Raw genomic sequence first — 108,960 nt, forward strand, 5'->3', positions numbered from 1 at the left:
AATCCCCTTGATCCCCTTATATTGTCTTATTGCTATTGCTAGAACTTCAAGCACTATATTGAAGAGGTATGGAGAGAGTGGACATCCTTGTCGTTTTCCTGATTTTAGTGGGATGGCTTTGAGTTTTTCTCCGTTTAATTTAATGTTAGCTGTCGGCTTGCTGTAAATAGCTTTTATTATATTTAGGTATGACCCTTGTATCCCTAATCTCTTCAAAATTTTTATCATAAAAGACCACTGCCTTTATAGTAAACTCTGCCCACTGCAAAGGCGAATATGTCCTTAAGTAAGGAGCATGTGTGCTCGCACTAATGAGAAACTGGTGAGTGTGTGCAGTAAGGACACACGCATGCTCACACTGAGATAGTGTGTCTACGTGAATAGTATGTGGTAGCATTAAAAGAGAGGACAAATAACTTTAATAAGCTCCCCGTGTTGAGGTCCAGGAGGAAGAGAACACAAGCTGTTTCTAAGTTTGGACACAGCATCTTTTCCCGTTTTCTGCACCTTTGTGTAATGCCCATTTGATTTGCATTTAACCTAGTTATCTCGTGTTTGCACGCTTTGCAAACTGAATTACAGAACCAAATTGCCTATTACAATTTCCCATTATGTGACACAATTACATAGGAACACCGTGAGGTGAGAGGATTGCACCAGTGTTGGGAAGCCCTGATTGCATCATGCTTGCAAAGAGCAGAAATTAAGGCATGGCCCTTGCCCCCAGGTGACAGGCTTTCGGGGCCCTTTCTCCAAGGTCAATACTGCTCACTATTCCAACGACAGCTATCCACTGCTCTTCATCCTGCAAAATTATTTATCTTACAACTGTGGATATTTTTCTTTAAGTTACTGCCCGAATGACCCCATTCCCTAAACAGGAAGCCCCACTCTTCCTCACGAGCACTTCCAAATGAAACACAGAGTGACATCGATGTCCCAGGATCCCACTGGATCCACATGACGTCAAGCAGAATGGCTCTTTAAGTAATCCAAACATGTGCGGTGCGTTCTCCAGGTCTTGCTCACACTAGTACCCAACACAAGCAAAGGATGCACAGACTGTACCGGCTCAGCTTTTCCTCAAGTCCCCAACCTCAACAAAAGCACACAGGCAGGAGCGTGTGTGCGCACACAAACATACACACAGGCACACACTCACACAGAGAGACACACAGCCACATACATAGACACAGACAGACAGATGCACGTGCGCCTGTCTCTTCATAAGTCTTTAATCAGAAAGGAAGAAAGATGATGTAGGAAAAGGAGAACCTGGAACACAGCCGACCTGCTCTCTCACTGAGATGGAAGGAGGACTTATTGTTCTTGGCTTCTGTCTGCTTCATGAAGTTCGGCAATGAGAGGAAGAGGCTGCCCAGGGAAAGGGTGCAGCAGGCACCTTCGGGGAGGGTGAGGTCGCCAAGCCTCCCAAGTGGGCACATGGGGAACGGAGCAGAATAAAGAGGACATTACCTAAGGCTGAGATGAAAGAATCTGCAAATGAACTTGTTGGCTTCCAAAACAAAAGCCGTGGTGTTTCAATCATCATCATCCCACCCCGCAAGCTCAGGCCGCCGGGAGTTCCCAGTGCCCACGTGCCCTTGGTATTCAGCAAGGAGCTTGTCATACAATGACAGCCTCATCCTGGCTATGTGGAAAACACACCTTTTGGCCTCCCGCCGCTTTGTGATGCTACAATAGCATGTAATTAACAAAACTTTTGCCTGCTAGTAAAAAGGAAAAAACAGAAGATAATTATGATGAAAAGATTGAACTGAACCAATTTATTTAGTTTTCTTGCACACATAGAGAATTTAAAGGTAAATTTATTCACAAATGCAGTTAAAGGGTGAAATCTTTATAATAATAATTATTTCTATGTATAGAATGGAGAACAATAATCTAACCAGTGTCTATAAAGTGTAAATATTAGCTTTATAATACAACTTATACTTTACATTTTCTTGAGGCTAATAAGGGCTGTCTCTAAGTCCACTACACTCTCTCACACTTTAGCAGGAAGGTTTTCAGTTCCTGAGAAAGAGACCAATTTCACCTTGGAAAGACCTTCAGGGTGGGAACTGTGCTGGGAAGGCCAGGGGATTCATCACCATTGCTCTCTGCGCAGATACAGACATTTAATATTGCCTGCATCACGGTCTTAATAGACTTGTAAATGCCTAAAAACAGGGCCTCACCCCAGAAATTCTTCTGGCCTGGGTGACTGTCCTATCTCCAATGCTGGCTGGACTAGAGAATTCCCAGAATGCTCTTGGACATTGGTGTAGGTAGGGAGTGGTCTGCCTGGGAGAAGCAACGCACCGGGTCACTTGGCAGTTGACTCTCAAGATGGAAGGAGAAGGAATGCCTGGTGAGATGGGCATTGTGCTTATGATGTCCAGGAGCCAGAGGGATGAATCACGGAATGGAGCATCAAAGGAAGACTTCTGTTCCAATCGCAAGTTTAGAGGAGAGCCTTAAAATGGAAAGGACAAGTAAGTACGGGCAAGAAGTGTGACAGAGCCAAGAAATGCTGGGGCAGATGGCAGCTGGGCAGTGGAAGCCAGGCAGAGGCCAGTCCTCTAGGGCCAGGGAGGAAAGAAATAATAGACTGGAGAAAACAATAAGAGGAGAAAAAAGGTGTGGAGATGGGGAGAATTGGGGAAAAAAACACAAGGAAAAGGAAATCATGTCTTCTTTTTTTTTAAAAAAAAATATTTTGTGTGTATGAGTGTTGTGTCTGCATGTGTGTCTGTGCACCACATGCATACCTGTTACCCATGGTGGCCAGCAGAGGGCATCAGATTCCCCGGCACTGGGGTAATGGATGTGAGCAGACACAGGGGGGGGGGGGCCCTCCGGGAGAGCAGCCAGTGTTCTTAAACATCTCCCCAGCCCATGGATGTTCTGCAGAGTTGAAGACTCAAGAGAGAAAAACATCAGAAAGTATCCACATGAGGTGAGCCTGGCAAAGGGGCCAGCATGAAGTCAGGAAAGAGAAGGAGGAGGAGCCCCCAGGCACAGCCTTGCTACGCCAGCTGAGCCAATTTGAGGCTCATCTACATACGCCAGTGGGCGCTAGGAGAGGTGGGGTGCTCAGTGGCCAGTTGGAGAGCTTGTTTTTGTTCTGAACTATGTTCTGCTGTCTGCAGAGAACCCCTGCAAGAAGACAACCAAGAAGATTCTTCTGCCCCAAAGCTCCTGGCCTCAGCTCTGAGGTTCTGGGTTCCACGAGTGAGGCAGCTCTCCGTGGATTTGAAAGCACGCACAGGCTCCACAAGGACAGACTTTTCAAAGTATACATTGAATATTTCCCATCCAAACAATGTCACCCTTCAAAGTCGTCCTGACAAGCAAACCACAGCTGTTATTGTTCAAACCATTTGTACCAAGGCAGGAAAACACACAAGAAAAAGTCAGACTAATAGGAATGAAAACACATAATTTCAGACTTGAGTAGTCTACCTCCTGCATCATCCGTCACCATCCCAGTGGCTTTGTATTGCCATGAAGGACAATGACGGACTTCAACAACGCTCGCAAAGAACGTGTTCTGGCTTTAAAGACCGTCTCCAGAGAAATGCACTAGTTATTCTGAGCAATGCAGCAACCTCGGAACACATCCCAGGCTTTTAAAGTGGTTTCGTTGAAGGTGAAGCACTTCGGAAGGTATTGATTATGTAAAAAAAAAAAAAATTTAGTCGCCGATTCTCTAACTCTGCTTACGTGTGTGCAAGAGTGGGCAGGGGTGAAGGAGATTAGGGAAGTCCTTGCTGTTTTGAATCTGTCCTCAAGGGAGGAGGGGAGTGACGATGAGAAAAGGTAAGTGCTCTCCTACCTCCTGGGTCCTGGGTGCTCGCCATCCATGCAAGGAAGAAAGAGTGGATTGTGGGAAGGGCAGAGCCTGCCTTTCCCAAGAGGTCTGCCCACTGGAGAAGCCAATCAATCAGAAGAAACCCTGCTCCCGTTTTGAAGAGGCATTGTGAGTTTAGAAGGAAGAAGGAAAAGGTGTTATCAAGGTAAAGCTGTGGCTGGGCATGGTGACACAGGCCTGTGATGGCAGCACCTGGGGGAAGGGGACAGAGCTTGTGAGCTTGAGGCCAGCCTCGGCTACCCAGATGATCCTGTCTCAAAAAAAAATCACAAAAACAACCCAATAAACTGAAAACAACCTGCTGTTGCTCTGCCGTTCTTGCCATAGGGCACCAGGCCACTCACGATTTGAGACAGTCTGGCAGAATGAGGGTATTAGTAAAATCAGGGCCCAGAACAAGTGAAGGCTGGTCAAATTCTCCTACTAGCCTGTCTCGGGGCGCTTCTGTTTTAGCAGATACAGAATCAGAGACTTCAAGAACAATCTAGACTTTGGAGCTTGGGCCTTGCCCTGTATAGCCCACTCACGATCAGGAGTGCTTCTCTTTCTAATAAATGGCCTCTGTTTCCTTTACTGTGTTAACATTGAAAAACAAATCTCGTTCCATTTGGGAGCAGATAGGAAACTGGGGTAAGTACCTAGCTCAGTGTCATGCTGGTTTATGCACCTTACCACATTGTCCACGTCTCAGGGTCTGAACGTTCCCACATGACCCACGGCATCATCTAGACTTTAATCTAAGCAAGCTGGATACACTGTGCACTGTGTGTATTTGGGGGTCTGGTCTCTAAATAGATCATTGCTAGATGGTTCCTCAAAGGAAAACTTCTAACAGCCAGCGCCATCTCCCTGTGCCACCTCCTCTAACCCTCTGCACTTCGCTTGCGTTAACTCACAGATGCATGCTCTCTCAGGCGTGCATACGGGCCCATGAGGTCAAACTTGCGTGGGTTCAGAAACCGCACTGCTCTTTCCTAAACCTGCGCCAGACTGTTGCTCTTCCTAGCATTGATTAAAGATTTGACTGTTTGTTTTTAATCAAAGGGCCTCAACATCTCTAAGGGGCTTTCTCACAGTGAATGTAGCATGTGACCACCTAGGTTTATTCACCTAAGCGTGTGCAGTTCAAATGCTTATTGTGAACACAGCCAGACCTAATACTACATGGTAAATTCTTCCTGCAACTCCTTTTTCCTGTTTGGTGAGACTACTATTTTTCTCATTTTTCTTTTCATGACTGGTCTGATGGATTTGAGGACTATGACATGTCCTGTGGCCTAGCTAACTCTTTTAGTCTCTGTCCTTTGCTGTGAAAAGACGCCATGGCCACACCAACTCGTTTTTAAAATATAGTTTATTTATTTTTATTTTATTTGCATGTATGTGTGAGGGTATCAGATCTTGGGGTTACTGACAGTTGTGAGCTGCCATGTGGGTGCTGGGAATTGAACCCGGGTCCTCTGGGAGAGCAGCCAGTGCCTTTAACTGCTGAGTCATTTCTCTAACCCCCATTGCAGCTCTTATAAGGAAAACATTTAACTGGGGTTGGCTCACAGTTTTAGAGGTTTAGTCCATTGTCATCATGGTGGGGAGCATGGTGACACGCAGGCAGTCACGTTGTTGAAGACGTAGCTGAGAGTTTTACATCCAAATCCCCAGTCAGCAGGGAGAGGAAGAGCCACTGGGTCTGTCTTGGGCTTTTAAAAACCCCAAAGCTACCCCCAGTGAAGCACTGTCTCGAATAAGGCCACACCTCCCAATCCTTTTAAGCAGTGCATTCAAATACGTAAGTCTATGGAGGGGGGACATTCTTATTTAAACTACTATACTAGTCTTACGTCAACTTGACACAAGCTAGGGCCATTTAGGAAGAAGGACTCTCAGCTGAAAAAATGCTTTGTTCATTAAGATTGGCTTGTAGAGAGGCTCGATGGCTCAGTAGTTGAGAGCATTGGCTGCCCTTCCAGAGGTCCTGAGTTCAGTTCCCAGAGCCCATGTGGTGGCTCACAGCCACTGTAACTATAGTCCCATGGGATCTGAAGCCCTCTTCTGGTGTGCAGGAAAAAAAACACCCATATACATGAAATAATTAATAACTGAGTGTGGTGGTGTGTGTCTTTATTCCCAGCCCCCAGGAGGCAGAGCAGGCGGATCTCTGTGAGTTCAAGGCCAGCCTGGTCTATGTTCCAGGCCAGCCAGAGCTATCTAGTGAGACTTTGTGACTGGATGTGAGCGCTGTGGGTGGGAGGTTGACCCGTAGGCAAGTCTGTAGTACAGTTCCTTAGCGACTGATGTAGGAGGGCCCTTCCCAGTTGGGGTGGTGTTATGCCTGGGCTGGTGGTCCTGTGGGTATATGAGAAAGCAGAGAGAAGAAGCCAGGAAGAACAAACCAGTAAGCAGCACACCTCCATGGCCTCTGCATCAGCTCCTGCCATGTCTGAGCTCCTGCCCTGCCCTCCCTTGGTGATGGACTATGATGTTGAACGCTAAGATGTAAGAACCTCTTTTCTCCCCAAGTTGCTTTCTGTCACGGTGTTCACCATGGCAATAGCAACCTAACTATAGCAGCGGGGTGGAACTTTTATAAGGTGTCCAGTCTTGCACTACAAAGAAAGGGAGCTTGTTGCTGAGATCAACTAGCCAATGTCTATTGTGCTATATATTTGACTACTGCCTGGAGACACTCTACTAAAAAGACAAAAATTTCAGAGTTGGCCTCACCTCAGATGTTCGTATCTAATTCACAGACATCAGTGTCTCCCTGAGAAGTAACTTTTTTTTTTTTAAACAACCAGAACTGTTCAACAAAGAGATAAGCCAGCTCCTAGGAGTGGCGTGGGATGGAGAAAGAACACGGAACTCCCTGTCATTGGAAGAAGCGAAGGAGCAAGCTGTGGCTATGTTCAAAGTGGGAACTGGTAGGGGATGTGGTTTGCAGCACCAAGCACTGAGCCACAGGGCTCAGGCCAGGTCGTGTAGTCAAGCTGCTGACAAACAAGTCTGAGTGGCTCCTGGGTCTGACTAGACAGAAAGATGCTGCTGTTCCCACAGCATCTAGAGTCACGATTCGGTCATCATCAAGCTAGTTCTCCACCTCTCAACCTCCTGCTAAGCGTGCCAAGAAACCCCAGGTCTCAAGGTACAAAGCTTAGCACGTAGGTGAGGGGCACAGCCTGGGGAAGTGTGCGGCTGGCTGCCCGGGTACAGCATCTCTGGGCCCGTGTGTGTGTCGGCACTTGGTGTAGCCTGTGTGACGGCTGTACTGTAACCACAGAGGAAGTCAGAGCAGGAAGTGTCCCAGCTGTGGCTTATTAGCATTAGGACAAAATTACACAAAAGCAAATTGTTAGCAGACATGTTGCCATAATCTTTAACTGGTGGCAATAAATAGGAGTGATCCTCTTTCAAGTAAATACTAGATTTCCCAAAACCCAGCTTCCAATTGTCCGTGAAGGAATCAAGTGGGATGAGGCTAAATCTCGGAGGGGAAGACACGGAGGGGGCTGGGGCTCCCGCATCCATGCCCGGGAGTGGGGCTGCTGGACAGCTGCTGTTGACTTGGCAGGATGGAAACAGGGATGTTTGTGCCCCTGGACATCTGACCATCTGCTGGATTTCCCTCAGGGGTTCCAAGTCTGGTTCTCTTATGGAACGGAGAATAAAGCCACTTAGCAACCCAGCAGGAAAACTCTTAGTGTGTTTCTGTCTCTCACACACACACACACACAAAAGGCAGAGTTGGTTTTTTTTTTTTTTTTTTGGTTTTGTTTTTTTGGCACCCCTGTTCTTAACAAGATGTTGCAATTGCAATTAAAAAAAAATCTACTCCTTCACAGTCCATGTCTTTATCTCTGATTTAAACAACACCGTGAGCCTGGCCCCACTGGGGAAGGGGGAAGCCATAAGAGATCACATCCCATAGCTTATGTGTAGGAAGACCTCTCTGTTCCCCCGGAAGAGAGCAGAACGTCCTTCGGGACTTTCTGATGATGACAGTGTTCAAATAGAACATTGGGAGTTTCCAGTTTTCTTCAAAGATTCAACAAAACTTTCCTAAAAGAATCTTTTTTTTTTTTTAATTTAAGCAGTTTCAATGTTAAGAAGTATTCTGTAACAACATGCAGATATGAAAAAACAGGTTCTGGCCCTCTAATGGGCAGGGTTGTCACCACAACTTTTATTGTTTTCCTACTAAACGTTTACTTTTGTGTGTTCTGGTTGCTTCTCAAACTCTCCGCCCAGCATCTCTTCCCAAGTTATTAATTTGAACACAGTTTTATCTGAGGAGCCCTCTGTTCCTTCATTTCTACTGAAAGAGAAAAGACATTGACACTGCCGTTGAAAAGAGAGAGCAGGCCCGAGCCTTTCCTGGTAGACACGATTGAGACCTTAGGCAGCTGCTCTCGGCCTGCAGCTCCCCAGGGTGCCCTCTCCTCGGGCATCCAGGTCCTCAGGGTTGGCGTGGCATGTCAGCCACGTGAGAGGAACAAGTCCAGAAACCAGCCTTGTTCTGGTCATCTGGCTGTCCACAGGACAGGCCCCACTACAGTAAGAGGAAACACCTAGTAACAGCCAGGAGGAGGACTAAACTGGGCTTCGTCTCCACATGACAAAGCTGGAAAGATATTTAAGAACATGGTACACTGCCAGCCACTTCCTTAGACTTTCCAGCTCCTGCATCAAGAGACGCGTGCGCACACACGCACGCACGCGCGCACACACACCCCCCCAAGTCTTTTATCTAAAATCTTCACAAAAGGAATAATGTGTTTCATAAAACATTTAAAATGCTTTAGGCAACAGAAGTGTCTCTTGATTTTTTTTCTCCGAGTGTTTAACAGACAAATGTAATTGGAGATGTTTGGAGCATGCGCACTCTTTAATTTGGAGTTATGCAAAATTTGACCATTATTCACCACAACCTGCAGCAAAGCTATGCAGATGGAACAGCAAGTGCGCTATCTGTCAAATGCGAGTTCAAGTCCTTCCCATCTGGGCCAGAAGTGACCGCCACGGTCTGACCTTTAAGGTCTGTTTAGAGGAAATGGCCTGGCATGTTTTACATTTGAGAAGCTATTTAGCTGCCCTGTTTGACAAGGTTTTCGAGAGGGATGAAAATTAATTATGATTGCAGCATTGCTACAATGATGTGGTCAGCTAATTAGATTCCATGCAAAAACAGGCAAGAAGAATTGGTTCCACTGGTTCTTCTGCAGCCTTGCAGCCTTCATGCCAAGAATAATGAAACTGCTTCTTGGTTTCTTAATTTCTAAAAATCTTGGCCAAACCTTAAATGTCTGGGAGTCTGCAGTCGAGCTAATTTAAGGCTTTGTGTGAACTAAGACAGCACCTGACTGGGAGTCCCTGTGTGGGGACACAGCTCCAGTCTCCAGGTAGACTTGAACCAGGTCCTAACTCTCCTTCAAAAGCTCCTTGAGGTTTCTTTGACTTGTTTGGGCATATGTTAACTTGGGGACACCAGGGAGCCACTGGTAAGGGTAATCAGGACATGTGGGAAGCTTACATGTCCCTGGGAGAGGTACCAGGAGTCTACAGGGACAGGGCACAAACGGTTGAGCTGAGCGATTTTTTTTCCAGATCTCCCTGCCTTCACACAGCAGTGATTCTGTCGATAGGAATTATCTGCCGCTCTTCGAGACGAGGACCTAACGTCAGAGCAGCGGCAAGCACCTAGCGCTAGCGATCGGTTCGCAAGGCAGTCTGCTCATTGCTTCTGACACCTTAAAGATTCTCCCCAAGGTCTGATTCAAGGTCATTTTGTCACATACTAAAAATAACAGACATCCAGCGCCTCCGAAACCTGATCAAGTTTCCATTCAGTGGGAAGTTCTGGGACAATCTTCTTCTCAGTCATAATTCAAGTCCAACCACCGCTGTATATGTAGCAAAGCTCTTGCAGTGACCTGCCACACTTCCTCAAACAGGGACCATCAAAGTGGGCCCCGTAGCACAGCAGGGAATCTTTCCTGTGGTCTTTGCCTACATGCTAGCTGATCCATACAGTAGGTGGCTCCATCCAAGAAGCTATACCTATCTTGTTCTGGAGCAGGACATCGGGCTGAGAGCTGAGGGCTCAAAGCCCCTCCAGATCCTTTGCTAGCTGAGACCTCGCTTAGACTGAAACCCACGGGGAGATGCCTTTTCCAATTCACAGTGGCAGTGGCAGACCCCAAGTTACTCTTGACCCCCACCCTCCCCAGATCCACCTTTAAGAAAAAGGATGTGCCCCGGAGTTCTCTAGTCTAAATAAACAAAAGAAAAAGAAAGGACGTGACAAAGAATAGCAGCAAAGAGGTCACCCTTCTGCCCAGTAAACCGTGGGTGGCTCCGTCCCTCTCTGGACACAGCTGCAAAGGGTAGAAAATCAATTTTTTTTTCTCATTATTTCACAGCGAAGAAGTGAAAACCTATTTGTAAATTGAATTAAGCCCAATAAAAGCACGTCTGTGTATTTGTTGAAGTCTAGAAAAATTAGCCACAGACTCAGCTACAGAATGCAACCACGTAACCGGAAATCAGGGCTCTCCTCTTTCACGCGTTCTTGAGACAGTTTTCTTTCCCTTCTTTATTTTCAAGAAGTACCCATAGTGAAATGTCACCGAGATTCTTCCGCAGGCCACCATCTCAGCCCGCAGCAAGAGTCTGGGAAGGAAGGGGCCTTCAAATCTTTGTTTAGGCAGACAGTTGTGTCCAAATTCGTACCTCGTCAGTCAGTCAGTAGTGAATCTGGAACTCTCCAGATCACACTTTTTTTCTCAAGTGGCAATCTGGGGTGCTGACTATGGAATTGGTCCCCTTTCCCTGTGCAGGCCAGGTCTTGATTACAAAAGCCCTAACCCAGCCATGGAGTTTGAACGGGCAGGCCACCTCCGTCTGCCTGCTGAAATCTCATTAGTAGTCTGCCCTCTGGTGGAGCAATGAAGGACTTCAGTAGCTGGGACTAGAAAACATCTTTTTTTCCTCACTTTGAGCAAAAAAACTTCAAGCTTTCCAGATAGTGCAAGGCGAGGCAGTCATCTCGGGGGGCAGTCACCCCAGAAGTGACTCCAGTGAGGCTCCTGCTGGTTGGTCCCCAGAACAGGGAGAGGTTGCTCCTGCCGTGGGCCACACCACAGCACCTCCAAGGACAAGGTCCTTCTCACACTTTGAGGGCCCCCTCGGAGATACACCGTGGGTGACAGCGTTCAGTTATCCACTCTGTCATGACACAAATAGCACCTATAAAGAGTGAACAGCATGTCAGGGACACTAAATGTAATTGGCTTTTTGTGATTTTTTTTTTTTTCTGGCAAATCAATAATACAGTTTAGCCTTTGAAAGGGGCCGGCCATCTGGGGTGTTAGAAAAGGCAAAGACGCACACATTTCATAAAAAGACGAAGTCTCTGTGGATGTTGCTTTTGAGAAGACGTTGTGACGATGGCTGGGTGCAGGTCAGGCAGAAGATGATGCTGAGGTCTGGGGCTCTGCTTCCGACTCCACGAACTTCAGAACTTAGCCTGCTTCAGCTTCTCGATGTGATAGCAGAGTTTGAGAGCGGGTCCCAGCTTCAGTCCCAGGTATTTCATGACCATGTCACTCCTCAGCAACAGCAAGGCATGGCCGTCAATCTCCTGGGGGGCGGGGGCGGGGAAAGAAAACCCAGAGGCAGTTAGAGCAGCCAAGTGGCAGCTGTGGTCAAGCTGCACTAAGCGGGCAGCTTAAGGGCAGGTAAGTCGGTGAGAGAGCACGTGCTTTTGGTTCCCGGAGAACCACTGGGAACAACTAAAGCAGACTGTGATGCTCTCCTCTTCCTGTTCCTCCAGGAAGTCAGTTGCTACCGGGTACCTTTCAGATTCCCGACTGCTCCCGACTGCAGGAGTCTGAAATAACTCCACCTACATTCCTGCTATCCCGTGGATGATATTTTTTGTCATCCAACTAAATCCATCCACAGGCAGGTCAGCCCGAGGGGACCCCGACTGGTCTCCTGGCTTTAAAGAGGATCACGAAGCTGGGAAGGGCAAGCAGATTGCCCTTAAAATCCAAAACTGTATCTTTGCAAACACCTGGATCTCAGCCCGTGGAAACCCTGGCGAAGCTCCTACCTGACCCGCAGAAATGAAGACAGGCAAAGCCCATTGTCTTAAGGCCCTGAATTTATACAATTTGTTACACCATCAATCCAAAATTAATACAGTAAGCTGAGCAAGTAACATTAATTCCTACCTTTCTCCCTACTTATCATCTTATATATTTCAGAAGTAGCTAAATGATTTCAACATTTATAAGAAGGTTATCTATATGACTGAGGCCTCATGTAAATTTATGTGTATTTTCTCATTTAACCCTCTAAGCCAGTGGTTCTCAACTTGTGGGGTCAAATGACCCTTTCACAGGGGTTGCCTAAGATGAACTGGAAAACACAGATATTTACATTATGATTCATAACAGTAGCAAAATTACAGTTATGAATGAAAAATATTATGAACCATAATATTATGGTTGGGGGTCACAACCATATTAAAGGGTCACAGCGGTAGGAAGGTTGAGAACCACTGCTCTAAGCAGTAAGAACAGGCTGGATCACAGTTTGCCTGGAGTATTGCAGGTATGCTACAAATGACTGTCAGATGCATGCAGATTGGGTGGGTGGATGGGTGGATAGATGGACGGGTAGATGGATGGATGGATGGCTAGAGGAATGGATGGGTCGGGGATGAGTGGGTAGGTAGGTGGGTGGATTGATTGGATAGATGGATGGGTAGATGAAAGTTGGGTGGATGAGGGGTGTGTGGGTAGGTGGGTGGGTGGGTGGATGGGTGGGTAGATGGACGGGTAGATGCATTGATGGGTGGATGGATGGATGGATGGATGGGTAGATGGAGGGTGGGGGATGAGTGGGTAGGTGAGAGGGTGGGTGGATGGGTGGGTAGATGGATGGATGGGTAGGTAGATGTATGGGTAGATGGATGGATGGATCGATCGATGGATAAGTAGAGGGATGGATGGGTAGATGGAGGGAGGGGGTGGGTAGATGAATGGGTGGATGGATGGATGGATGGATGGATGGATGGGCAGAAAAGCAGTTAAGGCCCAAGAGAGAGAACAGAAGAGAAAAATATCCCTTAAAAACACAAAGCTGGTGGTTGCTCTGCTCTGATAAGCCCATGGCTGCCTCTGTCTCTTATCCCTGGCTCTCTCAAGACCGATCGCCAGCATTTGGGGGATCCTGAACTCCTCTCTCCTTCCACACACCCATTTCCTGGCCCTCCCTCCAGACCCACTACTTCCATACATGCTTTCTGAAGAGGTCCACATGAGGCCCCAGAGCCTGAGGGTCAGCGTCTTTCACAAACCGAACCACGTCCTCCACGGTCCAGGTAGAAGGGTTTCTGCTGCTTGGTCGCCTGGTGTCCTGCACCTCTGGAGAGGGGCTCGAGGCTATAAGGAGTGAGCAGAGAAGGGGTAACCATGAGCCAGTGAAACTCAGTGCTCACCTGGTGCTGCCTACTTGGCACAGGCACCCCTAGCTGGCCTGGGAGGAGTCTGTAGTGCTCGGAAGTCCACAGCATGGCCGAGTGACCCTGTGACATATGAATCCTACCAGAGGCTGCTCAGTAAGGAGCAAGGGGCATAGGAAAACAGCTGCTCTGTGCCATGCTGTGCAGGGAGGGAAGTTTTGGAAAAGCTTTTGTCCTTCACAAACAGATTCAGATAAAGTTTTCCAGACCTTCTGTCCAGGGCTCTGTCTGCTGGGGTCTGTCCTCAGGTCTGCTATAGCCGGGTATTGGTGACTGGGGCTGGTGAGCTGAGAGCTAAGTGTTAGTAAAATGGGCCTCTGCCCGCTATGGGACCAAGCGATGCTGGGCCCTCTCTGGGTCTTCTGGAGATGGCAGGGGACCATGTGTTGGTGCCTTCCGTTTTGGACTTTGCAGAATGGCTAATCTGTCATTTTACCTCCAGCGATCCTGGAGGGTACATCTATATCTGCTCTCAGAGGAAGACGAGGTTACCCTACTGCCTCCTTTGTCCCCAGTGCTGGGTTCTTCTGAGTCCTTAGGAGGATGCCTCTCCTGCTGGCCCTTCTCCCTGCTGAATCTTTGGTTAACTCACGCTGCTAACAGTGCGGCTAATCTGTATTGTCTGCAAGACTGAATTTAGAATCACCCAGGAGACGCACCTCTGGGAAGCATTTCCAGAGAGAAGGGAAGGAAGACACCCCGGGGTGTGGGTGGCTCCACCCAGAGGCTGGGGTCTCAGACTGACTGGGGACTGGTGGGGAAAGCCAGTGTGCTGTCTAGTTTTATGTGAATTTGATTGCTAGAGTCATTTTGGAAGAAGGGACCTCAATTGAGAACATGCGTCCACCGGATAGGCTGTAGACAAGCCTGTGGTGCATTGTCTTGATTGATGTTGATGAGGAGGGCCCAGCTGGCTCACTGTGGGTAGTGCCACTCCCGGGTTGGTGGTCCTCGGTGCTATAAGAAAGCAGACCAAGTAAGCCAGTAGGCAGCGCTTCTCCATGGTTGCGGTAGCAGTTTCTTTCTCCAGGTTCCTGCCTTGCGTGCCTGTCAATATTATCCTGGATGATGGACCACGGGCTGTGAGATGAATTAAACCCTTCCCCCCTTCCAAGCTGCTTTAGGCCATGGTGTTTTATCACAGCAATGGGAACCCTAGCTATGAGCTAGGTCAGCATCAGCATTCCCTCTCTCTGCTTTCTGGTCCACCCAGAACGGAGCACACTCCACTGCCCCACCTCATGCAACTTCTGCTTCCAGGCCCGATGTGTGATATGGAGCTATACCCCCAAACTGTGAGCTGACATAGGTCCTGTCTCTCTTTAGCTATTTCTTGTCAATTATTCGTTCACAGGAATGAGAAAAGTAAGAAATACACCCACACACCTATCCCCTGAAGCAATTTCCCCATGGGTTTCTTTGCTTCTGCCCTTTTCTATCTAGCGTGGCTGGCACTGCCTCAGGCTGTCACTGAGATCAAGATGTGTCTGTAGAAAGCTGCCACTCAGGTCCCTCTGAGTCCCCATTGCCCAAGCCAAGGACTGTATTGTGATTCTGTAGTACCTTTCCTTCTTAGATGCCGAGGAAGGACTTTGGGCTGGGGGACCTACAGACAAACCCTGGGGCTTCCCTGTGTTTGATTAGACCACAATTTATCTTAGATCATGGCAGCATTCTCTAGTCAGAGAGGCTGGTTATGGGTACTGAACTGAGCAAGCACTAGGCCCTCTGGTCAACCTCTCGCAGGTATTCCCCAGAACACCCACACATCCACCTGGGCACACTGATTATGGCCCGCTTTCCTATTGCTTGCCTGTTTACCCTCCTCCTTCCCACTGATATCCCATCAACCATCAAAGACCCGGGATTAGGAGCTGGGAAGATGGCTCAGTGGCTAAAACACTTGCCATACAAGCATAAGAACCTGAGTTTGAATCCCCCAAAACTCTCATAAAAGTAAGATGCATAGCAAAAGTTTCTGTAGTCCCAGGACTCCTAAAAGAAAGGAAGAGGTGGGGGCCAGAAGACTCCCTGGAAGCCTGTGAGGCAGCTGGCCTAGTGTACATGGCAGAAAAGCAGCAAGGAGACCCTGGCTTGGACAAGGTGGGAAGGCAAGGACCTAACACCCAAGGTTGTCTTTGAACCTCCGCATGCGTACAATGGCACACATAGAGTGTCATTCACACACAAATGTATGGGTACATGACATAGCCACATGCATACACATACACACAAATACAATGATAGAGACAGTGAGAGAGACAGACAGACACACACACACAGAGACAGACAGAGAGAGAGAGAAAGAGAGACAGAGAGACAGACACAGAGAGACAGACAGACAGACACAGAGAGAAAAGAGAGCAGAGAGACAGACACAGAGAGAGAGACAGACACAGAGACAGAGAGACAGACGGAGAGAGAGACAGACAGACACACACACAGAGAAAGAGAGAGAGACAGATAGACAGACACAGAGAGAGACAGACAGACACACACAGAGACAGACAGACAGAACCTGAAGCTCAGAGACCATTATCAGGTCCCTTGTGGACACCATGGCCATCTTTCTTACTATCACCTGCCTCCCCATCTGCCCTCGGGCTCTTATTTCTCTTCTCTTAGGATGCTTCCTTTCAGAACCATCACTCATGTACTTTTCTGTAACCTTTAGATTTTAATTCCCTGAGAATCCTCCATGTTCATTTCACAATCATGTGCCAAACACTTGCTCCCCTGACTTGGTCTTGGGAGAGGTTTTTGGTGAACGATACAACCCAAATCCTCTCATTACAGGGTCATATATTACATTGACCCCTCCACAGCTGTGCAGACAATAAATAGACTCGGAGCGTGGATTTGATGACTGTGACCTGGATCGATATGTTTTGCAGAAATATGCTAGCTTTGTGTAAGTGATCCGTGACACCACTTCAAGGCTAGAAAAAAGGCCAGGATTCTGAACAAACAGCAGTATCCCTACAGGATAATTCCGGAAGTGGAGAAGCCAGTGCCTTCTCTGAGTCTTAAGAGGAAGCCATTTTCTTCCATGCTTCCCCTCCCTCTTTTGCTGAGCCTGAGAAGTACCTAGCGCTCATGTACTGAGACAAGCAAACCACCACATTTCTGAATCTGTGCTAGCTGAAAACTGGATTTACTTTGACGTTTTTTTCCCCTCTGACCTTTCCCCGTTGGACCTGGAAGGGTCCCATAAGGAGGTTTGGTACCAGGCATCTCACTGAGAAACGGTTAATGCTCTCCAGAGCCTTCCAATACTGATGCACACTAGTGAAAGATAATTTTTTTTTTCTCCATTTAAAGACATCTGCACTCAACATGGGGCTGAAGAATCACAGGAATCACATCTGTCTTCAGGGCCCGCCCACGGGAGCATGGCTGTTAATCAGGGTGGTAATGGATGTCCTGACTACAAAGGCAGCAAGTCTTTAGTCCGAGAATGATTCTGAAGTGATGAGAGCAGAGGTCAAATCTAATTTCCTAGACTTGGCAGGAAGGAGGGGAAGTCCAGCCCACTGATAAGATCCTGTGCTTGGTCCTGAGGTCCCATGAGCTAGGTCAGGAACAGCAGCCACTGTCTGCAGCTGAGCAGAGGGCTCCTGTCTTTGAGGAGGGCGCTCTCAGGGAAGGCTGTAGAGAGCAGACATTGAGGCAAATGTTCTCCATGCTCAGGATTGGTGCCAACTGTGGACATTTCCCCGCTTTTCAGGATGGTGGAAGAGCAGCCAGGCTAGCTTAGGAGTCTTTCTGAGGGCCCTTTTAGTAACACAAGACAGAACATCAGGTCACCTAAGACAGTGCTCAAGAGTTGCTCCTCGTCAAAGCACATAAAGTCTCGCTGGAGGAGGAAGACGGAACTTTCCAGCAATGGGTTTGCAAAGTCTGGGCAGGTCTGTACTCACAGAGAAAAATCAACACACCACCACATCCTGCTCCAGCTACTGGGAAAGTGTCAGAAAGACTTATGTGTCCAGTCCGACTCAGTCAGAGTAGGAAGATGTGACAGATCAGCCATCAGCCAGGATGGACTGAATGAATCGAGCTCCTGTGTGAACAGAGCATGCGCAACACTCGCTACCCGCTGTGTTCTCTAGCGCTTGCGGAAAGCAGTGCTTGGTCAGGCTGCTTCCTGTGGGTTGTGGAGATGTGAAAAGTGAGACCCACTGGTGAATGGGTACATAATTAAATCTTGTTGCTCCTGAAGCCAAATTCATGGTTAACAGAAAAATAGACCACCGGCAGACTCAGTGTTGAAAAGCAATCCCCCGCCCCTTCCGAAGTGCAGGTACCGCATCTGCGGATCTCTTTCTGGCTTGTGCACTCCCACGAGCACACAGATAATTGGTCTTTGCGCATTTATAATTCAGGGGAAACTTTAGCTAACAGTGTGGGGGCGTGGAACAAGCGAGTGATGAGCCAGGACGAGCCAGGAGCCAGAGCTCCTTATCTACCACAGCTGTGTCCAGGAGCGCAGGAGAGGTGTGTGGCAGGATGCGCATGCTCTGTCCAAAGTCAGGCAGCGCCTGACCCAGTGTACCACGGGTTGCTGACACTGACACCTCTGCAGGCCTCAGGTGTGTGTCTAAGGCTATGCAGAGTCCAGGCTAGCCCACAATCTATGCAGAATCAGGTAGGCTGGAACAATGTTGTCTCATTCGCTTTCAATGACACAAGAGAAGGAGCCCCAGTGCCTCCTTAGCTTTTAATCGGGTTTTTCTATTAATCCTTCAAGACCAGCTGCCCTGCCAACATGACAGAAGATGCCCCTGGAGACCAGCAGGCCGGGCTGGGCAGCATTCCTTCTCAGCCGGCAGCTGACGCTGTAGCCTCCACCCTCTGGCCTTGACAAGCAATGCGAGCTCTGCCAGGAGCCTCAGGACACCTCTCCTTCATGGGGCTCAAATGTCACTTCTCATGTCAGTGGGTTCCATCACACCTCCCTGGAGTCTTTCCTGACTCCCAAGGTGAGAGGGTCCAGCACCCCCCTTCCAACACTGTGACAGCAGCCTCCATTCAGTACTGTCTCAGCAACCCCCCCATCCAGTACTGTCTCAGCAACCCCCCAATACTGTCTCAGTAACCCCCCATCCAGTACTGTCTCAGCAACCCCCCAATACTGTCTCAGCAACCCCCCATCCAGTACTGTCTCAGCAACCCCCCATCCAGTACTGTCTCAGCACCCCCCCCATCCAGTACTGTCTCAGCAACCCCCCAATACTGTCTCAGTAACCCCCCAATACTGTCTCAGCAACCCCCCAATACTGTCTCAGCAACCCCCCTCCCAATACTGTCACATAGGTCACACTTTCCACCTCCAACAATCACAATAGCGTGCTAAGGTCCATCTCTCTACAATGGGATCCTTCTGCCCAGTTCACGGCACCATCCTCAGACCTGAGAAGAACCCCTGCCCCGGTGCCCAGTGGACATCTGCTGACCAGAACACCCAGTCCCTTAGCTGTTTACCAGTCATCTTGGGTAGCAAGCATCCAATAGGATAAAGTTATAAACGTCAACATTAGCCCCAAAGCTATTGGCATTCTTCTTCTCGGTCATCTCATAAACGTCCAGTAGACGATGCCCCTAAATACCACCACCTCCAGCACATTCCCCTGCTTAAGAATACGTGGTTTACAATCACTGTAAGTGAAGCCCCATCTGCCTGACACGGACCCCACACCATCAGGTGGGATTTCCCGCATCATCCCAGCCCCAACTCCTTTCTCTCCACAATGAGGAAGCCCTTTCTTGCCTCTGCAGGTACCAGCCCTCACATGAGGCCCTCGTCCTCATCATTTCTCTAGCAAAACCATCTCTGCTCCTCACTGACAGAGCATCCCTTAAAAGCCGACTCCAGCGCACAGGGAAAGTTTGCACTCTAACAACAATGTCAGATTTATTTTGTTTCTGACCCTACATCTTGGCGCTGCCTGGGAATTCCATAGCCCATTCAGGAAGCTTTTGTTATCTTTACAGCCCTTTGTAGCTCTGGCTGATTGTATCTGGGATGAGAGACTGAAGCTCCCAAATATTCACCTGAGATTCAGTTCAAACCCCAGGGAAACCACAGCCTGCGCTGCACCTCGGTGGCATTGTCAGGCACTGGTGGCGGCTGGCACTGAGTCCAGCTCCAGGGGCAGCAGGAGGCTGGGCTAAGGCTTCACATCAGAGGGAAAGGCAGCTGAGAACCAGCCACCTCATCCCTCCCTCCCCTCCTGCCTGCAGTCTGGTGCAGCTCTCCAGACTCTGTGGTTTCAAACCATTGTGATTAGTAGCTAGGGAGAAAATCCATTTCTAGGTTTCTTCCAGGGTTTATGAGCTAGGTCAAACCCATTGAAGAGAAACAGTTCCTTGATGCCAACGGATTTCACCTGGGATGTAATTTCAGAGGAACGTCAGACAGTCCTCGGGAGAGGAAAGGCTTTAGCAGAGAGAAGAGGAGATAGTAGGAGCCGCAGTAGGGTGCAGGCTGGCGGGTGAGTGAGGATGGGTAGGGAGGCTGAGGCTTTCCCTCTGCCTTGGGTTCTGCGCTCAGCTCAGCATCCTGAACCACCATGGTCGTTAGGCAAGTTTGCTTCAAACAAAGCAACTGTGGGGAGGCCCTTGATAAAGAGTTGCAGTGGAGTTGGATTCCTGTCCACTTTCACCCTCTTCTTCATCCCCTTCCACATCAGAAGGGACCCCAAGAAACCCTGCAAGCAGAGATCCTGGGGTGTTTGGATATACCCAAAACTTTGGAGTTAGCCACCTCAGTTTGGTTCACAGCTGACAGACCTCTTGGTCCACATTCGCTGGAACTGAACCCGGTAACACAGCCTAGGAGCACCATATTATACCATGATAAGTCCTAAGTCCAGTAGAAATTGGTCCATGGTTGAGGCCCGCTAAGTGAAAGTCTAGCACAAGCCTCCTTTTGCTTGGACTGTCAGGGATTCAAATACACGTGACACCTCCACAAACCTGAGGTCATGGTTCCTCTAGTGTGACAGAGTAACACTTGAGAGAATAAAGTACCAGGGGAAGAAAAACAGAGAACGCAGCATTCTTCATAAGGACGTGTTGCTCACACTGCTAGCTGCCTGCACAACCCCCTCCCACCCCTGCTGCTTCTTTATAACAAGTCCCTGATGTCCACCTGGAATTCAAACTACATTTCCCAGCTTCTTTTGCAGCTATTGCCCATGTGGCTCAGTTCTAGAAAATGAGATATAGCAGAAAGGGAAAGTTCTTTCAGAGACACAAGGCACAACCCTCTGCCCCCTTTCTCCCACCTACCTCCCCCTCTCTCTACTGAGACGGCACGGCTGAGCTGTGGCTGAGCAGTGGCTGAGCGGTGGCTGAGCGGTGGCTGAGCGGCTGGCTCCCGTATTTCCACTGTCCCTTTAGCGCCCTGCAGGGGCACCATTAGTGGAGTCCTTACACTGAAAAGTTCTGCAGTTATAGAGTGAATCAATTCATTGTTCTGCCTTTTAGAGCCACCTCTTCCTCAAAGGGTCCCTGCTGATCCTTCCATCCATGGCCAGCAGAGGCCCATCTGGGGCTTGCTTGTCTGGGATGGGTGAAGCTATCTGAGGGAAGTGTGCAGGGGATCGCGAACCATACAAAACAGCTCACGTGTATGACTCCTGGCAGCCACTGGAAGAGGGATCTGGACCTAGAGAAGAGACAGCCAGCCCAGTGAGGGTGACAAAGGAGTAAGCTGAAGATCCCCTGACTCTGGCCTCGGGTCCCCTTCAGCAGTTTCAGTTGTGGCTCCCCACAGCTGTGGTCGGTAGAGGGATTTATTCACAAATCTGTGGTATTAGTATTTATTAACCACTTACTATGGCCATAGATAGGCCTTCTACTAAAGCTACATGCAAATGTGTTTAACCTTCCCTGTGGTTCTATGAGGGAGGGGTGGCTGGTACAATCACTTTAATTTCTCAGGGAAGGAAACAGAAACACAGAGAAACCAGGGCTAAAAAGGGCCATCCAGTCCAGTTAGAGGACAGCAAACCCACAATTCCAGACTGCTTCATCCACAAAATTATCCATCCTGCTCCATAACTTCTAATCCATTAATGAAATCCCAAAGCTTGAGAATGACTTTGTGAAGCGGGGGTGTCCAGTCCTGTGACATTGAAATATAATGTCATGTGAACATGCTACACATGTTACAGGGTAACCTCATTGTTACCCTGGTTACAGGAGGCCCACAGGCTGCAGGCTGGGCCCACCTGTTGTAAGGCATCTACCAGAATGGCCTCTGGTGCAGGAGAATTGTCTGTAGTCTGTCAATCATGTTTTAAATAAATGCTGATTGGCCAGGCAGGAAGTATAGGTGGGTCAACCAGACAGGAAGTAGAGGCGGGGTGATGAGAACAGGAGTATTCTGGGAAGCAGGAAGCTCCCTCTGCAGTCCTGCCCAGACCCCGGAAGAAGCAAGATGTAATATATCCAGCTGAGAAAGGTACCGAGCCATGTGGTTAACATAGATAAGAATAATGGGTTAATATAAGCTACAAGAGCTAATAAGTAGCCTGAACTAATGGGCCAATCAGTTTTATAACTTATGGAGATCTCTGTGTGATTTTCTTTGTGGCTTGCCGTCTGTGGGGAACTGGGCAGGACATAAACCCCAACAAGCCAGCCCTCATGTCACAGGCCTCCACGTAGTTCCTAGAGTCCCACGTCCCTTTGAGCACTTTCGTGTATTACTTTTCTCTGTGAGGAACAGGAGGGCTGAATGACCTGCACTTTGTCTTTTCTGCTTTCTCCAGTAAACTTCCGTCATGGATGATTTAATCAATCTCTCACTATGCAAAAGACAATTTTTGCCCAAGTCTGCTGCTGTTTTCTTCTGGGCACAGAGCTGGGCTCCCCTGGCTACGTAGGATGCAATGACCTAATCTCTCCCAGCTAAGTGGGATGTAATGACCTAATCTTGCCAATGGATCATGAGTGGGATCCATGCCCATCCCATCCAGGGCATCACATGTGTCCTCCCCACTCCCGTCCACTAGATGCAGGGCATGGTGGGGACACAAGATGAACAGAGCAGGGGCCCTGCTTTGAGAGGGAGAACCACCCCTTGGTGTCTTGAACTAAGCTGTAATCTATTAATCATTCCTACCTAATATGCCATTTTCATCATTTATGATCAAAGAATTGAGACTGACTGCTTACAGGAATGACAAAAATCCAAGGAGCTTGTGGAAAGTTCTTGTTTCCAGAAGAGTCATGTTCATATCACTGTACTATAATCCCCTCCCCACCTCTCAGCGCCTCCCCCCCCCCGCCCATCTCCCACCCCATGCTGTGTCTCCAGGGCAAGGGTGGAAGCCATTCCACCCCCAGGAAGCCAGGCCATGTGTTACGTTACCACATCTGTTTCCTTCGCCTTCGTTCCTCTTGGGGCTGGAGGCCGGGAACCTCAGTCCAGGTGTCGATGGCCCTCCCAAGGGCACAGGGTTGGTACGGGAACTGCTGGTGGTAGTGGCAGGGCCTCCTCCAAGGTGGCTGTCTCCAGAATTCAGTCTCTTGTAGTACTGGGAGGAAGAGTGGGCCAAGGAGCCCCGGTGGCTAAAGGCTGCGGAGGAGGTATCCATGCTGTAGCGGTCCATGCCCACAGGGTTGGCCAGACACTCTTCAGCAGTGGCCGCCTGGGCTGCAAAGGAAGGATGCAGGGAAGAGAGATGAGAGGACCATCCAGGGAGCCCACCAAGCTGCAGTCATGACAAACCCTGCTCCAACACAGTTGCTGTTACCAGTGAGCTTATGCAAAGAGGAGAAACGAACACAGAATAGTCCAGAGAGCACTGGGAGCAGATTGAGGTCTTGCCTCACCAGAGAGGAAACAAAGATGGGTTCTTCCATGTTTAGAAGGAACAGTGGCCATCTTGGCCCTCAATCACTTGAAAATAAACAACAAGAAAAGAATCAATGGTTCTGCTTGTGAATGTGTGTGTGTGTGTGTAGGTGTGTGCATGTGTATGTGTAGGTATGTGTGTAAAGGTATGTGTGTGTGTTAGGATGTGTAGGGTGTGTGTGTGTGTGTGTGTGTGTGTGTGTGTGTGTGTGTGTGTAAAGGTCCAGATACATCACGGAGATAAAAATAAAAAGGAAACCATTCTAGCCCCACCCCCACCTAGTCAAAACCATATCTTTTTAGCTTCATCAATAATTGTGGATTAAACATCACCAAACCTGATCCTGATATTCCAAAAGAAACACAACCAATCACAAAAAGTGCTCCAGGATTGGCAATGAAGGAAGACAAGACACAGACATCTTAACCATGTCCACATTCCTCCTTCAGGAAGATAACTAAAATTTGATATTATTAGGGCAAGAAGCTGGTCGTACCACTGGGGACTTCCATGGAGACTGCCCGAAAAGAAAAGTCATCATGACTTAAGACCACAGCAGTAACTTAGAGGTAAATATTGTAGGTGCAAAAATGTCTGTTTTAGGGCTGGAGAGATGATGGCCCAGCAGTTAAGAGCACTTGCTTCTCTCCCAGAGGACAAGGGCTCGATTCTTAGTACCTGTATATTGGCACACAATTGTCTGTAGCTCTAGGTCCAAGGGATCCAATGCCCTCTTCTGGCCTCTGAAGGAACCAGGCACGCATGGAATGCACAGACATACATGCAGGCAAATAACCCGTACACATAAAATAAAATAAACCTTACATTGTAGAGGATGAACAATTTCTTATAAATAACCATTCACCTTAAGACAGTAAAACTCAGCAAATTAAATGTAAAGCAAGTGGATAGAGATTTGAACAGAAATTAATCTACTAGAAAATCACTAGGAAATGAGAGCAACGCTAGCAAAAGCTGGTTCTTTAGAAACAGTAACACATTAACACACCTTTAGACGACCTGGCAAAAGTATAGGCAAGGCAGATCGCTAGACTCGGAAATAAACAGATATTTCCCTCAGCCTTACAGGGATGAGAAAAGTCAATGCATGTTATAAATGACCATAAATAATTAGATAATTTGAATGAAAAGGCAAATTACTGGAGCTGACTCAAGGAACGATCGTCTGTATAGCATAGACCTGTAGCAAGAGGATGAATTAGCAATTTTAAAAATAACAACAAAGGAAGAGAAAGCACAAATGATTTATAGGCAAACTCTACCAAACATTTCAAGATAAAAATACAGATTTTCACAAATTCTCCCCAAAAAGTAAAAGAGGAGAGAACACTTTCCGACTCACTGTCACTTTAAGACCAAATCCAGACAGACAGCGTAGGAGAGTGAATGAAGAAAATTGCAGGCAATAGGCTCCTGATCACAAGGACGCAGAAAGCCCTCCCCCCAGCACTTACAAGACTGAACTCGATGACTTTCAGGAAGATACAACAACCAAGGAGAAATTGAGAGGAAATCAATATACCATATTGATGGAACACAAAAGTCCAAAGGCTACCTGACCATCTCAAAAGATGCAGAAAAACACGGGACAAAACCGTGTACCTTCTCACGATAAGTTTCAGGCAGTAAGCCAGGACAGAAGGAGATTTCCTCAACAAAGGCTCTTTGAAAGTCCACAGGGGACACTATGGTTTACAGGGAGAGTTGGGACACTGTGCTCTGTGGCCAGCATGGCAGAAATTTTGCTAAGAAAAAGCAAGGACAGTCTTCCAGATAGGAAAAGGAAGAAAAATGGCCACCGTGCATACAAAGGCCACAAGAACCCAGTTTTAAAATTACTGGAACTAGTAAATTATCAGCAAGGTTGGAAGATGCAAAATCAATACACAAAATCACTTGTCTTTCTTATATACTTCCATTGAACAGTCCTAAGATTAAATGAAGAAAGCAACTCCATACAATAAGATTAAAAACAGTGAAACACTTCAAAACAAATCGAACACAAGAAATTTCAATTTCTGTTCTAGAAAAAAATGCGCAAGACTGTTGAAGAAGATGCAGATGAATGGTGAAAATATCATATTCCTAGATTATGTTATCATTACGGTGGTAATACACTAAAAATGTTCAACGACACCAACACAGTCCCTGTGAGAATCCCCACTAACTTCTTTATTGTAATTAACACACCTAGAATAATTGTCATGGGCTGGAGAGATGGCTCAGCAGTTAAGAGCACTGCCTGCTCTTTCAAAGATACTGAGTTCAATTCTTGGCAACCACATGGTGGCTCACAACCATCTGTAATGAGATCTGGTGCCGTCTTGAGGAAGAAACCTGGTCAGCTGTCCTCATCAACTTAGACCATGAAACCCAACATGGACAAGTTCAACAGAGCCACCAAATACGGGTTGCCCATGCATGCTTCAGCACTGCGAGGGCATAAACTTCATTTTAGATCATTCAAGGTCAAGGAGAAATATTACCAGCCTAACACACTCAAGGCCTCCGTATCACAGAGCTCCCCCAAGACAGACAATAAAAAGTGCTGCAAAGAAATTAGAACTCTCATATATATAAGTAAAAAGTAGCCCAGCCACTTTGGAAAACAGACACATAAGGCAAAATTACCACATGACTTAGAAGCTGCACTGGGCGTGTGTGTAAAGACAATAAAAACATTTGTCCACACAAAAACTTGTGCACGAGTGTTTACAGGGGTACTCTTCAAAGACAGAAGCAACCGAAGTGTCTGCTAGCCGATGGATGGATCACACCTATAAACGTGACTGTCTCCACACAGGAAGAGCGAAGCGCCGCTGAGGCCCGCTACAGCACAGCTACCCCCGCCCCCCAAGCCTGGTGCTCAGGGTAAGAAGGTTTCCACAAAGCATCACAGTCAGTGATCCCACTAACAGGAGCGTTTGAGACAAGCATCTCCATAGAAGCAAAAAAGAGACTCATGGCTGTTTAGGGCTTGTGGTTTGGGGAAGAAGGTGGTCCCTAAAGAGTACGTGCTCTCTTCTTGGGGTGATGACGATATCCCACACTTGGCCAGGGTAACAGATGCCTTAAGAGGATGGATTTGGTGACACATGGATTAAATCCCAATATAGCTATGTTTGAAGAGGGGACAGTGACTCGCAGACTGGAAGCTGTGGTCAAACTCTTAAGAGCTTTGCGGGCGGTCAACTTTGACCGCACTGTCCTGGGCACAAGAGTGTAGAAGAGTGTAAATGTACCCGTGTCTGACCACGTGCTGCAAGGTGTTCTCTGGGAGCTGGAGCTCTGCCTCTCCACCCTGACTAAGAAGGAACATTCACACCCACTGAGCACGTCCTACATGCCAGCTCCGCTCCAATACCAGCAAGCTGAAAAGCAGCATACCTCCCCTTGATTGGGAAGTGCTCATAGCCGGTCCTTCCCTCCTTGTCCCCAGTGGGAGGTGCTTCAGTGTCCACCAAGAAGTGGCAAGAGTTTCTTCCATGGAGCTTGGCATAGAGGCGAGCTTGAGAAAGTTTACTGGGTAAACACCGAGCTCGTGATAGCGAGACCACGTTCAGTAGCGAGAAGATGCATCAGCATCCAAAGATGTCCCTAAGTGGTGGCATGGAACTTCGTGTAGATTTGCGACAGCGGAGAGGATTTAATAAGACACTGTGCTGAATACTTTAAATCTAAAGAGGACACGCCCAGACTGTCCTGACCGTGTCACGGAGAGAACACAGACAGTTCACCCACCTACACTTAGAAAATGCAGAAACAGATGGACAACCATCCTATGGCAAAGGTAGGAATGGGGACCATGGGAACAGGACTCTGCGGGTTTTAAAGTTGCTGCTGACCCTGGTTGAGAGTAAAGTAGTAAAAGCCAGCTTCCAGGCTGAGGTCCTGATGACTCAGTCAGAAGACAAAAGCCACCTCAGAGAGCCCTAAGCCAGGGCACCCTCCCCTACCAACTCCGGTGACTCCAAAGTCTGCCTAGGCGGGTAACTATGGAGACAAATGGCCACACCTCACCCCCGGCTTCTGAGAGACACGAACGAGCAGCATTTTAAATGTACAGGTGTGAGGGCGAGGTCTGTAATCCCAGAGACTTGGATGCTGAGGCAAAATGATTGCAAGTTCGAGGCCTGCCTAGGGAACTGGGAAATCCTGTCTCAAGAGAAAAAAGGAAGAACAAACAAACAAACAAGAGGGATGAAGACACAGCACACCAGCTCAGCAAGCTCTGGTTTTAAACTTCACTTCCACCAAGAAATAAAAAGCAAGGAATTGACACAGCAAACCCACTGGAGCCCGATTAAAACAGCTTTCCCCACGTGTATCCGCGGAGTGCTACACAGCTCACCGTATGGATTGTTACCGTACTACCAGTCTGAGAGGGACAGAGAGCTGGCTTGGCATTTCCCTGGTGTCACATGTACCCGCGGGCAGGACAAGGCACAGATTTAGGTAAAACGGGGGATGAAGCGAGCATCACAATCTAGCTAGCTGACAACGAGAGCTGCCATTCTCCCAGGGCTCTGGAAGCCTAAGTAGGGAATGGAGCTGACAGAGGGCTGAGCTGCCGTTTAGAGTGTAGAGGAGGAACATTTCCACCTTCATGGGGTTTCTGGTCACTCACGACCTGGGCTTTCCTTGACTGCAAGAGTATTCCTCCAGGCTCAAGCTCTCTGTGTTCTCCCTGTGGGCAATGTGTGTACCTCTGTCTCCTATAAAGCAATAGAATCTCACCAACTACTGATGGACCCCATTTCTGGATAAGGACCCACTCACTCACTCACTCACAGGTACCAGGGGAACACACATCATTTGGGAGGACAGAGTTTGGCTGACGAAGACTAAATGAATTTTGTTGGTGGTATCTTTTTAAAGATTTATTTATTTATGTATATGAGTGCTCTATCTGAATGTACGACTTTATGTCAGAAGAGGGCATCAGATCCCACATAGATGGTTGTGAGCCACTGTGTGGTTGCTGGGAATTGAACTCAGGACCTCTGGAAGAACAGCCGGTGCTCTTAACTGCTGCACCATCTCTCCAGCCCTTGGGATTTTTTAAGACAACATCTCACTCAGTTGCCCAGAGTAGCCTGGAACTCAACAATGTAGCCCAGGCTAGTACTGAATTTAAGGCAATTCTGCTGAGGGCTGAGATTACAGGTATCAGGGACCACACATGGCTCTTAAGTTTTTACGGTCATGTATTTTAATATATATCCATAAAATACAGTTAGCAAACCCAACAATTTTAACACTGATGAGAGGCTTGTTAGAAGGGAGTTGTTTGGAAGGGATATCTGGAGCGATCAGCTCTGTAGGTATTACTCAGATAGTTCAGGACTGGGGAGATGGCATGGGAGCATAGGGACCACACTGAGCTAGATCCAACCTTTGCCTGCTGTGGCCAGTAACTGAACCTCTTCTTGAGAAGCTTCCCCAGGGTCTGGAGAGATGGCTCAGTGGTTGAAGAACCTGTACTACTTTGCAGAAGACCTAAGTTCAGTTCCAGCACCGACACTGGATGGGTTTGGAACGTAGGATTTACAGAGCTGTCTGCCACTTTAGGTCCAGGGAAGCTGATGCCCTCTTCTGGCCACTGTTGGTACTGCATGCATATGCACACAGCTACATATATTTACATAAAAATGAATCACAGTTAAAAACTTCCCCAGGGGATCTCATGGCTAGGCCACTGTGTTACAAATCTATTGCTTAAATTTTTTCTCTTACACCTAAGTCCAGCTGCTCTTGCTTTGATTTAAAAGATGACTGGTGGATACTCTTTGTACTACTCAAAACCACGAGGTCATTCAGCAGACAGGTCGATGGGTTACAGGTAGCAGAACTTCCACTAACTTAGGAACTTAACCGCACTGTGGTTACATTCATCATCTGAATCAAGTGCGTACAGTGGGCCAAACAAAGGAGAAGAGAGAGAAGAGCCCGTTAGCTTTGTGGCAGCGTACAGTATGAACGGCAGATGGGGCCAGCAGACCGGAATCCTCCAGAACCAGCATCCACAGAGCCTGCACCTCCTTCCACACCGATTCCTGGCAAACCACAGGCCTGGTAGGCAGCATGGCCAGTGTTATTCCTTCCTGGGTCCTCACAAACCTCTTCACATCTGAAATAAGCTCTCGGTCCCCAGTGAGAGAACCCAGCCGGGGTTGTGGCAAGTGCGCCTGTGCAAAGCAGGGGGAGGCACGCCTCAGGATCTTGCGAGCCCCTGCGTCCCTGTCAGAGGCCAGAGAAGCCCCTTGTAAATCCTCCCGTGTCTCCTCCAGAGAGAACAATTGCCGACCTCCGTGCAGCCACGATGGCTTGCTTCAGCAGAGAGGCAAGAGCAGGCAAGGCTCACGCACACATCTCGGGCCCCTTCTGGGGTGTGGGTGTCTGGGGAACTTTCTGGAGAGCGTTATGCTTCTTTTTCACCATTGTGATCTGTCTGGGGCCTGTGGTGTCCTCGGCGGCTGGGTGGATGAAGCAAAACAAAAAATCTCTAGATCGCAAAGGGCCTCCTGACTGTCTAGGTCTCCCTGTTTGAGGAAAAATTTCCTCTCTTGGCCTGCCCATCGCCTGGAGTACAGTGGGAATGGGAGGGGCGTCTTCCAGGACCACTCACGTGGTTCTGGAGAACACCCCAGGGAGAAGAAGCTGAAGAAAGAGGGACGAGAGAGGGAGAGGGAGTCCCAAAGCGAGGGAGGGCTGTGTACAAGGCCCACACGTAGAACAAGCGTTAGCACAATGTGTGTAAGGCAGGGCTGGATGGCTAGGGCTTGGTGGCTAACAGCCAAGGGAGCTCGGGCCGTCGCCGTCGCGTTTGCTCCGTAAATCAGAACAGCATTCATATTCTCTAAGGAAGGCCTGAGCTGCAACAATGTCACCAGCTGTAAAATTCTTCTCACAATACCTCTTGATCCAGTGATGCCCAGAGACGCCCGGCTGAGACGCTAGCCCAGCGTTCGTGCTCCCTAATCTACCCCATTGCCGCACCTCCACATACACACAGAAACACACACATATACACACATATACAAGCACATACACATATACACGCATAGCACGCACATGCATATACACACACACTTATACACATGTGCACACACACACACGTGCGCACACACACCACCTCACCTTATTTCTCTCAAGTCATTCCTAACTTCCCAGTTGAGGGAGCTCAGCAGTCATTAACGCTACCTTCCCGCAGGCTGAAAGCCATGGCCTTTCTTGATGAATGTCTAGCCCTCCACCACTCTGCCTAGTTCCTGGTCAGTGCTCAGAGGACTTTCAGTGAGAACAGCTTGACCTGGCTACACTAAGAGCTGGCAGCACTTCAGATGCTGGTGTCGAAGCCCAGGGGAGAAAAGGCTGGACCGAAGCCCGCCAGGCACAGCTTCCGAGAGCTGTGAAGAACCCACCAGGGAGGCTTGGCTACTTGGCTTTCCTAGAGAAGAAAGCCTGGAGTCTTGGTAGAACAGCACGGGCAGCCTGAGGGATGAAGCTGGAGGCAGGGCCTGGAAGGGAAGGGGTGGGGGCTTGCCCTCAGCCCTCAGCCCAGACACACGTGCCGCCATCCTACCTGGGTGCAGTCCTTTTCCTCAGGCTTAGCCCACACTCCTGGGGGCTGCGGCTCCTAACTTGCGGCAGATGCTGTGGGACACAGGGGGCATTTCATGTCCTCAAAGGGACTCAAAGGTGGCCGAAAGCAAACACCCACCCTTCCACGGCAGCTTTTAAGGAGGCTCTGGCCACAGTCACAGATTTTCCGTTCCCAGGCTCAGTCCCACCCCTGTTCCTACAGATAAGCAATTCTCGTTTTCCCTTAGGGCCTCAGTGGCCTTGTATCTCGCCTTCCGGGTTCAAAGGGCACCAGGCTGTACCACCTACAGGCGGAGCATATCATTCCCTTCAATTACATTTTCCATTAACTTAGTCCCTGGCCGTATAGATTTTCTCCTTTAGCTTGCCCCAGCTCGGCCTCCACTCGGGTGCATTTAATACATTTACATTTTCCCTTCCCTGAGGAGAGGCCAGGGACCAGCCAGCATTTCTAATGCCTGACACCTGAATTTCCTCCGTTCTCCAGCGTGTTTCTGGTTTGCCGAAGACTTTGTTCTAAGCTGTGGATTGATTTTCCTGCTTGGAAAGTTGGAGCAAAGACAGTTTTGACTGAAGTCAGCTGTTTAGAATAATGAATCCCCTTTGGGCCTTAAGAGGAGAGCAGGCTCCATGACTACCTTCCATGGGATGTGGCCGTACCCAAGTGCACAGGAAACCCAAGCAGGAAGAGAAGGCAGTGGTGAGGGTCAGTCTCTGCTTCCTCAACAGTCCCCGTGCTGTTTGCTCTTTTATAAACTGAGGGGCTGGAGAGACAATTCAGTCAGCAAAGTGCTTGCCCCACAAGAGTGAGGACATGAGTTAGATTCCAGTACACACACGCATACTCACGCACACACACTCATACAAACAAACACACATATACACACAAGTACACACACAAGTGCACTCATACACACCAGGGCACTTACACAAACACACTCACACAAACACACATATATACACAAACACACTAAAACACACGTATACACACAAACACACATGCACACATATGTGCACACACACAATTGTACTGACACACACCAGGGCACTTACACAAACACACTCACACAAACACACATATATACACAAACACACTCAAACACACATATACACGCAAACACACATGCACACATATGTGCATATACACAAGTGCACTCATACATACCAGGGCACTTACACAAACACACGTATATACACAAACACACACAGACACACATACACACATGTGCACACACAAGTGCACTGACACACACCAGGGCACTTATGCAAACACACTCACACAAACACACTCACACAAACACATATGCACACACACACGAACACACATACATGAATGCACACACAAGTGCACTCGCACACACACACGCTGGCTAGCCAGCCTAGCCAACTACTGAGAACTATTTCTTAGTTTCTATTGCTGATAGAACACCATGACGAAGTCAGCATGTATAAGAAAGCATTTAACTGGGATTATGGTTTCAGAATGTAGAGTCCAAAGGCATGGTGGCAGGAAAAGCGAAAGCTCACTTCTCAGACTGAAAGCAGGACGCCACCCTGGGAATACCATGTGTTTTCTGAATCCTCAAAGCCCACCCTAGTGATGCACCTCCTTCAAAAAGACCACACCTCCTAATCCATCACTCTACATTGCTAAGGACTCTACCTGCCATTAGTGTCTACAGAGGTGGACAAGGCTGAAGCATTGACCTTCCTGGCCCACCCTCTGGCCATTTTTAATTCAGCCTGGGTTATTCTGTGGCTGTGATACCCAAGTTCCTCAACCTTTGGTTACTTTCCATCCTGTGCTAAGAGGTAAACACCAGCTCTCAAAGGAAGGCGTGTGCGATGCATGGCCCAATCAGAGTCTTACAGTGTAGCATCTTGGTCGTATAGCTTTCTTTAAGCAGATACCCCTGGGACACTACACACAGGAAGACTACATCTGTCCATCAGCCTACCCTCTTTGGGACTGCTTAGTTCCTTGGTTTCACAGTCCTACGACTACTCAACAAGGACAAAGTTACCAGAGTTCCCTGACAGCAGGGGAAGACCACTCGGAAGGTGTAACCTGGTATCACGGTCTAAATTCTAAGCACACAGGCTGCAAGGCTAGGGTGTCAGCTCCCAGGAGCTGGAGACACCACGTTTCCTGAAAGTATCGGATGGAAACAGTCTAGACACCTGAGTTCCATGCAGCTGGGAGTCCAGAGAGATGGGTCTGGGCCTCTAAGGACAGCAGCGCCCCTCAGCAGCGGCCTCATCTACTGACCACGAGGGAGGCCCCCGCAGCAGGACAAAGCAGCCCCTCTCACCTGACTCGGGTCTCCCATCCTCTCTCTCCTGGGTCTTCTCGGAGGCACTGAGGCTCCCAGGGTAGGGCAGGTGACTGAAGAGGTTGTCACACAGGAGGCTACGGCACAGTTTGGTCAGGAAGCGGAGGACATAGCCCACACTGTTGACCACGGGCAGGCTCCTCAGGTGCTGTTTTCCATCAAAGGAAGCAGAGACTGGAAAACCAGAAATAGGAACTCAGAGCTGGGCACAGGAAGTGGAGAAGGGCAATTCATTTCCCTTTTATTTGTAGTTGGGCTCTATGGGGTTCCACTGGAAGTCTCGATAATCCTGTCTTTGTCCTGGGGTGCCACCCAGGGCAGCACACTGCTTTCGTTGTCCATTCCCCTTGCCTCCTTGGTCCATAACAGTTCGTCTCCCTGTCCTTGCTTTTCATGATTGCGGCTGCAGCCCCGACCAGCTCTGCTCAGATATTGGGAAACCTGCCTCTCCATTGCATCTGGCTCATACTTTTTCTCACAGCTGGAATCGTGGGATTGGGGATGGAGAGAAAGACTATGGAGACAAAGAACCCTTCACGGAACACCACACCCAGGCCATGTCATACCCACAGGGCACTTCTGCAGCGTGAATCTTCCACACTTAGCGGAGCCAATGTGTACCATACCCTCTCTGTTCTCCATATTCTGGTCCCTGGGCCCAGTCACTAAGTCTGGGTCACCAAGTCACTAAACCTGCCATCTCCAAGGGTCTCGGGGGTGTTCAGCCCTACTTCCTGTCTAGAACAGCAGCGAATCCCACATCCAATTCCTCTGTAAGGAAAGATTGCCCCATCTCGCCCCTTTATTTTTGATTCAGTCGTTTTGCTAAGCTTGATGTGACTCCGGAACACACGTTTTATGTCCGGGGTTGTCAAAGGCCGTTTGTCATCTAATGCCAATGGTTCCAGCTTTCATTTCTGGAGCTCCAATGAGGTTGACTCCTGTGTCTCTTTGGTTTGGGGCACTTCGGTGCATCCCAGGACCATCCTGCTCCAGCCCTGCCATTGGCGATTCTCCAAGGTCCTGCTTCCTCTGAGGGATGCAGAGAAAGCCACTAGAGAGTCGGGTGAGCTCACTGCTCCCAGGGGTCACTGCTCCCGGGGGTCAGCGGTTGTGAACCGTCCCAGTGGGCAGAGGGTTGACAGTGTGAACATGAGTGTGCTCTCCTGGTGTGATTACATATCTGCTGCTGCTCCCACCCAAGAGTCCATCTCTGACCGTGTCTGAAGGAAGAGATAGACACAGACACCAGAGTTCGCCCCGAAGTCTCCAATTCAATGTATTTGCCACCAGAGGACCCCGGGGGGGGGGAGGGGGTGTTTCAAGGAAAGCCCTCAAGAGGAGAGTCTTTAATTCAGGGCTGGAGAGATGGCTTAATGGTTAAGAGCACTGGCAGTTATTGTAGAGGGCCCGGGTTCTGTTCCCAGCACCCACATGGCAGCTCACAACTGTCTGTAACTCCAGTTCCAGGGAGTCTGACACTCTTCATACATGTATACATCCAGACAAAACACCAATGCACATAAAACGAAAATAAATATTTAAAAGAGAGGGGGGCTCTTTAGAGCAACACTGAGTTCCAGCTCTGGATAGTAACCAAACTGAGAAGTCCAAACTGAGAAGTGGCGTCAGTTTCCTGAAGCACTGTGCAGAGTTTGTCCTGTCTCTCTCCTCACAGCCCCTCACCCCAGATCTGCACATCAGCTACAGTGCGAGGGATACACAAAGACACCTCAGAGAGGACCTCCTGCTTTGACCCAGCTTTGACCCAGGCTTCCCCCACTCCCAGCAACCCTAGCAGGCAGCCTGCTGACTTGCATCATAACCCCTGAAGCTTGGCAGATGGCAGGAGCTACCACTGCTAGTCTTTATTATAACCAGACACCAAAAGATTCCATCTCTTACATGTAGTGCCTTTTGGTTTGCTAAGGCCTGTGGAACTCATTTCCACACAGGCCTCCTGCTGGCCTATGAGGATTGGGGCTGATGTCCTGTGTTACAGAAGATGAAGCTGAGGAGAATCCTAGACTGGATTTTTCAGTTCGTGCGGCTTCCGTGTGGCACTTGTCTTTCATCTGAAATCTAAAGTGGCTCTGATCCAGGCTCTAGCCACAGAGCTGTCATTATGCCTGTTCCAGATACTTTGCAAACCCCTGATTAGTATAGGCACTGTCTTAAAATGCTGGGTGATACAGAGACTAGCCCCAAGGTGGGAGAGCCTCGGAACCTCAGGTCTACCCATTCAATCACATATGTATTCTGTAAGCATTCATGGGATTGCATACATGGGGGAAATCCCATCTCTTTCAAGAGGATGTAGAACTCCTGAGTTCATAAAGTCTCCCTTTGGGGGTGTGGCTAAGGCAGAGCACCCTAACAGGATCTCTGGGAGGGATCGTGCAGCTCTAGGATGCTGCTCCCGCCAACCCTCAGAGTGTCTGGAGTCCAGAAACCACCTCTCACCCTTGGGTTCTTCCTTGATCCTGCCAGCATCCATGTGACAAACTTCTGTGTACTGTGTGCTATGCTGTGGGGTATTCGGGGAGCAGGGCTTTGGGGATCAGCTTCTAAATGTAGAGTGGGTACCCTGCTGTTTCTCCTGAGTCCTCTCCCCATCCCCGCCCCTTTCTGGGCCACATGGATGCTGTCCTGTATCCTTGTTGGACATCTCGCTCCAACTCTAACATGAAAAGTTACCCCACAGCAGGAAAGTAGTCCCTGGGAATGCCCTCAGCCCACGGGAACTCCAAAAGTCATCCATCCTGGGATTGCTTCCCCCTAATGCTGAGGCCCTGAGGTTACAGAAAGGGGGAGCAGGAAAGCCAGGCTCAGGACCAGCTCTCCCAGCTCAAGGGCAGGGCGCACAGAGCCTCTAGGACAAGCGGCATCATTGAGAAGGAGGGCAGAGAGAAGGGCCCTCCCTCAACCCCAGATCTATGTCTTGAGCCCTACTATGTAGCAAGGAACAAGGTAAGAGGATGGTTCAAGGAAGAAGGGAGGTGGAACAGCAGAGGAACTCCAGGAGGCCTGGGACTAGAGTCTCCTCCTCTCCCTTGTTCGCGTATCTTCTTGTTGGTACGTCTGCTGAAGCCCTTAAATATCACCATGTCAGACACATGCCCTTGACCCTACCCATGTCTCCTTTCTTCATTCTGCCCCTTCTCTTTCCCTCCTCCTCTTTTCTCCTCCTCCCCTCCTCCTTCTCTCCTTTCTTTAGTTTTTGAGACAGTCTCTCTCTTTGTAGCACTAATGTCTTATAACTCTCTGCGTACCCCATCCTGGCTGCACACTCAAGACACTCCTGCCTCCACCTGTGTGGTTCTGGGAATCCAGGCATCCCCATGACCTCTTCCCTGACTCCTTCTTAACTAACCAGGCAGGCCCGTTGCCAGGAAATCTGCCTTTTCCTTGCTGCTAAGGAAGGCCATAGCCACGATGCCGAGCAGGAAGACAGCAGCTTGACTCTCCAAAACTGAAGTCCAGGTAGCGACAAGGGTTGGGTAGTGTGGGATAGAAGAGCAAAGGGTTTGAAAGAGTCAGAACTCTGCGTTCTGTAGGCAAATGGCTCCTCTGGGAGCTGGCAGGTGGGGCTTCAACAGGGCTGTGACCCCGTCTAAAGAGGTGTCCCCTTGAGGTGGGTTGAATTGGGAGCCCTCCCCAGTTGTCCTCCATGGTTGTGAGTACTATGGAAAATGGGCAGAGTAAAGAAGGCCTGGTATTCCGATCAAGGCCAGAAGAGAGGACTCCGATAAGGCAGCATTTGAGTAGAAGCCAAAAAGGGTTTTCAGGAGCCTGTAGCATGGACCACCAGGGTAAAATATTCCAGAAGAACAAGTCAGCAGGAGCAAAGGCCCTGAGGTGAGAGAGCAGTCAAAGGGTGTAGGAAACATAGCAAAGAAGTCATCTAACCTAAGCTGGATATGGGAGAGAGAAGTGACCCTGAGTTTGGAGAGGGAGCAGGGAGCAGTTCACGTAGGCCTATGGGCCTTGTGAAGATAAGGGTTTTCACTTGGACATAAGAACCTATGGAGGATTTAGGGCAAAGATCAAGCATGGTCTTATCTTAAAACCCACTGTGGTTGGGAATGCATTGTGGATACGCTTGAAGGCAGAGGCACGGTGTTGGAAGTGGGGGGGAAAGGGGAGGAGTCAAGGGTGAGGCTCCAGGAGTTCATTCTTGCTCCCCAGGTCAGGTAATTGTCCCAAGGGATGCATTCTGCTCCCAGGCTCAGAGGCCCTGGAGCCTAGCAGTGGAAGGACAGTCTCTGGCCACACCCACTGTCCCCACTTGGAAGTGGCTACACAGAGAGACCATGTGTATACCTCCCGCACCTCCACGCCTTACCTGACACCAGTTCGCCACGGTAGCCCTGCTTGACAAGGGAGAAGACAAGCCTTGGCTGGTGCGCACAGTCTATGCATGCCTGCACCGCCTGCTGCAGGACAGCTGCAGGCCGCTCAGGCCCCAGGCGCTCAGGAAGCTGCTGCAGCTTCCTCCTCTCCAGGTAGGGACCTGCATCAGCCTGCTTGTTAATGTAGAGGCACACTGTGGGTGCAGAGAAGAGCAGAAGTGAGATATCTAGCAAGGTAGAAAGGCTAAAAAAAACTGTACTTCCCAATTGTCAGAACGTGTTCCAGCGTGACCTCCTGGCAGCGGGCAGAGGGATAGCTGGGTGCCCTCTTACTGGGTAAAACTCTACAGAAGACAATTACTCTGGCTCACATGGACAGTGTATATGAAGGTATTTCCATCTGAGTAGCTCTATGACCAAATCTTTCTCTGCTCCCCCAAGGACTGGAGGCCATTTCCCTGTGAGCTTGCACCAATAAAAAGCATGGTGTGAGCCAGGCAGTAGTGGTGCACACCTTTAATACCAGCTCTTGGGCGGCAGAGATAGGTGGATCTCTGTGAGTTTGAGGCCAGCCTGGGCTACATCATCATCATCAAAGAGAAAGAAAGATTGGAATGGGTGCTACACTATTTTGGGGCATGTGGTAGCAACTGGAAATACAAATGCAAAACAGACACACTCAAGCGAGCACACTCAGATGTGGCCACTGCTCTTACCTGCCTACTCCAAAGAAACCAGCGGAACCCAACATTCACAGAAAACAGTTATAAATAACCAAACACACACTTTCAGAGACCAGCTACCACGCCAGGTCTTTCTTTGGATTGTCTCAGGGAAACATTTCTTTTTGTTAGAAACAGGGTTCCTCTGTGCAGCCCTGGCTGTCCCGGAATTCACTTTGTAGGCCAGGCTGACATAGAACCCGGAGATCAACCTGCCTTTGCTTCCAGTGCCGGGTGCTGGGATTAAAGGTGTGCACTGCCACACCTTGTAAAATATCTCAGAGAAATTCTTAGACTTATAAAGTAACTGTTAGATGAAAAGACACCCTGGTACTAGGAAACCATTTCCACCTTGAAGTCCATTCTGTTGACATACCTGTGAGAGCCTGTGGGACCACCAAGCTGGGGATGGTGGCTGCATCCTGAGGGATGGAGCTGAGGTCGGGTTCTGGGGTACTCCGTGGAGGTGATAGAGCCAAGGGAGTCATGAGCACGGGGGGCTTGATCTGCAAGAGAGTCTATGTAAGCAGTGAACGTCTAGAAATGCTCCCCACACCACCCCGGTCTTTCCTGGATGTCTGCTAATTCTCAGCACTCTTTCTCACATCTGCATCTTTTTCCTGCTCAGCTTTGGGAAAGGAGCTTCGGATTCAAGTTCACGTGCAAAATTTGTAATTAGATTATAGCCAGAAGATAGCTCTGCTCTTCACCCCTACCTTGGTACGACCCAGGAAATGACAGCACCAGGGAGTGGGTGTCGGAACAAACGGAGGCACGAATGGTTAAACCCCAGGATGCCCCTGAGAACAGGATGCAGATCCAGGGCAGTGCCCTGCTCACACCTCTGCACTCTGTAGATCCTGGCCACGGGGCTTCCACTGTATCCACCAGGAGATGGACCATGAGGCTCTCCTTGCTCTCTGATGAGCTCACCGCATGCTAAGCATTCTCCTTCCTATGGCAGGCTGTCAGTCACAATCTGGATGGGACAGGAATGGGCAGCCACCACTATGAAGGTCTCCCCTGGAACCACACACAAGGAGATGGAATTTGCGCTAATGGAATAGGCAAAGGCCAGCCAATGATAATGGGTCAATAGGCCACTTCACACCTGGCACTAGGTTGGGTCAGAGTAATGGAAAGCTGTAGGGGGTACATGGGGACAGAGGGTAGGTGCAGTTTGAAGGTGGCATAAAACACCAGTGACTTCTGTGGGGGACCCACGTCAGAAGAATCAAGTCAGTTTACAAGAGCAGGACCCTAAGCATCAGGAGTTTCCAAAGTTTCAAAAATTTTCAGTGTGTGCATATTGTTCAAGAGCAATTGCTCAATCCCCAAGGTCTTCAACTTTTTCAAACAACCTCTTGTGGTTCTCATAACAATGCAGGTTTTGATTCTGAGTTCTGGGGTAGGAGTCTACAATCCTTAAGAGCCTCCAGGTGGGTTGTCTCTGCAAATCCACAAGTACACTTTGGACAGCCAGGTGCTATGTCCCATTGTTAATAAATATGCGTCTACATCTAAGTTTCTTCTAGACTTTTAGGATGGACTAATAATAGTGATGGAGAAAGAGTCATGCAAATACTGTGGATTCATTGTCGTGAATGAATGTCCTCTACTGCTGGGAGGAGACACCATGACCAAGGCAACTCTTATCAAATAAAGCACCTAACTGAGGGCTTGCTTATAAGTTTAGAGGGTTAGCCCATGATCATCATGGCAGAAAGCAGGCTGACATGGTACTAGAGCAGTAGCTGAGAGCTTTACATCCTGAAGTCGAACTCTTACTATTTGCTGATGATATTATAGTTTACATGAGCAACCCAAAAGCCCATCAGGAGAACAAAATTGGAAAATTATGATTTATTTGCCTGTGGCTTTCAAGTAAATCAACATGAAGGTCTACTTGCTCCTTTCCTAGAATGTCTGGTAGCAGTGGTGGTGGTGGTGGTTGTGATGATGGTCTTGATGGTGGTGTTGATGTTGCTGATGCTGATGATGGTGGTAATGATGATGACCTAAGGATGATGATGGTGGTGATGATGATGGTGATGATGGTGATGATTATGGTAGTGTTGTTGATGATGATGGTAGTGATGATGATGGTGATGGTAGTGATGATGATGATGATGGTGGTGGCGATGATGATGGTGATAATCGTGATGACAATGATTACTGAAATCTCAGTCTCACAAACTACATAACAACCCTAACATCTCATGTTTGTTTTCTGTTATAGTTATTAATGTTGGATTTATCCACTGAACCTATTTTTTAAAAAAAGTCATAGTATTACAATTAGCTGTCATTTCTATTTATCATTTCTGTCTAAATGAAGCAATCATAGAGATCAGATGAGTCAGATGGCTGCAAGAAAAGAAAAGCTTCCTCTGCTATGCAGTGGTGGCTCATGTCTTTAATCCCAGCACTGGAGAGGAAGAGGAAGGTGGATCTCTGAGTTCAAGGCCAGCTTGGTCTACAGAGGGAGTTCCAGGACAGCCAGGGCTCATAGAGAAACCCTGCCTTGAAAACTTCCTTATTTCCCCTCAGTGGTGGTTTGAGTGAGAACAGCTCCCATGGGCTCATAGATTTGAAAGCTTGGTTACTAGGGAAAGGCACTATTTGAAAGAATGGGGGGAGGCACTATTTAAAAGGATTAGGAGGTGTGGTCTTGCTGGGAAAAGTGTGTCACTGAAGGTGGCTTGAGGTTTTCAAGGGCCCAGTCTCTCCCTCCCTGCTGCCTGTGGGTCCAAATATAAACTTTCAGCTACTTCTCCAGCACCATGTCTCCCTGCATGCAGCCATGCTTCCTGCCATGCTGATAATGGACTAAACCTCTGAAACTGTAAGCCAGCCTTAATTAAATGTTTTCTGTTATAAGAGTTGCCGTGGTTATAGTGTCTCTTAAAAGCAAAAGGGCACCGACTAAGACACCGGCCTCTACAGATGCTGGGATTTTAAAACAAAACAGGAATCTTCTGTAAGCTGTGGGCAGCACTGTGGATGTGTCCCCAGGGGCTTATATACTAGCGGCCTGGCCCTCAATACATTAAGAGATGCTAGAACCTTCGAGAGGTGATTAGGCCATTGGGGGGGGGGGATCACCTTGGGAAAGAATTGATTTTGACTCATGAAGTCAGTTAGCCTCCATGAGAGCAGGTTGTTTTAAAAGTGGGGAGACTGGCCAGGTATGAGAGCATATACCTTTAATCCGTCACCACCCAGGGCTACATAAAGAGACTCCAAACAACAACAACAGAAACTGAGAACAAAAAAAGTGACTGCCCACCCCTCCCCTAAGTTCCTATTTCCCCAGGTGACTCATGGGCCCTCCACATCTGCTCACACTAGCATATCTTCTGCCAGGAGGCCTCACTATGTGCTTGTGCCTCTAGGACTGTGAACTAGTTAATCCTCTTTATCTCTGTGGGGTGGTGGTGGTGGTGTGTGTGTGTGTGTGTGTGTGTGTGTGTCTGTGTGTCTCTGTATATCTGTGTGTATGTGTATGTGTTTGTATATCTGTGTGTGTGAGTTTGTATATATCTGTGTGTGTGTCTGTGTGTCTTTGTATATCTCTGTCTGTGTGTGTATGTGTTTGTATATCTGTGTGTGTGTCTGTGTGTCTCTGTATCTCTCTCTCTGTGTTTGTATATCTGTGTGTGTGAGTTTGTATATCTGTGTGTGTGTGTCTTTGTATATCTCTGTCTGTGTGTGTATGTGTTTGTATATCTGTGTGTGTGTCTGTGTGTCTCTGTATCTCTCTCTCTGTGTTTGTATATCTGTGTGTGTGAGTTTGTATATCTGTGTGTGTGTGTCTTTGTATATCTCTGTCTGTGTGTGTATGTGTTTGTATATCTGTGTGTGTGTCTGTGTGTCTCTGTATCTCTCTCTCTGTGTTTGTATATCTGTGTGTGTGAGTTTGTATATCTGTGTGTGTGTGTCTTTGTATATCTCTGTCTGTGTGTGTATGTGTTTGTATATCTGTGTGTGTGTCTGTGTGTCTCTGTATCTCTCTCTCTGTGTTTGTATATCTGTGTGTGTGAGTTTGTATATCTGTGTGTGTGTGTCTTTGTATATCTCTGTCTGTGTGTGTATGTGTTTGTATATCTGTGTGTGTGTCTGTGTGTCTCTGTATCTCTCTCTCTGTGTTTGTATATCTGTGTATCTGTGTGTGTCTGTGTGTCTCTGTATATCTGTGTGTATGTGTATGTGTGTATGTGTTTGTATATCTGTGTGTGTGTGTTTCTGTATATCTGCGTGCGCGTGTGTGTAATCAGGGCATCGTGCCCACTAGGCAAACATCCTACAACTGGCTACACCCCAGACAGAAAGGCTCATTCTTTATGAATCATGCAGCCACTGCTCTTCTGTTACAGCAATCAAAACTAGACTAGAATAGGAGGCCACGATATTTTAAAAATGGGATTTTTATAAGGGAGTGAAATACAATCAAAATTAACTCGGTGTTCATAAATTTAAGTTTTTACTGCCTAATCTAAAGAGCTAAAAAACAGCCCGCTGGAGAGAACTCAGTAGTAAGGAAAGCTTGTAAGAATGAGGGCTAGCATTTATGAGGGAGCCACACGATTAGAAGAGGCTGGAGATGGGGGGACACGGATTGCAGCACTTCCTCTGTGACACGATGTGGACCTCTTCCTCAGCCAACACAAGCTGCTCTCGGGGGGCGGGATGGGTAATTTGTCTTTGCTGTTCTTGCTTTCGGTTTTTTAAAATATTGATTTGTTTATTTGGCTGTTTTAACAGACAAAATAAAGTGTAATGCTCATATATTGGTTTCTAATGTCCTTCTCAATAAAAAGACTGGGACTTCTAACAGAAATGGATGGTCCATTTCCTAAGACAGAGAGCATACAGAGTAAGCTGGAAGAGGTAACAAGACATCAGCAAAACCACTAGTGACCGGAGTATCTTAAGGAGCAAGGTGCCCACTGAAAAAAACTTCCAGTGGATGAGTCTGGACCACTATGAGCACCAGTGTATTATTATAGCATAAAGTATATACGTAATAAATGTTCACAAGTCCACCAACCTTAAGTAAATGACTGACAAAGTAGATAAATAGAGGAACAAATAAATCTCTCATGAGCAAACCTCCAGCCCTCTCTAGGAGGCGAGCACAACTCCGTCTTCAAGGAAGGGCTGTGCATGATGAATTCCTTCTAAATACTGCCATGTGGAAACAGAGGGGACACCTGGCACATGTCACCTTAGCCACAGGATCCAAAGCCACATCAGCAGTGGTACGGACAGTCTGTGCTTCTGATATGGTTAGACGGAGATGTCACTGTGCCTCTGTGGTCCCCACACACCCAGTCTAACATCTGGGGAAACACTAGAGAGCACAACTCTATAACCTATGAAACTCCTCAAAGCCGTTCACCATCAAAAAGTAAGGAAAAGCTGAGCAACTTCCAGAGACAGAGGAGCTTAAGAAAACACGATGGCGGAATCTGAGGTCGTGCTGGACGGGACCCGGAACAGATCAGAGAAACGTCCATACAATTAGAATGAAGTATGGGCCTGACCTATGACAGTAGATTATGAGTTTGCTGTTGGTGACAATTGCTGTTGTAGTGTAAGATGCTAACAGTGGAGGAGTTAGGAGCTGTGTATGGGGGGGGGGTGAGAATGTCTAGTACAAAGCAGAGAACCTACTGCAAATATTAAACGCAGAATCTGTTGAATGGTGAGTGGGGTGATGATGTAGAGGGGTAAAGAGGGCCTCTTCCTGGCAGCACCCGGTAGGGGGGGGGAGCCCGAGGCCTGCTGCCGAGATCTCTGCCCGGACTAAGCCTTGGCCTTCAAAGCCAACAGCCCTGATAGGTCTATAGCTGGTGTCTTTTCCTGAAGTTCAAAACCTCGGTCACACAGGAAGGTGACAGCTCGTCCAGGGCACTGCTGCTGGTGGCTGTTCCGGAGTAGCCAGAGCAAGGATAGCTTCGTCTGTGTTCCCGCCCCACACGTTCCTTGAGGACCCATTTCTTTCATCCTGGCATGCACATTCTTTGTACGTTCAAAACTCCCTCAGGGTGGCAAGGGGAGAGCATCGGAAAGTACAGCTAGAGAAATTGGATCATTCACCGTGTTTAACTTCAGACTGTATTCTAAAAACTTGCCTGGTAAAATGCAAAATGATTCCAATGAGACGTATATGTGATTCCATTCCTGGGGGTGAGCCTGCTGGACCCACAGTTGCCTTTTCATATCCGGGAGAACATCAGCCCCCAAGAGGCAGAGGGGCTGTATCGTTGGACCTTGGCTTCCATCAAATCTGGCATCCTAATTGAACAAGTTTTGCCTCAGCACTTACCCAAGGAAATAAAACTGTGTAATACAATGTGCTACAGGCATCAGGGTGGAATCAGCAGGGAGTGGGAAGGCCATACTTTTCAGAGACACAAATGGGTAAGGGGTAAGGCTGAGGTTTCTCCTGCCAGCTCTGAGCTGAGATTCTTCCTGGGGTGGGGAAGAGAGATGTCATCTCCTGACACCAGAAGCCAAGAAGAAAACAGTGAAGAATGATGTATCCTGTGGATACTGAGAGAGGAGAGACACACACAGAGACAAGAGACAGAGAGAGAGAAAGAGAAAGAGACAGAGAGACAGAGAGAGAGACACACAGAAAGAGAGACACAGAAAGAGAGAGACACAGAAAGAGAGAGACAGAGACAGAGAGACAGAGAGACAGAGAGGAGGAGGACTAGGGGACAAAACACAAAGACTGGAAAATGACGGTGGACAGCAAGGCTCAGTGGTGAGCAGACCCCAGTAATAAGGCAGCAGGAGGCCCGAGGCTACAGGAAGCTCAGTCAGAGGGGCCCTGGGATGGAGCGTGGACTCTGGGCTCCAGACGACTGACATCTGACCTCCAGCTTGGCCCTTCCTTTTCTGCCTGCAACTTGCCCGTGTTAGCCTGAATCTCAGAAGCAGTCAAATGTCCTACTGTCGATGAGGCTCAAGTCTAGAAGAGAGACGCCTGTGTGGTTCTCAGGCCAGAGAGAGCTGCAGGGGCAGAGGAAGCTGGCCGAGTTGCTGGGGTGGCATCAGCAGGCACAGGCCCAGGACAGTCAGAAGAAAGAGACAGCCTAGGAATTCAAAGCCTGATTGATCACTATCACCATTGATCACTGTCCCTGATACCAGTGATCACTACTACAATGTCACTAGTGAAACTGCCGTTCTGTAATAGTGAAAGTAGTGTCCCTTGTATTAATACATTGTCAGATTGTAGAAATAGTTCTTGCCACCCCTTCAGTATCTTCCCACAGCAACTGCCTCTGCTTCATGTCTGATGGTAGAAACTACTAGAACTGAACTTACAGAGCCTTTGATGGAGGGCACAGGAGAATTCCCTTTCCTTTTTTTTAAAGGTAGTTTTTGTTGATTCTTTAGCAATTGCATACTTGTCTGTAATTCATTTTGATCCTATTCACCCCTCCTGCCCTCCCGTGCTCCCTCTGGAGCCCTTCCTCGTCCCAACACATCCGCTTCCTTCTTTAATGTCAGCGATTTATTTATCTGTTTATTCATCTGAGACAGGGTACTACTTGGTTGCCTTGTCTCAAGTCCCTGGTTTCAAAGAATCCTCCTGCCTCCAGACAACTTGGAATACAGACCTGTGCCACTGTGTCCAAGTCTCAGACACATTTTCTTAGTAATAAAATACAAGCTCTTTAAGGTTGTACCAATTTAGACCGTCCTTTGCTTAGTCAGGCTTTTTTTTTTTTTTGAAAAAAAAAAAAAAGAAAAGAAAAAACAACCTCTGGCTCCTCTACTATGTCCCAGATACTGAATTGCCGAATTAGTGGCCATTTGGTAAGTGAGGTGAAACTGTACAATTTGCTTGCTGGCTCTTCCACAGTTAGAGCCCTGTCATCAGCAGTAAAATGGGTGTCAGGAACTGGGAAATGGCCAAAACAAACTAGGGGGCCAGGTACCAACTTAATTTTGCAGACTGAGAAGATTTTAAATCCCCAGCACCTGTCAGTGTTGATAACAACCTCCTCTCACCAACATGGATTTTAGAATAAAGGGTAATCTTTTGAGGAAACCACTTCAGCTCTGTGAAAGCTTCACCTGGCTCTTCCACCACAGATGGGTGACGGTCACACAGACACTGGATGGGAAGTATTATTCTAGGGCACCAGCTTAAGGCTTGGGGCATTGTCTGGGGATGTGTGGCCTGAGATAAAGTTCATGCCTTTTCCTAACTATCTGGGAAGTAGACTCAAAAGAGAACTGTGGACTTTTGTCTCCACAAAAGAAATTCTTGGGAAAGGGGGAACAGACCTGCTTGCTTTGAACAGGGTTTGTTCCATGGGATGAATGGCCATTTTTCTTGGCCCAAGAAATTCCGTGTCTGTTTGTAATTTTCGTTCTTGGGACACCGTCCCCAGGGGACCAGGAAGAAGGCCAACGAAGCTTAAGTATGCTCCCATAGAGCTTGGGCTTGCTCCCTGGCTCTGTGAAACAGAATGTCTGCCCTGTTCCAGCCCTCCCATTGCAATCACCAGACTCCAGCAATGGCGCAGGTACCTGAGCAGGTAACAGGCAGGCACAGGTACCCAGACCAGCTTCTGAGAGCAGACATATACATCCAAAGCCCACACTATCATGGATAAGAGGGGTTCCTGTCAGAAAATACCCTGACAGAAGACTTTGACTTCTTTTGGTTAAGAAGAGTTTTAAAATCTGTTTTAAGATGGGCAACAGTGGAGTGCACCTATAATTCCAGCACTCCAGAAGCAGAGGCAGGTGGTTCTCTCTGAGTTCAAGGCCAGCCTGGCCTATAGAGTGTGGTCCAGGAAAAACAGAGCTACACAGAGAAATTCTGTCTGGAACAACATTTTAAATACTGTGGGCTAGCGAGGTGGCTCAGCAGTTCAGGGAACACGCTGCTCTCGCACAGGACCCAAATTCTGTTTCTAGCACTTATATGAGGTGGCTCACAACTATCTGGAACTCAGGTTCAGAAGAAGCCCATGCCTCTGGCTTCTGTGGGCACCTGCATATACACGCACATACCCGCACACAGACAATCCCCTCCACACACACATAAGCAAAGACAATAAGGGGCTAGAAATGTGCTCAGCCATTAAGAGCACTGGTTGCTCTTGCAGAGGACCAAGGTCAGTTCCCAACCAGGGGGCATTTCCCCACTGTCTGTAACGTCAGTCCCAGGGGATCCAGCACCCTCTTCTGGCCTCTAAAGGCCTGGCACACACACAGTGCACAGGCATTTAGGCGAACACTCATACAAGTTAAATAAAATAAATAAAATCTCAAAAAAGCTAAAGCAAATAAGCCTCGCGTAATTTTGGATAGCCAGCCTTTCCCCTATGACTGTCTTTTCCCCTCTTCCTGGCGTTTGGAAGGACTGAGAAGAGGGGAGGGATAAAGGTTGAGTTCATTTCCTGCTCTTCCACAAGCCCTTTCTGCTGACCTGGAATAATCTCCACACATTTTCCTAATGCTTGGGAGTTAATTGCCAATTTGCATTTTGGTTGCAGTATCTGGGCCTCAGGATGGAAACTCCAGCTTTTGTTTCCAGAGAAACAGGTGGAAGACAGCTACTAGTGTTCTTCCCCGAAAGCCCGAAGGCCTGCAGAGGACAAGCCCGACACTCTTTTCTCTGTTTCCCTCGAGTATCCAGTCCCTTCATGATCGGTCATAGCACAGGGGCTGGCTGCTGGGTTTAGGCTGGGTTATAGGATTGGGATCACGTCATCAAACCTGCTCCCCATCCACAGCCTCACCATATTGTTAGTCCTTAAGATAATCCCAGGATCCTGATGGCCATGGATCTGCCTCTCTGCAGCCAAACTTGACAGCAGTATCTTTTTAAAGTAGGAAATGATAATGGACACCCTAGCATCCCTTGCTAAGCCTCTGTCTGGGGAGCCTTTTCTGCATCCTCTGCTCTGACATTGGCCTGCTCACAGCCTTACTTTAAATGTCTCAGGAATAGCACTGGCTTCTGCTAAGGCAGATGGAAAGTAAGTTCTAGAAGTGGCTTCCGGAACCACAGGGGACAGGTGAGTGTTTGGAACTCCCGTGTAGATGTAAGTGTAATAACGCATGTTTACGAACAGCCTAGAATCTGCATGCCCTATAGCTTCCCCTTCTGGTGTCATTCGCTTTCTCCACTTGTTACAAAAGAGAAAAAGAAAAGAGCACGCAAGAGCACGTGTGCTGTGTCATCACAATCGGTGAGACCTGGTCTGTCACATGCCGCATTATTTCCTAGCCTGTCTTTACCCAGGCTCCTGCCTTCCATAGCCTTTTGCATCAGGCTCTGCCCAATCCCCCAGTGTCCCAGCCCGAGACGACTGAAGAGAAGGAGATAGTGGAGGCATACCTTGTACCTGGGTTTCCGCCCTCTCTTCTTCGGGATCGTCACTGCCGGTACAGAGCCCGCAGACGCAGAATAAAGATTATGGACTGCCATCTGCACTGGTGTGGAGTGAAGGGGAGGCCGGCCACGCTTCCTCCCTGGGACCTTCTGTGTCTGCATCTCTGCTGGTGCCAGTCTTGCTGGATGAGGAAGCAAAGCGCACGTGCAAGAGAGGTCCTGGGAATCAGTCCAGAGAGAAAGCAAAAACAAAAACAGCAATGTCTGTTTGGTTTTCAGAGCACATAGCCCTATCTGTGCGTACCTACCACTTATGGGAGCGAGACAAGGATATGCATGGAAGAGAAACAGGCACCATTCTGCAGAAGACGATAGATCCCTGGGTCCAGACACACCCGAAACTGTCATCAGCAACCGAATGCTTTCATGTCTTAATTCAATTTTGGACTAACAAAGCACTATTACAATAGTATTTAAATACAATACATGACATTTTTATCTTTATAATGTTTAATGTTAAATCAATATAATATATTATATTTAATATCATTGTATTTATAAACTCATCCATTCCCTCCCATATTTAACCTTCGTTCTTTGGTTTAATTACAAATTGTCTTCACCTCTTTTTCTCTTGAAAGGAATTTAACAATACAAGTTACTTTCATTAAAACATGACATCCTTTAAGGGTTTGCAGACAGAAATGTTCATTTTGACAATATTTAGAACTGCAGAAATAAAATAGATACGACCCAAGTAACAATGCATAAGGGAACAGCTAATACATATGCAGACTAACACTGTCAACTGGCTTAAAGCCTTTAGCAGCGTATTTTGCATAACATGATTCTGAGTGACGCATAAAGACAATCTCAATTATGCAAAACTTTACAAGGTAAAATAAATGGAAGGAGGCCTACTAAAGGTCACCTAGAATAAGATGGCCAGACTGTGGGCAACTGTTCACAACACATAGTCCTTTGTACACAGCCGACAATATTACTCACAAACTGCTCAGGTAGAATTTCATTTGTCTTGAAGCCCAAGGTCGCTGATCAACCTTGACCAGAGAACAGAAGAAATAGAAACTCAGATATCCTGGATATCCTGGCACGGTCAGGAATGCGTTGAGTGGAGCAGAGCTTTAGACTTTAACTCAGAGGCAATGTTAGGTGGTGAAATCCACTTCTACACTATAGTGGAATCTTCCAGTGGAAACCAGAAGCTTTTGCTGACAAATCTGTAGGTGTTAGGACAGAAGCTTCACCATGCCTTGGTGGGGTTAGCAATGCAGGCACTTGATTGCTTTACTTGGGGAATAAAAAGTAAAACACTAGGAATTCTTTTAAAACACAATAGGGGAAGATTTGCTTTTGGAAATACCATATTTGGTGGATAGATGTTTCCAGAGTGGGGGATTGAACCTACAGTTCTGTATACACCATGCAGACACTTTACCAGCGAGCTACTCTTCCAACTCGGTAAATAGAATTCTAAAGTATAGATATTCTTATCTATCTCACACGCCGTTGAGTGTTTCAGATAAGGAAACAAGCTTTTTCCTACCTCGTGCAGCTCACACCTGCCTGTAACGCCCCAGGCCACTTCTGGCTCTTGCAGGCACCGCACTCAGAAACATAAATCCTCATCCAGATACATATATACAATTAAAGAAAAAATAAAATAATTTACAGCAAAGAATCAGCCTGATAGAGGTATCAGTTTTCTTTGTTTCTGTATATTGAGAAAAATATCCCATCTCACTAATTTAAGAGACTTTTTTTTAAACGTATTAGCATTCCTGGAATAAAGTTGTCCCCATAGCCCTTCAGGAAGATCAGCATTCCAAGGCAGTAGGGAGTCTTGTAAATTCTTAGTAAAGCATAAGATAATGACACATCTTGTAATTGACTCCATCTTAGAGTCAATGAATTGTGATCACTGTAGAGGAATTCATAACATGATCTATTTCTGGACTTGGCATTTATGTTCCTTGGCAGGAACAAAAATGTCCACTGGTACAAAAGCGGCCAAAAGCACTGATGGGTCAACAAGAACCTACGAGATCTGGTTAGGCGGAAGTCAGTCTCATTCGACCTGCCATTACCAAATTTCTCCTCCTTCCTTATGAGTTTTAAGAGTTTAGAAACAGAAGTTTTTCTTATCGTAGAGGGTATTTCTGCACCTTTGTACTTTGCCCTTATTTTTAAAGTTTATTTTTGTTTGTTTAGCTTTGGTTTCAAGAGACAAGGTCTTTCTAAGCAGCCCAAGCTGTCCTCAAACTCATGTCCCTTCTGTCTCTGTCTCTGTCTCCTGAGTGCTGGGATTACAGCTGTGTACCGACATGCCTATCCTACTTGGCTTGAAGTATGGAGATTAACAATCTGTCTGGAGCATCAGTGTCAAAGGAAAGCATGAGAAAAATCTATGGTTAAGGATGGAAGAGAAAGCCCAGTTGAGAAAGTATGCATCTTGCAAGGTAAGGATCTGGTCCCATGCCCAGAACAAGATAGACAGGCATAGTAGCTGTGCTGGTGATCCCAGCTAGCATTGAGGAGGCAGAAACAGTGGATCTACCTGGTTGGCTCACTAGTTACCTGCCTAACCTAACTAGCGAGCCCCAGGTCCCAAAGAGAGACCCTGTCTCAGAACTAAGAGGGACAGCAGCTAAGAAAGAGCATGGAGGTTAATTCCAGCCTCCACACTCCTCTGTAAACACACAGGCCCAAGCATGTGCATGTGCACACATGCACACTTAATAAATAAATAAAATGTAATAATTTTAAGAGAAAATGAAGTTTAAAAGAATATGAACTAGAAACAAAGTTTCAAAAAGAAGTAGATCTAAAAAGAGTCTTAACCTTCCCTAAATTGTTTGATATAACAAAAATCTTCCCTAGAAAAAAGAACCTATCAGTTCAACCAAGTTCTTTTCCCCTGACATCTGCCTCCTTCTTCTTTTTAATGAGGAAAACCCATGCCTCACCCTGTATTCCACTTCCTGTCTTCCACAGAAGCACCAGTCTTGGGCGGTGTAAGAGCCCGGCCAAATAACTCAGTCTGATACCCAATGCTAATCCATCAACAGGAACCATTGTTGATGAAGTGGTGGGTACCACAGGGAGGGGAGAGAAAGCCAGAGGCAAAAAGAATCCAAAGTTCCCTCAACCTAAGATGGACAGCACCTTGGAAAGCGATGATAGCAAGACACATAAAATCCTGTTAGGGAGAGCAGAACTCTGGAAGACAGTCTGTTACGGGGAGCAGAACTCTGGAAGACAGTCTGTTAGGGGAGCAGAACTCTGGAAGACAGACAGTGAAATGATATCATGCTTGCATAAAGGCTCAACATTGAGATATGTAATAAAAGACTGTCATCTAGAAGGAAGAGTCACTCTGTGCCTTAAGCAAAATAAGAATAGTTGGGTGCAATGGTGCATGCCTTTAATTCAAGCACTTGGGAGGCAGAAGCAGATGGATCTCTGTGAGTTCAACACTAGACTAGTCTACCCAGTGAGTTCCAGGACAGCCAGGGCTATGTAGTAGGACCCTATGTCAAACAAGCAAACAAACAAAACATAAAAAAGAAAATAAAAACAAGAATGAACAAAAATTATAATGAAAATAGTATACTTAAAATTTACTAAGAAAAAAATCTGAAGAAAGTCCAAAAATAGATGGCCAGGGTGATTTGCAAATGTATTTATAATGGCGAAGTACTGTAAACTGTCAGGACACCCTCAAAACAGCCTTGATTTGTATATTACTTCACACTCATAAGATGGAATATTTTGTGGTCTTAAGTGCCACACCAACTCCAGTGTCGTCTGTGTGACATGACATATGTCATTATACCGGATGGGAGCTATGTGTCCTATGGGACTAGGCTTCCTGGAGGTCAATGGCAGACAGCCCGGTATTAGCCACCGCTGAGGCATAGACGGGTTTCTCGAGTAGCTGGCTATGTGGGATATGAGCTTTGCACAATTTCTTTCATAATAATGATAGTCTTTATATATACAAGACAAGGATCATTCTCTTCAGAAACAGCTCTGGGATAAGGAAGCACAGTATGGATATGTATAAGACTACAGCAGAACCTTTGTCATACACAGGGTGTATGATGAGCAAGGGAATAGATGAGTTAATGTTGATGGACAAAGACTGTTATATTATACTTTCAACTTTATGGATAGGCTTGCTAGATCCCAACCCCCATGGTGTCTGCTGCATAAGAAGGTACTAAAAAGTATAGTTCAACAGGAGCAGAGAACTGATTAGGCATATTTGGTCACTAGATGAAAGAAAGGGTTAGGAAGAGGAAGGGCCATGATAGTGATAATGAGACAGAAACTTTCTATTCATAAGATGAAACCACTTGTCTGAGGTTTACAGTCCCAAGGACAAGATTTCCTCTTCTAAGGATGCTTTATGTCTAACACCTGTTCCTGATAATGTACTTTTCTTAAATATCGCTGATGTGACTAAAAGAAGCTTTCATACTGTGCCAACCAATGATACATGACCTTCTGATTTGTTCTTTGTTTGAATACTATATAATGAAAACATGAATTCAGTAAAATCGCAGCAGATTCCAACCACTCTCTTGTGTGTTGTGTCTGTCTGTCATTTGCCGAACTTGTGCCTTCCTGTTACCAAGACCCTGCTTCTCCCACGGTCTGAGTGGCTCCCCTGAGCTGGTCTGTGGCACTTAAGCGTGTGTGTGTGTGTGTGTGAGGTATGTGGTATGTGTGAGGGCATGTCTACAATGTTTGTATGGTTTTACGTGAGATCTGCAGGGCTCTATCAGTCTGAGAAAGAAAAGTCTCAAAAGGTGGGCGGTGGCTGTCCTTGGGAAAAAAGAAACTGAAGTGTGGTTTTCACTTCCTTTTGTGAGCTATTTTAAATTGTTTAAAGTTTTAATCAGAGACAAATATATAAATAGAAAAATAGACAGGGTACGAACGAGTTTCATTCTGAGCTCTCTTTCTGATAGAGTCACTCTCTCTAAATAGCCGTTCACTTCCTTTGTTTTCTAACGATGTTGTTTGTATCCTGAGCCACTCGGCTCCACTGAGCGCTGCTTTAATATCCCAAACAAAAGCAGTTAAAAGAAGTTGCTGCGGCCAAGGCTGAGAGCAACACTATTCTGCTGGGGTACAAGTAGTCAGAAGACAGTTTGACTGCATGTCCATTCAGCAAAGCACAAGAAGTGGGTTTCCCACTAGGGCTTCTGCTCAGCCATAGGCCTTGACCAGTTTTACAGGGTCAGACACATATTCCCCCTGTGAAGCCAGCCTCAAGTCCAATCAGAAGATAATTGGTTGTCCTCCTACAGTCAAGACACTATTGCACCAGGCGTATCCCGACTAGAAGGAGATCTGCAGTGGCTTTCACCCTCAGCTTTGGTCAGAGAAGCCTCTTTTTCATGAGTAATGGTTAACACGGAGCCTCATAACTGGTCAAAATGCTAAGAATTAGAGACTATTGCGAACTCAGTCCTAAATGTGGCATCTATATCAGCCCCTTCCAGACACAGGGAACATTCTAGAAAAGGGGACAGGAATAATCTAAGATAGTCACAGCCTGTAAGAGAGCAGAAAGAGAGAGAATAATAATGTGCACAAATAGACAGTATAAGCTATGTGACCTGCTAGGGCATCAAGGACGGAAGAAATCAGTTTGGCTGGCAGAGTTGGGAGGGGTGAAAACGGGAGATCAGAACACGACATCAGAGGTAGGACTTTCCCGGGCAGAAGTGCCCACGCAGGTGATGCAAGGGGGCTGGGCAGGGATATCTGGGAGGTATTTGAAGGAAATGTTGATAGATTAGACAGACAGGAAGATCCATGGCTTTCTGCGGTTTCTGAAAACACCAAAAGGAGGCAGGTACAGGGTCTTGAGTCTCTGCTGGGCTCTTAAATCTTTTTCTTCTGTTAACTACGAGAAATGAGTCCGAGCCCAGTGTATGGTCTTTCTTGCTAGCATTTCAGAACATTACAGAAATCCCTTTCCATCTTGCTCTGGGGCTCCATGCTGAATTCACTGTGATCCAATGTCTTTCATACACAATCTATAGACACCTAATGCCCTGATAGCCCTCAGGCTATCGGGGCTGTACGTGAGGAGATTTCTAAGGATACAGGCTCACTTTGGCACCGGTCTGAATCCAGTCATCCTTAAAGATGGCCCGAGAGCTCAGGCTTCAGAGACATTTCCTGCCCTGCACTGGTCTCTCAACTCCACCCCCCCCCATTGTCTGACTAGCAGTAACCTGATTCTCACAGCTTCCTCCCTGTTTCATGTACATAAGTGATGTCCGCGCATCCTGGAGGCCAGAGCCCTCGTCCACATATCCCTCTGCCCTTAAGCATCTGGCTCAGTATTGCACCTGCGGAGTGCATTTGGCACAGGTGACATGGCAGTGTGTCCTACATTTACAAGGTTTGGGTAAAATGTATCTATTTGGGTAAAAGTGTGTTCAATTTAAAAGAAAACACGTTGAAAATGAACAAAACCTTCACATAGGGGTGAAGAAGTATCTCGGTGAAGGAATGCTTATACGGAACAATGCTCATACGAACCAGGCCCAGGGTTCCATACTTGGTGCTGCAAAAACAAAACTAAATAAAGGAAAGACTGAAGCAATTGCATGTTACAAGAATGGGGGTGACAGGGCAGAAAGAGGCGTCTCAGGACACATCCCTCTTTCATGTGTGTGCGGACACACACATGTACAAATAATTAAAAATAAAATAAACCTTTTATTAAAAAAACAAGGAATAAGACAATAATAGAAACTGTTAAATTGAGAAATGAGTTCTTTTAATACACACTTTTTCCCAATTCTGGCAAAATTTAGCTAACAGAAGACAAAGCCAATACTCACATCTATTCATTTCTAGCATTAAATTTTACTCTGTGATATTGTTCTCCATATTTTATTTATAGGATAAATAGTTTATCCTCAAGAGTCCTTAGAGACAGCTGATTTCATATTTCAGGGACAAAGAAGGGTCGGGGTTGGCCTGAACATCTGATTAGTGTGAGACAAGGACAGTTTGAAGGGTAAGAGGGGGGTTACTAAAGGACAGAGAAGAAAGATGCAACGGCTTGTGCATGAGCAGTGAGAGCCGTGAGACAGCAGCCAGATACGTAATGTGTGGAGGCAGTAAGTTCCCTTCAGCATGCAGAACTCCTGGAGAAGCTGCACCCGGACATAACTGTAGTGATTGTAATATCATTGAAAGGTGGACAGAATAAAATATCCTTTGCTTTAGTTGGTTTTATTAAATGTGAAGGAACTTGTTTATAGCCATCTATTCCACTGATTAAGCGTTAATATGTACTTGTCTCTAGATTAAATAGAGAAGGATCAGTGCGACACATTGTGAAGAAGAAACAGGAATTGAACCCAGAGCAGAAAGGGCTTGTCAGCGATGTTCTCTACATCAGAACCAAGGAGGAGAGCTCACAGCTCCGGAGAGGCGACCGCCTTCTCACAGCCTAAGTGTGCAGGAGTGTGCAGGCTTGCTGCTTGAACCTGTAGGACGGGAAGCTTCTGGATGTGCCTAGGAAGCAGAGGGAGACCGCGGGACCATGGTGCCTCCTTGCCCACAGAAATAGCACCCTCGCTCTGCTGTCGGGGAGGCTAGGTGGCAGAGGCCCTGGATCCTTTGACAGGCCACGTGCTGAGGGTGGAGGACTGCGGAAGCAGCCAAACTCATCTCCCTTTGACTGAACGTATTCTCCTTCCTGCTGCCGAGGAACTCCCCGCCTCAGCCATGAACGGTAGAGCAGTTAGAGGGACAGAAATCAAAGGCCATCTACGTCAGAGGTAGGAAGGAAGACGTCCTAATGCAAGAAGAGCGAATGTGTGCAGTAGGGTTTCAAATCCTGAGGAATTTGAAAGCACCAGAGGGGTTGTTAACACGAGAAACAGATGCCCCATATGTGTACTCAGAGTTGACTGGCTGGGCAGATGCTCAGCTGTACCCAACTCTCCTTCAGTCCTGTTGGCCAGCACAGAAACTTCCCTATAACTCCAGTTCTGCTGACAAGGCCCATTGGCTTAGGACCTGCTCATCAGAAGACGACTCTGAGGTAAAGAAGGCAGGTAGAAGGCCCATGACTGGCTGGCCTTGGCTCCGCCTAGTTTCGGGTACCCACTCCTTTTTATTTCAACATCGCGCCTTACACTTTAAGTCTTACACTAGTCTTACACTTTAAGGGACATCCTCACAGAAGACAACACTCTGGAGATCTTGGGTACTAGCCTGAGCCTGATGCCTCCACTTCATTCCTTACAAAAGGGAGCTGCCTGCCTAAGCCATGTCCCCTGGTGCCTGTGACAGTGGGCTGATGTCTGGATTACTCTCTGGGAGGTGATAGGCTGAGCTTGGAAAATGGGCCTGGGAAGAGAAATGTAGCCCCTTGCTGTGGGACCAGTCACCAGACACACACAGAGAAAGCAAGATGAGGATATGGCTAAACATAGACAAGAATTATGGGTCGCAAGAGCTAGTTAGTAACAAGCCTGACCAATAGGCCAAACAGTTTATAATTAATATAAGCCTGTGTGTTTATTTGGGATGAACCACTGCGGGACCAGGAGGGACAGAAACCCCTCCATCTACACCCCCTCTACTTTGCTAGCTCTCTACCAGAAATGCCCTCCTGTCTGGCTCGGGATCCTAATCTCTACTGAGCGATCCCTTGAGGTCCTCTGCATCAGTCCATGGTTGCTGCATGGACTGAGACTGAACACCCAGCCTCTTATTTTGACTTTTCCATCACCATGAGGCCATTCCCCTCCATTAAATACTTATTGTCTTAGGTAAAAAAGAGATTTCCCTGAAGACATCTGTGAAAATGACAGCATGTACCTGCCTTAGGCAGGTCTTTGATGATGGGACGAAATGCAACCTTGGGAAAGAGCCTTCTTTGGGAATGTTCTGTCTTTGCTACGTTAAAGGCTTGAGTCTGCCTCTCTCTTGCCGCAGCTGCAGATGAGCCCACGAGCAAGCTTATGGGTGGGAGGGGAGGGGCTGACAAGGAGGAGATCGGTGCTCCCCAGACTCATGGGTGAGAAAAAGGAGAGGCAATGATCTTCAAGGTAAATGCTAAAATTTACATAGTGGCATGGTGGTGTGCTCTCAGACGGTGGGCAGGGACGATGCAGATATAAATGCACCTACGCATCCCTGCAGGCCCCCTTCCTGCTTAACTGTGGTTTTGCTTCGGGGGAAATCAGTTACCCACATTCTGAAAATATCACTATAATACAATGAGCAGTTCGGATACATTGAGAGATAGATCGTAACCACGTAACTCTTATTACAGGATATTACCGTGTCAGATTTCGTTGTTAGTTATTATTGTTGCTCTCTTACCGGGCTTGATTTATAAATTTGACTTTCCCATGGGCATGTGTGTGAGAAAAAAGACTGTACACACAGTACTACCTGACGTTCAGGCGTTCACGGGGTTCTCGGAACGCACCCCCTCGTGGTGAAGCGCAGATGTGAGGAGTCTTTCTGGAGAGTTCTCACACGGGAGCTGCTGCCTTGTGCTGGCTGAGGAGGAAAACTGAGAGTCCCAGGGCCGGAGAGAAACTTCTCTCCACATTGTTGTCTAACTTGAATGCTGTGTGGATTCAAACGGGATTAAAATCAAGTGTGACTCAGTGGAGATAGCGGCTCGGACCTCCACAGCTGTCCTGTGCCAGGGCCAGCTGCACTGGCGTGGGCGAGTGAGGGCCTCTGAACCATGAAAGGATTGCAAATCCCGGGACAACATGCGAGTACTACATTCATGAGTCTTGTACTCTCACAGTGTGTGAGCCTGCACACTAACCTGAGGCCTACTGACCCCAGTGAGTCAGCTGACCAGATCACACCTACCCCCAAGGGCACTGATGGCACCACAGACCAGGCTCACACAGACTCTACTTTTGAGAAGCTGACAGGCAGACAAGTTACTCAACGCTTCTGAGCTTGCTTCGCCCTCCCCGCCCTCCATTGGTACAGGTTCAGATTTCTGAACACCCCGCGGAGCAAAACTGACAGATGCAGTTGGTGAAGACACGTGGATGTTTTAAACTTGCACCCAGGCTCATGCAGAGTTAAGTGAGCGATTCAGGCTCGCATAGTAAAAGCAAGAAGAGCCGCGAGTTCCCAGGTTCTGGCTCAGACCAATGCAGAAACAAAGCAGGCCGATGTCTTGATGTCTCGGTAGGGGTGCTGAGATGCAGCCGAGCTGCCCTGCAGTCTGTCACCCAGAGAGGCTGAGGCATAAAGCAGACGCAGGCGCCCGCAGACGAGCAACGCAGGCCACAGGCCGCAGGCTGCGGCAGGACAGGCGGGGACGGGCGTGGCGGCAGAGGAAATTTTTTTAAAATATTTTTATTGAGCTATACATTTTTCTCTACTCTCTTCCCTTCTTCTCCTCTCCCCTTCTACCCTCTCCTGTGAGCCCCATGCTCCCAATTTATTCAGGAGATCTTATCTTTTTCTCTTTCTTATATAGATCTATGTATATCTCTCTTAGGGTCCTCTTTGTTGTCTGGGTTCTCTGAGGTTGTGTATTGTAGGCTGGTTTTTCTTTGTTTTATTTCTAAAAGCTACTTACGAGTGGGTACATATAATACTTTTCTTTCTGGGTCTGAGTCACCTCCTTCAATATGGCTTTTCTAGATCCATCCATTTTCCTGCAAATTTCAAGATGTCATTATTTTTTACTGCTGCGTAGTACTCTGTTGTGTAAATGTACCACGTTTCACACCCCGTTCTTACCTCCTTCAGAGGTTTACATGACCTACTCACCATCTAAACCAAAGGAAGAATAAGGACTCACGGTTAGAACTGGGCCTCCTGTCTCAGAAACTGTAAAGGGCTCCCCACACAATTTGTCTAAGGATATTATCTAACCTTGGCTCAGCTTCACATAACAGAGGTCAGTCCTTATTCTCCACCAAGTACCAGTGTTCTCCTGACATGAAGAGTAGCCACCTGCAAAGACTCGTGGCCCTCAGGAAGCGATCTTGGGTGGCAGTGGGCTCCTTTCCCATAGCTCTGCCTGGAAGCTACTACCCCAACAGGAACTTCCTGTCCCCATTCCTTTCTCTGCTGTAGCTGGACTCTTTCTCTCATAGTACCAATGTGCTAGCCCTCTTATTTGGATCCATGTCTCTCTCTTGACACACTTGAGCTCTGGGTCTTTGTTTGATTGAGTTGGACATTTGAGACAGGATATCCCTGGCAAGCCTAGCATTTGCTCGGTAGACCAGGCTGATTTTGAACTTGCTGCCACCCTTCTGTCCTTGCCTTCTGGTTGCTGGGATTACAGGTGTTTGCATCTGGCTCCACCTCCAGGGAGTTGAGTGTCTGCACATCTCTGGGAACCAGAAAATGTTCACCAAATGGTTGAACGAGTGAGCTGGTAACCTGCCCCGCATCCAGGACTCCTCTGCTGCTCAGCACTGAGAAGCAGGTTCCAGCCTAGGCAATTTGTTTGTTTTCTGTTAGTAGTGGCCCCAAGCTCAGGACTCACCATTTTCTGAGGACAGCTACATGACTTAGTGGGTGAATGCACACAAGCTTGGCAACCTGTGTTCTACCCCTGGGACCCACACAAAGCTGGAAAAGAACCAACTCCATAAAGATGTCCTCTGACCTCCACATACACTCCAGGGCATGCTCACACCCCCATGTGTGTATACACTTATGCACAACTTAAAAAAAAAACACTTCCCAACAAGAACACCCCAGGAAGACATGGTATTCCAAATTAGGCCTTCCAAAATTTGTCTACTTCCTCTCTGTTAGTTTTCACGTGGTTCAAAGCTGAGCATCACTGCCCCTGTACTTAGAGGACAGGAACTGAGGCTCAGGTAGATAGTAGATCATCATCCATCAGTATCCAGAGCTGAGATCCAGTCCCAGAGCTCTGTGTAAACTCCCCCAGCCCCCGGAGACAGCCCTGGATGGACCTCATCAGACTGGCCATGCTGCAGGTAGTACACAAGAGGGAAGCCCGACCCCTCTGACCATATCCTTTCATCTCTGAAAGCTGAAATGATGAACGATAACCCAACAGCTCACAGGAAGATCCTGAAATTTTGTCAGGGTCTACAGCATCTGGAACTGATGTAGGCATGGCTGGTGATTACCCAAGAGCAGGCACAGGCAGTGCCAGTTGAAAAACACATGTCTGCTGAGAGAAACAGTCAACAAATGGGACCTCCTGAAGCTGAAAAGCTTCTGTAAAGCAAAGGACATGGTCAACAAGACAAAACGACAGCCCCCAGAATGGGAAAAGACCTTCACCAACCCCACATCAGATAGAGGTCTGATCTCCAAAATATATAAGGAACCCAAGAAATTGGTCATCAGAAGAACACATAAACCAATAAAAATATGGAGTACAGACCTAAACAGAGAACTCTCAACAGAGGAATATAAAATGGCCGAAAGACACTTAAGGAAATGCTCAACATCCTTAGTAATCAGAGAAATGCAAATCAAAACAGCACTGAGATTCCATCTTATACCTATAAGAATGGCCATGATCAAAAACACTGATGACAACTTATGCTGGAGAGGATGTGGGGTATAGGAAACACTTCTGCATTGCTGGTGGGAATGCAAGCTGGCACAGCCCCTTTGGATGTCAGTATGTCGATTTCTCAGAAAATTGGGAAACAACCTTCCTCAAAACCCAGCAATATCACTTTGGTGTATATATCCAAAGGATGTACCACAAGAACATGTGCTCAACTATGTTCATAGCAGCTTTGTTTGTCATAGCCAGAACATGGAAACAACCTAAATGCCCCTAGACTGAAGAATAGATAAGGAAAATGTGGTATGTTTATACAATGGAGTACTACACAGAAGAAAAAAATGATAGCTTGAAATTTGCATGGATGGATGGATCTAGAAAACATCATATTGAGTGAGGTAACCCAGACCCAGAAAGGCAATTATCACATATACACTCACACAGAGGGGTTTTAAACACAAAAAAAAAAAAAAAAAAAAATCAGCCTACAAATGACAATCACAGAGAACCTAGACAACAATGAGGACCCTAAGAGAGACATACATGGATCTTATCTACAAGGGAAGAAGAAAAAGACAAGATCTCCTGAGTAAATTGGAAGCATGGGGACCATGGGAGAGGGTTGAAGGAGAGGGGAGAGGCTGGGAGGAGAATAGAGAAAAATGTAGAGCTCAATAAAAATCAATTAAAAAAAAAACTCCAAAAAAGTTCATTGCAATATTGTAAGCAACAAAAAAAAAAAAAAGGAAAACATGTGTCTGCTAAGGACACAGCTGCCAGGGACTTTTCGCTCAATGTGTCTCTGAACCTGTGTTCTGTAGTGCAGGGAAAGGCACTTCCCGGGGTGGTTACAGTATTTCTCGTTTTCAGCAAGCCACCATTTCCTGTTTTGTTCTCTATTTATACTTTATATTTAGTTTTGAGAAAGTGCTGGTGGCTTGGTGTTTGGGTTGTTCTTCGTTCAATCTCTACAAAGCAAGCTTTCTTTTCAAGGTGGGGTGTGTATGGGAGGGAGGGAGGGAGAGAGAGAGAGAGAGCACAGAGCAAGGTTATTTTCAAGATTGTACTAGGAAGAATCACAAAAACTTCCCCCAGTAAAACTGTAGTACCAGTCATTACCGGTTGTAACTGTCCAAACCTGGGGACCTCGTCAACAGCCACCAGCATATGTCAAGGATGGTGATAGCTAATACTGGATGTCAGCTTGACACACCTGGCAAGAGCGAGCCTCGTTCCTTACGGTGGAATGGCCTCCATTAGACTGGCCTGTGGCCATGTCTGTGGAGCATTTTCTCAGTTGCTAATGATGAAGGACCATTGTTGGTGGGGCCATCTGTGGGCAGGTGACCAGGATTGCATAAGAAATCAAGCTGAGCAAACCAGAGGAAGCAAGCCAGTAAGCAGCAGGCCTCCACGGCCTCTGCATCCAGGTTTCTGCCTTGAGTTCCTGCCCTGACTTCCCTCTGTGATAAACTGTGATGTAGAAGCTAAGCTAAATAAACCCTTTCCTTCCCAAGTTGCTTTTTGATCATGGTACTTATCACAGCCATTGGAGAGCCAGCTAGGATAATGACAAAGCCCTCTGAGACCACGCCTCCTAAAGCCCACCTTCCATAGATTTCAGGCACACCGTTAATCTCTTGTTCTGCAGTCCAGAGATGTGTAACTATGGTGTCTTCATGAGCTGCTCTTTGGAAAACACCGAGGTATCTCAGGCCCTTCTTTAGTGCGTAGAATGAGGTGTACAACTCGGGGTTTGCCCTGGAAGACCTCAGGGCCTGCGTGAGCTGCACATAGCAGTCAGCAGTAAATAAAGAAAATGGTTTAAAGCTGCAACCGGTACCGCTGCCTGTCTGGCACTCAGGAGAGCCAGCATCAGCACCAAGACAACAGCAAGCGCAGTTATCTTGAAGCTGATTTTCCATCTCTGTGTTTGGTCACTGGATTCATCTTCCCCAGGAGAGAAGGAATGGGCAACCATCATGGGACCTGCCTTTGATGGGCGCTAAGTGGAGTGGCAGAGTAGCTGCTGGGCATTGTCCTGAGCTGGCAATCAGATACTCCAGAATCTGCCAGGTCTGTGCTGCCAGGATGCTCCCGGGAGCCCTGCATAATAAGTAGGCCCCGTGGGTTATGAATTTCAGCTCTTCCCACACAAATGATTGTCTCCTTCTCTGTTAGCGAAGAATGGAGTCAGGAGGACCCCTGAGGAAGGCAGAGCACCCCCACATGTCCAGTGAGTCCTGCTGACATATTGGGGTGTGCAAACCCAGCACCGCTGACTGCTTCACCACCCCCATCACTAACATAGAGCTTCTCCCAGATGGTACTGAGCCTGGATCACACTCGCAGGTCGCCTGAAGAGAAGCAGACACTGCACACACTCAGAGCACACTGGCTAGTGGCCAGGAGTCAAAATGACGGTGTGTCTGTGGACCAGGACTGCAGCAAAGACTCTATGGAGCCCCTCCTTCTCTCAGTACCCTGCTGTTGGAAGACAGGACTCTAGTCCCTGGCCCAAGACCATGGCTCCCCTTACCCTTCACGGCATGGGCACTGTCCTTGGTGCCCAGTAACAACAAGGCAACAAACAGAGGCTGAAGAAGGGAAGGAATGACCCATGCACATGCTGATATTAAATTAATATTAAAGTCTCCCTGTGAGACTTCAAAGCAAGTGTTGTGAGATGCCCACTATTACACAGACCTGTCAAAGCTGTGCAGGTAGAACCTTGAACTCAGCCTAAAACAAGCAGAAGACATTATAGCCACCACCTCACACCCTATATCTGGGCTGGGTGAAGATTTATGTGACCTCTGCATGTCTGGCTGTGAGAAGGTCCTTAGCCAATCCAAACTGATTAAACTGGAAGGGAGGGAGGGAGCATGGCACAACTGTAGGCTTCCACTCTTGGTTACCAAAGGAAAAGTCAATAAAGGAGAAAACAATGATCCTTTTGTCCAGCGTGCTTCCCAAGGTGGTGCAGTCCGCAAGCAGGGCTCGGGAGGAGGGCTGGGTCTCCTTTCTCAGAGGTCTTGAGTCTGAAGTCCCAAGTCTTAATTAGCGTTAGCTTCCCTTCTGAAAATCCTTACCTATATGAATATTTTTGGAACACATAGGCATTCGTGTGGCCCTTTAAGGCTGTGTGAGAACATTAGGGCAAGCGCTCGTGCAGGCATAGGGGCGCACTCAAGGGTTGTTTAGGAAGAGACTCAGTTGTAGGAGCTGGAATGCACAGCCTTGCGGAGATTAGCAGCCACCAGAAGGCACTGGAACTCCTCAGGGACTAGTTTATTTCTATCTAGTAAAGCACAGGAAAGGATCTCAAACAAGAAGTGCCAGGACACAGAATGAGACAGGAACCAAGGGGTGGGAGCCAGACAAGAGGGGACAAGAGATGAGGGGACAGAGATGGGGCCTAGGAGCTGAGATAGTCCAATGAGACCTGGGTCATAGGTCCAGGTGGAGACACTGATCCTAGCTCAGGGTCTTTTGAACTTAGTTCTCGGCAGTCTGAGACCAAAGGGAAGCAAGAGTCCATGAATAGGTTTCTGGAAGTGTCTGAGGAATCAGGAAAAGCTAGAAGAGCAGAAAGGAGTGCATCTTATCCCAACTTCCAAAGCAAGCTGGACCCTGAGTGTGCTAACTGATTAGTCATTTCAGAATGACCGGCAGGTCCATGGGGCCTTCTAGAAGATGGAGCCTTCATTTATAATGCCCACCGATGCCAGGACTAATTCTCTCTCAACTTAAGGTTTGACCTAATGAGATTTACTTAAGAGAAAGGGCAGCGTAACTGGGTAAAGGTCAGAAGAATGAAATAAGCCCAGGCTGTTGACTGTCGCGCAGTATTTGGCAAACTTCCCAAGATTATCCCTGAGACAGACAAAGTCACATGTGAGCAGGAGGGCAGTATAGAGTTCCTGACTTGTGAGCCACCATCCAAGGTGTGACTGCACACTCAAGCCGGTAGAGTTGCCTTCACTGGCTCAAATTTGGTCGCCATCTTCCTAGGGACATGGATGAAGGTTTGGAAGGCAGACATGCCAAAGAACCAGCTTGGGAGAGGCAATCAGGGCTGTAGATTACAGAGCCGGCATTCATAATTCCGTAGACGTGTAGACATAAGCAATGGAAGGACACTGAACAAATGCTCTGTTGTTCATAGATGAACAGGAGAGACACAGCAGGTGAGGGTTCCAATGTGACAAAGATTTAGTGGGACTGGAGAGGTGGCTCAGGGGCTGGTTATGATTATTTGCTATTTTTCTAGAGGACCCAGTTTCGATCCCCAGCACCCCCACGGTGGTTCAACACTGTCCACAACCACTCCCAGAGGATCTGATGTCCCCTTTTGGCCTCTGCCAACAACAGACATGCATGTGGTACATAGACATGCATGCAGCTAAAACACCCTTGCAAATAAAATAAAAATAAATAAATCTTTAAAAAAAGGATTTAGGGATTTTACTTAGAACAAACCCGGTTCTGGTTATGACCTAGACCATTTGATGAAGGAGACTCTGGGGCCGAGATGGTCCAGGGTCCAACTCAAAGACACAATAACACCATTGTCTGCAGAACAGCTGGAGCCTAAACCTGTGCAGGGGCACAGAATTAAAAATAAATATTGACTCAAAGCGGGAGGGAAAGGGAGAGGCATGTGGAGCTTTCCTTTGTGGGATAGCTAAATTATAAATACAACTAACTGGGGAATAAAGTTTTCTGTGGGGCAGCACAGTGTGGATTCATGATATGAATAGTGAACACAACAGCCCCAAGAGCCTGCCCCATCACACTGCATCAAAAATTTAGAAGAGAGAGAGAGAGAGAGAGAGAGAGACAGAGACAGAGACAGAGACAGAGACAGAGAGAGAAGGAAGCAACATAGAAGCAATCCAGTCTGCTTTGAAGGACAGCCGGGAGGGGGTTGATGCTGAAGAATTGGTCTTCATGATTTAAATTTAAAAAGTTATTCAAGCATGCAGTCCAAAAACTAGATATTTCTTTATACAAATAAGTTTTCATTCTTGAATCAAAACAGCAAAGAGAAACGACTTGGGGCAGGTCTCATGTAGCCTAAGCTGGTCTCAAACTTGCAATATAACGGAGGATGACCTTGAATTTCTGATCCCCCCCCACCCCGCCTCTGCAGCCCAAGTGCTGGATTGTGTGGACCATCATGCTTGGTTTATGTGGTGCTGGGAACAGAACCCAGAACTTCAGGCATTCGACCAACTGAGCTACATCTCTGGCTCTGACAAATACAATGACATTTTAACACACACACACACACACACACACACACACACACACAAGAATTTAAATTAAAGTTGGGCACGGTGGTAACCCCAACACTCCAGCAGCTGAGGCTAGCCTAAGTTGCACAGCGAAATCCTTTTAAAACATACTTTAAAAATAAAAGTATTAATTAATAGGGCAATAATGCTGAATTCTCATTATCTATGTCTCAGCCTAAGTCAGAAGTGAATTACTGCACCTGTTCAGCAACAGCCAGAATAAACGAGATACCAGGTATTGCCACTAGTGGGACCTAGACTATGGGACGGAAAGTTTGTGTGTCTGTCTGCATGAAAGAAGTGCCCAGAACACGGGACCAAAAGAATAAAAAAGCTAATTGCTATGGTTCTGAAAAGCCAGCCCAGCACAGCCGGGCTCCTCATCACTGTCCAGGAGACTGTATCTCAACATACATTCATCCATTCTGTCGCTTCTTTGTAGGAGAGAAATGACATTCAGAGGCAAATCCCTAACTCCAAGAAGCTCAATTTCTTAAGGATATGAAAGCTTATTAAAATAAGAAGGGCCATGGAGAAAAAGAAAGCTGTTGTTACCATCCCAGCCATCAATCCCTTTCACTAAGGCCTTGTTATCAGTCTTATTACATTTCACAATGGATTTTCAAATGTATCTTTGTTGTGAGGCCTGAGGGGCAGAGACAGAGCGTGAGGAGGCTGAGAGACAGGCTCACAACAGAGGGGCTCCGAGCGCAGGGCCCGGCAGATGCTGTTTGCTTTGGTTTGATTGGATTGAACCGAACAGATTTAAATGGAGATTCTCAGGATGAGGCATTTAATAAACCTTAGTCTAATCGCGCTAGACTGGCAAAACAAAGCATTGTAAATCCATATCCTGGACCACTATTGAGTTTCTGAGACAATCATCTTCCTGTCCCAAAGCATCCCAGAGGGACCCCTCCAGGCTTCCCCGGTTGCTGACAGGGCGGTGTCTCCAAGATTTATAAATCCGTCAGGAAATGACAATAAAAGCAGCCAATGGCTATTGGCAGTTTTCTCATTTACATGCTATTCGAACTGCATAAAAGGATGTATATTTAGAGATGCGTAGATATATCTGGTACACCTAAAATACATATCTAATTTTAGAGTAGCATATCAATGTATTGATTCATGCCTAGCTGCGTGTGTCAGACAGATGCTTGAATTCTTAAGTATTCTCTGATAGCCCACTGTTTCCTAACACAGTTCCTAACTGTGCACTGGTTTCCTAACACAGAAGTAGTTATCCCACACTTGATAGCTTGCGACAACTGAAATGGGTTTCCTCAAAAGAGCCAAAGTCTGAGGTCCAGGCGGCAGCTGTGCTGGTTTAGTCTTGGAACCTGGCAGAGTCTGAAGCCCACTCTGACTTTCCTGGCGCCACGTGGTTGCCAGCAGCCCTTGGCATTATTTCCAGTTTCTTCCTCCGTTGCCTTCTCTCCCTCTGTCTCCCCACTGCCACCAATCCCAGTGCCATCTCATCTTAGCTCATTACTGCTGTGGGATAATATTCTTGTACCCTGTAAAGATCTGTCACTTGTATTGCTTTAATAAAATGTTGATTGGCCAGTAGCCAGGCAGGAAGGGTAGGCAGGGCAACCAGACTAGGAGAATTCTGGGAAAAGGAAAGGCTGAGTCTGCAGTCGCTACCCAGATGCAGAGGAAGCAAGATGAAAATGCTGCATTGAGAAAAGGTACTAAGCCACGTGGCTAAACATAGATAAGAATTATGGGTTAATTTAAGTTGTAAGAGCTAGTTAATAATAAGCCTGAGCTAATAGGCCAAACAGTTTATAATTAATGTAAGCCTCTGTGTGTTTTCTTGGGACTAGGTGGACAGAAACTTCCATTTGCAAATGATATTTTCAAAAACTGTGCTTCCAATAAGTTTGAAGTCTTGGGGTCTGTGTGGATATGAATTTTGAGGGGGCACTGCTCAATCTTATATCAACCTTTTCATGCAGGAGTGCTACGTATAATGTTACACATGATATGATTCCTAATAATAATTGCTTCATGTGTAGTTCTTCTTTCTTTTATCTTCTTTTCCCCCAGACAGGCCTCATATAAATAACCAAAGCTGGCCTTGAACTCTTGATCCTCCTGGCTCCACTTTCCCAGCACTTGGATTACAAAGGTCTGGACACCATGCTCGGTGCTAACTCAACACAAAGTTCTATAGATTGATGCTACCACGTGATGTCATCCAACTTCCCACTAATTTGGGAAGCTAGTTTTCCCCCTTTTTAAGATTTTTTTTCAGATACAGATATTTGTATTATTTAGATACAATTTTCCTAAGTCAAGTTCATAGGTCTTAAAGCCGCAATTGAGCTTCAGCAAAAGCATATAACAGTGTAATCTACATTCCACTCAAAATATTTCCTATTGAGCTGTTCCTTGGCATACACCAGGATCTTGGGTGCAATTTCCAATACCTCAAAACACTGAATAAATAACTATTTTTGTCTCCTTAGATTTGTGTGCCTTTTCCGAACGATCCCTACTGCTTCCGCATCAATGTCTATCTTATTTACTAGACTGTTCTCGATCTTCACACATCCATGGAATGATGTAAATCACACACTTGCGTCTGGCTGCATTCGCTGATGCAGCAGGCATTTCAGTACTGCAGGCTTTTGCTTTGGGTAGTAGCAGGATGGTAGTACAGCCTGTTCGTCATTCACCTGGATATTTATTGGGGCTAGTTCCAATTTTAAGTTGCTTTTAGAATTCTGCTGACGACATGTCTATGGGGATCTTTGTAGATGTCTGTTTTTTCTCCTTGGGTTAATTATAGGAGTGGAATTACTAAGCCATAGCTTCTGTTTTCACTGAACTCTGTGGAACAGCCTTGTTCCTTCCCACCAATGTCAGAGTAAGAGGGAGTGATCTCTCCACAGCCTCCTGTGGAGAGATGGAATATATATATGCCATTCATTTATCTTCTATTTAAAGTACCTATTTTAGGTTTTAGCACACATTTTGGTTGCTTGCTTTTTTTATTATTAGGCAATAAGAATATATTATATATTCTTATTTTCTTTATTTATTCTTAAAACATGTCTTTTTTTTAATGTATATACTGTAAAACTACCCTCTTTGGCTCATGTATTCGCTTTCTAAATAGTATCTTTTCTATCTCAATTTTTATGTATGTGTTTTTTTATTCGGTGCTGAGGATTAAACACAGGGCCCAGTACGTGCTAGGCAAGCATTCTACCACCATGATACATGCCCCTCCAGACTTTAAATAGTGCCTTTTAACAAGCCATTGTGTCAAATGTTGTATGAATATGAAAACCTTCTGCTTTGTGGTCATTGGGAACATACCACACTCCACGATCATGACTCATTCTTCCGTGCTTTCTTCCAGTTTGCAGGTCTTGCTTCACCTACTGCAGGCTGCAGCTTATTATCTGAAATTAATTACTGTGTGTGCCCTGAGACTGGGCTTGGGGTTCATCGTCGCCCAAATGGATGTGAGTCACCCACAGCAGGTTCAAGAGACGGTCTCTTCCTGTTGACTTTCTGTGGCCCCTTTCTCAAAGTCAGTTAGCCCCGGGAATTGACATCTAATTCTGGACTCTTGGGTGGGGGTGTGGTGGTTTGGGATTTTTTTGTTTGCTTTTGTTGTTGTTGTTGTATGGTTTTTGTTTGTTGTTGTTGTTGTTTCTGTTTTTGTTGTTATTTGTTTGGTTTTGTTGAGATGAGCCCTTGGTATACCGCTATGGATGGCCTACTACTCACTGGGTAGACCAGACTTGCCTCAAACTCAACTCCTCTGCCTTAGCCTCCTCCAAAGTGCCACGGTTACAGGTATATGACACCACACCAGCTGTTTCTAGACTCTATTTTATTCTATTAGCGTATCTCCCTGTCTTTATACTGATACCCAACTCTCTGGGTGTCTAGAAATAAGGTAGGCTACATTTTTTCAATGTTGTTTTCCTTTGGCACAACTGTTTTGTGGGCCGCGATTTTAGCTCAGTGGCAGCATTGGCCCGCTCAAGGCCCTGCTTTTAGCCAATACCACAAGAGCTATTTTGTAATTTTCATCTGACTTTCAAAAAAAAAAAAAACAACCTACTGCATTTTTATTGGGGATGATTTCAATCTACGAGTAATTGAGGATGGATCGAAAGCTTCCCAATGGTCAGTGTGTAGTTCTCAGTGTGGTGTGTCTATCTCTGTCTGCTTAGGACATACAAAAATCTTCAGTTTGTCCACACAACAGCTTTACAGTGTTCTGTGTGCGCGCTTTGCCAAGTACGCTCTGGCTTTCATGCTATTGTGGGTGCTGCATCTGTAAACTGTTTCTCTTACACAGACATACAATTTAGTTTTTAAACATACATACACTATTTTATTACAATTTTTAATAAAGAAAAAGTTGCAACATTCTAAGACCAATTACTGGTAACAAGAATACCTGTGACATTTGCTGTACTGTCATATGTAAGAAATTAATCATTAGATCTTTAAGAACTTTCACCATCAAAAGCTTCCAATCCAGCTGTATGCTGTAGCCACTGGAAAAGCTATAAACTGCATTCTATTTTATTTTTATTTTTATTTTTTATAAACTGCATTTTAAAAAGCTATTTTTTTCTACAAAATGTAGCACAAATTCTTATTGTTCTTAATAGTAAAAACTCAGAATCAGCTATTGGGGAGTGAAAGCTGAAGATCAGAGAAGCATAGCTGCAAGCCACAAGAGAAACTTTTCACCCTACTGATTCTCAGACTGAAGAGGCGATCCTGTCCCTAGTAATCCTCAGACTGCATCTCAGACAGCACCTCAGACCGCATCTCAGATTGCATCCTCAGACTGCATCTCAGACAGCACCTCAGACCGCATCTCAGATTGCATCCTCAGACTGCATCTCAGACTGACTGCTCCTAAGACTGCATGCTCAGACTGCATTCTCGGACTGCATCTCAGACTGCATCCTCAGACTGTATCCTCAGACTGCATGCTCAGACTGCATTCTCGGACTGCATCTCAGACTGCATGTTCAGACTGCATGTTCAGACTGCATCTCAGACTGACTGCTCCTCAGACTGACTGCTGCAGACTGCTGTCTTAGGACTGCACTGCTGCTCAGATTGCACTGAGCTCCTGTCTCCTCCTCTCCACCTAGCCATATCTCTTCCCGCCTCCAACTCCTTAGAGCTGAGATTAAAGGCGTGAGTCACCACCACCTGGCTCTGTTTCTCTTTGAGGCTGGATTGCTCTAGGGCAGCCCAGGGTGGCCTTGAACTCACATGCCCTGCCACACACACGTGGGTCAGAGGACAACCTTGAGTGCCAGTCCTTGTGTTTCATCTTGTTTGAACGGGTCCCTTTGTTGCGTTTCAGCTGTGAACGTCTGCCTGGTCGGCCTGCAAGGGCCGGGGGTTCTCCTGCCTCCACATCTCTTCTCCCAATATGAGCATCGGGATTGTGGCTGATGCCCCACACAGACTGAACTGGGCCAGGTTGAACTGCAACTTTATTTAAATTCCACGTACCTATCCTTTGCTCAGCTTGCAACCAGCTTCGTCTATGTTTATGTTTATTTATCTTTGAATTAAACTCACAAAGAATTCCAGAGTCCAAAAATTGAAAAGATGTCTGAATTGTGTCTTTTCCTTTCCTTTTGGCTCTTTTTCAAGGGTGCTTTGTCAGCAAAATTCAAAAAGGGAAGGTGAACTGTCCGAAGCTGTGGCTTTTATTTATTTTTATTTGTTTATTTTATGATGCTGGGGTTGAAACCAGGGCTTTGAGAGCATTAGAGGAGCGATCCACACCTGGACTGCAAGCTTTCCCCCCCCCCCCCGAACCTAAGTCTTTTTGAATGCACACTTGTTTTGTACAGTTGTAGCGATTTTCAAATTGATTGCTTCTCAGAGGAGAAAAACATGCTTCTTTCTCTATAGCCAGTTTCATTTATCGTTTTACTCTTATTATTGTGTATGTTGGGGAATTGCAGGATGGGACAGTGAGGTGTGCACATATGCACACCTGTATGTAAAGGTTCTAGAGGACAACCTCAGAGTGTGCCTCCGATGGAGCTACCTTTTGTTTGAGACAGGGTCTCTCATTGGTCTATAACTTCAGTTAGGGGAGCTGACCAGTGGTGTGGACACCTGCTTGTCACAGCCTCTACTGTGTGGACAGTGGAACCAAAGGAACGTGGTGGAGCCCGTCTTTGGAAGCAGGACCTGAACTTGGGTCCTCCTGCGTGGAATGGCAACACCTGACAGGTGTCTCTCCAGCCCTTTTTAATTTTTATTTTACTAATTTATTTCATCTCACTTTGTAGCTCAGACTGACCTTGTGATCCTCTTGTCTCACCCCTGCTTTCTGGAATTACAAAGTATCTGCCACCACGCACCCCTTTGCCTTGTTTTGATGACAGCAACAGAGGGCCCTGGAGAGAACGTCAGGTCTGGGAGAGGAGGAATGGACTTCTGCAGTGGGCTGTTTCCACTGCAGGGTAGCAAGTGGGTACAGTACAGGGTTCTTCAGGGAGGGTGGCTCACCATCAGGTCCCTCTGGAAACTGTCCACAGTGCTCTCTCCAGATAAAGCAGTCTGTCTGTATCTCTGCTGTGCAGAGCCCCCTTGTCTGAGCGCCACTGCTCTTCTTGTTTCCAGAGAAATCTCCGTACTCTGCAGCCATCACCTCAGAGCGTTTTCTATTAAACTCTCCTTACTCAGGTGCTGCTGTGGTTTGTCTCCCTGTACCCCTCAGGGTCTTAAAGATCTAGTCCCTCCCTCCCACCTCGTAGGAAAACCCAGACTCCCTTTCCTTCTCAAATGTCTAGAGCAGGCCCATCGCTCATTCTAGACCCAGCTCACACCTTGCCTGGTCTCTAGACACTCTCAACTCCCGTGGTTCACTTCCCCACCTCCTTAGATAGCTGAGCACACTCAACCTTCGCTTCCAAGGAGCTCAGCAGGCGTTTCCCAAACAAGCCCTTCTCTATCCTCCCGTATTGGTCTGAGTCCTGGAGTGAAAGCCGTAGCTCTCTGTTGTTCCTGAGAAGCACTGCATTTTCTCTGGAATACAGTCCACTGAGTTTCCATCACTTTGACAAACAGAATGATTAATTTTCCAGATGTTTCCTGTTGCTCCCCAGGACCGTGGTCACACCTGTGCTTCTGCGTCTCCTGCGGGCAGAGGCCTGCCGGTGCACAGGGGAACATTGCTGAAGGAGTCTACTGTCTATAGAGCTGCGAGTGAACCTGGGATGTGCGGGGATGGGCACGAAGGGGGATGGAGAGAGAAAGTCCACATTCGCTCATCCTTTCAGCCATTGCACAGCAACCGTTTGTCCAGTGCTCACTCTCTGGCAGTATTTTGGGTACCAAGGATATAGTAAAAAAAGGCAACCAACGTTACTGGTCCCCTGGAACTTAACTTTCAATTAAAGACAGACACGGAACCAGCCATGCTGAGAAACACCACAAGAGTAAACTGGAAATGGCAGTAAGGCCTGAAGCCGTAAGGGCCTGGGAGGGTCTTTCTAATTAAAGGATGTTTGAGACTCCAAGACACTTAAAGTCCTGTGTACACGTGAGTGAAGAACATTCTAGAAAAACAAGATTACAAGTACACAGTATCTGGGCAGGTGTGGACTTAGTGCGTCAAATCCAGTTACCCTGCTAAGGAACAAAACGAGGGAGCACAGGCAGGAAATGAGGTGGAGGAGACCATGCGGACCTCGGCATAGCTATTCTCCGGTCACTGAAAACATCCTATCTTTTTCTGGGCTAGAGGTGGAGCCACTGGGCATTTCTGAGCAGAGCAGATTCACAACTGGAGGTGTATGTGTGTGTGTGTGTGTGTGTGTGTGTGTGTGTGTGTGTGTGTTCTAAGTGCTCTGACACTCAGCCACACTAAAACCAGTATTGTATTTTATAAGGTTCACTCTGACTGTACACAGCGAAGAACCAGTCTGCCTCCATCTTAGGCTTGAAAGTCATGTTATAGTGAAGACAATCAAGGATCATTCCTGTTTCTAATTAAATCTCTGTTTCTCAAGGATTGGACTACACCCCACCTGTGACCTTAACTACAAATGATTCTGTAAACTGCCTATTCCAGGAAACAGCAATCATGTCTTTATTTCAAAAAAAAAGTTTATAACCATCTTGCAACCCTACCTTTGTTTCAAAAGGTTGTAATTACTATCTGTTGCTATGACAACCTTATTATGCCCACCTTCAACCATGTCCTTGTTTCGGAAGCCTATGTGGGATTAACGTGTTCTGTTGCTGTAACCCCACCTCTTTTCTCCCCACCTGGAAATCCCCTGTCCCTGAGCTATAAAAACCTTGTCTTCCTCGCATCCAGTGCTGACCTCTGCTTTAGGAAAAGGCAGCCTGTGTACATGAATAGAAAAGTTGGCTTTAATTGATCACTTGCTTTAATTAATTTGGCCTTGCTGATTTGAGGCAGTGGTCTTTCTCCTTCCATATCTGGGATTAACTAAATAGCCTGTACTGATTAGGTTTTCATTTAAATATGAGCACAGCTTCGTTGTTCAACTTGAATAACTAAGAAATATTATGCAAACCAGTATAGAGAAGGCACGGTGAGACAATCCTGGAATTAAGTGGAGACAGAATGGCCACAGTTGCCTGAGGCTAGACCCCAGGGCAAGACAGGCTTCAGAACTCTGCTTTTTGGTTTGAAATTAGGCCTGTCCAATGCAGAGTCTAAAGGGGAGGCCAGAGGCCAGAGAGAACGGGGACAACATTAAATCTACAGTATGCAAATGCCCCAATGTGCCATCTGTTCGTTCCAAGTTATCTAAACCTATATCGTGCATATCTGAGCGTAAGTACACACCTCTGTTAATCTCCTAAATTGCCTTAGTTCTTTCAATTTCCTCTTGCAGAAGATATTACCTGGCCATCCGGTTTTTGGATTGCTTAAGAAGACAAGTATTTCAAAACTGGGGATCCCGGGATAGAATAGAGCCAGCAAGTGGAACACATGGTTCCTCTCTGAGTTGAAGCCCTGTGCCTCTCTGGTGGGAGACTTGGAGCAAAACTGACCATGGAGCCAGTGATATGACCGAGTGGGGTGGGGAGTGGGTAGCCAGAGGCCCAGGAGTTATGTTCACCTTCCAACTCCTCCCATCTCTGATCTCCTTCTGTACTGGTACAGAATCCAAGCCTTCAGACTCTCCTCTCAGAAGGCAGGACCCTTCTCCGTTGCTGGGCACAACTGACCAGATTCGTTCAGATCCTCTACTGACTCTTGCGTCCCCACAAACTCCTCTGCCCTAGCCTAGCTCTCCATTCTAGATTTTCAAAGTCCAAGTCCCCTTTGGAAGAGAATTCTGTCTATAGAGGAGGATTCAGGCGAGACCCACAGCAGAAACCAGCTCCGGCCCCTTCCCTTCCTCCAGGACTCCCCTGCACAGACTGCTTCACCCTTCTCCACCTCCCGTCTCTGCCTGGCACATGCAAAAGGGGGTCCCTTCAAAGGCTGGGGGAGGGTATATCCTGGGCACAATCCCCTACCCCGTCCAACAGAAGACGTTCCCTTCTGCATGGTGCCGCTCCATAGCCTTCCTCACCATGCGTAGGACTCACCTGTGACTTGCCTGCCTTCCTGTTCTGTACCTTATTAAGACTAAGAGCATCTCTGGGGTGAGGCCTGTCTCACCCTTCCCCCCACCCCCGCTGATGGAGGAGGGTCATCTGTCTATGTATTACTCCCATTGGTTAATAAAGAAACTGCCTTGGCTTTTTGATAGGGCCTGATTTAGATAGGTGGAGTAGATAGAACAGAATGCTAGGAGAAAGAAAGCATAGTTGGTCAGATGCCATGGAGCCAGACGCCAGGTCAGAGACAGGAGGTGGAGAAGGGTGAAGCAGTCTGTGCAGGGGAGTCCTGGAGGAAGGGAAGGGGCCGGAGCTGGTTTCTGCTGTGGGTCTCGCCTGAATCCTCCTCTGTAGACGGAATTCTCTTCCAAACCACTCAGGACTACGTCAAAGCAGTTAGCTAAGATGGTTCAGCCTTGTAGCCGGCTCCAGACAGGACTTCAGATCAAAGCCCTGCACTTTTCCGTACACCAAGACTGGACAAAAGCTAGCTCTCCCAGGACTTGACCTTTATTGCAAGTTTTTCAGGGTCCTCTAAAGATGGTGTCACCACCTCCCCAGACAAGAGGGAGTAATTTTAAAAACACATTCCAAGAGATAGGGTGGGTGGGTTTTGGTTATTTGGTAAATGTTTGTCATTGTTTAGGGGAGTTAGTTACAAGTTGTTATTTGTCGTGGTCAGGGAGGAACTAAACAAAGGAAATTAGATTCAGGGATCTATCTCATTCTAAAAAGTAAAAGGGGGGTATAGAAATGATAGGATAAAAGGGTAGATTACCGAACCTACTTCCAAACTAAAAAAGCAACTACTAGTCTCAAATATTTTACATTGGTATGGATTTTTTTATATTGCTACAAATTTTAGGTTATTTTTGTTACACTGTATATGTGTTTCTACTCTTGCTTAAGAAACTTTTGTATACTGATACAAATTTAAGGTTATTTTTGCTATATCACATACATTTCTATTTCTTGTTTAAGGTATTTTTGTATATTGATATGAACTTAAGGTTATTTTGTTTACTGTATTATATGTTTCTATTTCTTGTTTAAGGTATTGTACTATGAAGCTCATTTTAAAATGTAATGTAAAGTTTTAGTGCTTGAAAGTTTTTTAGGATAATAAAGAAAGACAGGTTAGTGGTTAGCCATCTACAACAATCAAACTTGTAGTCATGTTAGGTGTGTTTTTAAGGTCAAACAGAGATATATTTTAAATAGATAGGTGGTCTTCAAAAACTTCAGAGACCTACAGAATATGGCATTCAAAATATTTTAATAACATAAGGTTTTCATAACAGTGAGACACGTCTGATGCTGGCAGTGCCAATTTACTTCAAAAAAGGATGATAGACATCAAAGAGTATTCATATGAAGTTTGCTTTCAATGTGACAAAGCAAGAAATTGGGCAAGAAATTGCTCTTGCCTTGACTGCTGATAGTATGCTGTCCAAATTGAACAAGCAGGACACACAAAAAAGCGATTGCTAAACTTTGCCAAGACAAGGTGGGACATCCTTCAAAAATTTCCTGCTCCACAAAAATTTGTGTCAGATATTCTAGGCCAGTAGACCAAAGACGGAGGCCCCAACAATGCAGAAGAACCTTGGGGTAACTTTCCAGACAGCAAGATGTCTCTTGTCATCTTTATAGTTTAGACATTGTTTGCTCTACACTTTTTACTGTTTCCTCTACACTGTTTACTCAGGTAGTTTTATATCCCTCTTGGTTCTCTGATGGGGTTGAGGATGAGATGGTTATAGTTGCAGTTTTCCTTAGTTGTGATAAAAAGTAAACTAGGTACAAAACTTTGGAAACACCAAGAGAGGCTAGATAATGGAGAATTTTCTCTGAATTTGTCAAATATAAATGGACTGGACACTGTGAATGTAATTCTTACTTGATAATTGTTCTTATTGTATACAACTGCATTTTATTAAGTTAATACTTCCCCTTTTTATTTAGACAACACCTGATCATTGTTCTTGTATGTAGTTTTACTATGTTAAAGCTAAAATGCTTCCTTTTTATTTAGACAAAAAGGGAGAAATGTTGCAGGAAATTTGTTTGTGTTCCTGCTCCGACACTACCAGTGGAGTCAGACCTTGGTACCAAGAGCACAGTCCACTCTCAGCTGGCCAGAGTGGACCATAGAGTTTTCTGACGGACTCAGAGAAAGCTAGAGAGACATACAGGAGGAATAACGAAGGGCAAGGAGAGATGCATAAGCCTTTTCCATCAGGAAAGATGGAGAATGTTTCTCATCACTCAGTAGATCTCTCAAGTTTATTCCTTAATATTTAACTCCTGGGTTTTATTTTTTAATAAAACAATAACAGAAGTCACAGTATTTCCCTGCTTAATACCCATAAAATTCAAGGGTCAGAGATGCTAGCTGCTTTTGATTCATAGTGTTTTCATCCTTTGTATGGTATTTAAGTCACAACGTGCAAGACAGACAGAAAGAAAAGAAGCTGCTCAAAATGTGGCGACTGATGGAGATAGAGACAGAGACCCACATCTGAGCACTGGACTGAGCTCCCAAGGTCCAGTTGAAGAGCAGAAGGAAAGAGAAGATGAGCAAGGAAGTCAGAACTGTGAGGGGTTGGTCCACCCACTGAGACAGGGAGGGGCTGATCTAATGGGAGCTCACCAAGGCCAGCTGAACTGTGATTGAAAGAGCATGGGATAAAACCGGACTCTCTGAATGTGGTTGACAATGGGGGCTGACTGAGAAACCATCGATAATGGCACTGGGACCTGTTTCTACCGCATGTACTGGCTTTTTGGAACCCTGGTCTATTTGGATGCACAGCTTCCTAGGCCTGGATGGAGTGGGGAGGGCCTTGGACTTCCCACAGGGTCGGGTACCCTGCCCTCTCTTAAGGAGGGAGGGGGAGGGAGGAGGGAGAGTGGGGGAGTGGGAGGGGAATGGGAGGAGGGAAGTGGAAATTTTTGAATGGAAAAATAAAAAAAAAGAATTACGGACTGAAGCATTTCTGACAATCTTTACTACCACTTTGTTAGAAACAAGGGCTGGGGTACTGGCAGCTGAGCAACTAATTGCTGTTGGATACAGCACACAGAGTATCACAACCCCCTTTTAGAAATTCTTGGTTCTCTTCCCCAAGCCCTACCCCTGGGAAAACTTATTAATAGCCAAAGAGGGTCTAGATGAAGGCTTGTCTTGGGTCCACTTCGAAAGCCCAGGCCTCCCTCCACCATCATAGCCCCTGATAGTCCCTGGGCCTCTAATGCAATGCCTACTGCAGAAGCTCCTGGTTCATTGCTGGGAGAGCATGACGCCTTGGCTAAGGCTCTACAAAGAGTAACAAACTGCTGCCTCAACCTTTCTTGTCCCAACGTCGATCTTATTGTCATATTTATTGGCCCAATTCCCTATTAGACACAGGCGGGAATATCTAAAATGAGACATCGGCACTCTCCCAGTCTGGGCAAGGAGAAATGCATGGCCATGTCCTTATGGCTCCCACACTTGGTTTGCAGCCTGGGCTCGCAGCTCTCCTGGGCACAGACCTGCCAGTGTTGCCCAAGATAGGGACTAGCTCCCTCCAGTTGTAATTATCTTCCATTCCCACTACTGTAAAGTGACTAGGTTGTTTATTCTATTATCTGCTTACTAAAATTTAGCAACCTACAGCACTTTTGAGAATTAATTGCAGTCTGAGGGGAAAATAAACACCAGGTTCACCCGCCCATCGTGTCCTAAATCACATTACCCTAATTGCATGATATTCAGAATTAAGCCTACTTTTGCACATTGTGTTCTGTTACTCCCCAGCCTCCTCAAGTCTGTCTGTCTGTCTGCAACCTGACACAGAATGTCATCACGTGGAGATGCGACTCCAGAGACTACCCAGGCACAGAAAGGGAATGTGAGAGGTGACAGAGGTCTTGGGGAAGAGTGGGGAGGACAAAGGGCCAAGGCTCACGTGACCCTTCTCATTTTTTTCTTGGTTGAGTGCTTTGTAATAGGCACAATGAATGGATGCATTAGCATAATGGAATGTGTAACAACACACACGCTGGGAATGTGCACCCACGAATTATTTATAATTAGGCAATTATAAGTAGGAGACATATACTATGATGGTGTAGTTGAGAACACAACAAAATATTTGGCACCCAAATGTAAGCAATGGAATCTGTAAACTGTTGAGCAGGGGTGGCGAGAGGGTGTAGCAGGTAGAGGAGCCAACCACCAGACCTGGTGACTCACATTTGATCCCAGAAACCCACGTGGTGGAGTGAACTGACTTCCGAAAGTTGTCCTCTGACTGCCCCCCACATACAGGCACACACACAGACACACACACAGAGGCACACACACAGATGCACATTCACAGACACACACAGGCACACACACATAGGCACACACACAGACACACACACAGATGCACATACACAGACACACACAGGCACACACACAGATGCACACAACACACACAGAGACACAACACACACAGAGAGACACACACAGGCACACACACAGGCACACACACACACAGAGACACACACAGAGACACAACACACACAGACACGCACACACGCATGGCATATACATACACATATACACTAAAATAAATGTAAAAACGTGCCAAGTGATTAAGACACAATGATTTACAAAATTCATGTAGAAATTAAATCCCCAGTGCCATTGTATTAAAATGTGTGACCCTAGGAAGTAATTAAGCCACAAAATCTCCCTCTCATGAATGAAATTGCCTTCCCCATAAAAGGACTAAAGACTGTAATAACCACTCCCCGGCCCTTCCATCCCTTCTTCTTCACCTTTTTATTTTTATTTATTTGTTTATTTATTTATTTTTTGTAAAATCTGACCACTTTTTAAAAATATGTTTGAGTATTTTATCTGCATGTATACCTGTATGCCAGAAGAAGGCATCAGATCCCACTACAGATGTCTGCGAGCCACCATATGGTTGCTGGGAATTGAACTCAGGACCTCTGGAAGAGCAGCCAGTGCTCTTAACCACTGAGCCATCTCTCAAGCCCTTGATACTGTATGTCTTGTCTGAAGCACCCAGAAACATGACGCCGTCTTGGAAACAGAAGGCATCCCCCAGCAGACATGTCTTAACCACACTCTGATCTTAGCCCTCCCAACTCCAGATCTATGAGAAACAAACTTCTTTATTCATAAGTTATCACATCTAAGATATTTTGTTATCATAAACCCACAAACTAAGATAACCAGATCTGTCTTACAATGGCACCATTAGTGCAGTGTGCAAAACTGGCCACAGGAAGAAAGAACCATATGTAAAGGTGCCGTGGCTGTGGTCCCTGAGGGTGCCAACAGGATGGGGACAGAGGGAGCAAGACGCTCTCTTTAAAGTAGGATCATCAGTAAGGTCCTGCTTTCCAACTTCAACTCACGGGGCGAGGAAAGTTGGGGATTCAGATAACTGAGAAGGGAATCCATGCTTCCTTTTAAGGACAGAACAAAGGAGGAAGAGGTGGGGGGAGGGGCAAACAATGGGCCTGGATTTGGAAATGCTGAGGTTAGGTTTTCTGTGGAACAAGGAGCACGGATGTCCTTTAGAACAGTTGCTATTCCAGCGTGGGGATGGGGCTGGCCAAGCTGTCCTCGGGCTCATAGTGCTCCCACAATACTCCTCCCTCCCCTGCCTGCAGATGCACTCGATGTAGCCAGAAAACATAGTGGCCCCTGTCTATGCTCATTAGGTCAGAGGGGAGAGGACAGTTATCCAGGTTATTCCTGGGCTGGGGGGACAGACATCTGCCTGGCACTGGCCACTGCAGGCATCTGCCTCTGTCCTGGAGGTTCAGTCTTGAGATGCGGGGGGGGGGGGGGGGGGGGGGGGGGGGGGGGGGGGGGGGGGGGGGGGGTGGGGTGGGGGGTTGGGGGGGGGGAGGGGGGGGGGGGGGGGGGGGGGGGGGGGATTGTGGCGCAGGTGCAGGGGTGAGGGGGGGTTGTCACCACCAGTAATAACCCAAAACTAAGGGTGCCCACCCTCCGTCTTCTTGCTATAGCTCCTGTATATTGTCTACCACACCAGGCAGGGGTAAGAACACACTAGACATGTCCAATCAAGTGTGACATGTGGACAAAGAGAATCAAAATCCCCAGGAAAATCTTTACTGCCCAGACAAGCTGTGCTAGGTAGGCTTAGCCACATGGAACTGAATAGCCCGCATCTGATCATCCCTACCACCCACCCAGTGTGAGTCGAGTTTTGTATTGCAAGGGGGAGAAAGAAAGGAGACTCTTCTTTAAAGGGATTTGAGGGCGTGAAGGCCACCTTCTCTGCTGTGGGAGGACCTCTGCGGACCCATGGCTATCTGGGGTGAGTGCAGGGGGGGCTAAAACAGGCCTAAATGGCCAGGGTGAGGGGTGAGGGTGGGGGTGGTAGTACATGCCTTTAATCCCAGCCCTTGGGAGACAGAGACAGGCAGATCTCTGCGAGCTCGATGCCAGCCTGGTCTACAAGAGCTTCCAGGGCATGTTCCAAAGCTACAGAGAAACCCTGTCTCAAAAAACCAAACAAACATGCAAGTCAGGTCTAAATGTCCAGGAGATGTAGATATTTGCCCAGTAGCGAGGCCATAGGAGGCGCGGTTACCAGATATTTCCGAGAACATGGATGAAAACAGGCAAGCGCTGTCATTGGCTGGCTTGTGTTCCTCTCGAGTGCAGAGGCCCTAACTGGCAGCATGACTGCATTCGGAGACACAGTTAAGTAAGGGAAAGTGAGGTCATAGTGGTCAGAGCCCAAACCAATCCAACCGGTGCCTTTGAGATGAGAGAAGGAAGGTTGGAGAGATGGCTCAGCAGTTAGGAGCAAGTTTTACTCTCGCAGAGGACCCAGGTTCAATTCCAGGCACCCATGTGGTGGCTCACAGCCATTCATTCATAAGTTCCAGGGGTTCTAAAGTTCTCTCCTGACTTTCTTAGGCAGCAGACATGCATGTTGTGTGCACACATACATGCAGGCAAAACATCTGTACACATAAAAAGTCAATAGTTGTCTTTTAAAGAAGAAGAGAAAGAGACACTAGGAACGCACCATGGGGCAGAGGCCGAGTGAGCACCCAGACACAAGAAAGAGACGCTTAGGGACACAGCACAGAGCAGAGGTCACGTGAGCACCTAGATTGAGAAAGAGACACTTAGGGACACAGCACAGAGCAGAGGCCATGTGAGTGGTCAGACACAACCGTGGCAAGCTGGCCCGGGCAACTCCAGTTCACACTATGGGTATTCTGTCTTTCTTTCTTTCTACACCATGAGACAGACGAGCACTGTTTCCAGGCTTCCTGTGAGTATATCCTCAGACTACCACAATGTGCCACATGAACTTGGCTTGTTTCTTTGTTGTCGCCTGTCTTGTTTTTACACAGGGTCTCCCTTCTCCAGCCCGGGCTGGCTAGAACTCACGGCAGCTCTGCTTAGCCTGCTAAGTGCTGACATTGCAGGCTCTACACCCAGATTGTTTTGTGTATGGCGTGTTGTGTTCCCTGGCACTCTCCCTAACCCCTTCTGAGTCCACTCACCCCATCTCCTCATCCCACCACAGTCCTGGGGGTGGGAGCTTCCTCCCTGTCCTAGGCAGCTGGGTATGTCATGAGGGCAGTTACTGCAAACAGATTTACAGCTCATTCGTGGCGGTGGGGCTTCCCCAAGTGCCCTATCAGGAGGTATCAGCCTGAAGAACAACCGTGTCTTCCTCAACATTAGCAGGGCTTCTTCCATCGTGACTTTCTGCTCTGTAATGTCATTGCAGTCCAAGAGGTCAGAGGCAAAGCTGCTGCCCTGAGGACCTTTTACACTACGTCTACAGTTAGTGTTCGCTGAGTGAGACCCATGGTGTCACACGGCGTCATCTAGACGGAATCCAGAGGAGGACATGAAAATGTCCAGCTTCCTTCATGGCTGGGAGGCTTAGGCCTGTCACAGCACCTGTGATGCCCTATCTTAGACATCACAACTGACTAGCTGAGCCGTGTTGCTCTTGTCGCCCATGAGCCAGACTTAGGGATGCTCAGCTATCTGACTGAACATTGTTTTGGTGTTTCTGAGAGAGTTCATGAGTAGGCCTAACATTTAAATCAGTAGAATGGAAAAGCAGATTGCTTTCTTCGTGTGGTGGGCCTCAACTAATCTAAGACCTAAAGTACAAAAATGCTGTCCCTCCACCTAGCCCCAGGGACCCCCACCCGGAGGCCTGCTTCACTGAGACTCCGACTCGCTGAAGTATCTCCTCCCTCCTCTTCTTCCTCTTCTTGAGACTTTATCTGTATTTTATGTGCATGAGCGTTGTGCCTGCGCACATGCAAGTGCACCACAATCATGTCATGCTTGCAGAGGTCAAAAGAGGACATCAGATCCCCAGAACTGGAGATGAGGGTGGTTGTGAGCTGCCTTGAGTCCCGGGGACTGAACTCAGTTCCTCTGCAGGAGCAGCAGGTGCTCTCCGCTGCTGAGCCGTCTGATATTTTCAGACAATGCTCCCTCTACACAGCCCTAGTTGTCCCAGAGCTTGCTTGCGATGTCGATTAGGATTGCCCCAAACTCAGAGATCCACCTGCCTTTGCCTCCAGAACGCTGGGATTAAAGATAGGGACAATCATACACATTCTATTTCACATTTCAAATATTTCTTAAATCTTGTATGTTCCATTTAAGTAAGTACTTTTTAGGAAATGTTTGATTAAAACTTTATTAAGTAAGTATCTTTTTAAACACGACTTCTTGTTGAGCCCAGGCTAGTCTTGAACTGCTGGACTCAACCACCCTTTCACCTTTTGAGTATCTGGGGCTGTAGACATGCACCACCATACTCAGCTGAAATAAATAGACTTTTAAATAAAACCTGGTTACACTTATACATTCACATGGCATGTTTAGTGTTGAGAATATAAATATAAGGGGTATAGGCCCTAGTAGGCTGGCAAAGCTGCAGTGAGTGGCGCACACCCACAAACATGTGGACAGGACTAACAGGAGGCAGAAGTTACCACCAGAAAAAAAAAAAAAAAAGAATGTGAAGTTAGAAGTGGGAGGGATGATATGACAGGAATGGGGCAGCGGAGTGACTATGGCCAAAACACACTGTCTGCATGTGTGAAATCCTCAAGTAAAGGTATATCTGTAAATAAACAGAGTAAGTAAAAATGGATTCGTTTCCTCTCTGAAAGAGCACACTTCTGATGATAAGCGTACAGTCTGGGACAGGATGGGGGGGGGGTACAGGCAGAACATTTGTCTCTCATTTCAGTCTGCAGTCCGTGGAGATCAACTAGGCTTTACAGGGAAGCTGCCTCTCTTCTTAGGTGCTATCATCCTTCCTTCCTAGGTGTAGGAATGATTGCCTGGAAGGGACATTCTCACTGGGTCCCAGAGATCTGCGCTGCAGTAAGAACTTTGTGGCTTATGATAGGTCAGCAGTGTAGGGAATATTCACTGAGGCTTTTATTTATTTATTTATTTTACTTTACATGCAGAGTGTATTGCCTGCACATGTGTCTGTGTGCACCACGTGTATGCCTGGTCTCTGAGATCAGAACAGGGCATTGAATTCCCTAGAGCTGGAGTTATAGATAGACGTGAGCTGCCTGTGTGGGTCCTGGGAACCAAACCCAGGTCCTCAGCCAGGGTGGCAAGTGCTCTTAAGCAGACATTTAAGGGCTGACGGAGAGTAACAACGGTGGAGAGAGGCGTGGCCCACGGGTGCCCTTAGAGGGGACTAGCGTGGTTTGGCTGGGAGGGAGAAGCACTTCTCCTGGTAACTTAACCACTTTCTCTAGGCCTTACTTCTTAATGATGCCTCTACCTATGCACCCCCTTAGGGACCCAGCTCCCAGCCCATGGACCTTGGGGACACCCTCAAGCCGTACCCTGACCTCGTGTGCGTGTGTGTTTACTGTCCAGGAATGTAACTGGTGCACAGATTGAAGGCAGGCCGCTTTGAATTTTGTCCCAAATTGCAATAGTTTACCAGTTCAGAAAATCATGTGACCAGCAGCAAGGGCAGTTCGTTCATGTTAGCAGCTGTAGTCTGCCCTGGCGCTCTTGGTGGCAGGCGTCCGGCAGTACCTGTACTGCACCCGCAAGGGTTCGGGATTGCTCTGCCTCCCTCGCTCTCTGCCTCCGTCTCAGTGATGACCGCATGTGCTGATGGCCTAACCTAAGATTGTGGGTGTGGGTGGGTAATATTACCTAGGAATTTTACTTCAGGCTTGTAACCAGAGCGTTAAAAGTATTTGTAAAAGAAAAGGGGGGCGGGGAGGGGGAGGAGTGAGGGCTCTCCGCTTTGCAAACAAGGTTTCTGTGCCCAGACTGCCTTTCCAAGAGGGAAGGCAGCAAGTGGTTTCCTCTTGGACCAACTCAGCCTGGCCGAGCAGGAGCAGCTGGCTCTGGGCATGAGAGAGCTCTTTCTTCTCTCCCTTGTGGGCAAAATGCCCAGCCCGCTGTTCAGACGGGGGAAGGCAGCAGACTGCACGCAGCCACATGACCCTCGGCAAGCCATTTCATGGAAGGCTCAGCGTCCCCTTCTGTGTGACAGGTCCAAACAGCCCCTCGTGTGTTGGCGTCCTAAGCGGACTGGACCAGGTATGTGCAGAATCACCCTTCATCTCCACAGACGCAAGTGTCACCTTGTCACTGTTGCCGTAGCACTTGCTAGGTCCATTTCAGAGTTCTGCTTCCTCTAAACCACCTTGGCAGTGAGGACTGACGAAGAGAACCGTCTCTAGGGAGGAAAAGAAGTTCTAGAACCTTCAAGGGTGCCTCCTTTCAGGCCCAGGACCCAAGTGTAGGCAGTCAACTGGCTTTTGGGAACCAGAGTCTATGTAGCTTTGCAGATCAGCCCTATGCAGTTCTGAGGACAAACGTGAGTCTCAAGAAGAGAGAGAAGTTGCTGGAAAAGGAAACTGGGAATCCTGGAGGAAAAGACGCCCTGGGATATGACTGGAGCATCCTAACAAGGGAAAGGCAGAGGCGGAGCCCTTCTGGGAGGCCGACCCTCAGCTCACACCCCTCTGGGTGTCTGGGGTTTGCCAGAGGACAAGGGCTCAGGTTAAAGTTCTTGAATTTTAACTCTTCCTTCAGATCCAGCATTTTTGTCCCTCCAGAGAATTGTTTCAATTGCTATTTTTAACTTTCTAACCACTAAAACAGAGTGGGCTGGCTGGAAAATTGGGGGCTCACTTGGACCTGTGGTTCCCACAAAGATTCTTCTTAGTCCATCCATTATCTGTGTTCAGGGAAGAGAGAGAAAACCCTGGAGCCTGGGAGGGGTTGCAATCAAGAGGAAGGAAACCCCAGCCTAAGTCGGGCCTGGATCCCTTTAACTGGTAACTCACAGTGCTCTCAGCTAACATCAGCCAGGAACAGCCAGGCCCCCTCTGGTCTTAAGGAAATTAGTAGGGTTTCTGCCCCCTCCCCATAATAGGTTTCTAAATATTTTTCTCTTCAGCCTTGAAAGTGCCAAATATAGTTATAAAAATGACCTGAGCTATGCCCCAAAATAGCTATACATGTTTCATATGAAATACAGCAATAGCTATATGCATTTCATAGTATTAATTTCTTTTCTCACTATCCTGGTCTCAAACCAGTTAGTAGGAATTCAGGTTCATGTGGGCCCATGCTAGGAACACACACACACACACACACACACACACACACACGAAGCAAACCTTCCTGAGTGTACCTTCTCCTCACGCTGCCCTCCCTCCCAACAGCTTCAGCTGTGTTCCCCTTTGCCGGACTTGTGCCAAGTGGCCCCCACCTAAAAGGGAAGGCGAGACAAGAAAGGAACTTCCCTCTGTGCCATCAGTGCCTCCAGCATCCAGGCTTCCTACACATCAGCGTCACAGCCTAAACTGAATGTCTCACTTCTCATCTCTGAAGAGAACTTCTCCTCATTTGCTCTCATTAAAGCAACACACGCCTGTACTGCTTCTCACTTGGGGACCAATGAACTATGTCCACATCTATCCCTGATATAACCCCACCCTACTCCTTGTTTTATTTAAGTATTTGTTGTTTATTATGTAATGGACACTCCAGACCAAAGCTAGTTGAGTGTAGTGGTGCATATATTTAACCCCAGAGACAGAGACAAGCAGAACTCTATGTGTTCAAGGCCAGTGTGGTCTACAGAGCAAGTTCCAGGCCAGCTAAGGCCACATAGTAAGACGTTGTCTCAAAGACAATAGCAACACACACACCACCACCACCACCACCACCACCACCACCACCACCACCACCAAATGCCACGTCCACAGCAGTGACTGCTGTGTAGTGACAAAAATGCCTCTGCGCTGGCTTTTGCCTGCTGAAGGATTGGGGTTAGAGCTTCTTGGAGCGAAGCCCCAGGTGGTCCCCCTGGCAATCAGCAGTCCAGAGAGGACCTGATGCCCTAGGCAAATCTCGTATCTGGAGATAGCCTTGAGAGCGAGCCCTCCTAACACCTTGCTTGATCTTTCTCTGTATTTCTTATTTTTNACCAAACAAACAAACAAGAGCTACATCTTCACACTGTGGGTGGTGACTGAAACATTACGGGTTTGTCCTGCTGTTTCTATGTTTATTTATAATCCAGACACCAAAGGTTGTTTAACCTTCCACTTGATTCTTTCTTGCAAACTAGACAGTGGAAGAGATGCGCTCAAGTAGACTCCAGAATATTTTGGCACCAAGAAGGAAAATTCCTAATAGAAGGGGCAATGCACCAGCAGCCAGCTACTGGATGAACCCTAAATCTCAGGGCACATTCCAGTATGGGTGACAAATGGAGATAGCATGAACCAGGCCAATGATCACAGGCTGAAAAATGACAGAAACCGATTGCCCCAGGGGGCGTACTGTACTGATCAGCACACCACACCCAAAGCCTTCTACAGTAATCTCGGCCGCTGTCTCTGGAATACCCAGCATTTCCACGGTTCATGGTCTGATAGAGCTGACATCTCCTCACCTTCCCAAATGGGACGGCAGTTGAGCCTAGCAGTGGTGAGGGCAGGAAGCCAGCCTCTCTTCTGCAAAGCCAAAAAGGAGGATGAGGCTCAGGGCTGGAGATGCCTCCGTCCACTCGGTGAAGCGACCTGCTGAGTAAGCATGAGAACCATTGGATTGCCCACAGCCCATGAAAGACCAGGCACCGTGGGCAAGCATGGAATCCAGGCACTAGAGAAACAGAGACAGGAGACTTCCGAGGGCCTACTGGCCAGCCATCTAGACAATCAACAAGATCCAGGTTCAAGAGAGACCTCAAAAAAAAAAAAAAAAAAAAAAAAGGCTAGATAACTATTAAGGACATCTCCTGATAGTAACCTCTGGCTTCCACAAAACACAAGTGCACATATGCATGCATGGACATACACATACATAGGCACATAAAGAATGAGTCTTGCATAAGATGTAATAGTCCAGAAATGGTTAGGCCCAAAGGGATCTCTTAGTTAAATAAACTTCTAATCTCATTTCCAGAATCGAAAGCATGAGGCCCCACAGCTGACTTCTACCATGTGTTTTCTCTCCACTTCTCCCATTCACAGCTGCCAGGCAAAACAAAATTCAAATCCTGAGGCCATCCCAGGCTGGCTTCGAGGCCAGTGCCACAGCAGAGTCTCAGACACAGACACTCTGAGAACACGCGTGACTGGAGGACATTCAGGAAAAACACCGCTTGTGTTTAATCCTGGTTTTCTCCTTACAGACATGATGCCCTGGGATGATGTCTGGGTGAAAGAGACAGCGGCCTGCTTGCAGAGCCAAGGACACACTCCCCGGGCTTCAGGGTGTCACCAGGACACTGGAAAGTGACTATGTAGTTGAGCACAAACTCAGGACTGCCCCTGGGTGATGAATTTCTTTCTTCCCCAAAGGAGTAACCCAGGCTGTAACCACCCCCACAACATGAGGAGCACTGTCTCCTTAATTGCGGCTAAAGGGCTCCTCCGAATCACACACATCTGGCTAAGGGGCATCTTTGTCTCAGTGAGAACTGCCTGCCTAGACCTTAACACTAGCACCTCAGCCTGACCAAAATAGTGTGTGTGTGTGTGTGTGTGCGATGTATGTGTGTGATGTGTGTATATGAATGTATGTGTATGTGTGAGTATGTGTGTGATGTATGTGAATGTGTGTATGTGTGTGAGTGTGTGAGTGTGATTGTGTGAGTATGTTGTGTGATGTGATATGTGTGAGTGTGTGTGATGTGTGTGTATATGAATGTATGTGTATGTGTGAGTGTGTGTGTGATGTGTGTGAATGTGTGTATGTGTGATGTGTGTGAGTGTGTGTGCATGTGTGAGTGTGTGTGTGTGTTGTGTGAGGTATGACGTGTGTGGTTCTGATGGAACCTCCCCTGAGATGGGGAGCACTAGGTTCCTGCAACCCATAACCATCACTTTAGGTAAATCAACTAAAATGCAAACTAGACACAACCAAAAAGGTCTCTGGCCTGAGCTTCCCCTCAAGTCTCCATCTAAATCTTTGCATCTGATGACAGCCCCCCCCCCCACCAGTGCAAGCTTGCTGAAATGCAGGGGAAGACACAGGGGTGGGAGACAGGACACACACACACACACACTAGAACTGAAACCAAGATAAAATAAACCCAACAAGAACGAACCTGCGGCTGTGCAGGCACCTGCAAACCAGATCAGTCACTAAAGCTCCCAGCAGCCTGCAGCCAGAAGACTGCACTCCTACAGACACTGGAGTTTGGGGAGGAAAAGACAGAAACGCCCTGAGAAAGTGAAGAAAAAGAAAGTAACCAATTCAAATGCAACCCAAACATTCTGAACTCTCGGTCTCAGAAATTTCGCCAGGATTTGAGTGATCTTAATGGTCTTTGAGCCACAACTGAAAATGCCACAATAGATATTTGAATTAAAAACCACTAGGTTTGCCAAAAGACCAATTGTTAAAAATTGGCAGCTTTCCAAAGAACTTAGCAGGCGGCATACTGCCCGGAGCTCAGAGAATCGCTAATTCTAGAGAAAGTTAATTATCACCTTATTGATAAAAGGGTAATTTTTAAAGCTGGTAGTATGGCTTTTGTGTCTCATTAATTAAAATTTAGAGTAATTTACTAGACACCCTGGCGGCTTCTGTTACATTATATTTGTACCAAACCATCTGATTTTTCATCCTCCTAGGGATCATTTGAATTCCCCATCTCTCCTCACCTGTCTTTGAAAGCAGCAAAAACATTTTTAAAGAAGGGGAAATGTGTAAATCTCAACATCTCTTGGGAGACTTCAGGATTAAGACATAAACTAACCCAAGGAAGCCTTTCAAAAAGCTCTCTGGAATACTGAATTTGCCCATCAATAGTCTCTCCTGCGGGGAGATAGCTCTCACAGCATCACCCCTGAAATAGGGAAGCCATGAACAGTCCTTGACGACCAGACGGGGGTAAGGGTAGTCTTCATCTTCGTTCCCAAGCAAAATGTAAGGGATGAAACGGGAGGAAGTCGGAATGTTAAGTCCCAAGGCGCCACAGTGCTGCCTAGGGATCCTGGGATGCTGAGGCTTTTGGGGGTTCTGACTTAGGGAGAGCAAAGGTCCCAGGGAACTCTGAATTCTGTCCTTTGCCTGCGCTCAACCAATGCTCTTCCAAAGTATGTGTCACAGGTGTGTGTGTGTGTGTGTGTGTGTGTGTGAGAGAGAGAGAGAGAGAGAGAGAGAGAGAGAGAGAGAGAGAGAGAGAGGGAGAAGGAGACGGGGAGAGAGAGTGAGAGAAGCCCTTGGGTCTTACAAAAGTGCAGACCCAAGGAAAGCTCCGAATTTGTTTCCAACAGCCCAGCTTTCCAACAGAGAAGTTATTTGTCAGGGAGCAGTCCCTGTTGTATTTCCTTAAACTTATTGCAATCAAGCATTTGAGATGAAACCTTAAGACTAAAAGGAAACAAATGAAAGCTACCACATTATGAAAGGTTTGGGGAGAACCGGTCATGAGTTTTCCAAAAAAGTTAAGCGTCTGTCTTTGTCCTTTCGGGTATTGTTAGAATCTTTATCACAAGCAAGCAGTGTTGAAGATATTGAAAGTCCTTGCTTGTTTGAGTTGTCAAGATCAAAGAGCAGGAGTGCGTGTGTGTCGGGGAGTGGCTGCATTTGGGTTTGGCTCCTTTCCCAGAAGCTGCTCTCTGTGACCTCCAACCCTCACCCCCACCACCAGGACCAGAAAGTGAAACTACAGCTGGTTTCACTTGCTGAAAACACCACAGCACGCAGGAAGCTGCGCGCCCCTCGTCGCTTTCCTGTCTTGTTACTGCTCAGAAACATCTTTTAAGAATAAAATAAAAGTAATTTTGGTGATATGGGTGAGAAATTTAAATGTAGAGAACAAATAAAATTTGGGAATTTGTGGGAATCTTTATTTCCTTTTATGATTCTACAAAGTGGACAGATTCTTGGAGAAGGTTCCTCTCTCCCCATTCGCAATCTTAAGAGCAACAGGAGTAAAATTATGTTTGAAAAATTGTTGACAACTGTACTTGAAAAGTAGATTGGAAAGTCACCAAGCAACTTCTGTGTGGGGGACATCTAGGTTCACCTTTGAGCTGCAGGATGATGGTCACTCAGTGCTGGCTTTCTAGGCAATTGTCACGCCGTAGCTGCTGCTCTGATCCTCACTGGATCGAGCATTTCTATCAAAGCAGCACACATGCAAGGCCCCCGCAACACTCTGTCCAGATCATGCGCTGTGTCCTTCACAGCAATTTCTACACTTTCAGGTTTTCACTCCAGACATTCCGTTTTCTTTTGTTTTGTTTTATTTTGTTTATGAGAAGAAAGTCTTGAGGGAAAGGTGACTATGCCTCTCGCTCTTCAATAAAGTTCCTTAACTGGGAGCGGAATTAAAAACAGAGCCCACCGCAAACTTGTCGGTTCTGAAGGGCCCAGATTACTTTTCCAGTATCCCAGCTACAAAGCCACTTTGTCAGAGAGCTGTTTGATGGTTTGTCCCTCCTGATAAATGTCACGACCCTAGAAAGACAGCACAGCAAGCCTCCTCTGACTCAAACCCAGCAAGGATGAGTAAAAAAGGTTTGCTCCCCACCACACCCCTACCCTCTGCTCCTGTCTGTTAGCAAGCAACCTGCAGGCAACTCTTAGGGCTGCGGGAAGACAAGTGGAAGACGGTTCAGGTCACACAGTGCCACGCCTGGGAAGGAGGAGACTTAGTCTTTGAGTTTTGGGGAAACTCCAACCATTCCAGACTAACCTGGGGTTTCCCTCCTTAAAAAAAATACTAATAGCAGCAACTAGCAATTAATATCTAGCCTCACCTATGACTGGTAAATTAGCAACCGACACAAAGGCACGAAATATTCCATCTGAGACATTCAAAAATGAGCAAATAAAATTTAACAAAACAAATGCTTTGATATATGTTTGTAACACACCAATTTTAATAACAAATTTAAGGTAAATATTTATAACCGAAAACATACTACAGTTCTAAAATTAGTAAAAACAAAGCAAAGCAAAGCCAAATTATTATTAGGAAAAAATGCAAACAGTTGTCTGGGTTCATGTTTGAAAAACTAAAAAATTTTGCACATATTTATATGCAGTGATAAAGAGAGGTAAATGTGTCCATACCTAAAACATATAAACTGTCTATTTCTATATTACATCTTCCTTTGAGATAGAGTTGAGAAATCAAACATTGTATTTTTCATCTCAGGATCTGAAGTTTACCCGCTGGGCTCAGTAGTTTTAGCACGGAGGCAGGCATGCAAACCCTCCCAAATAAACTGAAGCAGGTAACCTGTTGTGCTGACAGCCCAAAGGAAAGGACCCGTATCACGCGCACCCTCCAGCCCGCATCTCCCTTACCTACAGCTTGATCCCAGAGCCCTGATCAGGGTGTTGATCGGGTCGGAGTGTTGGCTTAGAAGACAGGTAATATCCTGTATGTGCACCCGAGTGCTGCTCACGATATCTTCCACCTGTGTGCCTCTTCCACACGCGCCCGAGTGCTGCACGCGTTATCCTCCACCTGTGTGCCTCTTCCACATGCGCCCGAGTGTTGCACGCGTTATCCTCCACCTGTGTGCATGCTACACAAGCACCCCAGTGTTGCACACGCTAGCTTCCACCCGTGTGCTACTGCTCACAGCTAGTCTCCAACAGCCCTGCTCGCCGCTGCAAACATCTCATTAGACTAATGCATTCAGCACAGGCAGAACACTCGATTTACCATAGCTACGGCAGTGAATTTCCATTACGATGACAGCTTCAACCACATCATGTCCGGAAAACCAGCCAACCACTGGCTTCTAAAGAACACACACATTTTACATGCAGAAAGCGAGGGCTCTGAGTGTGTGTGTGCGTGTGTGTGTGTGCGTGTGCGTGTGTGTGTGCGTGTGTGGTGTTTCTTTCCTATTTACAGCCCAACTGAGATAAATGCACCGCGCAGCTTTTCGTCAACACGAGCTGCCAGGTAGTGACACTTCTGCCTCTTGGATAGTTACTTCCTCGTAACAAACTGAATTATGTCACAATTGTCAGAATGGGTGTTTCCTACATTTCAGTTTTCATTACTCCTCCTCTGTTGCCATAGAAACCACACTGTAACATCATCTCTTTGTCCCAGTCCTGCAGCAGTGAGGGCCACACCAAGCTTATAAGACTGTAGTGACCTGACAAGGCCAGTGTTTGGCTTTGGGCAAAAAGAAAAAGAGAACAATGCCAACAGCCTGGCTGTTCCAGAAAGCCTGTGTGTGAGCAGAGGACGCAGCTCTGCGTGCCGCACCGTGGCCGTACCTGTCAGCTCCACAGCTGCCTCTCCCGCGTTTAATGCCAAACAGCTCCACATCTGGGTGTGCACATGTAAGTGTTTCTCCATGCCCAGACATGCTTGGGAGCTGCGTGGGGAAGGAGGCCTCGTGTGGGAAGGAGCTGCCGTCTCTCCTCCACATACGGCCTTCCCACTAAAGCAATTTATACCAGAGAAGGAGCATTTCCCCCTCCCTTCTTTCTGTAGAGTGAAGCTAGGTTTTCTGGTGCCGGCTTCACTCATTTTGGGGACCTGGGACATGTCCCAAGTGTCTCCTTCAAGACGAAATGCCTGTTCTACAAATATGGGCTGCCCACCAGCTTACTGGTAGGAAGGGGCAGCATGCTTACCCAGACAGCAGGGACAATCCGCTAAGCTAACTAGGAAGGTCTGGGCCACAGCCTAACTGGTTCCTGAAAGTATGAAAAAGAAAATAGAACTACATATTTGAAGTTTATCGGAATGGATGTGCAGCCTGAGATCAATTTGTCTCGCCAAATTACATAGGTATAGAAAACGGAGGTTTTTGAAGTCAGAGCATCATGCTTACGGAGAAAGAATTTATTCCCTGGGCAACACATGTCAGCTGCCTGCCGCAGCTCCTCCCACTCCACCTCAAGTTGGCTCCCACACTGGCCTGGCCCAGTGTGGATGGCAGGATCGATTTCTGCCGGGTGCACATTTGTACTGACCGTATAGTGTGTGCCCCCTTCGCCGGCCAAGACTCTCTGACAAGACTGACCCAGAAAAGCTCTCAATAAACTTCCACGTTACGAAAGACCTGGGCTTAGTCATCTAGGGTCAAATGGAAATTATTATGGCCATGGGAGACAAATTTTGAGCTGGAATTCATGAAGCAGATATGGAAAAGTAAACGGTCCCCATAAAAGGTGAGGATGGCAAACAGGTAAGGAGGATGTGCGTCCACAGCCGTAGAGCCCTCTCCTCACAGGAAGAGGCCTCAGAGAAGCCAGGTTCGTGTCTGGAGAAAGCGCCGCGGGTCCGCCACTGACAACAAACCTTCGGACTTCTGTGTTAAACCGTCTCTGAGAGTTTTGTCCTTTGAACATAAATATATTATAAAACCAAAGGGAAAAGGAAAAAATGAAGATGAGAAAGAGAAGGAGGAGAAAGAAGTCACTTTCTCAGATCATTTAGTTGTTGAATTTTGATGTGTTTTATTTGAGAAAATGCAAGCTTGGTAGTTTTGTTGTGGGGGGGGAATTGTTTTTAATTTCATGTAATTGATTTCATTTAAAGAAGAAAGGGCCCTAAGGAAGGTGGGGAGGGGAAAAGAGATTAGAAGCCAGCTGGGTGTGGGTATACACCCAGAATATCAGCATTCAGGAGCCTGAAGCAGAAGGAAAGAGGCCAGCCTGGACTACATGGTGAGTCCCAGGGCAACCTCAGCTACAGGGTGAGACCTGGCATGGGGAGGAAAGGGGGGGATGGATAGATAGATAGATAGATGATAGATAGATAGATAGATAGATAGATAGATAGATAGATAGATAGATAGATAGATAATTCTAGGACCTAACAGATATTTAAACAGAGCTTACACAAAGTATCGAATTCCAGCCCCCATGGCTGTGGCCTCTCTGTCTCACCATGTTCCACTGGGGAGTACCTTGGGTGAGCTGGGATAGGAGTTGTTCAATTTAACATAGCTCTTTGCATAAATAAAAAACAAAACACTGTTTCTTAAGGAATCAAACCCTGTAAGACAAAAAGGCTTTGGTAGATTCTTCCTCACAGACAGAAATGGGTTTTCTTTCCCAGGGGGCTTCTGAGGGAGAGGGCTCTTGACCCCGATCCGCTCTCTCCGGGTCCTCGTGTCTCCATGCAGATTTGTTGTCGTGGGGCTTGCCCTTGAGCCAGATGCGCTTGGGTTGCTTCGTTGCCGCTCAGTGGGTCAACGTGGCAGTTGTACATGGACTTGTAATTAACTCTGGCTGACTTAAAACGTTTAAATATATATTATTGAGTTTAACTGTGGGGGTATACACACATGTTACTCAAATTTCTTCTTAACCATCACCACAGGCCTTAAGTTACCAATATTTTACAAAAAGTGCTTTTACTTCCAAGAAAAATTTAAGTTAAGCATGTAAGAGGAAAAAATTTTGTGGGATGGCAAGAGTCAGCCAAAGGAGTCTTAAAAGGGAGAGTGTCCCCCTCACCGACACAGCGCTAACCCGGTGTTTCTCTGGATGCACGTGCAGGGGCTACGCTGGGGAGATGGCTCAGCGGATAAAGGGACGGCTGCAGAAGCATGAGGCTCAGAGTTCAGATCCCCAGCCCTCACAGAAATGCCAGGCAGCATTGTGGCCTGCCCGCAATCCCATCACGATCAATCCCATCATGATCAGGAAGCAGGGATTATATGGCCAGCAGGAGTAGATGGAGCAGCGGGCTCCATTGTGAGACTCTGTCCTGGTAAAACACAGTGATAAAGAAGATGCCTATAGGCAGCCTCTGCTCCGACCTTCACACACGTGTGCACGCACATGTATACCCACACATGCATGTGCAAACCTGCGTGCACACACAAACGCACACACACAACGCTCAGGGTGTTCCACCTTCTGTTCTTCGGTGTTGTGGTCACTTCTCTCTCTCAGAGAACAGGTAGCACACTTCACACAAATATCACTTGGGTGGTGCCTAGCAAGAGGCAACCAGGGGAACAGGTTCCCTTTTACGGTATCTCAAATGGAAATCCACGTGGGGCACCCTTATCTGAAGGGTGATCATTCTGTTAGCTGCTGGTGAAGACGCCATCCACATCAAAAGCAGTCTTTCCAAGACAAGCCTCCGGCTGAAAGGATTCTGCACAGGACAAGAGTCGACGCTGTCGCAGGATTAATGTCGCAATTTTAACCCTTACTCAAAGACTGCTGCTCCTGTGGCATCCCAATCCCAGCCATACTGGAAAGAAAGGCATTAGTCCCCTTCCACAGACAAGAAAAGTAAATCTTGAGGATGTTAAAGTGCCCAAGGCCATACAACTCAGAAGCGATGGAAAATGCCCAGGTGTTTGCTCCTAAGACCCAGGAGTACATCTTGAATTTTGCAGGCAAATGGATGGAGCTAGAAAACATTGTTTTGAGTGAGGTAACCCAGACACAGAAAGACAATTATCACGTGTACTCACTCATAAGTGGTTTTTAAATATAAAGCAAAGAAAACCAGCCCACAAACCACAATCCCAGAGAACCTAGACAACAATGAGGACCCTAAGAAAGATACATGGATCTAATCTAAATGGGAAGTAGAAAAAGACAAGATCTCTTGAGTAAATTGAGAGCATGGGGACCTTGGGAGAGGGTTGAAGGGAGGGGAAAGGCAGGTAGCGAGCAGAGAAAAATGTAGAGCTCAACAAAAATCAATTTAAAAAGAAGAATGATGCACAGATAAGCAAGTGCTCGAGACACCAACTGGATTCGGGTTTCCCAGAAAAACACGTATATAAACATAAATTAGCTTGCTCTACCTCATGGTGGTGGGCACCGGGAGGCACTCACTTTCTTTTTGTGCAACACAGAACCCGGGGAGAAGGAAACCGGAAACCCCTCTCATCCCAGCTCCATCTAGTCATCCTTCCTTCAGGTATATTCTCTTCTGTTGCTCATCCCAGCTCCATCTAGTCATCCTTCCTTCAGGTATATTCTCTTCTGTTGCTCTTTCGGCAACTCAAGCAAAACCATGAAGTCATGAAAACCAATACAGGTAATAAAATGTTTATGTACTGTCAAAAAAAAAAAAGTTGTTTGGTCTACCACAGGGCTTCCTGGCACTGCCTCTCACTCCAGCCCTCTATAAACCCAGTGACCTTGGTCAAGTTGCTGCCTTCCTTCAGCCTGGGAGTTTGGGACACCACGTTGTCTTCATGAGCCCATATGGTTCTGAAATTCTGCAATCCTAAGAATTGCTTTCTCCACCAGGCTTGGTTGACCAACACTTGAGGATGTAGGAGTTGTGGCTTATTGTGGATGGGGCCATGATTAGTAGCAGGCAAAGGACACTCTTTCAGGCCAGAGATATGACTTGATGGTAGCATACCTCCTTAGCACACAGGCCTAGAGTTTGGTTCCCAGTACTGCGAAAGGAAAAGCATATTCTTTCTAATAGCATAAGACCTGATAAACAGACTATCTGACTAACAGTTTGAAGAAATTCTGTCTTTTCAAGACAGGGTCTCACTATGTAACCCTGGCTGTCTTAAAACTCACTGTGTAGACCAGGGTGACCTTGAACTCACAGAGAGCAGCCTGCTTCTGCTTCCTGGGGGGTTGAGATTAAAAGTGTGTGCCAACATGACCAGTATGGAAGATGAGTTAAAGAAGAGACTTAACAAAGGGGAAGGTAGCAAGGAGGGGAGGGAGGAAGGAAAGCCAAGATTCCTTTCATGAGTAGGAACAGAGACCAGATGCTACAGGTAAGTGACCCCACAGTGGGGCTTCCATATCACAACACTTGGTCTTATTTCCTGAAGACTGGAGAGTCAGTGTGGTTTGAGATGGTGTGTGGCTTATGCCTACCATCTCACCAAAGGGAAAACAGAGGTAGCATATGGTTAATCTGAATAGTCAGACTAGATAGGACTGGGTGTCGCTTATCTCCTGACTTCCCAGTCTCTCCCAAGGCCCTACTCTGTAGGTGGAGCTTTCATGTGCTGGCAGTTGCTTCCAAATAATCATTCAGAAACTTAATATTAATCGAAAATTCCCAGCCAATAGCTCAGGTTTATTACTAGCTAACTCTTACATTTAAACTAACCCATAGTTTTATCTACGCTTTGCCACATAGCTTGATACCTTTTCTCAGTACAGCATGTCCATCTTGCTTCTCCCTGTGTCTGCCCAATACTCCTCTGACTCTGCCCTTCTTCATCCCAGCATCCTCTGTTTGGTTGTCCCACCTATTCTTCCTGCCTGGCTACATGTCAATCAGCTTTTTATAAAACCAATTCAAGTGATAAATCTTTATAATATACAAAATGATTATTTCACTGCTCTCCCTGAGGTTGGGTCTTAGAACTACTCAGCAATCATTTCAAGATATATTTTTAAAGCATTCATTTATGTTTATGTGTATACATGTTTTTCTGTGCACCACAAGTGTGCTTGGTAACTTAGGAAACCAGAGGAAGGTGTCAGACCCCCTGGGACTGAAGTTACAGAGGAATGAGAGCCACCATGTGGATACTGGGACTCAAACCCAGGTCCTCTGGAAGAGCAGCCAGAATTTTTAATCACCGAGGCATCTCTCCAGCCCCCAAACAGAGATCTTTCGAAATTAAAGGCAAACTATTCTTTGTAAATGAGAAACAACCCAAAGATCCAATTAAGAAAGTGTATCATATGTGCACACCATAGGACACACAACCAGAAAGGATGTCATACCAAGGACAGGGGTGGGGAGCTGGAAGAAAGCGAAGAGCCCCTGGGGGGAGATGCTGCGAAATGCAGCGCCTGGGACATGCCATGACCACCACATGGTTCCCTGCACCGCTGGGCCAGCATTCCAGCAGGTTGCTCTACTGGGACTCAGTGGGCTAGTAACAGAACAGAGAGGGCATGAAAGGGTGAGGGGCCATGCTGGTGACTCCTAAGGAATGTGAGAGTGGAGGTGTCTGGGAGAGTAGGAGTCCCAGTGAGCAAGATGCATTGTTTACACGTAAGAAATCGGCAAAAAATAAATAAAGGATATTATTCCATTTTTAAAAACGGATGCCACGGAGCACAGAATAATACGAAAAGAGATCCATAATACACATTTGCTGAGAAAATTGCGGGTTAGAAAATAATATACAGAATAGGATTTTATTTTGAAAAGAGGAATGATTTACAAAACCTGGGAGAAATGTTAGTAGTGATGATTTATTGGTGGTGGAAATGTGGGTGATTGTCACGCTTCTATTCTTTTATATTTTCTACAAGACAGCCTATGTTCGATGATAAGGAGTGGAGCAGAGCCACCCATTACCAGAGCAGGGTCTCCCTCATCATGTTAGGAAAGCTCCTACGCGTCTCATAGATCTCATTCTGCTTTGAGACAAGGTCTCACTGTGTATCCCTGGCTGGCCTGGAGCTAGTGATATAGACCAGGAATGCTTTGAACACACAGGGATCTGTATGCCTCTACCTGCCAAGTGTTAGAATTAAAGACAAGCACCCTGCCCTCAGAACTTCTCATAAATATTCTCCTCTGCCTCCCCACCTCCACCAAGACAGGGTTTCTCTGTAGCTTCAGAGCCTGAAACTAGCTCTTATAGACAGGCTGACCTCAAACTCACAGAGATCCACCTGCCTCTGCCTCCCGAGTGCTGGGATTAGAGTTGAGTGCCACCACTGCCAGGTTTAAATCTTAAATCTCAGATTTCACCATTGAAATTAAAACAGCCCTCCTGGTCTTCAAGGTGGGGACATCGGACAACAGCCTCGGCCAGTCTGGAGACTGTTCTGCCGTCCTTGGCTTCAGGCATACTCTGGAGTCTCTGCAGGGTAGCGAGCACAGGCTATATATACTGATGGGTCACTGCAGAACTAATAACATTCAGTGTTACTTTTAGCCATGTACCCAAGAAATAACCCCCAAAACATGGTCTCTTCAGACATGGCCTCATTTGTGTAGCTCTGAGCTGTGACCTGGGCTGATACTAAGGAATCATCTTAGCAGAAACATTGGCTTTGAGGTCTGATAGCTGGGGACTCACAGGCCAGACACTCTCCTTATGAGGCAGAGTCTGGTCACCAGATTGTACAATAAGGAACACCAACTTCAGGCCTGTACTTTGTTCATGAAGCTGTAAATTTCCAAGTGTTAAGGAACAAGTCCTGTACCCCTGGAAAGTAAGCTGGAATCAACAAGTCATTATTTCTGAACGAGTGGACAACACCAGGGTTTAAAGAGGTCTGTCTGAGTCAATCTCAGCAAACTCCAGGCTTTCAGACATGACTCCTGTGGTGGTTGGAATGAAAATGACCCCCACAGAAGCACAGGGAGTGTACTATTAGGAGGTGTGGCCTTGTTGGAGGAAAAGTGTCACTAGGGCTTTGAGGTGTCAGTGTCTCTCAGTTCACTTCCTGCTGTCTCCTGATCTGGCTGTAGAACTCTCGGCTTCTTCTCCAGCACCATGTCTGCCTGCACAGCACCATGCTTCTCACCATGATGAAAATGGGCTAAACCTCTAAACTGTAAGCCAGCCCCAACTAAACAATTTCCTTTATAAGAGTTACTGTGGCCAGGCAGTGGTGGCACACGCCTTTAATCCCAGTACTCAGGAGGCAGAGAGGCAGGCAGATCTCCATGAGGTCGAGGCCAGTCTGGTCTACAAGAGCTAGTTTCAGGACAGCTAGGGCTGTTACACAGAAAAACCACGTCTCAAAAAACAAACAAACAAACAAAGATACTATGGTCTTGGTGTCTCTTCACAGCAATAGAACTCACTAAGATGAGTTCTTTCTCATCTCTCAAAATGATTACTCTTGGATATCTGCTATCTTATTTAGGGTTACTATTGCTGTGACGAAACAGCAACCATGACCAAAACCAAAAGAAAAGTGTTTATTTCCCTCACAGTTCCGTCATCAGAAGCAGTGAGGGCAGAAACTCATGCAGGGCAGGAACCTGTAGGCAGGAACTGACGCAGGGGCCAGGGAGGGGTGCTGCTCATTGACTTGCTCATTATGGCTTGCTCAGCCTGTTTTCTTCCAGGACCACCAGCTCAGGGGTGGCCCCAACCAGCAGTGGGCTGGGCCTTTCCCCATCAATCACTAATTAAGAAAATGTCCTACAGTCAGATTTATGGAGGTGTTTTCTAAATTGAGTGTCCCTCCTCTCTGATGACTCTAGCTTGTATCAAGTTGACATAAAACTAGCTAGCGCATCTGCCTCCAGAAAAAATTAACTACTTTTGTAAAATTGAAAGACTTTCCTCCTCCTTAGCTATGAAATGTTATGACCTTGTGAACCCTTCTGCTTTGAGCTGTAGTTTGTTTTAATTACACACACACACACACACACACACACACACACACACACACACCTAACATTTCTACAGGCAACCTCTGAGCACTGGGCTAGCATACCAGAGTTAACAGGAACAGCTAGAAATGGAGCTACAGAAGCCAAAAATCAAGATTGGTACATTAAGAGACTTTCCCATAACTATGGACTTTCATGAATTAGGTCTTTAATTTTGTTTTGGCAGATGGTGCTGTCTATGGTCTATGAGCTGAGGTTTTTTTTTTTTTTTTTGGCCTGAATGGTATTTCCACCACGAAGTCAATTGTGCTAAGGTCAAATTTAATTTAGAAATGGAAAATGGTCTTTCAGTGCCTAAAGTAACAGCAAATCCTTATAATCCTGGAACTTGGGAGAGGGAGGTAGAAAGAACAGTAAGTAGTTCAAGGTTATCTTCCACCACACAGGGAGTTCAAGGGCTGTCTGGAGCGCACGAGACCCTGCCTCAAAGCAAACAGAACTAGTGCTAAGAGGCTGGGGTGTCACTCGGTTGGCAGGGTACTTGTCCATGCACGAGGCCCTGGACTTAATCTCCAGCCTCATATAAAACTGGACACGGTGGTGCCCACTTATAATACAGCACTCAGGAAACAGAGGCAGGAGGATCAGAAGGTCAATAGAATCACTGGTGGCAGCTGGCATTCCATTTCTGTTCATTTAGGGAAAGATCTTCAAGAATGGGCCCCTTCGAACACTCATCCATTGCTGGTGGGAATGCAAACTTGAGCAACCACTTTGGAAATCAGTGTGGCGGTTTCTCAGGAAATTGGGAATCAACCTACCTCGGGATCCAGAAATACCACTCTTGGGAATATACCCAAGAGATGTCCAATCATACTACAAAAGCATTTGTTCAACTATGTTCATAGCAGCATTATTTGTAATAGCCAGAACCTGGAAACAGCCTAGATGCCCTTCAATGAAAGAATGGATAAAGAAAGTGTGGAATATACACACATTAGAGTACTACTCAGCAGTAAAAAACAATGACATCTTGAATTTTGCATGTAAATGGATGGAAATAGAAAACACTAACCTGAATGAGATAATCCAGACCCCAAAAGATGAATATGGTATGTACTCACTCATTAGTGGACGCTAGCCATATATAAAGGACACTGAGCCTATAGTCCACAAGCCTAGAGAAGCCAAATAACAAGGTGAATCCAAAGAAAAACATATATAGACCCTCCTGGAAATTGGAAGCAGACAAGAACGCCAGGCAAAAGTTGGGAGCGTGGGGGTGGGGGAAGGAGTGAGGGTAAGGTTAGGGGAAGGGGAGAGGGGGAGAGAGAAGTGAGAAGGGAAGGATTGGGGAGAGCTTGGGGGAATAGGAGGGCTGAGATGGAGGAAGGGCAGATAGAGGAGCAGGGAAAAAGATATCTACATTAAGGGAGCCATTTTAGGGTTGGCAAGAGACATGGCTCTAGAGGGGATCCCAGGTGTCCATGGGGATGTCCCCAGCTAGGTCCTTGGACAGCAGAGGAAAGGGTGCCTGAACTGGCCTTGTCCCACTATCACACTGATGATTATCTTGAATATCACCATAGAATCTTTGTCCATTGATGGATGGAGATAGAGACAGAGACCCTCATCTGAGCACTGGACTGAGCTCCCAAGGTCCAGTTGAAGAGCAGAAGGAGGGAGAAGATGAGCAAGGAAGTCAGGACCGCGAGGGGTTGGTCCACCCTCTGAGACAGTGTGCCTGAGCTAATGGGAGCTCACCAAGGCCAGCTGAACTGTGACTGAAAGAGCACGGGATAAAACCGGATTCTCTGAATGTGGCTGACAATGGGGACTGACTGAGAAGCCAATGATAATGGCACTGGGACTTGTTTCTACTTCATGTACTGACTTTTTGGGACCCTAGTCTATTTGGATGCACACCTTCCTAGGCCTGGATGGAGTGGGGAGGGCCTTGGACTTCCCACAGGGCAGGGTACCCTGTCCTCTCTTAAGGCTGGATGGGAAGGGAGAAGGGGGAGGAGGATTGGAGGAGGGGAGGAAGTGGAAATTTTTGAATGGAAAAAGAAAAAAAAGAAAAAGGCCCCTTTGATGCCAAAGGCAAGCATGCAGTCTTACTTCAGAACAGAACCTGAATCTGAGCTTGGGTGATAGAGTCATCTGGCAATTTTTATACTCTTTAATAAAAGGCAGCTGTTTGGTGAGTAAATGCCAATTGGTTGACAAACAACTTAAGTGTGACATATCTTCAATGAGCCAGCTTGAGGTAGAAGCTGAACCTAGGTACCGGGTCTGGCGGGAAAGAAAAGGAAAACGGGAAGATTGCAAGAAAGAAGAAAAAGACTCAAACATCCTGAAGACGACGAGGAGGAGGAAGACAAGCATTCCCTGGCAGTGGGCTCTCAGGGTTTCACTTGAGGTTGCTCAACAGTTCGGTGTTGTCACCAGAGAATCATGGCGTTGTCTTCCCTCGAGTTCACAGCATGGCTACCAGCTGCTGCCAGGTCTTTCTTGTGCTTTTGCATGCCCAGTCAGCATCAGGAATGTGTAGACAATATGTAGACACCTCGAGGAATAGCTTCTGAGGAAGAGAAACAAAGTGGCTAACCGGAACCACATCCCTGTCATCTCATTGGCTGGAACTGGGCCACGCCTCCTCCCTCCATCAATGCTTACCACCAGCTTGTGCTGATTGGCTTCCACTCTCCTACCTGGTTGGGGAGGTGGAGACAAGGGGCGTCAGAAAGTTGGGGACCTGATGACAAGGTGCCCAAATCAGCTCTGTCTAAGGTCCCAAACCGGTACCCCCATGCCCAGTTCTCTCCCTGCTTCCTGTGTTGGAGACGTGAGTGACAACTTCCTAGCCCTACGGGCTTCCAGCTCTGCAACTAAGCCTGCCACCATGCCTTTACTTCACAGTGAACTTTACCCGGGAATAAAACCTTCCTATACGTCGCCTAGGTTGTGCCATACTCTTAGCAAAGAAAAGAACACATCAACCTTCTTGAAAGAAAATCACCAATGTTTGATGTGGTTGGCTTTCTTGTTGAACCAGGAAAGAGACTCACTCAGTTTTTGCATCTTGGAAGAACTTGTACAAAATGAAAGACGACTGTTGAGAAGCAGAGGCTGGCTTAGGCCACTCTGGGACCCTCCTGGGCTGTAGGACAGGGAAAGCAGGCCACCCTGAGGGGAGCAAGTCAGGCTCCAGGCTCCAGGCTCCAGGCTCCAGGCTCCAGGCTCCAGGCTCCAGGCTCCAGGCTCCAGGCTCCAACGTCCAGGCTCCAGGCTCCAGGCTCCAACGTCCAGGCTCCAGGCTCCAGGCTCCAGGCTCCAGGCTCCAGGCTCCAGGCTCCAGGCTCCAGGCTCCAGGCTCCAGGCTCCAGGGATGGGACTCACAGGCAGAAATGTAACCAGGTGAGGACAAGCCAGTATACTGACGCGCTGACCCGCACCTTCCATAGACAGAAGTGGTCTTAAGGAAGGAAGGTTTGTCTTGCAGGGTGCCATGCAGAGCAGTTATTCTTGGGCAGAATGCTCTGTGCTGCTGGGATTCTTTGGCATAGAAGTGCCCAAGGACCTCTCAGCTCTGTGTGTTGTGTTGGGGACCTGACTTGGAATCTGGGAGAGGAGTGGGAAAGCTTTGGGAAAAGGCGACTGGCGGCTGAAGGAGCTAGCGAGCAGATTCACTCCAGCCTGGGGATTCTGTGCTCGCTAGCTCCTTCAGCTCCAGTCTGGGACCCTGGGGAGGGTGAGCAGACAACCGGCTTTGGGGCAACAGGACACAGCGGGATCTGGTCATGAGCTAAAAGTGAGTTCCTGTGCCCAGGTCTGCGAAACCAGAAGCGGCAGATTGCTAGAGCGCACTGACCAGCCAGCCTAGGAAAATGAGACCCTGTATAAGGTGGAGAGTGTGCAGGGAAGAGACCCAACACTGTCCTCATGTAGACATAGGTGCACATACCCAGAGGAACAGATACACAGATGGATGCAAATATATGCCAGTGTGTATCTACTAAAGGATGGTGAGTACTGAGGAGACTGAGGAAGCGGTGGCAAGGATGCTCTTCGGGTAAGACAGTCCTGATTCAAACCAGAGCATACAAGAAAGGTTCCTGAAGTATGAAGCTGGTTATGGCCCAAAGACCACAGGGGAGGGAGTGCCATGAGCCCTGGTGGCTGCTGGCTGCAATGCAAAGCAGAAAATGCAGACCCCACACCTCACCCCAACAGGACAGAAAGTCCCAACCCCTCTCTGGGTCCATCAGAATGACGAGTGTGTTGGCGCCATTTTAGCACCAATACTCTCCTGTGATGGGGCCAAATGTAGCCCAGTGAGTAGAGTGCTTGCCTAGCATGCACTGTGCCTTGGGGTTGATCTCTGTGATAAGTATTTTAAAATCCCCCATAGTGGGTTTCTCCGCTGAGGCAGTAAGTCAGATCAGACTGAGTTGAAAGTCCCAAGTTTAACGAGCAAAGCGCTCCCAGGTGATCTTGGAGAAATGGAGAGGAGAAATCATTTGGCAGCTCTAGGGACCACAGCTTAAGTACTTTATAGGTGCAGTTTTAAGCAGCCACAGGGGAGGAGCCACTGCTTGGCGGGTTTTCTGAGGGTGGGGTTTGAAATGGGACCCAAACTGGAGATTCCCAACACTCAGCACAGAATAAACTGAACCTGAGAGCTCCAGTCTTTGATCCCACCACTCCAGAAGCAGAGGCAGGAGGATCACAAGTTCAAGGCCATCCTTGGCTACGCAGTAAGTTCAAAGCTAGCCTGGAATAAATAAAACCATGTCTAAAAAATTAAATTATCTTCTATCCCCTTGTCTTTAGCCTCCTTCTCCTTCTTCTTTGAGACAGGGCCTCACTAGGTAGTCCAGGCTAGCCTAGCGCTGTCTATCCTCCTGTCTCCGCCTCTCAAAAGATGGGCTGTACCAAGCTTTGTTTTTGGAGGGCCGCCGACCAGCTCCCAAGTCAAGACATGGAGACTTATTAGTTATGAATGCTCAGTCTAGCTTAGGTTTATTTCTGACTGGCTCCTTTAGCTTAAATTAGCCCGTTTCTCTTTACCTACCATTTGCCTCTAGGCTTTTACCTCTTTTTCCACATACCTTACTCTCCTGCTATCTCTGTGTCTGGCTGCTGGCACCTGCCTGGCTTTTGGTTCTGGGTGTGTCCCTCTCTCCTCATTCTCTTCATTCTTCTTCTCCCCTCCTTCTCACGCCTAGATTTCTCATCCAGTTTATTCTCTCTGCCCACCAGCCTCGGCTGCCCTTCTGTCCCCTCAGGATTCTGGACTCAGAGCCAGTGCAGGCACTGTGGTGGTTGAATAAGAATGACCCCCATAGGCTCATATATTTGAATGCTTAGTCACCAGGGAGTGGAAATAGTTGAAAGAATTACAGGGATTAGAAGGCGGGGCCTTGTTGGAGGAAGTGTTGTAGCACGATTAATAAAAACCCAGAAACAGAAATCGGGGTTCAACCTGAAGGTCAGAAAAGCAAAACAGCTAGCCCCTGGTCCGAAATGGCAATGCTACCTCCAGGAATCTCAAAATGAGACTGAGCCTGAGAGCTGTCTCCTCCCATTTTATATTCTTCTCTAGTTCTGGGATGAAAGGCGTGCACCACTACCTCCTGGTTTCTATGGCAAACTAGTGTGTCTACTGGGATTAAAGGTGTGTGTTACCACTGCCTGGGCTGTAAGGCTGGTTGGTAGCTGTTTTACTCTTTGAATTTCAGGCAATCTTTATTTATTAAAATACAAATGAAATATCACTACAAATTGTGTCACTAGGGGTGAACTTTGAGGTTTCAAAAGTCCATGCCATGCCCCCCAGTCTCTCTCTCTCCCTTCCCCCTCTCTCCCTCCCTCTCTCTGTGTCTTTCTCCCCTCTTCCCTCCCTCCCTCCCCTTCTCCCTCTCCCTCCCTGTCTCTGTCTCTCTCCCTTTCTTCCCTCCTCTCCCTCCTCTCTCTCTCTCTCTCTCTCTCTCTCTCTCTCTCTCTCTCTC

The 108,960-nt window shown here is 47.1% G+C and overlaps 1 protein-coding gene across 5 annotated transcripts; it reads right to left on the reverse strand.

Annotated features, from left to right (window-relative positions):
• Positions 1-10,443: 10,443 nt before the first annotated feature.
• Scml4 (Scm polycomb group protein like 4) lies at positions 10,444-94,620 on the reverse strand. Of its 5 annotated transcripts, XM_050120573.1 has the most exons (9): positions 94,222-94,620; positions 94,009-94,171; positions 48,681-48,893; positions 38,679-38,808; positions 37,574-37,774; positions 33,208-33,402; positions 22,783-23,067; positions 13,175-13,320; positions 10,444-11,510 (listed from the first exon to the last, which is right to left on the reverse strand). In XM_050120573.1, exons 3-9 carry the CDS (start codon positions 48,834-48,836, stop codon positions 11,385-11,387), a joined length of 1,239 nt encoding a protein of 412 aa, XP_049976530.1. In that variant the 5' UTR covers positions 48,837-48,893; positions 94,009-94,171; positions 94,222-94,620; the 3' UTR covers positions 10,444-11,384. The 5 variants fall into 5 exon arrangements, with proteins under 5 accessions (XP_049976530.1, XP_049976529.1, XP_049976532.1 ...); XM_050120572.1 differs by having other exon boundaries at positions 94,009-94,620; XM_050120575.1 differs by lacking the exons at positions 94,009-94,171; positions 94,222-94,620 and having other exon boundaries at positions 48,688-48,817.
• Positions 94,621-108,960: the final 14,340 nt, after the last annotated feature.

The sequence above is a fragment of the Alexandromys fortis genome, unplaced genomic scaffold (assembly GCF_014885135.2).
Source record: "Alexandromys fortis isolate MF-2015 unplaced genomic scaffold, M_Fortis_MF-2015_v1.1 scaffold_175, whole genome shotgun sequence".
Taxonomy (NCBI): domain Eukaryota; kingdom Metazoa; phylum Chordata; class Mammalia; order Rodentia; family Cricetidae; genus Alexandromys; species Alexandromys fortis.

Bases quoted from the DNA above. Each gene is read 5' to 3' on its own strand.
- Scml4 (XM_050120573.1), bottom strand. From the start codon at position 48,836: ATGCAGACACAGAAGGTCCCAGGGAGGAAGCGTGGCCGGCCTCCCCTT. The intron at 38,809-48,680 runs GTATGCCTCCAC...ACTCTCTTGCAG, and splicing joins GGCGGAAACCCAGGTACAAG to ATCAAGCCCCCCGTGCTCAT. The intron at 23,068-33,207 runs GTGAGAGGGGCT...CTTCCTTTGCAG, and splicing joins GGATGGGAGACCCGAGTCAG to CCCAGGCGGCCACTGCTGAA.